The sequence below is a fragment of the Tinamus guttatus genome, unplaced genomic scaffold, assembly GCF_059628265.1.
Source record: "Tinamus guttatus ecotype Peru unplaced genomic scaffold, ASM5962826v1 Tinamus_guttatus_pri_ptg000048l, whole genome shotgun sequence".
In the NCBI taxonomy this organism is placed as follows: Eukaryota; Metazoa; Chordata; class Aves; order Tinamiformes; family Tinamidae; genus Tinamus; species Tinamus guttatus.
The window spans coordinates 1,886,016-2,030,194 of record NW_028288582.1 but is presented as its reverse complement, the minus strand read 5'-3'; the positions used below and the strand labels follow the sequence as shown (position 1 = coordinate 2,030,194).

The 144,179-nt window shown below is 42.8% G+C and overlaps 3 protein-coding genes across 6 annotated transcripts; 1 reads left to right on the top strand and 2 right to left on the bottom strand.

The window, feature by feature from the left end:
• Window positions 1-29,044: 29,044 nt before the first annotated feature.
• Window positions 29,045-38,049, bottom strand: DACT1 (dishevelled binding antagonist of beta catenin 1). 4 transcript variants are annotated; one of them, XM_010225503.2, is made up of 4 exons: window positions 37,653-38,049; window positions 35,581-35,713; window positions 33,821-33,976; window positions 29,045-31,775 (listed from the first exon to the last, which is right to left on the bottom strand). In XM_010225503.2, the coding sequence occupies exons 1-4, from the start codon at window positions 37,953-37,955 to the stop codon at window positions 29,923-29,925; spliced, it is 2,445 nt and encodes an 814-aa protein (XP_010223805.2). In that variant the 5' UTR covers window positions 37,956-38,049; the 3' UTR covers window positions 29,045-29,922. The 4 variants fall into 4 exon arrangements, with proteins under 4 accessions (XP_010223805.2, XP_088395362.1, XP_088395357.1 ...); XM_088539236.1 differs by having other exon boundaries at window positions 29,045-31,661; XM_088539231.1 differs by having other exon boundaries at window positions 33,914-33,976.
• Window positions 38,050-69,075: 31,026 nt separating this feature from the next.
• Window positions 69,076-131,068, bottom strand: KIAA0586 (KIAA0586 ortholog). Its single transcript, XM_088539259.1, has 32 exons — window positions 130,731-131,068; window positions 130,146-130,225; window positions 129,452-129,515; window positions 128,251-128,317; window positions 127,461-127,638; window positions 126,545-126,778; window positions 125,793-125,961; window positions 125,166-125,333; window positions 124,526-124,646; window positions 123,505-123,649; window positions 123,024-123,065; window positions 122,054-122,277; window positions 120,973-121,045; window positions 120,404-120,655; window positions 119,809-119,983; window positions 113,097-113,285; window positions 112,352-112,539; window positions 110,902-111,009; window positions 109,755-109,835; window positions 104,817-105,013; window positions 104,501-104,619; window positions 103,771-103,946; window positions 101,728-101,887; window positions 100,923-101,148; window positions 100,127-100,368; window positions 99,598-99,674; window positions 98,070-98,204; window positions 96,281-96,458; window positions 93,146-93,285; window positions 89,742-89,829; window positions 73,580-73,645; window positions 69,076-69,400 (listed from the first exon to the last, which is right to left on the bottom strand). Exons 1-32 carry the CDS (start codon window positions 131,029-131,031, stop codon window positions 69,255-69,257), a joined length of 4,809 nt encoding a protein of 1,602 aa, XP_088395385.1. The 5' UTR covers window positions 131,032-131,068; the 3' UTR covers window positions 69,076-69,254.
• Window positions 131,069-135,317: 4,249 nt separating this feature from the next.
• TIMM9 (translocase of inner mitochondrial membrane 9) lies at window positions 135,318-139,034 on the top strand. Its single transcript, XM_088538668.1, has 3 exons — window positions 135,318-135,544; window positions 135,889-135,984; window positions 138,603-139,034. Exons 1-3 carry the CDS (start codon window positions 135,506-135,508, stop codon window positions 138,735-138,737), a joined length of 270 nt encoding a protein of 89 aa, XP_088394794.1. The 5' UTR covers window positions 135,318-135,505; the 3' UTR covers window positions 138,738-139,034.
• Window positions 139,035-144,179: the final 5,145 nt, after the last annotated feature.

Sequence of the window (144,179 nt, the reverse complement as noted above, 5' to 3'; positions counted from 1 at the left end):
AAATTAAGAAATAACAGCATCTGGATGGTCCTGAGTCCTGGCATTTCCTTGGCTGCACAGGGAGTCTATTGAGAGCATCCTCTTTTCTCCTAGTGGATGAGTTATTCCCAACTATTCCCCAAGGACAGGTGCAGACAGCAAATTCCCCAGGCTGAACTCAGCAGTCTCAGGTTTACACAGGGCACCCTTCCACTTTGGAGGTTCCCTACAGAAACCTGCCCCCGTTTTGCTCCCAAGCACAAAGCATTTGCTTTACATTTAGCAGGAACAACTTGTTTAGTGGTTGAATGAGTGATCAGTGTTAATTAGTAGCATTCAAAACTAAAGTAAAGGTCAGAGGAGGTTTGGTGCTATCAAAGCTCCTTGTTTGCTCAAAGGAAACATTAATGACATTTATTCAGTGCTTCAAGATAAACTCGTTCAGGCACCAGGTTAATGAAGAAATAAATCCTCCTCTCTAAGGAACGTTGCAACTCCTTGAACGCAAACCACGGGTCTTTCATCTCAAGGTGTGCCCTGCCCTATCTCTCATCTCTCCTCGCTGCTGCATTTCTCTTTGCTCTGGAGATGCCAGCTGCCCTCTCCGAGCGGCCACGAGATGGGACCCTAGCAGCAGCTGGTTGAAGTTGCAGCAAGGAGCTGAGAGCTTCCTCCCAGCTTACCTTCTGTGAAAGCATCACCTCAGAGACATCTACAAAGGCATTTTGCTGTGAATCGAGGTGCAAAAGGTGTTATAGAGCTTGTAACACACAAGACATGCAGAGCAGGGACTCCCAGGACCTTGGATGGAAGCAACAACAGTAGCTGCAAATGACCAGGGCAGGGGCTGGAACTGATGGTCATAGTGGTCTCTCCCAGTCCAGAGCTCCTAGTCCACCTGGAAACATGACAGTAGAGAATCAGGGGTTGCAGTGAGACCTCTGCCCACTGCATTCCTTGTGCCACTCTCCTTTTCAATATCTACCTTCTGTTTCACATTAAATTTCAAATTAAATGTCAGATGGGCCTTCTCTGACTGGTCCAGACAAGTGTGAGTTCCTCTGCCCATGTGCTGACGTGGTCCCATGCTCCTGTTTCTGCACTTGTCTGGGTAGATGCACCACTAGATTGAGAGGTCCCTAGGGCAGGGACTGCCTTTCTGCCCCGTGTTTGCACAACAGGCCGGGCTGAGGCTCCTGGACAGGCAAGATGTGTGGGGCCAGATGTCTCCCACCCACCTGCAGGCGCCTTGCCAACATGGAATAAGCCAGCGCCTCCAGGAACAAGTTAACCAGGTAGCTCACCTGACTCACCTTCTGCAGGTGCTTTGCTCCATTGACAATAGAGGGAGCCCGAGGATGTGCATGCTCCAAGCTCTTTTTTAGGGAAAATGCCTAAATTCAGGGTGGCTAAATCTGAGGCTAAGCAAATATTAATACATCCAGAAGTCAGTAGGAAGAGCCATTTGGATGCATTTATACATAGAAAAAGTGCGTGTGTGCCCTTTGGCTTTCCTATAACCCCTCCCCAAAACAGCATAAATCACTTTCAGCAAGAAAGCAAGATGCAGAAAGACCTGCCTTGTGCCCTGGCTTTGAAATTGGTCTCATTATAGCAGCCTCTGCCCCACCACGGGCAGTGCAGCAAGGAGGCTGTTAACCCAGGGGCTGAGACGAGGGCGCAGGCTCAACGTGTCAGCCGCGCTCGGTGCTTTTTGGGCTGCGCAGAGGCCTCCAAGCCAAGAATGCAGCTCTCCAGATCACGCTGCTACAGCCTCCGAAGGTCAAGGAAGACGGTATTTCCATCCTTTGGAAAGTAAACACTGGGAACGCACCCACGCAAGTCCTTTTCATACTCTCCCAAATTGAATGAGAAGTAAGGAAGAGGCAGAGGTCAAGCTTTTCCTGGCTTAATAGAAATGCTATCAAAATTTAACATTTTCCTTGCTGGCAGGGTACAGATTCCTTTCCCAACAAAGAAACAGATTCATGCGCTCGATGAGCACATCCTTATCTGTGCATCAGAGTCATTTCTCTTCCTCCCCTTTCCTGCGTGCACAAGCCATACAGGCAGCAATGTTTCACACCCCGGCAAGGACAAGGAGAGGCTGTTACATGACAACTGTCTGCAGAGCAATCAGCACCACGTTCCCTTGCAGACCCCTAGCAGAGCTGCTCTCCCGTGCCACGAGCACACGTGCCAGACTGACGCCGCTTCGCCCCATCTCACATACAGGAGAAGATGAGGCTTGAAAGATGGGCTTGCAGAGGACCAGATGGGCACCTGTCAGCACCCATACATCAAGCGATCGTTGCTTTGGATTGTGCCTTTAGAAAGAAAAACACACCTTCTGCAAAATTTTCAAACATATGAGGCTCCACTGCTCTGAAAAAGCAGATCAGCAGCTTTCTTCTGCTTCTGTGAGGGAGCAGTGACACGGGAGTGAACCAGCCCACCACAGCACCCGTCATCTTTTGGAAGAGGAGCAAGGAGGGGGTTCGTTTCTTGGCATTATTCCCCCACATCAAGAGGCAAGACTTTGGCAATTCAGCACTAGATCACAGCTCAATTTTCAGCTACAGGTTGGTGGCCATAAAGATCCCAAGCCCCAGAAATCAGTAGTGAACTCCCAAACATGTCACCTTAGACAGAGACGGGGTAAGGACATTGAAGTAACTTTATCCTGTCTAACAGACAGGCCATCTGCCCCATAGCTCAAGAGCAATTGGGCTGATCGACTCCCCAAAACTGTCAACCTTTGAGCTCACAAAGTTGCTTGCAGTTGTTCGCAGCCCACGTCCCTGCTCAACTTTTGGCCTCCTGCTTTCATAAAGGATTTCTCAGCAGTTCTCAGCATTGCTGACTCTTCTACTGACTGCACTTCCAGCTACAAAAATAGCACAGACAGTAAAACAATCTTCAAGAATCAGATAAGGGCTCCTCCCAGGAGGAGGAAGATTTCTTTCTTCCCTTTTAGTTTTTTGTCCTATGCAGTCAAGAAGGCTGAGGCATTACAATTATAGATTGCGGTTTCCATCCCAAAGTGCTTTGCAAGAAATCCGCCGGGATCTTTGAGCGGAGCTGGAAACAGGCACTCCTGAAACAAGCTGCAAGGCCTCACCGAGGAGCACAGCCCATCTCGGGTGCTTCCATAAATTGTCAGATTCACTGCACAGAATAACTGCAAGAGACCCAGAGGCTTCCAGGAATCCCACTGCATTGCAATTCACTGCAGTGACATCTCCAAGAGGAAACCAAAGGGGAATTAAGACTTTTGGAGGACTCTCTGGACCACGCACGGCATGGCCTGAAGAACTGCTTTAGTCGGATGCAGCTGGAAGTTGGTCAGATGGATGGGACGCTGTTTTGAGGGTGGGGAAGAGCAAGCAGCCATGTAGCTGTGGGCTGTGTCTTGTCCCTAGCCCTCCAAGCCAGAGTAGAGCTCCCTGGCTTGGTCTGCCTACCAGCGTAGAAACAGCATCAGATACAGACAAAGCTGTTTTCTGCTTCCCCTGAAAGTCATTGCAAGGAAGTAAAAGCTCCATCACATTGCAAGGTTTCTGTGGTCCCGGGCAAGTTGTTCCTGCTGCTGCTATTTGCCAAGGAAAGCATTAGGGAACATCTTGCTTCTTTCCCAATTCCAGCAGGGCCACCCTGCTTCTCTGCAGGTTTTGATGCTCCCCAGACCCTCTGCTGAGCCTCATCAACCCAGTAACACCTGGACGGCTGCCCAGGCTCCTTGCTGCATTGGTATCCTCCTGTCTTAGTTAAATCAGTTCTCAGAGAGGTCCCACAGCCCTGGAGCCAGAGGCAGATAAACCACGGGAACATGGAGACAGGAGAAAGGAGGGAAGGGAGCATGGGACTTCCTCTTGTCCTTCTTCTCGCTCACTGCTTCTCATGGAAACACATCCTAAGCCCTTCAATTCCCATCTCTAAAATGGGAGCTTCCTAATTCTCTTATCTGTGAGTACGAAATGATAAGCAGGCTGATTAATGCCTGGTCACGCTGCAAGCTCTCTGCCCCTTGCTCCATGCTATATACATGCACAAAAAGAGATAGCCACAAGCCCAGGAAATAACCTCAAAATGCTACATAAACACAAACAAACAGCTAAAACATAGCCAACAGGGTTGTAAGGAACCTCAAGTGGTCTCCTAACTCACCATCCAAGGCAGGGTCAAATTACTTTTACACAGCTTATTGCTCAACTTGGAGCTAAAAATACCAAGCAGTGAAAAATCTACAGTCTTCCGGGGCAAAAATTCTCTCTTTTTACCCTTCAAAGCTATTCCTGGATTTGGCTGTCCCTCACGGCAGTTTAAGCCCACACACTTTCCTGTACCCAGCAGTCACAGGGTGCAGTTTGTTCCTACCCTGTCCTCAGCGCACATCTGGAGACAGTTACATCTCCCACTCAGGCTTTGCTGCATTTACCTCTTTTTCCTAGACACACAGTGGCAGCCTGTTTGCGAAAATCCAAAGAGCTCCTGGTTGTCCATAATGCATAAAGCAGACACCGGTGACAGTGCTGGAAGGAGTGGATGACACGGCTCTTTTGCCAGCGAGCTGGAGGTGTGAAAATGGGGCAGGTCTTAGCTGCAGCATTAGGGACCGGGCAATGTCACGCTAAGGATATTTCACAATATCCTTGTCTGTCATCGGCAGCCACCCCATTGCCACTATGTCAGGCCGTGCTGGAGCCTTTTTCCATTTTTCACGCTCTTTCAAAGATTTTCCCTGGCTCAGAAAGAGAGCCATGATTTTAAAATAGACCGAGTATCTGCATCATCACTGCTACAACCCCAGAAATGCAAGCAAAGAGGAAAAGCATGCAAGAAATTGTTCTGCAGAAGGCATGACAGAATACACTGCTGAAATTCTTAAAAATATCCTGCTTTTTCCTCCTTTACAACCCCAACAACTCATTGAGCCTGAGCTACAAAGCTGCAATCACTGATGCACAAAGCGAGAGAATTTCTTCAGTTCTGATGAGCAGGAAAAATGCCAATAACTGCAAAACCCACAGCTGAGCCTGCCTGTCCCTTACAGAAACTCCACACAAGTTTCGCCTAGCTCAGGGTAGGAGATCTGACGAAACCCCATCTCCAAGTGTCAGGGCCTCAGGTCAGTCTAAACAGTCTTCAGGGAGCATCTGAGTCCTTCTCCCTCCCCCAGCCTTAGAGACATTTCTCCACGTTCTGCCTCTGCCTTTCTTGGCAGCTGTCTTCTTTCGAGTCAACTTATGGCTGCTTTGCTTTTAGGTACTTAAATTCATATTCTTGATTCATTTCTTTCCTAATCACTTGGGATACGGCATTTTACAAAAGGGAGCGTAATTAATCTCACCAGTTTGTGTGCGTGTGATGAAAAAGATGTGATCCTTGACAATTTAATGCCCCAGCTCGCTGCTAGACAGTGCAAAATTCCGAGTTACGCCTCAAAAAAAAGCCACACCCGGACTCATACAGACTGCAGCAGCTGACAAGCATCTCCTCCAAGCTCCTCAACAGAAACATTTTTTTGTTTGTTTGTTCTAAACTTGGCCCCAAAAATCAGCCGCGGAAGAGCCAAGCTGGCCACTTCCTCGGTGGTTCGATGCGTTCCAGGAGCTGTTGAATTTCTCACGGTGTTATCAAGCAGAGAGCCACGGTGGTGCGTTTTGTGTGGCGACCACTGTTAACACACTCCAGCTTTTCTCTCGCACCAGCAGCACTTGGAGACCTTGCTCATAGATAGCTCCATCCCCTCTCAATCACTCCCTTAGATGTTAACAACCCTACAATGGCCAACATCCACACCGACTGTCCATAACAAAGCCATTAGAGGGGCATTTTGGTAGGAAATGGTGAGAAAGCTGCAGTAATCAGACAGAGCTATAAAAGGTTAATGGAGATGAAAGGACAGTAAATACAGAGGAAAAGCCTACGCAGCCAGAAAGATTTTGGCAAGATGCACTAAGCGGCTGCCTAGCCACATGCTAATACATTTCCTGCATTGCACAATCCAGTCATCTGGTTTTCAATAGCCTCAGCAAATCTATATTGCTGGGTGAATCAGAAGAAACACCAAGCTGCTGGTAGCACTTGCAGTGAGTCTTGCCCACCATCGAGCAAAATGTTCAAGTCTGAGAGTGGAATTTGGGAAAAGGATTGAGTTCCTCTCGGTCTTGTGTCCCTGGGGAAAATACTGCCTTGAGTTCCCCAGCTCAGTCTGGGAATATTTGCATAACCAAAATGCTATTGACATATAGCTTAGCTAGAGCAGACCTCTTTCCAACTCACCCCTGCCTTTTTGGAAGGAAATTTTTTCTTTCTGCTCACCTCAACATGTTCAGGACTGCCGATAAAAAGCAGGCTTCTGGCGTGGCTGGGTAGGGCGGGAGGGCTTGGGCCACTTTTTCAAAGCAGGAGAGAAGAAACTTCATTTCTTTCTATTCTCACCACAGGAGGATGGGCCATTTTGGCCATTCTGGGCCATTGTTGCCACAATATTTGTACTGTAACGTCTAGTTTTCAAAATCATTCCCTTTAGAAGCCTTTAATAGATGAACTCATTATGAATTTCATTTCTCTCTGTCACCCCATTGTTTCCCCTATTATCTCTATCACCACCTAAAATATCCTTCCTTCCTCACCAGCGCTTCAGGCTTTCGAATGACTCCGTGCTCTTGCCTAATCTCGCTCCCACTCCTGGTCGGATGTTCAGACTGCTGTTAGCTAAACTACGTGCATAGTTCCCTGTCAGCATCCCGTCACAAACCAGGCTCCCCAGCTCCAGCACGTTCCTGGGGCGATTCCCGGAATTCCTGACACTCGTCACTGCACCAGCAAGGTGCCAGCAATGGGACACGGATGCTCTGGGTGGGAGCAGATGAGCTCAGCAGAGACAGACGTGCAGCTTCTGTGCTCCCTGGCACAGGGCAGGTTTCTTGTATGCTTTTCCGCTTCTCCATGCTTTTCCCAGCTTCCCCTTCTTATTAATAGCAGTTCATTTTTAACCTTGTTTATATAGCTTTAGTATTTCCAATATGAGCCCTTCTTCCCCCTGTTTCTCACCATTCTCCATGTCACCCAGCTCCATCACAAGTCCAGGTTTCACTCTTTGCTGAGATCACTGTTGAGGACAGCATGTTCATCCAGACATACTGCTACTGGGAGACACCTCCTTCCTCTCAGCCATGCATCGTTCCATGATTATCACTGCCAATGCTGAAGACTTTACTCACTTCTTGTATTGGTCTTGACACAGCTTACGTTTTGGAGGATTTGGGCGATTACGTCCTTTTGCGTCGGGAGACATTGGGTGCAGACACCCTGTTTGCTCCTTCCTACCCATCCAGGTGCCACATGGGCCACCTCAGGTGTAATATGGACCACCCTGGGCACAAACAGGCCACACGGGTGTAATACGGACCACTGTGGGCACCAAATTGGCCTCCTCAGGTGCAACATGGAGCACTCTGGGCATAACATGAGCCTCACCAGGTGCAACATGGGCCACCCTGGGCATAACAGGGGCCATTTCAGGTGCAACCTGGGACAGCCCAGGTACAATATGGACCAACTTGGTCATAGTATGGGCCACCCCATGTGCAACATGGACCACCCTGGGTGCAATATGGACCATCCTGTATGCAGTGTGAACCGTGTTGGCAACTAGCCCAGCAGAGCAGCCAAGACCTCAGTGCCCAGCAACCCCATCCAGACCAACAGCAGCATCAGCACAATGGCAGCCTTTCCAGCCTGGGGATTTTTGTGGCTGTGACGAACTTTGAGCTGGCTTCCAATTTACGCAAGTCGCCTCGCATCCGTGCTGCTTTCAACTGGTTTCGCGAGGAAACCACCCTGACGAGCAAGCCTTCGTGGGGATTGCAGCCAGCCACATTGCAGCTCATGACAGATTTAACTGCAGATTAGAAATGCCATGGCAGCAATGCTACAAGAGACTCAATATACTAATTGTTTCCTGAATAAGGTAGGAGCTTAATTTTATTTTCTTCTAAGTGGTGACGGACAATGTTTTGGTGCGAAAAAGGCAAAGAAACAACTGCTACCTCTGTGAACAGGTAATGACGTCCAAAGTCTAATCTTACACCTTAATTTGTTCTTAATATTCAGCTGGTGGCAGCAGCCAGAGGCATTATCAAGCTAAGTGCTCCTTTGTGTCAATACACAGCAGCAGAAAAATTCCCCGCCCAAATTGCTCTATCTGCTGGAAGGAAGCCACGTTCCCTCTCTCTTGTGCCATATTAATGCACTTTAAGCGACAGAACTGATTAGGATCCCCGGTTGGGATTTGCTCAGATCCAGTTTGGCTGTTTTTTTAATCTCCGGGATAAGCAGTGGATGGAGAATTGGCCGTTTAGATAGATGTGCAAGGCTGGGAAAGAGTTCGCCGGCCCCCACTGCAAAGTGACTTTGGTGACTAATCTGGTGAGCGGGTGCTGGACAAGGCAGTGATGATCACAGGAGGGGACTGCTGGATTTCAAGAAGCACCAGGCGTTTTTGCCTGATTCTGTCTCCACTAACACAGAAATTAACAGTGCCGAAGAATGCGCCCTGAGAGAGAAAACAAGCACCCTCCGCTCTTCCCAGATTTAAAGTGATACTTAATAGAGTAATTACATAGTCATCACGGAGCGCTGGCACCCGGTCCCCATCGCTCAGGCTCTTTGAAACTCCCGGCTCTTCTGTGCTGCATTTTGGTACAGGAGCCCAAAAAGCTCTGGCAAGGCAGCGCATCCTTCCCGTCTCAGCAGGAGACACCAAGTCTCTGGCTTAATCTCCAAGTCCACAGTGCCCGGCATTGGGAAAGGCTCTCTGAGCACTCCAACCTCACGAGTGAAGAAGGCTTGAGTGCAAGGACCTGGGAGCAACGCAACGCCACGATGTTATTTGCTCTTTAAGCAGCCTGGGTCAATAAACTACTGTACCCTCTGCAAATCCCCTCTCACCCATGCTGACGGGCTATAAACTATAATGAACTACAATGCATTTGGATATAGTGCCGTCCATCATCTGTTCTTGGTATTAACCCTCCGAAATTTGGTCACCTGGATCTGCATTTCTCAGGCTTTGAATCCTTATCCATTGCTAAAGCCCCTCCGACAGCTGAAGAACAAAACACGCAGCAGGAGGCATTTCTAAGGGAAACTTGATGGCTTATCTGACACCCGACACATGCAATTCCCAATAGAGTTAATTGAAGCTAATTCCTCAAAGACTGACACAAGAATATCCCCATAAATTACGTTCCTGCTTCATTCCAGACAAGGGCGGCATGAATGCATTACACACAATCCCTCAATTTACAGTATTAAAACTAGCAAGTCAATCATGCAGAGCGCATAAAGTCACTTGAAAGCTGAAATTCATTTTCAGCTTCATACTCTCTCCGCTGAATCCTGCAAGGTTCATTTCCTAGAGTATCCTTCATATTTCCAATACAGCAGGGTCAGGCCTTCTCCACGGATGCTGCACGTGAGTCCGAGTCATGCGGCAGAGCCCTGCTCGGTGTGTTGAGTTGGGGTGCAAGTTTTCAAGGCATTTGACTATAGCAGCTTCTAAAGGTATTTCTAGAGGTGCACAAAGGTGTCTTTTGGGTTTCATAGCCAGACAGTATCAGACCAAGGGTCCTACGTCTCTCCTGTGGTCACCAGGTCCGCTCGCTGGCAAGGGCACACACGCATGTACCCACATGCACAAATTTAACCTCTAACACCGCTACTGCCAATCCACTCTCATTAACACAGAGTTATTTTGAAATCTTGTGGTTTTTTGGCCATAGCCCTAACAACAAGTTATTTTTAAATGGCAGTTTAAAGGAGAAGCACATTTGGTGTGCCATTCATATCACCCCATTAGGGACTGAAACATCACTGAATTGTACTGGAGGGATTATGCAAATTAAAGCCAGACTCAGTAAAAGCTGCCCAGCTTCTGTGCTGCTTAAAGTCATAAGCCCTGAAAATACATTTTTGGGAACTCTTACTGCTTTCCAAAAGCTCTGGAGGTGTAAGAGTTGGAGAACAGCTTCAGCTAGGCTCTATATGATGTTTGCTATCTGATGCAAGCTGTCTGCACACTTCATGAAGGATATTGGGAAAACGAACGCTCACCTGAAGATGAGGTGGCAAACTTTGCCAGGATCAGCTAGAAAGTCTGTGACAAAACCAAAATCTTCCGAGTCCCACCACAGCTTAACCCCAAAACTGTGCTATAACCTGCTAATGACCAAAGAATAAGACTTCAGCATCATATGCCACATTATAAATTACTTACATGGCAACAATGTCATATCATTTTCTTTTTTTTAAGAGAGCACGTTAGACATGCATTATTCAGCAACTAATACTTGCACCAAGTTTCAGCCCAGTTACAGAAAATCTTCAACAATTCTCATTGGAATTCATAGATGCAAGGCCAGAGAGACGTTAATGCCTGTCTCACCTGACCTTCTGCACAACATCTAATACAGTTCCTGCCTCCAGCCTTTAACTCCCGACTGAGCTATGACCCATCCTCAGGGAAATATGCAGGCTCAACATAAAGGCTGAGGTGATAGAAAACCCAGCTTGTCCTTGAAACCCAGTTCCAAGGTTAGCTGCCTTCATTGTCCCATGTCCTCGAGCTCTAATTAAGCTGACTCTGGTTTCCAAATACTGTCCCTCTCCAGCCTTTCCTGCTAGAAATGAAGCATCATCTCCTATTAGAAATTTCTTGCAAACACAGGTACTCTGAGACCGCAATCAAGTCATCTCCTAACCTTTCCTTTGATCAGCTAGACCAAGGGGGTCACTCTCTAATAATTTATTCTCCGCAGGCTGCACTGTAGTTCAATAAATGCAATGAGGTTACTGCTCTCTAATGACTAGCAGTTGCCACAGCTCAGCTGAGGCTCAGTAATGGCCCACATGAATGCCCTTCGCCCAGAGCTAAAGTGGGATTATCTCTATATCCATAACACAGCTCTGGAGCAGGGATAAACTCACATATTTTCTTTTACCTTTGCCTGGTTTATTCATTTGTGAATGAAGCAATCGACACAAGAAGTGTTAAATGCAATGACATAGCAGCTCAAATGCACTTAAATATTATACTATTTACCATAAGAACATATAGTTGTGATTTAAACATCAGTTTTAACGACTAGAAGGTAAAGGTTGTGTTACCAGCTTGAACTTGCAGGGAAGAACCCCGTTAGAGAAACCTGCTTTCATTCCTGCAAATAAAGTTTGGAAAAATATTGCTCATCGAGGATGTATGAGCAAAGTAATGTTCAGTTCCTCTTTTCTACCTGAGACATAATATTAATCCTTTTGATTTCTTCACAGCTCCTTAACTAATACTGTAATAAATGGTATTGACAGCTGAACTCATTTATGTGAGAAATTCATTGTATTTGCAGCACCTACAGTGAGAAATGCCTTCACACTCTTGACAGGAGATCTAAATAAAATTAATGAACAGGGAACAAAGGCTGTAGGAAAATCAGCTAGACATATCTGATTAGGAGCAATGACTTGCTTATACTGGGAGAATATTGTATACATATAAAGCAGTACATTGGACACAAAAATTTATGGTTCAGCAACAAGGATTGGTTCAGTTTAAACAACTGAAACTTCAACATTTTCATACACGGTTGAGCTACTGACCACTCTACCCCATTGGCTTTGAAAAGGCTGTCAAAGACCCAAATCAATTTAATCTCTTTAGAATATGGACCAGTTTAAAGATAGTACCCACAGTGACTTACTGATGGCTCAGCTGCTACTACAGTATATGCAATCTTCAAGTGATGAAACTGTATGTTCCTGTCTTGTCTCTCCTTTTCAAAACGGTTTCAGAGGTTACTGCTATCACCAGCTCATCAGTGCTCAAAGGAAATAGTTTTAGAAGCAGAACGAGAAATGTCTCCTCTTGCATTAGCAGTGTATAATTAGGGGAAAAGCGACATTCCTTTCATCTGTGCACACAAAGTCGCACAAAGCGTTTTCTAGAAAAGGACTTAACTAGGGTCAGACAACAGCAATCAGCTATAACACACTCAGGAGCATTCAAAGGAATTAATACTGATTACAGGTTATGAGCTAATTTAGTCATTCGGAGAAGCCATTCTTGTTAAAAACGGAGCACCTGGCACAAGCAAGGGCTGCCAGGCTGACACAAAGCGTGCGGCAAAGCCAAGAATCAGCAATAGCCCATGATGAGGCACCATCCCAGAAACCAACTTCTACACTTAAAATACTGACCTGTGACTATTCAGTAGCAAAAAAAAAAAAAAAAAAAAAAAAAAGAGAAAGATGTTTAAAGTTTGATTACAAAAGAAGCATAATGTTACACAATTGCATGGCAATAATTATAAAGGTTCTAAATGGCCAAGGCTATGGCCGCCTCCCTCTGTGAAGCTAAGGAGCTCTGTGTGTCAGGGAACACTGATCAGCCTGGAAGACGTGACACCCTGAAGTGATGTGAAATGGCAGGAAGAGTCTCCAAGTCATGCCACTTCTGGAGGCAACATGATCAGACTCTAATCTGGACAGTCAGCTTGGGGTAACACCTTATTGGCAACACGCAACAACACGTAAAAGCAAAATCATCCCTGTGGCTCTTTAAATTAAAAAGAAGGGGCAGGGGGAATGCAGATTATTGTGGTTCACATGGAAATATGCTTTGCTGAACTTCAGAAAAATGGGTCTGTCCATGTCAGGGCTTTGCTCTGTTCATCTTCTCATCCTCACGACACTTCAAACCTTCTTACTCCCATATTTTCCTTTATCTCTCAAGGCCAGAGCCAGCCAATTCAAGTCTCCTGCTGAAACCACTCACTGTTTTGCTAACAGTTCCATCTTCATGGTAGAGTTTCCACTCTACCAAGCCTGCAACCACCTCACTTTCTCCTTCAGTAAATAGGATCATTCTGCAGCCAGACTTCCTGACTGCTTCACCATTCCTAACAAGATTTAGATCGCTGCCTACTTTACCACTGTGACGGTATAGCAGACTCTGCCAAGAGAAAACCTTCAAAGGACTTTGCATAATGTCATTGCAGCAGCTGGCCAGATCTGGACTCAGAAACTCCTTTCGTGAGCTCTTCTATGTGAGCAGCCCCTAGTTGTTCTTCCCCAAAGCTAGCTGTCCTGGGAAGGCCCTGCACTCTTGAAATTGCTTCTGCTGCACGAATGTGCTTGAGAAAACAGGCTCTCAGCTCCTGATCCCAAGCCTTCCACAAAAATCCGGATTTCCAGAGGCTGCTGTGAAGCTGCTACAAGCATCGTTTGGCAAGGTGAGCACACGAGCTCAGATCTGAGGCAGATCAAGGAATCACAGTGCGCAGATGCTTCTTTCCAAACGCCTAGTGCTATCGTCCAAGCCTTTTAACTGAGTCCAGCGTCCTCTTGGTGATTACCCAAGGCTTCGTTAGACATGCAGATGAGACACTCATTGAGGATCTCCTTAGATGAGGCCTGCTTCCCTTCATGAGGCATCGCCTGCCTCACGGTGACAATGGCAGATTCTTTATTTGCTCGCGTTGGAGACTTGCTGAGGAGAGCAAGCTCTGAGAAACCAGGGTTTTAAGGAGCTGACAGCACTCCCAATAACAATAAACCATTTGCCAGTTCAGCAAAATCACCATGAGCAGTAGCAAGGAGCAGGCAGGCGGCCAACCGAGGTTGTTGCCTTCGCTGCTTGTTTTCACCTTCTTTTTGCCCTCACTTTCACTTATAACCAAACCTGTAGGCTAGTGCTCTATATCTGATTCTGCGTTTTCAGTCTGGCCTCCAAAAAAGGGGCTTTAGACACTGGTGAAGCACAGAGTAAGAAAGAAGAGTCACCAGCACGTACCACATTCAAAGGTAGCAGAAAGACTGAATTTTTCTAACACTCATGCTAAGAATAAATTAGTTAACTAGTTACACTGAGAAACATTGATAGTTAACTACTGAGAAACACTAATATTTGCAAACATGTCTCTGATAGACAAAGTACCTCATGGGCCACTGGAAGTTCATAGGCCTGACCCAATTCAGAATTGAGCTTTGGCAAAACAGCTTTCTGAGATAGGGCCTTCACAAAGACAAAATGTAATTGTGCATCTGCTGGTCTGCTGGCAGCCAAAGGGCAACAGCTCTGCTCCAAGGTGATGAAAGATCATGAAATTCCTGTTGCTCTGCACAGGCAGCAAGATCCAGCAATGTGCAAAGCTGCTCATTTGAGGCCCCAAAACAGCACTGCCAGGCCAGCACAGTTATTCCAACACAAATAAGCCTGTCCTGGTGCAGCTATATTCTGCTCCTGCCAGACCTACCATAAGTTCTCCAATGCACAGCATCAGATTGTTCCAGCAGGCCAGGACTTTGGCATTGGTACTTGCATTCTCCGGAGCCCAAGATGGGCTCCCCCATGCTGCACGTGAGCATCATTTCCACATGCTGCCCTGTTTTGCTAAGCCATTCTGTTCATTTCCATGAGGATCCCTTGGGGTTAAGGAAATATCCTGGGGCAGGGGAAAGCTGAGCTTCATTCCTTGATCTGCCACTGAAACCCCAAGTGCCACTGGGCATATCACTCAGCACCCGCACTTGGGTCTCCTAACTGTAAAGCAGGGATAGGAACCCTGTGAGGGTGTTGGCAAGAAGATAAACATATTACCATCTGGGAGGCACTGCAATGCTGTGATAAGAGGGGCCATGCAAGAAACCTAGATAAACAATTGCAAAACCCTCAGCTTTTTTGGCCCTTTGTCTTCTACCCTTGACACGCTCCATGATTTCACACAGCCGGCTTCAGTTTTGCTTGCTCACAGCTTCCTAAGTGTTAGATGTTTCCATCCCAAATAGCAGTCTCCTCATAAATTGCAAAAGGTCATAAGCATTACTATGATGGTTTGGACCCTACATTAAAATAAATAGATGGATAGATAGATAACAAAGAGAAATCTCAGGAACGCTGCAAGGCCAGCAGACCTAAGGCTTTGCACTGTGAGCATGAGAATATCTAGGTCTCTTCCCTACACTGTCTCATTGGCCACAGCATTCACCCTCAGAGCACACTGCTAAGTGAAGCCTTTTCTGGAAAGCCTATATTTATAATGACTACAAGCTTATTTTCCCTAGCAGACTTCTGGGGAGCAGGAGGGCAAATTATAGCTAAGTCATTCCCCAAAAGCCCATGAAGATGAAACCCAACGCTGCAAATTTCTTACCAGAATCAGTACTTTAAGCTTTCATAGACATTGAAGAACTGCGAGATGACATGAAGTCACTGCAGGCAGATGTAAACAACCCATGAAAAAAACATTGCATTTCAAAAGATAGGGTACTTCTAAGGCTACCGCCTTCTAAACAGAATTATCTGATGCCAGCAGTGTTTATTTGGTGTCTGAGGTCTCACATGCAGGTCAGCCTCATCTTATCAGAGAAGAGTTGTCACCCATTTAGAGAGAAGCTTTAAGCTAACAAATTCCTGCACTATGGAGATACCAGCCAAATGTCAGAGAGGGTGTGATCATCCTCATTTTCCAGTTGCAGCACCACTTCCTTTTCCCTAGTGATTGACCCCAATCAAACAGCACGAGGAAGGAATAGGCAATTCAAGCAGGAGTCCTCACATCAATACTCCATTTATCCATGTGGATACATATACAATTTTCCACCCAATAGATTCAGTAAGTTCAAAGCACCACATTAGCTGGTTGAATTAATCTCCACTTCTACCCCATTAAGGAATGCTTAAGAGAATAAGAAACTTTCAGGCAAGAACTTTAAGGAGCAAAATTTCCATTATACACTGCGGGTATGGTACACAGCACTCCAGTACCAGAGGGTGTGAACAGATTTTTCTGTTTCTGAAATGACGTTGGAAGTGTCACTCATATGCACATGTTCAATGTCTTCCTACAGGTCCATGCAACACCAAACACCCTCTTGGCCTTTGGAAAACCTGTGAATTACAGTCAAATAAGCTCTTGTAGCTTGTTCTTTGAAATTAGCTATGGAATTGTGTTGACGCACGAAGAATCGCTCCGCGCTCACTCTGTTCCAGTCTGGAGCATGCTTGGATAACTCTGTCTAAGTAGTTACAAAAACAGCAGAACTCAGGAGAAAAGGCTTCTGCAAAATTTGGCACCATGTCAGTTCACCAGCTAAATGCTTCCATCTGATATTCAAAACAGGCAGGTGGAAAATTATCCAGAGACACACCAGCAGGTTCTGACTGTACAAATGCAAGAGGGACTAAAAATGCCACTATGGACAGCAAGTCAATTCAAATCTAAGTGTTTTACCATTGATACTCCAATCTTTCTGAACAGCACTGGCTGCTGTGGAAGGGACCTGGCAGAGACATGCATGTTTGAGGGTGGTTAGGGGGGTTGGTTTATTTTTTCCTCTTCGGTTGGTAGGATTCAGAGGGAGCCCGGCTTGTGTCCCCATGTCAGCCGGTTCCTTTATCCCACCAGGTCTCTTACATAAATACAGTCACCCCGTGGATTTGCAAGGGCTGCTCACAACAGCGCTATAACTACCCACAAAAGCCAACGCGATGCTAAGCAGGGCATGCTCAGAACTGCACCCCACCTGACGTCCCCCCAAATTAACACACGTGACAACCTCTGATCCCCAAGGTCAGCTCCTCACAAGACGGGTTTTGTTCTCGCCTAACAGGATACGCATCAGCTGTGGCTCCTACACGCTGGGATCTCCGCAGTTAATGCACTGCCAACCTCACAGGTTGCAGAGAGTCAGCAATCTCATCAGCGCTTCTGACATTGCAATGCCCATTAGAGAGACATATTAGGCTTTATTATAAACAAACAGGCTTTAGTACAAGGAGCCGTATTTCAATTATTTAAGCCCTAATGCCAAACTTGGTCTGCTTCAGAAGCAAGATAATACACCACTCGCACAGTATGTTATCCTTGCTTTTCAGTAGCTGTAGATAAGTATCATTATGTCACTGTGAAAAAATGCACTCAATTATCCTACGTTGTTATTACTTAATCTGCGTTTCAAAAAAAGCTTTAGACTGAAAAGATGTTAGATAAAGGCTAAGTATTGCAGATAAAGGCATTGCTTCATTGAATATATGCTGTAAAAGCATGAGCTGTGGTTGCACTCATTTAAATGAAGTATTCTCCTCTCGGTGCCTTTCCACATTGGCAGGAGCACAGCTTCAACAGGCTGTTTGCACAAGAAGGTGGTTGGAGAGCTAAAAGCAAAATGCAGAGCTGGGCGGAGGAAGGAGCTGGCTTGGCCTAGCATAGAGGCACAGGGATCTCTGTAATGCCTGGCACCAAATCTCCCCACCAGCAAAGAGACCTTTGCCTCTGTCCTCACCAAGGACTGTCCAGGCATCAGAGATACAAAGGCATGACTGGGGGTCATGGGGTTCTCCAGAATGGGAGGAAGAACTGTGTTCAGAAGACCAGGGCCACCAAGTCTTCTGGACAGCAGGACCCTTGAACTAGATATTTATGCTGGGAACACAGCTGCAACCTCAAGTGGCCCCAGAAAACGGGTCTGGCACTCCGAACTGATGACAAATTGATTGAACCCAGACGGCCTGAAAAAAGCCTTGCCCAAGTTCAATGGCACAAAGACGGTCTTAGCATGCCCCCAGATCATCTAATTTCTGTGCCTCAGTCTGCTGCAATGAACTAACTAGGAAGAAGATAATATTTGGTCTCTGTGCTGTGAACTCTTTGGGGGGAAGGAGCTTTTTAATTGTGTGCACAGCCCATGACCCGCCAGGCTCTAAATCTCACTGGATGATGTGCAAAGTTGCGGTGGGACCTCAGCTGAACACCCGAGCTCAGGTTACTGTCTGGATTAGCAGAACTTCAGACTATTAAATTGTCTGTATTTGTCAGACATCCCTGGGAGGGTTTATTTCCCCACTGAGCTGGGATCTTTTTGTTATATTCAAAGGAAGAAAAACAGTGCACCATAGGCACGCAAACGCAGAGGCAAGAGCAGGATCAAGTTGCTGTTTGGCCAAGCCAGCAGACACACGATGGCCATACTGGCTCTGATGGAGAGCAGAGATGGCCAGAACCATCCTGCAGCTCGGGACCCACTGCTTTGCAGACCTTGCCAATACAGCTATATTTACAATGCCTCCCCATAATGAATGCACTCTGCCAGACCCAACCTTGCACTTTTCAGCCTGCACAAGCGGAGCGAGGTCCCAGTTTAGTTTCCCTGCACTGCCAAAGGCAGACAAAAATGACCTCGGAAAGGCGGGCTTGATTCATGGGCTGCCATTAGAGCATCCCAGGGAGGATGATGGATTGATCCTGTTTACCTTCAGCACTGCAAGGCATTTAACATAGAGCTGGGAGAAGCTCAGGTTTGTAGTTGTTATTTTAATATTTTAATATTTAATATTTAATATTTAATATTTTCAAGACAGAAGTATTTGTTCAGGAGCACGATAAGCCTTTTCAGAGCACGGCTCCCCAGGCGAGGCTCTGACCGTCCACCACAGCGAACGCAAAGCCCCCGTACTAAACACTCACATTCCCCAAAGTGTTACCAAGAAATAGGACCCCTGGAGCATTTCCCTGCCAAAACTAGAAAAAGTCCAACAAATCCTACAGGCTTCAGCTCACCTGCACCCCCAAAACCAGGGGAAGAAACCTGCAGCTAAGGTAAGGGAGAGGAGAGGCAGCGAGCAGACTCTCCCGGTGACTAATGCGGCCGAGATAACCATCTCGATGCTCGCTAAAACACACTGTATCGCACGCAGATTAAAGGCTCTTTCCGAGGTTTTGCAAGCAGCGAGTGACTCCTAGCCAGCCATCTGCCCAGAAAGGGCCTCTGACTTGTCAACCAATCCATTTCCCGCCAGTGCCACAGGCTGGGCGATACCGATCTCCGGCGTGTTTTGTTATGAGAGCTTTGATGTCGGAGCCTCGGCGGCAGCGGCAGCCCCCTTTGGGGAACAAAGCCGCAGTCTAGCCAGGCTCTCCACCAGTTGTCCAGGTATTAGGTTCTTCTTTCCCAGCTTCGGGGCAAGCCTATCGCTAACCTTTTCTTGCGACCTTTTGCAGGGAGCCTTCTGCTCGTGGCCATCTGCGTCCTGCCTCCCCTCCTCAACTCACCCTCTTCTTTTAAATCCTTCACCTGAGCGTTTGCAGCAAGCCAATTACGCACGCACTGGTTTGCATCAGCCGCAAAAGCCGTAAGCCTCCAATTAACCGCCTCACGCCTTTTAATGACACAACGCTAAACGAGGAAGAGAATTAGAGAGAATATCCTCAGAAGTGGTTTACAGCAGGACAGAGCAGTCCTCCTCACTGTTTATATTAGGGTTACACCTAGGAAACTCAGCTAGAGGCTGTGAAAACAAAGAGAGAACTTGGGGAATTAATTTAATACGGGGAATTTATAGTCCATAGGACAAGAGAGAGTGGGTGAATGAGGTATAGCGTAATGAGGAGAACACAATGATTTTCTAAGGATTGGGATAGCCTGCCAGCATCCCTCCCTAGTCACTGCCAAGTTCCCATATCCTCCCTCCTCGACACCACTTCAAGAGCGCGAGTGCTGGCAGGGGCTCGGCAAGGACAAGCGCCTCTGACTCTCAGCAGACCGCGGCAGCGAGGCACAGAGCAATGGAGCGTTGTCTCCATTTTCAAAAGATAGCTGAAGATACTGCACCTGCTCAGAAGGGTTTCAGGCAAAACAGCATTTCAGAGGAATTCACAAATTCAGCAAAATCTCAACAAGGTGACTCAATTTTGCCCGGGTTCCCATGAAACTCATGTAGGGCTCCCAACATCAGAAACCTGCTGAGCTTCCTGCCCGGTCACCCATCTGGTTCCTCCACCACTCCGGTTTCCTGGGCCCTGGGGCAGCCGAACAGGCTGCCTCGCGCAAGGGGATTCCAGGGCTCCCACACTTCAGTCTGGGGCACCCCAGATGTTAGACCATCTCAGGGAGGAAACACTGGAGCAGGAGGAGAGCCACAACACCACACAAGCTGGCACACTATTCCCTTTGGCAGAATTTCCACCTGCTTGTGCTTTGCTCTGATTCAGCCAAGTGAATTCAGCCTAATTTCATCAAGGCCAAACTTTTCCCCAAGCAGAATTGTCTTTCTAGTGGACACCCTTGCTGGGGCAGTTCCCTCTGCTGCTGGATCCTGGTCTGGCTGCTCTTCAGGAAGATATTGGAGATGGAGAGCTGTATTTCTTCAATAACCCCAGAAACACAAGGGCCTGCCCTAACTGACAAATACTGCAGGGATATACAAATCAGTTCAGTCTAAATTGCTCATCTGAAAGTCAGATGATATGAACTGTCTTACAGTCCCAGAAACTCCCCAAGGGAGCACAATATGGTAAAACCTCTGCAATTTATCCATCAGCTTCTAATGGAAATATTTGATATGCCTGCAGATTATACATCCAATACTGAGACTGACTACAGTGTCGTGGGCCAGGGCTACATCCAATTCAGCAGGCTTGCAGCCAAAGGGATTGGGGTAAGAAGAAGAGGTTTGCTGAGAAAAATTATTTGTCTACATGATTTTTTTCTACAACTGGCTAGAGAACATGGCGGGAAGAGGACAGATTTTAGAAAGACGGAGTCCATACCAAAATAAAAGGAGCTGAAGGATACTTAAAAGTATATGAAGGGTTTCTCAATCCGCTTCAGGTAACACGGGACATTTCTCGCCGTGTTCATGGACAAAGCGTCAGGGACAAGAGGATCCTGCTTTGGATGCAGCCGGGAATGCTGTGAAAGTGGAGAGCTTTGGAGCACACTATGGGGAAATCCACCAGGGAAACATCTGTGGGCGACACTAGCACCAGCTCTAAGGTTACATGGGGCTTCAGCAACAAACCATCTGTCAAGACCTGCTTATTAGGATGTTTACTCACAAAGCTGGCCTTTTCATCAGCACACCACGAGTGGTTTCTGAAAGCAGCTTTGACCACCAGGAAAACAGTCTCACAGAATCAATCAACAGGAACAAGAAGGATCTGGCAGCCAAAGCGAGCAGCCTCTCCTGAAAGGACCTCTTACAGTTTGTCCAGCTCCACAGCTTTCTCCTTCCCCTTGTCCATGCTGTAACCCCCATTAACTATAGATCAGTGAGTCATTTAGGTTTTTAGATGAATATCATGGCAAGTTCTTAAGCAAGATCAACAGCCTTTTGCTTTCTTCCCCAAGTGAAATTATTGACAAAATAGCAATGGTGACTTAATTCCCCTTCTTTTGCTCTCTTTCCTGTTCATATCATGACTTTGGTGTTGAGAAATTAGTAAGATAAAGTGCAGAAAACACATCAAAAGGAAAGCTCAGCTCTCTGCTCACCCGTCTCCAGATACAGAATCCAGTGCTAATGTCATGCTCGTATAATGGACCTAACCTAAATGCAGTGCTCTGAAGCCACAGGGATCCCCCGCACAGCTGAGCGACCTGAGATCAGAATCAGCAAGACGGAGAACGTACATTAGCACTCCCTGCTTTACTGGTGACGAGTAGCAAAGGGAACAAGGTTCAGCGTGTCCACATCACTGACTGAGGCCCAGTTAAGAAGGCGCTTTTGAGGTCTCTCAACTACGCTTTCCACACTTGTTTCATGCTGTTCAGTGGTCTCATGGTGTGAAAACTGGATTCCTTTCACATGAGGTCAGAAGAGGAGATGCCATGCAGAAGTCCACATAATGTGCTCAGGTCCACATAATGACCTTCAGGCCACAGGACCAGAGCAGCCCTACCTAAAACTAACCGCTGCCCCACACTGTGGACAGCTGGTCTGAGCACTAACACCTGAATCTCGCACATCCACTTCTTTTGCACCAAACCCACATATGCACGAACCCACAGATCCCCAAAGGAAGATACATTTCCCCAGGTACCTCCTTGGGAAAGGAGACATCTGAAGGGCAGCTTGGTCTCCAAAACCACGTGTGCCTGAGCCTGGACAACCTATCCAGGATGACGGTGGGAGTCTGCAGCAGCTCCTGGAGTGAAAGACACATGCTCTGAATCACAAATCAGTGGCTCAGTAATAAAACCTGCTGGGCTAACCCTGTCCTTTAAGGGCAGAAAGTCTTACCAGAGATTAAAACAGGGCAAAGAAAGCAGGGAAGATCACAGCAGAGGCCACTATGCCCATGGCAAAAGTGAAGGCAAAGAGATTTTTTTTTTTTTTTTTACAAAAAGGAACTTATCACTTAACAACAATAATAAGCATTTCTGAGGGTGCTTCCTTCCAACACTTGGTCTCTGAGACACCACCCCACCCCCAGAGAGGTGGTACCTGGTGGGCTGTTTGGGCAGCAAGTGGAAGAAGAGAGAAGAAGGCAGAGGAAGGGAGAGGCCCCAGCAGCTCTGCATCCACCCTGGCTCCAGCTTTGCTCCCAGGCGCTGGTCCAAGGCTCTCAGAAGTGCCCAAGGCTGCAGGAGCTGAAGCCTGCAGCAAAGCCCCATCACCTCTAACCAGAATGGGCTGTCGGGGTGAAAACAGAGCCTCGACAGGGCAGCAGCACAGATCAGCCCCTTCTCAAACACACGTAACCAGTCCATCACTCCCAAATCCCACGAGTGAAGAAATGAAATCTAGGGGGAGGAGAGGGAGACAGAGTGTCCAGCTGCTCCTCCTCTGCCAGGCTTGACCTGCCATGAGCATCCTCCTTGACCACCCACTGTGGAGCAGCTTCACCCTAAGCATCTGCATCCGCTGGCGGATGCTGATCATCCCACCCATCTGGCACTGATTTGGATAGCCCAAGGCATCTTGGCATCTTGGGGCAGCTGTGGACTGTGCAGATAGGGGGTTGCTTTGGGGGTCATCCAGCATGGAGTTGTGTTTTGATGCGTTGTTCCATATTGCCTGCCAGGGGACTCCTATAAAACATGGATGTGTTGCAGGTGAGAAGACGGTAGCTTCCTTCTTTTCTAAGCGGTTGAATGTCAAGGAAAACACTATCATGAGGTGTTTGACAGGAGAAAAAAAGAGAGAGAGAAACACTTATCAGGATTAATATGGTGTCTGCAATGGCCTGGAGGCATGAAGGTGGCTTGAGCAGTAGCACTGATTTGGATATCCAGGTCACTAACCAGCACTGTCCTGCTTGCACGACGTGGTTGGTCACTCCTGAGTTTGGTGCCATGGACCTTGCAAGCTGCTCCAACAGGATTTACAGACTGGGCTCTTATCAGAGCCGGATGGATTCCCTCTCCCACTCCTTTCCCAGACTTTGCCCTGCACCGGGAGACACGGAACGTGACACAGCATTAAGGACTGACCTTCTGTCTAGAAAATAAAGGGCATCATTGTGCTTTTGCCTTCCAAGGGTCTGGATTTTCAGTGAATCCTGCACTTCCCTGAGTTCTGCTTCCCAAGAGAAGAGCAACCTCAGGAAATGGTGTCAGCGGAGAGTCCAGGAACGAGCACTGTAACGTGATATAGGTCTAACCCGCAGAAACGCTGGGAATGTCTCCTTTTACAGCGGGCCCTTCCAAAAGGAAACCAACCCAGTGTAAATAATGTGTCTGGGAAGAGAAGACAAACTTTTAACCCTTCCCCTACCTTCTCCCATTGCCTTGGTTGAGGGTTTTATCTTGAAATGAAGCAGCTTTCCATGGAATCAAGCAAAGCCACCCTCTCCACCTTTCTTAGCTCTCTTAGACCCCCAGGTCTGGGCTGCCTAGAAATCCCACTCTTTTGCTGATAATCCCACACCCCAAACCAGGACTTGACCAGATTGCCCAAGTACATGAATGGTGGTGCTCCCTGAAGCTCAATGAGGGGTCCAGAGGAACCAGTACCCATCACCAGAGAGGCACTACTGATTTGGTGCCTACATCTGCCCTCACCTACCTGGATCCATCTCCCACCTCTACCAGGACGTCCAAGGGAAGAAAGTGATGAAGAAAGGGCTATTTTGCCTCTTCCTCCAGCGCAGTTCCCAAGTCTTAGATGAATACCTACCATTGATGCAGAGCATGAGCACATTTACTCTTACTTATCTCAGTCACCTCAAATACACACGCACAAAAAAAATGCATCTCTGACTACTTTTTTTCTATTATTGCTTAAAGCACAGACTCGAAGTATTATTTCTCCCAAGTTCAGACTACTAGCTTCTCTGTACAGGGTCTGACTGAAGCCTGATGCCATCAAAGAGTTCTTCCAGCATTATCCAATAGAAGTCATTGGGAGAGCTTGCACAAACAGGCATTTCACTAGGACGCTTGCAAAGACAAGCCTAGAGACCTTGATCCACCAGCCCTCCTTGCATGTGCTTAACTCACCCCCAACCACAAAGCATCCAAAGCATGTGCTGAAATGCTTTGCTGAGTCAGAATGCCCTTATCACATGTTTTAAGCACTTCCTGCATAAGTAATTCCAAGATTAAGATTGATTAGTTCCTTCTCATCTCCATACCTCGTGCTTTCCCTCCTACCTTCTCCAGAAAATCCCATTTCTGAAGATACTGCACTCTCAAGGTGCATAGTGATCCAGGGAGCATATCTGTTACAACGCAGTGAATACAGATCATTCCTAATATCCAGGCTCCTGTCCTAGACAACACAAGATTTGAACCTCTTTCTGGGGGAGAAACACTTATTTGTTTGCAAAACTACTGCATCATGAGATCTGACTCCAAATCATGCAGATTTTCCTTCATTACTGTCATGAACAGCTTCATTCCAGAGACTTTCAACTTCAACTTCTTTAAAAAAAAGGAAAAAAAGCCAGATTTTCAGGTCTTGGCTGAGAGAAATCAAACTATTAATGGTAATATTTTATTAATCTTAAAGGAAAAGAGCATGAAAAGAAAGGCCATTAAATTAGAGGCTCTGTTTACATTAGCAAGTTATGTGGATTGACAGAAACTGATCCAAACTGAGGTTCCTACAAGTACAATATACTCAGTTCAGGTACTTACTTCAGTCTAGGTTTAGTCTGGTCCCCAATGTCACTTGCAGCAAATGTCTCCTGCACATTCAGGTTGGGCTGGTTCAGGCTCTTATGTTCCCAGTCCAGGTAGGTGCACATTTGCTGTGGCCTTGGAACAGCACATCTGGCTTAACGTCCCTACAGACGTCTAGTTTGCTCACACCAAAATGGCTCTGCAGTCCAATGAGGACTCACTTCCAGACTGCACCACTGCTCCAAAGGACAGCATCAATGTAGACACAGTCACGAGATAAAACTTCTTTAAGCCCCTACACAGTAGGCACTAGATGCCCACTGCTCTGTCATTCTCTTTCTTCAAGCTAGAGATCATCAAGGTTTCACCTGAAGCTACACTTAAAATGTGTAGCTTCACATTAGTTACACTAAGATCACAGAAATATCCATGATCACAGCAATGCATGAGAAGGTCTACAAGGTCAGTGCAGTAGCACATCTCTAATGGGGCTTCGACAGTGGCAGAAAAGACCATTTTTGGGGGCAAGCACATAAGCCTGGCCACTATCATGGCCAGACTATCATGACTATCCACAGTCATGGGATGCTAGAGCACACATCATCCCAACCTGTTCACTAGAATACTTGTAAACTATGAATTTGTCTAACTTCTTCGTACCTGTTGATATGGTATCTTCCCCACCACATCCTGTAACAGCCAAATCCAAAAGTTCACCACTTGCTTTAAAAAATGAATATTTTCTATTATCCCTTTTAAACTGATCTATTTGTTTCCATTTGTTTCCCCTCATTCTAGCCTTTGGGGATCATTAAACCTCACAACACTGTTTTTCACTGCAGTTCTTAATCCATAAAATTTTGTCCTAAAAAAATCAAGCCACACAAGGGGTCTCAATACAGTTGAGACAAATTCGGGGAAAAAGTAGACTTGAAGCTAGACCTGAGCTTTGCAAATTGTTTCTATTGGTTTGCAGTCTTGGTGTTCCTTCTGTGTATTGCACGGGAACTGGAAAATGCATTTTGCTCTACGTTGCAAGGAGTTGAGAATGGTTCCTTGTATATATATACATATATATATATGTATATATATATATATACTAGCAGCTCAGTTGTGTATATTATGGTTAGTTGCTCCAAAAGTATTTACTGGATGTTGAAGTCAGATATTTAAAACATCCTTACCTGTTTCTGTTTCTTCAAAATGTTAGTGTCCTCATTCCCTTCTGTGTAAAAAAAAAAAAAAAATCACATTTTGGAGGGAAGCCATCGCTGGTGTAAAGAGTTGTCTGCTGGGTGGACAATCACAGCTAATAAAAACCTTTGCTGTCCTTCCTGGAAAAAAGGGATGAGGGACCCCAGGGACTGCTTTACAGGCTGCCACCGGAGGAGCTCTGGACCTTTCTCAGAGTCAGCAAACAAATAGATTTGGGATGTGCAAATGCATAGGCCTCTGTTCTGGAGAATCTTTGTGAGTCCTTGTCCAGGATGAACCCTGGGCCGAAAGTAGAAAGATGGACAGATTCCCTCCGAAGCCCCAGGACGAGGCCCCTCCTGGAAATACAGATGAATTGGGATCAGACCACTCCATTTCTGGGGCTCTCTGTTGCCAGCTTCCTTCCACCCCAGCTGTCCCCACGTCCTTGGGCCACGGACACGTCGCATTTCTTATGACAAGTGTGAGGTCCGCGAGAGGGGCCTTGCGCGGTCGGGACGCCTGGGCACGACGCCAGGGCCTCCGTCTGACCCCACGCACGGCAGACACAGCTCGGCCTGCAGCTGGTGACCGGGGTCACCAAGCAAGAGACAGACCCAAAAAAACCCCGCTGGAAAGCAGACAGCCCCGTTACTGCTCAGAGGAGAGCAGCCCCGAGCCTACGGGATGCCAATTCGCATGCTGGGGGAGAAGGTGCTCAGAGATGGACATCTGCACTATAAAATCCAACATGCAGGGAATCCAGCTGGAAGGGACGGCTCTTGCTCATCAAGTTGCGCGTGTCCTTCAGTACTTGGCCATGCTCAGTTATATATGGAGCAGGGGGAAAATAACCCCGAAACTCCCATCACAATCTGCCTCCACCTTGAAATAGGCCCCTGTGCACCAAAGACGGCTCCAGACTTCCAAAGACTGCCATAAACAGTGCGGATAATTAAAACATGAATATTATGAGAAATACATTGGCAAGGACTCCAGACGCTGGAGGTGGAAAGCCAGGTAGCTTAAAGAAGTGCCAAATATTTAACTGGTCTCCAAGATTAACAGATGTTTTTCGACCTAACATTGAAAAAAAAATTACTAAGGTAGCTGTGCTTCCTAAATCGGAGCCGGAGAAGGTAATAGAGACTGTGCACTGGGACCCTACCAAGTGCTTTTCCAGCACTGTAAGATCTTTTATTTAAAAAAGAAAGGGGGAAGGGAGAAAGAAAAACCTGGGCCTAGCTAAAGGATTCTGGATGCTTACCTAAATCCTGTAAGAAAAGGAAAATTCCTTCCCCAAGCTGAAATCACCCAAATGCAATTAAGACAGAGATAACATCAGCGCATTTCCCCATCTGGCATTAAGCTATTCCATGAGAGTATTGCAGAATGTGGTGGTTGCAGCTGATACACTCGCAGCAACATTGGGATGGTTATTTTCTTCCTCTTTTTCCTTTTATTCAATTGTCTAAAAAGGAGCTATTCAGCAACACACTTCTGGAAACCAGCCTCCTTCAGCTGGTATGAGACAATATGCTACAGCACTGCAATAAAAACTCATCATTCCAAAGCCCCCAGTCAGTTTGTCCTCCCAGCAGCAATTCCTTCATGGCCACAGAGACCAAGTGCTCTTCTGCAGACCCCTTGCTATTATTCTGCTAAAGCTCTGAGGAGATTTACAGGGATTTGCACGTGTTTGTCTTGTTCTAAGAGAGATCGTGTGGCATGATTAAGAGACATTCTTGGAAAGAAGCTTCTCACTTTGACAAGCTTCTTGACGTTCCCTTTGTTTGATACAACACCCGTCAGTTATTGATGGGAATGTATTAAGCTCCCGAACAGCCTCAGCAATGGCTTGTTTAACAGCACGCATTTCTTCTCTACGTTGCAGCAGCCAATGCCCAGTAATTCTTGGAGGAATTATTTTTATAAATATATATGTGCATGTGTATGTAGTGGGGAGATATAGATATAAAAATGTTAGTGAAGCATGGCCTTCCATAAGTAAAGCAATGGGAGAGTTAAGAAGAGCTAGGGCGAGCTACAGCTTTGGCTCTGTCATGGGTGATGGGATTGTAAGGACTTTCTGGGTCACTGGATCCAGAACCTTCTGATCATATCATATGAATCTTTACAGAAACTGATGTTCCTCCATTATAAAAGCGAAAAAATACAGGGGGGAAATTTTATAGGAAGGGATCCACTGCAATGTGCAGATTAAAAGATGGAAGTAAACTTCAGCCATCATCATGATGACGTAGTTAAGGCAAGGAAAGCAGCTACGGAAGAACAGCAGCCAACTAGCTACAACCCAGGACGAACCAAGCACCGTTTCTGCTCCTCCTCCACTACATCAACAAATACTGGCAGGGTCAAGGAGCACCCAGAGACCTGCAAGACGGAGTTGAGCAGAAGACCAACACTTCCTTATGGATGCCAGAGCTACCCTGCCAGCCACCATGCCTGAAGTGGGCATCACGGAGAGCAGGTCTACACTCTGCTCTACCCAGCCCAGCTTCCAGGCTATACCGCTTTGGGGGATTCATTTACTGGTTGTTTCGGGGAACACCTGCTGCATTACACAGATCTGTTTGGCTACAGAAACCTGCCATCTGCCCTTCAGTTGTCCCAACCGAAGTTTGCAAGGACCCTCCTTGCAAGCAGGATTAATATTACATTTCCATCTGCTCCGAAACACGAGCTGCCCATACACAACAACCTGAAGATGTCTCTCAGCTCCCAAATCCCATCCTGCCCATTAAAAAACGCAAGTTACTAGAAAAACAAGAGGAGCCATGACTATCCAGCTCCCTCGAAGCACAAGCCACAGCAACATTTTAGACTTGCTACATTTCCTGCATGACTAAATTCCATGGAAATGTTAACAGGCCACATTAAAGAGATATCTAAGTGGTGACAACACTGATATAAAACCATCAACTGGGTCTGCACCAATGCAACAAACTTTTAAAAACTATTAAAACAGACTGTTTATTACAGCATATGATGTGTTATATTAATTTACACAATGATATATATATATATATATATATAAAAACAGCCATTGATGATGTACAGTAAATTGGACATCAACAGGAATATTAAAACTACTGATACTCATGCACATGACATGCATTTTTTTTTTTTAAAAAAAGGCAGTTTTACACAATATACTGAAGTTACTAAGCCTTGGTCAGCTGCTCCAACAGTTTTTTCTGATCAACACCACAGTCCACACTGGGACTCCCAGGAAATAGGAGCAGAGTGCACTCCAGAGAAGGCAGTTTAACCTTAGAGACAGATTGAACAGGAGACTTTTCCTTGTGGGAGAAGGTTGAGGGTGGACGAGGACAAGTTTCAAGAAGAGAATCAGAAAAGGAAAAAACAGGCCAGACTGTCTGGAGGAACAAATTCAAGATGTGGCAGCAGGAGCAGCAGAAAGGGACAAGCAAAAACATTAAGACCACCCACACTCCCTCCCTCTTTTTCCCTAAAAACCTATGACCTTACACTGTTGATATCCTGCAAAAGACCCAGCACTGAAAATCTAGGAATATTAATTCTTGGCAACATTAACTTTTTTTTCAAAGCCCTCTGATACTATGCACTGGAGGCTGTTCACCACTGAAACGGCAGTGTTATTTTTTTAAAACGAGTATAATCGTCTTTTATTTTCACTTAAAAGGCACTAGTATCCACCCAAGTTCAGAAGACAAGTGACATAATTTACCTTAAGTTTTAAATATTTGTATAGATATATAAAAAACAAATCTGTGAAAATATGTACACAAAAGCACCTTGCTTCCAAAAGCAGAAACAGCTATATTCCACCAAGTCACTTCACTAGACCGTTGTCATCAGCTTCAGAGAGCCCGACCGAAAGCGAAGGATTTTCTTCTTGAGGTTATGGGAGGCTTTGATTTTGACAAAGGCCTTCGCTGCATTTTCATGCAGCTCTGGAGCCGTGACCGTTTGAATGGGGAGAGTCTGGACAAACTGAGACCAAATGAGACCACCGCTCTCATCCGAGTCGCTGGTGGTAGTGCTCTCCCCTACGAATTCCACCTCGCTCAGGCTAGACTCGCTGTCTCCAAAGCAGTTCGTGGTGTAATTGCTCTGCTCGTCCTCGCTCGTGTCCACCACGGTGGAGTGGAACAAGGACTCGCACTCGGCCGAGTACTCCGAGTCACTTGCTACGTAGGCGTACGGGCTCACGTAAGGCAGGGGGACTTGTGGGTAGACTCCAACGCCTTCTCTGCGGTTCCTCCTCGCCCTCCGCAGGGCCTCCTCGTAGGAGATCTCTGCCGACGACTTCCACCGGCGATAGTCGGCCCGCTTGTGTTTAGGTTTGGCCACCACGACCTCTCGGCCATGTCCATGGGACCGGATTACGGATTTATGTAGGCCAGACGGCCTACTTTGGAGGCTGGACTCTGGTGGCAACCCACTGCCTCTCTTCCCCCTTGAAGAGGGCTTTTTCAGTTTCTTATTTGTATCCAATTCCTCAGGAAAGCGACATTTCTTGCTGACTGGCTTGTTTTTCTCCCTCAAGGTCTGAGAGCCATTTTCCAGCCCGTTGACGAGATGGGGCCTGTGTTTCAAGGTGGAACTTTTCAAAATTTTGACGTTTTTGGTGCCTTTGTGGAGCTTAATGCTTTGCTGCTGGGCCGGTATGTATTGGGCGTTCACGAGTAACCCATCATCCAGGCTCTGTGAGGAAGAGCCCTCACTTTTGAAATCCAGGGAAGGCCTCTCCTCAACGGGAGGAGAAGATGTGGAGTGAGCCGCCTGCAAGCTGCTCTTCAGCAGGACTTTTTTGGGAGGCTGATTCATTTTATTTTCCGACTGCAACACCACTGTCTTGCCTGGGCTCTCTTTGGGAGCCGTGGTGAAGAGCTGGCTGTTTTCCTTGGGGATGTCCCCCGCTGGAGCTACCATGTTCTGACTTAGCTCTGGAGGCACTGGCTTGACGCCCCGCTTGCTTGGAAGTTCGTTCCCTGCGCTGGGTGGGAAAGCTGCCGGCAAAGGCATCTTCCTACTCTCCAGCTGCTCGCCACTTGATTCCTTCGGCCTCTGCTTTGCCGGAGAGAACACCGCAGTGTCCGCAGCGGTTGTCCCACCGGAATGCAAGCACACTTGCTTCGAATTCTTCAGGTTCACAACATTGGTGTGCGAAACCACCGCGGTGGGCTGCCTGACACACATGCTTCCATGTCTCAGAATCCCTTTGGTGGGGTCAGCGTTGAGACTCGTCCTCGGTTTATTAGTCCTTACGGAATGAGTCTTTTTCTGAACCAGGCTTAAGATGTAACCGTCTATCCTCTTGCTGGCGGAAGGGCCCGACGCGGGCCAGGAGCTCTGTGGGAGAAAGGTATTGGCTGCTTTTCCTGAGTCCGATTCCGACCCAACACAAACGTCGCTAATATCACAGCCAAGTCTCTCCTCTTCTCGCTGAGGGTTTTCAGTCACCGGGAGAAGAAACATGGGGCTCTGCACAGCTACCGCATGGAGTGGGCTGGGGTACCGGTAGACGTCGTTCCCGTTTTTAGACACCAGATCACACTGGTATTTTGGATGTACATCTGCAACGACATCGAGGGAATTTGAGTGCGGTGTGGACAAAGAGCAACAGACAGAGCCTGCAGTCTGGTCCTCATGTTGGCCTTCCTTATTATAATCCATCCAGCCTATGAGATCTGAAAGGCATTTTAGAAGAGTTTAGAGATCCTCCTGATGACAATCCTGTTATGTTTTTCACATGTTGTCAAAGACTCTGGTCTCGTTCACACGTACAGCATACTGGGTTAACTACAGTAGTGCTACTTGAGCAGTAGAAACCTTGAATCTAGGGACACAGTTCAAGTGATAAATGCACCACTATTCTTTTAGGGTCTATCTGTGCAGGATTTGTCCCAGCATAACTACATAGGTGAAAAGATAAAAATCACAGCCCAGAGGAGAGCATTTATATTTATTCTAAAACTGTGCCTAGATTGTAAAGAGCTTCCTGTTTTACACCCAAGCCACTCACAGATCTATCATGGTCTCTCATGGTTACACAAGCACCTCTATAAGACATTGAGGTCCATATAAGTACAAGGAGTGCAGGTCAATAGAGTTGACATCCTAGCTCTGGCTCTGCAAAGACAGTTCTGTAAGAGAAATCCAGTGGTTTTTGAGATGCATGAGTCAGATTTAAAGGCTACAACATTTACTAGGAAACAAGAAACCTTAGGAGCAGGGCTTCAATCCATGCAACTTAGATTATTATTTCTCTAAGATCAAATTGATCTTGCTTTGGATAGGGGAGCAATCTAAATGATCCTCTGGACCACTTGCAGTCCTGTGTTCTATGCTTGGCCCAAGAGCTTCCTCCAGGGTACACAAACTTGAACATTCAGTGCTTGTCACTTAACAGAGCTGTTTCAAAGAGGTGCTACAGACTTTGATGAAAGCAGCTGATTGTGATGGTGCTGCTGGGAGGACAGGAAAGGAAGAACAGGCTTTTGAGGAGAGGAAGAACAGGAAGAGGAACTTCCTTCAGATAACTTGACAGTTCCCCTGTGTTTCCTAAATTCTATGTCACAGTTAGGAAGTGCTGCCAAAAACATGATGGTTTGTGAAATTCATCTAAAAGTGGGCTAGTATGTTTAATAGGGTTTTTTATTTTCACAATGCATACAGAAAAAGAAAACACAATCTGCTGGAAATCCTTGTGCATGTCTTTGTTTTAGGTATGGTTTGTGCAGATCATAAATACCGTACAATAGGGAATGCTGAATTACCTCAAGCTGCTCTGATAAATTAGAGGAGTTCTCAGCATCTCAGAATGAATGCATCCAAGGCTGTATTTTCCCACTTCTAGGTTAGAAGAATTATTTTGTTCTTGAGTCACAAAAATTCACTATAAGTTAACCTTGAAGAGCAGAATGGAAATTGGAGATATTATGGTTAGGAGTATTCTCCACATCCCAGAATGAACCAAGGCTTTTGACTCAGTATGATGGCAACTTCAACCAATAATGATTGATCAACAGTCCTGTTTGCATCTCCTTTCAGGACAACAGACAGAGGAGGTCTTCCTATTTAACAATCATACTTGCATCTTGGGCCTAGTGTCAAGGAAATTTCAGTGGCTCTTTGCCAAAGAGAGGAAAAGCTTTTTCTTTGTCTATGATGGCTATTTGTCTAAATCTATAAAAGCAGAGCACACCTCAGCATAGTCACCTGTATGTTGAGGACCACGAGAAATGCTAAAAGGGCTGCTGCAAACAGACTCATAGGCACCCTGTCACATAAAATGTGTGGCTAGCACCTTACTCAATCACGTTAATGAGGACCAAGTCTCATCTACATTACATAGGTGTTGCTATGTAATAAGTAACTTTCCTTGTTCCTACTTAATAATAAAAAAACGATTTCTGAAGGAAACTATGAGAAATTAGCCAACTAATGTGTTTATGTGTGCATGTACCACTGCCCTCTGCTGGGTAGAGCAGCTGTGATATTTTCACGTGTTCCGTTCGTGTGTTTAGAGCGACGTATTCGCATGTAGGGCTGGAGGGGTGGAAGAGAAATGGTCCTGCCCCACGACATATGTGCATGATAGGCACGGGATTCTTTTCAGAGCACAGCACACCCAGTGAAAGGAGGGAGGGTTAATCCAACCCAGGTACTCCTGAGGCAGTATTTCCAAAGCCACCTCCTGGAGTATGACGTATTCGACCTGCTTTTACTATACCTGCAGATTTAGGGCGTCCATCTGAGATAGTCAGTGTTGCCTCCAAAGGGCTGCAAAAGCAAGTGCTAGAATGGCAACTGGATAAACACTCACTGAAGACTGAGTTAGACGAATTGGAGAGCGATCCAGAAGCTCCATCACTCAGCTCATAAAACCCTATAAAAATAAGAATTTGTATTTATGTTAGCTCTGTCTATACAACGTTATAATTTGTGCCCCTAGCAACGCAGTCACGTTGATGTTTATATTGGCTTATTATACTGCAATCAGGTAGGGGATTTCATTCAGTCATCCAAAAAATAGTGCACAATTTGGTAATATCCTTACTACTGTGAAGAATCCAGTTTAAAAATAAGGCATTTAAAAGGGGAGCACTGTAGTTAACATATGAAATCTTAATTTTTTTTTTGTTTAGCTTTCACAGGGGTCAGGAGTTGTTTGTCAGATTTTAGCGAGATGGATCCATACTGCACTTGCCAGCCCACTCATTTAATGTTGTACTATACTTTCCAACAAAGACTCTCCTGCTATTACTTGACTACAAAAATATTTTCCAAATGTTAGGCCAAATACTATCCACTATTTTCATCAAAGTTCTGGAGGTAAGTATGATATTTGTGGATAATGCAAAAAAAGGAGAATGGTAAAGAATGAACAGATATAGAAAATTTAAATTTCCTGGAAGATTGGTTATACACAAGCAAAATGTGGCAGAGCAAAGTCAAAATTGAAATTATACATGTAGAAGAAAGGAATTCAGGGCATATCTAGAAAATGGAGATGCATCCCAAAGGGCAATACTCCTGACTTAGACAACATGGAAAAGCAGTTCAATCAAGTTTAATGATATGGAGGAGAAAAAAAAAAAAAAAAAAAAAAGCTAATGAGATTCTTGGATGTAGAAAGGGACTAATGAGTAGCAGTAGGGAAATGACTTCACCAGTTTATATGGCACTGGTACTGCAGATATTGGAACGATGTCTAGTTCTGGAATCCAGCACACCTAAAGCAAAGCTAAGAATTGGAAGGAGGCCATAAAGCCATTTAAAAGCTGGGAAAAATGCCTTAAAATGAATGACTTAATGAACTTGACCTGTTTAGCTCATCAAAAAAGTTGGGTATTACACTAAATAGCGACTCCAAAAGGAGAAAACAGAGAGTACTAAAAAAGACTTTAGTCTATGGGAGAAAAGCATACAAAATCAGTGCTGGAACAAGTCAAATTCAAATCAGAAATAAGCAATATTTTTAACAGTGTAAGTGATTAGTTGGCAGAGTCTCCTCTTTTCCGTGTCTTCAGGACAAGTCTAGATGCCTCTCAGGAAGGTTCCTCACAGCTAAATATAAACTATTGCATTCACCACAGTTGGAATGGAATGAAATTCAAAATATGGGGCATCAGATTATTTGATTCACTGTTCCCTTCTGGCTGTAAGATCAACTGTGAAATCTCTCTCCCACTGTTGGTGCTTCCTTTAATTGCAACCTCCTTCTTAACATGCAGGAGAATTGGAACTTTTCGACTGAGGTTGTGGGTGGCCTTGGAAAAAACACTAAAAATCTAATTAGGCTTGAAATACTCTTCTGAATATATTCTCTAAAGACAGTAACCTTTCCAGTGGTAGCTGAACTCTCCTAGTTGGCACTAATTATCAGAGTGTGAACATGCTATAGACATTTACTGTTCCAGTACTGAAAACTTTGGGGAGGTTGATTCCAGCTACCAAGGGAGGCCCCTTTTTGCCGAAGGGTGGCCTTACCTGAACTTGGACGGCTGTCTGTCTCAAGGTGCTCATCCGTCGTTTTTTCCACGTCCAGCCGGAGGTCACTTATTTGCTTATCTAGCTCTTGTAGCTGATTCAACAGCCCAGCATCCCTCCTCCTCAAGCAGTTCTAGAAAACAACAGGACAAACAACATCAGCTCCGTCGGTGGTGGAGCAGGGGCGAAGGGGCTCCAAAGGCTTTCTCCATCTCAGCATCCTATAAACACCTTGTCAATGGTCTTAAAAAAGAAAAAAAAAAGGTGGGGGGGAATCTAAAATGACACTCTGGACAAATATTTATCTGAAGAACTATGTGAGTGCTTCATTCCAACCTCTTCCAGCCAGTTGGACACTAGGAGCATTCCCCACATTTTAGGAAGACCAATGGCTGGGAAAGCACTCCTTGCAGGAACACGGCTGTCCCAACCATGGGATCTTTTGCATGGCCCACTTTAAAACCCGACGTGCTCGTGTGACATGGGCTAACCCAGTGAAAGGACAGTTTCGCCCGTGCAATATGGGACTGTCACCGCCACGTTGACGTTGCCCAAGATCACATCTGTTCCCACAACAGGCTGAAGCAGCTCGGCCAAGAAGGGTCTGCAGTGTGGGAACCGCCTCGCTCCGTGGCTCATTATAAGCTTATATTCCACCATGTAGAGAGGAAGATTCCCAGAGCTGGGATCAGAGTCCCTTCATTAGTTTTACAATTGCAGCAGGAAGGAAGAATAATTCTTCCTCTTCTCCCATTATAATCGTATTAAATTGCTGCGAGATGGATTTTAAAGCTATTTATGAAGGTAATTTGATGGTACAAAACAAGCAATAAGAAATGATTTTGTAAGATGCTCATTAACCCACGGCCAATGCAATCAGTTTCCCTCTGTGTATTATAATTTTGCTTATCCATCACCAGTTTGATACACTTTGCAATTGTTCTGGCTTTCGGGAGAGCAGGGGGAAGGTTTATTCTTTTTCTTAAGTGCTTCGTTTGATCAGTACCCAACGGTGCTCTGCTGCTTTCATTGCAAAGAGTTTTGATGCTCAATAAGCGGACTAGCACGAAGCCCATTAAACCAAGGACAATGTCTCCCTTGGGATGAGCCGGTCCTCGGGCGAAGGGGACGTGATCGCCAGGAGTATTTAGGGAGGCCGTCGAAAAAAAAGATGCGCTGGCATCGCACGGTCCTTGGAGCACCAGAGGGGCAATCCAAGTCTTCTCCCACCTTTCCGATGGAAGCGGGATCTGGACCGCGGCCCGGCTGCCGGAGGTGACGGGTTCAAGCGGTAACTCACTGCGCCACCTACTGCCACCAGTGCCGTGTCCCCCCCTCCCCTCCCCCAGCGAGCGCTGCTGCATCTGGTTCAGATCTGCAATGTCAAGTGCACAGATTAAAGTGCTACCACAAATCCTGATCTCGGAGCAATAATTCCCGGTACTTTTCTACGGCTGTTTGGCAGCCGAGCCTTTACGAGCCAGAGAGATCGTTCATTTTTTTATCCTTTATGAGAAGAAATAACCCTTATATTAACCGAGCCGAGAGGCTAACAAGCAAAATAGAGAAAAAAAATGAATAATAAATCACACGGTGCAACTTGTCGCTGGCAGAAGGCGAGCGCGGAGCCAGGCACAAAGGCGCCGGGCGCGGATCCCCGGGAGCGCCGGGCCGGGGCTGCCGCCGCCCGCCGCCTCTTCCCACCCACCCAGAGCGCGCGGGCCACAAAAGCATCCCTTGATTTAAGGGCCCCGGTGCCGGGCGGACCAGGCGGCAGCTCGCTCCGCACTTCCATTCAAGGCAAGGGGAGCGGGGCTCTTTGCCTTGAATGGAAGCGGGAGTTGGGACGGGACGGCGCGGAGATAACGGCAGGGTGGCCTTCTCCTCCTCCTCCTCGTCTCCCTTTTCCTCCTCCTCTCCCTTTTCCTCCTCCTCTCCCTTTTCCTCCTCTTCTCCCCTTTTCCCGGCCAAGCGGGAGCCGCCGACGGCGCGTCCCGGGGTGAGAGCGGCGGAGCCCCCCGGCGCTGGGACCCTCCCCGGCCTCGTCCCCCCGCGGGGTCCCCGCGGCTCACCAGCTGCCTGCGCAGGAGGAGGATGTTCTCCTCCAGGAACTTCTCCTCGAGGCTCCGCGGCGGCGCCTCGCCCGAGGGCTCCCCGCGGGCGCCCGGCGGCCGCCGCAGCAGGAGGCTCCGCACGAGCAGCTCCTGCCGCTGCCGCAGGTAGTCCAGCTCGCCCAGGCCGGCCAGCGTGGCCTCGAGGCGCTCGCGGGTGCGCAGCCGCTCCGCCTCCGCTTCGCCCTTGTCCCGCCAGCGCGCATCGGGCGGCCCCGGCCCCGCCGCCGCCGGGACGGCTCCGGCCGCCGGGCTCGCCTTCATGGTCCCGCCGCGGGCAGGGGGACACGGGGGCACCCGGCGCTGCCGCCGCCGCTCGCGAATGGGCCGCGGGGCGCCCGGCTCCCTCCTCGGCTGCCGCCGCGCCCGCCCCGCGCCCGCCTCCCCACGCCCGCGGTCGCCTTCCTCCTCCTCCTCCTCCCGCTGCGGCGGGCGACGCTCCTCCTCCCGCCCCGCGCCCTCGCCGTGTTCCCCCCGCAGCCGCCTGCCCCGAGCACCAGCCCCCGGGCCTGCCCTTAGGATGGGAAGAGCCGGGGGGACAAGGACGGGAGGTCCCTGACGCCAGGGAGGACAAGGACGGGAGGCCCCTGTCGCCAGGGGGGACAAGGACGGGAGGTCCCTGTCGCCAGGAGGACAAGGACGGGAGGCCCCTGTCGCCAGGGAGGACAAGGACGGGAGGCTCCTGTCGCCGGGCAAACCCCCCGCACGGGGCTGATGCCCAGCGGACGCCCCCGGAGCGCGGTGGCCACCGAAGCGCCGCGCACCTCGGTCCCGGCGCCGGCGGAGCGCGTCCCGGTGCCGTGCGGCTCCCGCGGAACCTGGAACACAAGCCATGGAGTTTCTTTGGGGGGAAAAAAAACGCCATATGAGGGTGAAGGAGAGGGAAATGGGAAAGGTGGGAAACAGCAGAATGGCAGTCCTTGGAGCGGGGTGCCAGCCCAAGCGGAGGAGAGAGGGTCGGCGCCCTGTCCAGGCGCTGCTGCTTCCAAGCCCGTTCGTGTCCGGCAGCCAAAAGAGCCGTAATGAAGCGAACTTCATACAGCGTGCAAACTAATTGCAGCCTGGGATCTGCAATTAGGGTTTTCAATGGGCATGTTGTGGAGAGAGGGACGGGGGAAAAATGCAGACGCAGAAGGAAAAAAAAAAGATGTTAGTAGCAAAACGGAGCAAAAACGGCGTTCCAGGCATGTTCGAGGTGGAGAGAAAGGGAAGAAGGAAGCACTCAGAGAGCCCTTCACAATATGGGGTTTGTTCGGAAGGATGCGAGCCCGCTGCACAGTGGCTCTCTCAGACATTATGGGCATAATTAAATGCTCTTTCCTGTGTTCCTCACAAGATCATGACTGTTTGCATTACAGCAGCTCTGAAAGGTCTCAGATGAAACTGGTCTCCCCATCCCCATGCTATGTGCAGTATATCGCAGTGTGCACTGTACATACTTTGTTCATTGTGGGTGTTGGTCCCTCTTGCAAGGAGCCCGTGGCCAGTGCAGCCCATGATTTCACAGTCCTTTTAAAGCTATATAATGTGCTTTCCAGAAAGTAGATCCACTTTCCTACTGTAGCTTATGAGCAGCCCTCAGCCCCTCTTAAATCTTGACCCAAATGCACAAAAGATAACACACGTCGGATCAGAGGATGGTCCGAACTACAACCAGCTCCTTTTTGCTTTTGATGTGCTCCAGGGGCTGGTTCTTCAAGCTGCCGTGTCGACACCGGTGTCTGTGTTGACTTTGGGTTAGGAGAGCCCTTTGGATTCACCTCCCTGGAGGTGAATGGATGGTTCTGGCCTCTCCCTCTTGGGCTCCAATCACAGAAAACAAATGCACTGAGCTCATTTGAGTGGGGATAAAAGGGGAAGCACATTTAAGGTGCAGCAGTGCACCTAAAGCTCTCCAGCTGCTAATGCATGGTCATTAATGGGTATCAGCACCAGTAGCCAGCTTGAAACACCCATAGTGCAGACGGCAGGTCCTCCCACAGCTCTATCACTCCCTAAATCCGCTGCCTTTGAGCTGTCCTGGCAGCTAATGCAGACGTAGCCCTAGGAAAGGGAGGACCGAGGCGGTGCAGGAACAGGCAGCCAGAGAAGGCAGGGCCGCTTCTTTGGGGAACAGTGTCACTCCTGCCAGATCCAGGAGACCATGAAATTGCAGCCACAGAAACAGCTGACAAACGCTTGAAAAAACAAGAGGTACCACAAGGCGAGAGGCCGGACTGGCGTTGCTAAGCAAAACTGGAGATAAAAACCAATCCCACACCAGGCCGCTGCATCTCCACCCATTTTGCATCTCTGGGCCATAACGGACCCAAAAGCAGGGTCAGTCCTTGCCCCACAACCTCCCAGGTCACCAGTACTGAGCTGACGCCACCTCCCTGGTGGTGTCCCCTGCACAGGGCTCGGCACCCTCTGAGGATGCTTGTGCAGAGATCCCTGCTGTCCTGCGGAGCTGCTTTCTCCAGCGGGTACCACAAACTCTGCGGATGTGGAAGCACAGAGCTCCCACATTTCCCTTCACCCCTTTTAGCCAGATTTTGCATGTGACTCCATGTTTTGTGTGAATTTGTTTCTCAAAGCTTTGTGCAATAGGTACTTAAAGCTATGTAAGCCATTTTCATGCTGTTTTGTACTGTGCAGTGCAGACCAACCTTCGAACATAAAACGCAGTGCTAGGCAGCTCCCTTCTTAACGTTCAGGTTCATGTTGCCACTTGTGACTTTGCAGATTTGTCACCTTTTCCTCCCTCCCAAGTCACCCCGTCCACGTCAAGGGCACAAGACACAGACAGTCTCATGTCCTGCTTCTTCATGCTTTGTGCTCATCCTTCCCAGTGCATCAGTCACAGGAAAGAAGTGAAATGAAGTTGCTGCCAAAACAGTCAACTGTCTACATCATGTGAGGAGGAGAACGCGTGGTGAGGTTGCAAGCAGCAATAAGGAGGTGAAGGGAGTCTGAGAATTAGGAGGCTGCAGCAGGGCACAAGGAGAGTGTTCGGCCAGCAAGCAGCATCAAGAGTATGTGAATAACAGCAGGAAAACCACATGGGACCTCAGACACCAACAGTGAGGACAGGGCCACAAAGGCCTGTGCTGGGATGAAGCTCGGTGGAGTGAAGGGCACGGGGAGAAGGAGAGCCCAGAATGACATAACTTGAAGGCAGCAGAAAGATCGAAGAGAAACGAGTATAAATCCCTGCAACTTGCTCAGGAAAACAGTGTTTGGAAGAGACAGAATGAAAGAGGGGGCCAAAAGTCCAAGGTGGGGAAGGACAGCACATCATCTCTTGCATGTATTCCCTCCCATAGGGCTCAGAAGCTCATGAAACTGTGAGAAGTCCAGAGGTTCCTTTATCACATTCACTTGTAGGACCTGAGGCCACCAAGCCCAAGGCACACAAGTGGTTAGCGTGAGATGAACTTATGAAGGACACCAGCACAAGTAGGAACTGTGAGGGAGGAGGAGAGGTTGAGGAGAAAAGGAAGAGAGAAGTAAGTGAAGTCCATCATCAGAGAGTCCAGAATATTGGTGAAAGCCATAGCCAGAGGAGGGCAGTGAGAGAAAAGGATGGAGAAAAACATCTCTTTACTAGGGCTTATCCTCAGGTAAAAGAGATATTTTGGGCAAAGAAGAAGAAAAAATATGAGAAGACTGGTTTGTCCCATCAGTTAGACCACAGTCAATCATTCCAGTAAAAAAATAGTGTGGAACAAAAAAAATCCCAATCTCCAAATTACTGCCAAGTGGGCGACCCTCAGATACCTCTGTTTCCCCAACTCCCTAGCAAGTATTGAGAAAGTAACAGGATTCTCACATGAAAAGAAAAAAATATTCACGTCCAGGAGTGTCTTTCACTCCTCTCCTGGCTTTCTGCAGCAGCTGAAGGACTTGCTCCTACATTCCTGCATAAACTTGTTCACAGGTTTCATCAGCTGCAATTCTCCAAAACCAAATTATCTCGGATTCCCCATTCTAGGCACGAACATGGAAACTGTGAAGAGAGAGTCAGTGAGTTATCTGCAAGGAAGGAAAAGAAACCATGAACGAGGGAACGAGGAGCTCTGCTGCCAGGTTGTTATGAGAGGTGTAACTCTGCCTGGTACACACACAGTTATGAAACAGCTCATTTCTTGTGAGTCTCCCTTGCAAGATGCTTTGCCTTTGCACTGGGCATTTCGTAGCTAGGAAATCAAGTGGTTCCTGTGTATTTTGCCAGTGCAGAAACTGAGACAGGGAGTTTCTGCCCCCCATCTCACCATTAACCTGCTTCCCAGGGGGTGCTCACCTCAGCTTCTCAATCCATACCCAACGTTGCATCTCCTAGCCCAGTTGCTCATCCAATTCAGTTTAGATTAAATGAGGCCTATTAACCCTTGTTGCTTTTCCTAGGTTGATTTCTGATCAGCCACGCTAAAATTGGTGCAGGAAATTGTGGAAATCAAGAGGAGCATCAGAATTCCCTGCTTGTAAAATGAAAGCAATTTCCTCCTTTGCTTATTGTAACACAGCCCATTTGAGGCAGGGTGACATGGTATCCTTGGGGGCTATTCTTAAGACCCAGAGCTGTCAATGCCTCTGATACTTTATTTTCATCTATTATAATGTTAATTTTCTAAGCATTTCTTAATTGCATTGGATTATATAATAGGGTATAAATCTTATCAGCAAATCAGACTGACATCAGCTCATGTTATCACATTACCATGGTTACTTCATTACAACTGAGCCCTGAGCTTGTTACTATCCACAAACAATTCTAGCAAACAATCTAAATTGAACCAAAATATCCTGACAGTTTTTTTTTCCTTTTTTTTTTCTTTTTTTTTTCTGTCAAAGGAAAGCATTTTCTCTGGGCAATAGGTAACTGCAGCATGTCAGTGATGCATTTTACTCAGACTTCTACAGCCTACGTTCATTTCTTTTGCATTTGCACAGCGTCGAAAACATTTCCACACCACCGTCAACGAGATGCACAAGCCAAATTCCGTCAACAGGCAGTAGGATCCTTAGCACAAACTCAAAATATACAGGTTGACAAGCACTATCCCAGTCTGTAACATTACCACATTTTTATGGTTGTGGCAAAAACTGCTAACGGCTGTGTTAGGACCCGTTGATAAGCAACGCAGGATGCAGGTTTCTTTGCTCTGATCCAACTCAGGCCTCTCATCATAAGACACAGCACCTCTCCCTCCCTCCCCACCATTGCCCAAGTGCCAGAGGAAGGGAAGGACAGTTCCCTTGGGGGTCACTGGGGTGATCTGGCTCTCACACATCTGCCCAAGAGCCAGTGTATGAGAGGGGAACATGTGCTGGAGCCACCTCCCTTCTCAGTGCCGTTGAATATTGGACTGGACCTTTCCTACCCTTGGCTCTTCCCACACCGTCCCACCAGCCGTGTGGGTCCTGCTGCTGGGAGACAGATGCCTGCCCTGTTCTGATTTTAGCAAATAACATCCTCTTTCCTTTTACTTTTTTACCACAGGTCATCTCAGTGACCTTTTTTTTTTAGCACGACCTGTTGCACTGGCACAACTGACAAGGTGGAGGTCTGCAGGAGTGAAGAGAGGGGAGCAGGAAACCCTCCAGCAAACAGCTCTGCCTGATAGGAAGAGGAGAGGAAGGATGGACTGTTTGCAACACAAGAAGTCACCCCAGAGGTCATGGTGTAGGATGCAGAAGACAGCTGTTGGCGGGGTAGGGACATGCAAAACTCACTTCTAGTCCCTAGATGAGAGAAGATGTGCAAGAAAATTGGAAGAAGAGAGTGGAAGGATGGGCAAGATCAGTTCTATTTTTACCTTTTTTTTTAAGGATAAGAGAGGGTTTGATAAGGAAAAACAACATGGGAAGGGGGGACAAGGAGCTAAACAAACCAGTGTCACCCAAGATGTTCACGGCTGACAAGAAGCAGAGCTTGAGGCTACCGCTTCCTTGCCCCCTATAGAGAAACTTCACAAGCGCTTCTTCAGAGCACCTAATACATCATATCCTAAGGCTAACCAGCAGGGCCAGCGTTCCCTCCCCAGGCTGGTGGACACAGTTCAGATGAAGCCAGAGCTGAAGAGCTCCAGGGACACTTTCCCTGTTCTTTTTTTTCCACCAGACAAATACATCAGTTGAGTTTTGTTCAGCCTTCCCAATATCTGTGTGTTCTGTGCTCTGCCTCTTTCCCTTCTCCTGACCTGGGTTTCATATTTACATTTAAAAATGCCTAACATTTTTAGGCACATTTTTAAGTGACACAGACATTTGCTAGTTCAACGCCATTTGCTCCCATGCTCTCACCAGCTCAGTCTTTGTGAAACAATATCTATTAAAAGGGGAATAATCAGATGCCAGGAGTGGAGGAGAAGGAATGATAAGTTTAAATTGCAGCTTGGGATTTAGACAGCCTGGGAAAACTCCCTAGCAAAAGTTAAGAGGGAAAAGACCACCTGGAGGAGGCTTCTCCAAGTCTTCTACAAAAGGCTGAACATAAATGTGTCAAGACTGATGAGACTCAAGAGAAAACAACTCGTGTAGAGTGGCATGTGCTTGGGTCCCACACTGGCACCGAACCAAGGTCACTAGAGCTCAGTGTCAGAGGCAGAAATGTCTTCTGCCCCCTCTCCTTTGGGGTCTCCCTTTAGACCAGGCAGTGTCACATGTGTAGGGGAAGAGGGTTTGGGAGACCTTGTGGTGGTTCTGATCTGTTAAATGCTCAAATACGGCTATTCACGGCCTCTGCCTCGTCCTCTCATTCTTTGCATGTAAGAAGTTAATTTTGCATTTAAGAACTCGGCCTAAAATACTCAGCTTCATCTCCACCTCCACACCTTGTCTCCCTGCTGGGTTCCCATACTCAGAAGGTTAGCAGGAGTGAGGTTCATTTAGCATAAAACAACAACAGATCACGGAACAACTACAAAAAAAGAACATAAATCTCTCTGCCTGAAATAATCTCTCTGCCTGAAGTAATTCCCTTTCCACCGTGCTGGGAGAACAAACACAGACCTCTTGCTGTCACTGAAGGCACTTGCCTGGAGGATGGAGGGAGGCGTCCTTGGCTCCTGGCTTTGCAGCAGCGAGTCCTGTAAAGCTGGGACGTTGGCTGTGCAGTTGTGGAGTCCTCCACACACCAGCAACACGAGGTACATGGGAGCACATAGTGCTCAGGAGGGAATTGCTGCAGTCTCTGACCCTGAAGTTAAAATATGAGCTGAGGAAGGTCGGCTCTGGACTCAGGTGCAAACTGAATCACAGCGGTACCTGAATTTCTCTCGCTTTTGTTGTTCTATCGCTGCTTGAATATTGATCATCTTACAAATGGTGGCTTAAGAAGAGACATCATTTTAAAATCTTCTTATAATGAAGGCTTTGCCCTGGAAGAACTTTTTAAAAATTTATTTACTATCAACATAGGTATCTGCAGTCTGGAACGTTCCTGCAAGAGAAAATAACAATTTAAATTCCCCAAAATTATTGGTCCCCAAACTGAACTGCCCATTCTGGGCATGCTACTTCTTTGCATTATCATTTGCTGTATTAGGATCAGATGTGCAAATGGGAAAATCATTTTGAAAAAGCACTTGCGACAGAAATCCCCGTTTTGAAACATGTTGGCCTTGCACATCAAAGCCTCCTGCTCATCTGGTACTGCTGGTCACAGGGCATCACTGCCAGCTGCTTCACGAGGACAGATCTGTCCCAGGACGCAGCCACCTGCCCATCCCGTAGGGATGGGAGAGGACGGAGGGGAGGAAGGGCCGCGTCCGCCTTGCCCGGAGAGTGCCACGCCAACCCCGAAATGTGAAATCTGCCCTGCTTTTGAAAGGGAATCTAGTTTCTGGTAACTGCATTGGTGCCTCTGCTACAGGCAGAAATCATTGCCCAGAACTGCTCCAGCTTTTCAGATGATTACCTCCAAGGGGCTTTCCGACTACAACTGCTATTCTCATGCATAATGTATTTCATTTTGAGGCTTTCATCGGTGCATAAGTTTCCCATCTATTTCCATCCTGGTCTCAGCCATCCTTTTACCTATAAAGCATGACAAGTTGCTTTTTCCCCAATTTCCTTCCACAGTCTCATTTCTCTTCAACATTGCTGGTCATTTCCAGCTGTTGTACCACCAAAATGCTATTTCAGGAGATGAAAATTCCTATTCGTCCTCTTGTTGCAGATTTTGGGTCCCACCTCCTTTCCTGTAACATCTGGCCTGGCTGAATTTTTCTTTGTCCCCAGCTCCTCTCTGTTCCCTGCTGTTGATTACAGATAAGGCAATTGCACTTGCAGGATTGACCCCTCTGCAATGTTGCCCACCAGGAGCCAGCTTATCTTATACCACCCACTCCTTTTGACCCAGCTGGTTTCAGGGGCTCTCACACAAGGAAGATTTGGTTACAGGGGCCCCAAAGTGGCTGCTAAAAGAGAACATGAGAAGTTTCACGAGCCTGCAGTGTGTCTCTTCAGATGGGTCAGACAAGCAACATCACACTTTGACATCCCACTATTACCCTGATGCCCTGAGATCCTGATGGCAACTGCAGGAATACCGAACTTCTCCAGGGCCATATGCTAAATATCCATAACTTCCCAATGCTCTCCTGCATAAGCACCTGGTGGCCGGGGACAAGTCGTTTAGATGGCTTGGAATAGCAATGAGAATAGATTTAGAGGAACGAGCCTTCAAAGCAGGAATGCAGAGCTCAGCAGTCAAACATCCAGCCCTATCTGGATGCTACTTCTTTTCCAAATCCTTTCAGATGCAGCCTAAGGGGTTACTATTGACTTTAAAAGCTGGGGGCCCTGATTCAACAAAAACAGCTAAGCACTTAATAACATTAAACACATGCTCGAGTCTCTTCCTATTCAACAAAGCAGTTAAGCACATACTTCACCCTTCTTAGATGGCCCAGAACCAAAACACTGAGTTCTCAGAATTTCTTCAACCTTTATTTAATTTTGGAGGAGGGAGAGGAATTTGAACTTCGATCCGTGTTTTGCAAAGGGTCCCTATTTGCAAGTGAGTCAGACTCCGGATCCAGACCTCCACACCCAAATGTTGGCACCATTCGTGTTTTGGATTGGGATGTGAATTGTTCAGCTCGTGTCTCGCTCTGAACCACGTGGACGTTCGCTAAAGAGACCGAACTGCAGGCAGGGAGCTGTTGAACCGCGTTTCTGCGCCCGGTTCAAATTGGAGACGCTTTCTGCAACTCCACCTACCTGAGATGCAAAGCGGAGCCGGCACCTCGGCGCAGATGTTCAGCCCGCGAGCCTGCAGGATTTGCAGAGCTCCTCAGATCCGGCTGCTCTTTCACAAGTCTAAACCCACCGCAGCACAGCTCTCGCAGCCCAGTTCCCAGCATCATGTGAGAGCCTCAGACTCTTGGCTAGCATTAAAAGAGCAGAGAGAGTTCGCTGCAAAGAGAAAGCGCGAAGGCAGCGAGCAAGGCGTGCTGCAACCCGCTGGGGATGCTGCGGAGGAAGGGCCACTGGTGGCCAAGGAGCTGCTGGCAGGGCACTGCAAAGCTGCAGGGGGAGAGGCCAGGCTCATTCCGGGCAGGTGGAAGGCAAATGGCCTGGCAATTGCCTGGACGAGCAGGGGAAGTGGCACTCGGCACATCTAAGGAGGACTGGAGCACCCTGCTATCGTCCTTATCAGTTGCCTGGAGGAGGATGAACCCCTTGGAAATAAAAGGCTGGCTTCAACAGCCACATCACCCACCTGGCAGGAAGAGCATCCCTGCGGGGCTTGAGCAGCGCAGGGTTGTGGGCAGCTCTAAGGGAAGGAGGAAGGAGCATCTAGCCCAGGGCTACAGGGTCCGTAAGGAGGCCGTGGCTACGAGGGATGAACAGCCCGTGAGCCAGCACTGCATCCTCGCTGGACGTCAGGGAGGATGATCAGCTGGAGGGACCAGTTCCCTCACCCTGTTCCTGCTTCCCACCACTGATGGGAATCTCAGACATCCAGAGTAATGGGTTGGGCAAATGGCAAATGGACAACGTCCTGGTGCAAGGAGCTTTGCAAGGGACAAACACAGCATCCTGCACCACCACGATGAGGCAAGAGCTTGTCTTCTCTGGACAGCTGTGTAAGGGCACTAAGCGCAGCACATCTGAGAAGACCACGGGGTGCTGGGGAGGGCTGAGTGCCTGGTGCTGGTGCAACAACCAGGATTTGGCTCCTCGGTGTCACTCCCTGCCCTCAAAGCTCTTCTCTGTCCTCTCCGGTCCTGCCACCAAGATGTTGCAAAGTGGGGAGCAGATGGACTCAGCCCAAGGGCCATGGGCTGGATTGCCTTGACGTGCCAGATGTTCCCCACCACTCCCTGGATCACAGGCTATTCGCAGTGGAGGTACCAAGGTAAATGGGATGCACCTTTCTAGCAGATGTTTTGCTTGTGCTTACAGCCCTAGGAAACTTGCAGATAAACATGGGGCTACATGAAGCCCAGACCACCAACACTCTGAGCTGAGGAGCACAGAAAGGTGTCAAAATCCTTCCCAGCCTCCCCCAGCAGTTTATCCTGGGGGCTTTTTAACCAAACCGACCTAAAACATCTTCCCCTCCTTCCCTGACTACATGCACTAGCTTATTTTCCATACCACAACTGCAGAGACCATCAGGAACCGATGGCTTTTGGTGAGCAGGAGACGCCTGCAACAGCCACCCTGGGCGATTTACGGGGGCAGAGAGCTCTCGGTTTCCTGGGTCACCCTCCGACGATTTACAGCGCTTTGGGAGTAAACCAAGACCTGCTGTTCGTCATCAGAGACCTTATGGGTCTGTCCATGCGGAGGAGGCTTCAAACACAGATAACCTTTGCAAGGAGAAATGGCCCTTCCTGGACGCAACGCTAGAGATAGGCAGAACAAAAAGCATCCGCGGTGCTCTGGAAAATCTCAGACAGCAGAGCTGGGAGTTTGCATTATTTGCACGACTGGAGAGGAAAGGTTAGTTGTGGGGCAACGGGAGGAGGAAAGGAGGTTGGGAGCCGAGGTTGTTCAAGTAAATTTAGCTTCTGGGCTGTTTTTCTCCTGGATGCAACACAATTAGAAGTTGCTTCTGCTCAGGACTCATGTTCCAGCTTCTCCTATCTACAGAGCACACGGAGCTGCCCGCAAATCCCAACCTCTGTTTGCAGCAGCCCTGGCATCGGTGGCATCGGCGGAGGAGGAAGGACAGCAAACAGTCATTGCCATGCGGAGTTCAAAGAGAAATGCATCGCTGTGTTTGGCTTCTGCTCCGGTTGTTTGCTCACATCTTCCCAGGACAACGTGGAGCGGCTTCCTTAGCTCTTAAATTAGCAGGGGAAGCAGGAATTTGCTGTGATACTAATTGTTGCATGCAATTATTATTTTTTTGAAGATGGTACCACCACCCACTGAGACTGAAGATGCTGCCACAGTAGGTGGCTTCCTGGAGGAATATATCCCGAAAGCGGCAAAATTCCCGTTCTAATTAAAAGGAAATCTCTGAGACAAGCTTTTCCACGCGAGAAAGGAAAAGGCAGAGCAAAGCAAGCTGGCATGTCTACTGCATATATTACCGCTAAAGACATGGAAATTAATTGGATTTATTGCCAGTCACAGCTGCAAAGATGGTTCATTCCTAAGTTTATTTTACAGAAAGTGGCAGGAGGAGAGGGGCTCAATCGTCATCTCGGTTAAGCTAATGAGCCAAAACTAATGGTCTCGCCTTGTTTAGAGAGGCCCCGGTTCAGGGCAGCACTAACACACACAGCCCTGGCCTCGCTTCCCGAGGCGCTTTGCAGCGGCCGGGGAGCCCGGCGCGTTCGGAGCAGATGCCTAAAGCTGGGGAGCAGGGAGAGAGGAGGCAGCAGGCTGAAGGGGAGACAAAATCAGCAAGAGCATCAGTTAGGATTTGCCCAGATGTTAGCACTTTAGTCCAAAAGAGACGGAAAGTCTCCCAGAGAAGACAAGGGGGAATTAAGTGTCAGGCAGCATTTGCCCTTTTCACTAAGTCTCCCCTCCGAAACCCAGCAGAGGACCAACAACTTTTTTCTTTTTCTGATGCTGGGGTGGGGGTGGAGGGGCAATTTTCTGCTATTTTAAAAAGCCGAAGCTGCTTTCCATGGGATGGGATGCAATCCAAAGCCAGTGTGAAGAAAGTCATAGCATGTGATGACTCCAGACAGGGACATCAACTAGACGGGAGCCTGGCTGCAGCTGGACACCCGCACTGGTGTCACCATGTCACAGCCTTGATCATGGTTTCGAGGCCGCATCACTCAAAAGGAGGCTGAAAAAGCGCCCAAAGTAGCTCTGGGAGATCCCACCTCTCCGGAAGATGGGAACGGATGGCAGGTTTTCCATGCATGGTGGAAGCAGTGAGTTGGGTGGCATTTGAGGATCATTTTCCTCCCCTCTCCATGAGCAGGGCTGGAGGATTTCAGGCGCTTCCTTCCCAAAACGGACAACAATTTTCTAAGGGAAAGACAGGCTGCCTGAGGCAGGAAGGTGTTAGAGTAACCACAAAGGGAAAGGTGCAAAGAGGGAACAAATGGAAACTCATTTAGCACGTAAGGAAGCTGCCAAGAACAAAATTAATCAAAGCAACCAAAGGAAGGAGGGAGAAGAAACTCTTTTATCACCTCTCCACCACAGGCAGGTCCTGGCTAATAAACAGGAACGGCTCCTGAACGGGCAGAAACACGGCCAGGCCGGAGCCGCGGACACCCAGCGGGAAGCAGATTGGAGAGTTAAAACCGAGGCTTTTAGGGAGATTGAAGTGGGGAGAAGAAAGGAGAGGGTGTCAGGAGCACTTGCAGCATCCACAGCGCTGGCCTCAGCGGTGAATTAAGTTGAAAATTGATGGCTCGGTCACCTAAAACAGAAGGCACAAAAGAGGACTGACTCCTGTGGGTCAACATTTCTCTTTGTTGACCAAAAGCCATAAGCGAGGAAGGTCGCTGCATTGGTTAAAACAACCTCTTCTTCACCAAGGGGAGAAGCGAAAGCGACTGCAGAAACAAATACAAATATCCTATGTGCGACAAATGAGGAAAAGGGAAGCTGAGAGCCGGGAATATAAATCGGAAAGTAGGAATTATAGATCATGGAGAAGAAAAGGGGGAGAAGATGTAGGTGACAGCCAAGAAATTTAGGACAATTGTAGAATGTGCATATATATATATATATGGTACAGCGAAACAGAAAGAAGCATATTCCATGTAGGTGGGCAATAACCCTGCAAAAAACACAGTGATATTTGAGAAGCATTTTCCATGGTGTGTCTTTTGAGAAAGGCCAGATGGCGAGTTTGCATCATAGGAGGCTGATGAGACACTTTTCTCTCCAGTGGTAACTACAGTGATTGTTAGACAGCCGCTAGATATTTGAAAATCAATGTGTTTGCACAGCCTCCAGCTAAGCAGAATTGTCCATAGTAGGCTTTTACCTTCAAATTTCCCATCGTTGCTGAGCAACACTGAGAGTTTTGGTGCAGATGAAAAGTACCTTAGGTGAGAGCAGGTAATACAATGTGTAAAGCACAGGGAGGAGCCTTGTGAGAAAACTCGCTTGTATCTCCACGGGCAAATGTGAGACAGCAGCACCATGACCAGCAAACAGCCCCTTCTTGTCCTCATGGAGAGCAGTGGTGGAGCCCGCGGCAAGGGGAGCAGAGCCAGGAAGGGCCGGGGCTTTGGGCAGGATGGGACCTGGCTGACACGTTCCCACAGGTCAGGGATTTGCCTTTCCAGCTGGGCACTCCCCAAAACCACTTCATCTGCGTTCCTTAACAGCCATTGCTTATTGCAATAGCTGGTCTATAAGCTCCGCAGAAATAACCCTCCACCTCTTCCCTGCTGCCAAGCAGAGCTCCAGGGAGCTCCCAAAGCATCATCCCCAGCGCTGCCTGGAAAGGCAGCACCTAGCACTTACCCTTTCACTGATCCAGAGGCCGGGGATGCTCCAGCAGCTTGATGAGCACTTGGCAGGGCTCCTTTGGGTCTGCACCTCCTTGTCCAAGTGCCAGCCGTGCAGGCAGCCCTGATCCATTTGGGGATGTGGAGATTGCTGACGTTGGCATCCGTACACACCCGCCTCCGTTTTCCCAGAAAACGCCTGTGACACCACTGCAAAAGAAGCCCTCAGTTATTAACTATTGACAACATCATTCTCCTGAGAGGTGGGAATGAACAGGAAAGCCAGCGAGCCCAACCCAGCCCGCCAGAGCCGGGACAGGGAGCACGCAGAGCCAAGTCATGGCTGACGCAAGAAACCCAACCTGACGAAACAGGAGGCAAAATCCCACGGGTTTATAGCCAGGACCTCGCCTAAAACTTCAGGAGCAAAAGCAAAGAGCAAAGCTACGTGCCTGGAGGACCCACCATGCTCCTCAATGCTCCTGGAAGCAGTATATCAGTTCTTATTAATAAGGATATTTAGCGAGGGAGGAAGCCGATGGGATAACACACTCCAGATTCATTACTGTCAACTCGCTAAGAATTATGTGTATTAATGACCAGATTATATCTGTTTATATAATACAAATTACCATAGAGCGACTGCAGGCATTGAAGCCCTCCTTGTCTGCTTGACACACATAAATAATGGAGGAGCTCGTGCTGTATTTGTACACATGACTAACCTTTTATCCCCGGCACCCCGGTGCAGGCTGGAGAAATCACTCGGGTTTCAAATTCCTCACTCCAGCTGTCATTAGCCTTGCAAAGCGATAGCGAATAGGCGGCTAATTGATGTACTTGTTGGACATTATTTTATTAGTCAGGCCTGGTGAGCATCAAATGGAATTTTAATGTCCTTCTATCCTTGGGTCCGTGTGGCCGTAAGCGTTAAGGCTTGTAAATAATTAACAGTGCTCTATGGGCAGTTTTAGGAAGAGGTGAGTTAGTTATGAGGTGGACGCGGGCTGCTCCGGCCGGTCTTGGTGTTGGGATGGACATTGGCTCCCGAGCTCCCACCGCGACGGAGCAGGAGGAGACATCCCGGGGCAGCCCAGCCAGGAGGTGTTTGCAGATAGTCTGGATGGAGGGTTCAAACGCAGGCGAAAGCTGCCGGGCTCCTCACGGGTGGCGGGATGTGTCCCCAGGGCAGGACATGCCGAATGGTCAAACACTGCTCCAGCACTGGTGGGACTGGAGGAAGCACAAAGCCCAACAGGACGAAAAATCATGTGGTTTTGAAATTTTCATTTTTTTTCTTTTTTCCTTTGTTTTGTTTCTACTTTTTGCTTTAAAAAAACAATCTTTTTTAAAGCTAAATAACCTAAAAACGAACACAAATTTTTCAGTCAGGGACAAAACAGTCCCAGTATTTTCATTTAGGCTGAAATAAAAATACAGGCCTTTTTTTTTTTTTTTCTCCTTTCTTAAAATTTCCTCCAGAACCCACCTTTTTTCCTTGGCGATTTTTAACCACGCTGGAAAGCCCACCTGAAGCCCAGCTGGTGCTCACAGCCAGCCAATGTCCTCACCACCCGCCCTGCTGATCCATCGGGATTTGTGCCCGCGCGCTCGCTGGGGCAGCGCCGGTCTCCCCCCTGCACGCGGATCCCGCGTTTGCGCTCAGACAGAACCTCCGAGGTGATCGCTCCATGGAGCCAATAAATCATTTAAAATAAAACCATCATCCAGCCTAGGAAAGCCTCGCTCTGGTCCTGCTTCCGTCCAGGATGAGCCTTCAGGGAGCCTAGTAAAAACGAACAGGGAACTCGGGCACACGAAGCCAGGCGTACATTAGGCAATAATTATAATGTATATTAACTGCCTGGGTGTTGAAAGAGTCCCAGCACGAGATTGCTTCTCTAATAGGAGGCAGAAGTGATAAAAGACAGTAATAGATTGCCTTTCAGATGTGGAATTAAAAGCAGCAGCTCATTAGATTTCTTTCTTTTTTTTTTTTTTCCACAGCTTCTAATCGCAAGCCCTTTCTTTTCAAGTCGGATTTCCATTTCCAAGGCTAAGCTCAGCAACACAAACAGAAATTAAAGAGAAGGGTCCTATCCTGACCTTGCTGGCACCGCAGCAGTGATGTGTATTTACAGCACATGCAAGTCGGCAGCGCTGCCCAGGGCCAGCGCGAGCCCAGGAGCCTCCCACCTAGGCAGCCCTGCAGAGACGATCATCAAAAGATCAGGATTTGGCTTTCTGTCCTTTTTTTTTTTTTTTTTTAATGCTAGCTCCAGCCACTACATTTCCTTTTTTTCTTTTGAGAGAGATAACCGAGAAGATAAAGCTTTTGAATTAGAAGAATCAAACAGGAAATAAAGTCACTTCAAAGCAGCGGCAGAGATCCTCAAAATCTGACATTTCTACTTCGGGATCCCGTGCGTCTCGAGCGAGGAATGCTTCCCAGACAGGTCTGGCTGCTGTTTTTAAAAGAAATACATAGAGAGTAGGAAGCAAAAAGGCAACATATTCATCAAGCTGGGAGGCCCAAGAAATCACCATTAGGTTCTCCTGGAGAGTTTTAATGACTCCAAGTTTCGAACCATTTGTTCACCATCTTTACAGGCCAAACTACAGCATCAATAGCAGTGAAACCTCAGACTCCAGAGCACCTCTGTGCCCACAGGCAGAGCCCGGCCCGGCGCAGCCGGGATGGAGGTGGGCGCAGGGTCCCCCAGCCCCCCGAGCAGCAGCAGTTTGGATCCAGCTACACAAAAACTCTATTTTTTTCCATTGTGCTGTTCCCTCCCGATGGAAAATAAGCGCCTTGGTAGAGGAGGCTTTTCATGGGATTCACACCCCAGCCTACAGCTGGGATTTAATGATAAGTTTCCCAAAACAGCATCATCTAGGCCCCTTTAGAGCAAGGCCTCTGCTTAAAAAGAGAAGGAGGAGAAGAAAAAGAGAACAGGAGGAGGAGGAAAGGAGAGTGTTCTCTTGTGGAAAAGAAACTTTTTACAACTCAGTTTCACAGCCCCCTCCAAACAGCAAGGTGGCTTCAAAAGATGAAGAAATCCCAGCAGAGCATTAAAGGCAGCTCCGACTTGCCCAGAGGCTGCTTGCAGGGATGGCCCTGCTCGCCTGGCCTCAAGGACAAGCCACGGGAAAAGGCACCGTGGTGGAAGGAGAAGACACCCGTGGCAGAGGTGCTGGGACGGGGGAACCTGAGCGGGCTGAGAGCGCTGCAGAGGAGGAAGCGAACGTGCAGGATTCCCACTTCATCCCTCCGGAAAGCAAAGGTTCAAGCTCTGTGGCCATTTGCTTCATGGAAAGAGGATGAAGACCCCCAAACTAGCCCTTAAATGCAGAAAAGAAGATCCCCAAGGTTGGTTTTCTTTAGCATCGACCAGGGACAACCAAGACACCAAGGTAGCATCGAGCCCTTGCTGCCCCAGCACTAAACTCACCAGTGAGGAGCAGAATGGCTCAAGAAACCCTGGACATCCCTTTGCTGCCTCTCTCTTCTGCATTTGTGCATCCATGCTATGAACAGGCAATAAAACCCAGCAGCCGCCCCGACAAAATTAGACCGATGCCGCAGCTACATGTCCTCGTTTCACCACGCTCAGACACCGCCGTCCCGAGCAGGCTGGGGAACAGCTCTGCATGGGGTAGGGCACCGACGGGACCGCGTCGAATTAAAGATTCATTTAAATTAAAAAGTTCAATTTTAAAAGAGGCAGGGCCGGGCAGCCGGGGAGCGTATTTCTTAATGAGCTCAGTGGCAGAAGCTGCTTTAATAATAGATCCGCTGGGGGAACGGTGGCACCGGCGGCGTTTCCCGCTGCGCTGCTGTGAACGGCACGAGCCCTCGCGAGCAGCAGGTTGGTCCTGCTACATCCGAGCCCAAGGGATTCAATTTTGGCGACCAAACCCAAAACTGTGGCACTGAGCTGGGTTCCGAGCCAGGGGCACAGGGGGAAAAGCATCCCAGAAAAGGGAAGAGTTATGGAAGAAAATGATTTTGTCTGTGCTAGAGCCGGAGCCCCGATGTTGGAGGCGTCGCGGCGCTGCTGGGGATGGGAAAAGCAAAGGGTTTTCCCAGACTCTGGCACTAACTGCTGGGGTAACCTCAAGGGAGCCGCTCACACAGTGCTGGATTTTTCCTTGGAATAAAGAGAGTGAGAGACAGAAGATGCTGTCAATGAACCCTCAGCGTGTTAAAACCACATCGTTCCCACACAAGTTGTTTTGAGGTGGAATTTCTCTAACATTTTTGGGGAGCAGAAGGAGGACTGGAGAAAAAAAGGTGGGATGCAGGAGCAAAGAAAAGCCGAGATTTAGAGCTCAAGAAACCCAACTGTATTTTGCTTTCCAGGACCAGCATCACCAGCAAACTCATCCCTCCTGCTGCCGGGCAGAGATGTCTCCGTTGCAACCCCGTGGCAAGATCCCGTCAGCCCCATCGCTGCCTGCCCCGAATCCTCCCCAGTGCCGGTGCAGGGAGCCGAGCCGGCCTGCACGGGCTCCCGACGGAGACACGAAGCCATTCCTCAAAGCAGGGCTTAGCCCCCACGCTCACTTTGATGCCTTTGAAAAGGGCAGCGTTTGCTGCCACTGGGGATTGCCGGTGCATCCCAGAGCTCAGACCTTCACCCAGCTCCTGGTCACCCAACGGCAGGACTTGCCAGAAGGATTTTCCAATAGACAAAGCAGCAACCCATCTGTGACAAGGCTGGCTCTGGAAGGAGGCCCAGCCTGGAGCTCGGGGCCTTGATGTTACCTTATGAATAGGAGCAACGTGAGGATCCCGCATGTCCATGGGAATGGGGATGTCTTGCCCTTGATGCAGATGGGAGAGTTACTCTTTGAAAAAAGCATAAACAGACAATGCACCACATTAAAAAAATCATAAGAATGTATTTTTCATCTGATCTCAGCCCTCCTGTGTGTTCAGCCAAAAGCAACTTGAAATCCCAGTGCTACTTTTACGCCATTGGGATGGCATCTCAGGAAAGGGCTCAGTTGCACAAATGCCTTCAAAACTGGGTGCTAGGATGCCAGTGTGCCATTAATGAAGTGTCCCAAGCTGGGGGCACATTGTCACAGGGCACCTGGAGCACCTGCCAGCCACAAAGAACCGCCTGAAGCACTTGGTGCCATCAAAACCGTCACCACCTTTAGTGCTGCTCCGAAGCAGCAGCCCCTTCTCTGAGGCCTCCTGATCCTTGTGCTCCTGGGGATGTTTTGCCTGTTTGAGACCTGTGTCCTTAGCACAGCACCGTGTGGCGCTTCAGGCAGGGAACAGCCAATTCCCATGAGCTGGAAGTGCTGCACTCTAAAAAAACAATTTTTCTTTTTCAGGTTTGGCTGATGTACAGCAAATAGCATCAATTCCCACTTGGGGTAGATCCCTTGGAAAGCCATTTCTGGAGAGGTTTGTTTTTTAATTAGAACACGGCTGCACACGACGTGATGAAGCTGTTGAAGTGTAGTTTACAGTTGTGCCTTGGAGAAAAGGCTCTTGCTTTAAAACCAGAGGAGGAAGCAGGCGGGTCCAAAAGGCGACAGCTTCACACGGCCTCCTCACTGAACACTCTCAGCGTGTCTCGGAGTGGGGAAGGGCCTTTGCCCAGACAAGGGAGCTGCTCCACCGTCCTGAAAATGCCTCACTGGAGGCCCTGCAAAGTTTCTCCCAGCATTGTTATTTCCTTTCTTTTTTTTTTTTTTTTACTTTTTTTTTTTTATAGCCTCATAACTGCTTAAAAGCATTTCTTTTGGAATCACTGGAATTTCTTCCTCTGCTCAAAAGCTAGAAGTGGATGGGCAGAACATGAGTCAAGGAGAACCATGTTCAAACAACTCCCCACTACCCTGGTGAAGGACCTAGATCTGCAGCAGGATGGAGGGGCACATCTATCTTTGCTGGCCCCCTTTGGAGACGCGACCACCACCCATGTGAGTTATGCAGCTTAACAAAGCCATGAAACCCCTGAGCAGCTTCCTCATGGCTGAAGCTGGGAATGTGTCTGGTGTCTGTCCCCCTTCCCAAGCCGTTGATATAACCAAGGAGGACACGATATTCCTCGTGCAATAAAGGAGCAGCACAAGAGCACTAAGTACCAACTACAACACTGAGCCAACCGGCAGAACGAGAGAAACCCATTCACCCCTGTCTGGTCACTTGAAGACACCAGTGTCACTAAGACAGAACTGTAAAAGTACCATCCATTTCCCAGGCTGTAAATTCACTTCATGGGAAGGTCATTTTCAGTCTTTCTGCTGAATTTAAGCTACAGGCAAAGCTGAGGAGAAGCTGCAAAGTGGCTGAGAGGAGGCACTTTAATGGGGCTATCGATGAGCCAGTCAGGGCAGCCAGATGAGCTTAGCTGATAAGTGAGCAGATCGACAGAGCCCTAGACCGGCCAGTTAAGCCAGCGCTTAGGAAACAACCGACCGTCTGGGTCAAAAACAGCACTTATAAATACATCCATAAACCAAGGCTGGCCCAGATTCAAAATTGATGTTATCTGCTATGTCTAAGGAATTAAACCCGACACAAAAATTCAAAGCAGTCATTTGCTACCCTGTGTATTTCTAGAGCGTTTGCAGGGTGGGCAGTGGAGAGAGCACCACATCCTAAAAAAAGATGTAAAGAAAGGCATGAACACAAGTCCTTGTGCCAGTAACTCTCATGTTGGCTGGACAAACATCTTCCCAGATGAGTATTGTTTAATCTTGAGCTTCTACAAAGGCAGGTCAACATCTAATGATCCAAGCTGCAATTCCATTTTGCCCTTATTAACCCTCATCCCGATTAAAGGTTTATGAACAACATTTACATGAAGCCCCATGCTTTTGGCTACCAAAACCTCTGCTTTTCCAAATGCTCCTTGCAAGAACAAGGTGTCAGGAAGAGTTTTTGCTGCTGCATCAACCCGGTGCTTCTCTGCCTGGCATTGATCTCCCAGCTGGTGGCAGAGCTGTTGGCACAGGGCCTGCAGACAGCCTGGTCATGAGATGGAGCCTCTTCACTGGGATCTGCTAATTCGTATTAAAAACAGCAAGACTCTGATTGGGCAGGGTTAACCAACTGCACAGAAACAGCCTGCGGAGAAAGTAGAACGGGGAAATGCAAAGAACCAGCAAATGAGATATTTGCAAGGTGAACAGACCCAGTGGTAATTGTGTATTTGGAAAAAAGGCAAAGGGATGGAGAAACAGTGCTCCGCATCTCCACCGCTCTGGTCTGTTTCCACGACACTTTGCAGGGAAATTGCTCTGCTTGAGAATTTGCAATGCCCGCTCACCTCCGCTGAGTATGTTCACTGCCAGCTGTCCTTCAATTTCCAGAAGGAAAAGGAGCTGGGATTCATGGCTGGCCTGTGCTTCCCTTTTCCCAGGACGGGCTGCAACCCACCAGCCTGTTCACAGATGTGCCATGAATTTTACAGCGCTGTGTTTAAGCAGAAGAGGGCACCCACGAGGGCTCCCGAGCCCGGCGCAGGGGGGAAAGGCAGGTTGAGCATCTGGCTTGGCGGGGATGCTCACACACGGGAGATGGACCTCCAGCATCCTCTGGCATCTCTGGTGGTCTCCAAAGGAAGCAGGGGACCGAGCAGGCAGTATCATCAAGGAAAGGAGCGGGAAGCAGTGAGGTTTTGCAGTGCTCGTCCTCCGGCCATGCCCCAGGAGAGGTGTCCAGTGTGTGCTCCTCCACGCAGGTCCTCCCCGCAAACGGCGCTACCTACATCCGTGCTTCCAGGCAGCTCCCACCCACCACCAGCATCTGGAACCAATTCCTCCTGCTGGGACAGCAGGAGAGGACACGGAGCAGCAGCAGAAATTGCTTTCTTCCATCTCCACTAGAAGCATCAGGAAGCCACTCTTAAGCTGGCTTTGCAGCAACACCGCTCTCAAAGAAGCACTTCTTGGCCAAAAGGAAAAGCTCCCTGTTAAATAGCAGTTTTCATGAAAGGCAGCTTAAGAACTTCTTATTTCTAATTGAACCGCCCAAATTCCCAAACGCCATGCGCACTCACCGCCCTCCAAAGCAGCACGTAATACATCTCCACATACCAGCACACGGCCTGAGAGCTGAAATACTGTACGCATTAGTTCATCTGAGGGAGGAAGAGAGTTATCTGATTAGTGATCTGCAAGATTTAAGAACTGACATGAGATTTATCACAGTGTTTTTGCACTCGTCTGCCTTATGTACTCAAACGGGATTTATTTTAGGTCTGAGTTGTTCCTATTTGGGATTTGAAGAGGACAAGGAAGGAAATGGATGCCTGCCCTGCTATGTCCTTCATTCAGTGAGGCATATAGGCCCATGCCTAAATTTACCCATGTGACAGGTCTCTCTGAAGTCAGTACAAGTATTTTTGTGCCTAAACGTAGGCACGTATTTTAAATACCTTGTTAAACTGAGGCTTGGACACGGCAATCCAAAGAAACATTCATGATTTTAAGCTTGTTCCAAGCCCTGCTCTTTTAAGAGCTTCTTTCAAGTTGCCCAAAATCTTTACGAGCTTTTAACTTCCCCTAAGCAAGTTGTGGCTCTAGCAAGATACAGAAGTATCCATAAAAAGAGCAGATAACTAGAAGCATAATGGCCGTACAGGGCCAAATCCTGAATCCATCTAGTTTTGTGCTGTTCCTGGCAGTGGCCACAGAGCAGAAGAAAAACGGGTGACAACTGTCTCACTTTGCATTCGAAAATTATCTGAGCTTCCACCTAAGTGATCTCATCGTGGAATCCACATCTTAAGCCGCCTCGCAGCTTAGGAAATACTCTTGCAGATGGGAATGGGAATGAGACGTTATAATGCAAGTAAATGTTATGCAAGACGTCCGCGTTGTCCCGCTCTGCGGCGCGCTTTGCCGAGCGCGGCTCAGCTCCCGTTCAAGAGGAGCATTCCCAGGATGCAGCTCCGAGAGTTTGGGGTTTTACAGCTGTCACGACAGTAATTTTCTCAGCTTTGTAAGGTTCCCTCATATCCTGTTCGAGCTGGCTTATCTCTGGTTAGAGCCGATGTTGCTACACGGCATTCTTCGGGAACAGATGTTCTATCTGATCCCGCGTCGTGGCGCGCGGCAGCCCCATTTTGAAACAATTAGCCTGTCACAGTTGAAAGAAACCTAATGGTTGGCTGCTTGTGCACTTTGGGAAGAAAAAAAAAACGGAATTAGAACTAACCTATGATTTATATTTTTTTCCAAGTGTGCTAAGTTGCTCTAAATTTGCAGTTCACTAAAACAGCAGCATGTCCTGGTCCAGCTGCCAGCCCTAAGATTTGTTACCTGAAGAAGCAATTTTTTTTTGGTAAAGCTACTAGCACCAGCAAAGGTCTTCCCCGGTTCCACAAGCAACAACAAAAACGTACTGCAAATCTCTATTTAGACAAATTAAAAGTTAATGAGTTAGTGCAAAGTGTTTAGAGCAGTGGGGTTCAGAGTTCCAAGACCACAGACTGCTGTCGACAAACAAAATATACATCGTGCCATCCTAGGCAGTCCTAATTAAGCCTTTAGTGGAACATACTATGGAGGCGATGGCAAACACACAACCGAGGCCACGTACCCGTGGTTTGCGACTCCAGTAGTCTGCAGACCACAGTTTGGGAGCCATCCATGCAAAGTGCTAATGCAAACACAGTAAATCACAAGTTGCTCTAAATGGCTGTAGCACCATAAAAGTCACAGGCGCTACATGCAGATTTATATCAGCTGAGAATTTGATCCCCTACATTAAGCGGCACTAATAGTCACCAAAAAAAAATAAAAGCAGACTGCTATAATAAAATTGTGTGACTCTGATCCTACTGAGGTTCCTCCAACCCAGTTCCACTTGGAGAAATAGATCTTGCGGTCATACTGATCCAGACCAAAATGAGTGAGAGCCCAGCCCAGGGCCACGCTGCTGCCAACACGAACTCCTTTACTTTATCTGCTTTATATTCTCGCCAGCATAATTTATAACCCTCCTTCTCACCCTCTCCCTTTTTCCCTGCAACTCCTTTTTTAGCATGCGTTTGGAGGCTGTTTCTCTGCAGCTGATGCTACCTTGCCAGCACAGGGCACGCTAGTGATGAAGACCACGATGACCGGAGCAGCCTCTGGACTCCGCGTTCTTGCGGAGCCGTAAAGGGCAGGTGTTGCAGAACATCCCAGCTGGCAGGGAGATAGTCCAGCCCAGCAGGCCCAGGTTGGGAGCCTGGGCAGGAAAAGCATCGCCGATAACAGCTAAATACCAAAGACGGAGAGAGGAGACAAGCTGAGGGTCAGTAGACGGCTTGGAAGCCACAAGCTTCAATTACTGATGAGCTGCACGCAACGGCAGAGGCTGCCTGAAATAAAACTACTTCTATCAGCCAGCACTCAAGGCAACCACGTTTTTGAAGCACAACTGAATGGCTTTCCTCTCTGCAACTGCTCACAAGCCGTAGCTGGGAAGCAATCCTGCCAGAAAAAAAAGAAAAAAAAATAATGAGAGAAATGCTTTCTCAGGCTCTGAGAAGCACCACATAGCACAGATATGCCAGACACATGCCCATGTATTATATACATGTCAGATATGTAACGCTTTTCATAAGTACATTTTATTTTCAAGCAGACAGTCCTTACTTAAACTGCTTTGAGCTTTCTGAGATTCATCTCAGGGTTAAGGAAGGGAGTGGAACAGTCCTACATTGGCCAAGACCCATCCAGGTCACTGCTAACTCCAAATATTTATGCGAGCTGCCAACTCTCCTCAAAGCTCTCAGAAATAAAAGTTGGAAGACATGGACTCTTGAGAAACTTGCACCAATGGTGATATCAGAAAACGACACTTGGTCCATGTCTACTACCTGTTAATCACTATGACCTGGTGTCCCTTCTGTCTGGTGCAGGGAAAGAGCCACCGTAGCCCGAAGGAGACATCTCCAACAAGCAGGGTGGCTCAATCCTAGAGGAGCTGCCCACAGACCATATGGATCTGAATCCCACCCTTATCTGTGCACAGATGTTTTGTGATGAAAGTCTTTTTAGTTCCCCCAGGATATTCCTCCTAGATTCAGCACAAATGAAAGATTGATTTAGGCTTTTTTAATCCTCCAAAACTGGCTTTCTACCACCAGATTCTTGCACATGTTCCGAATGTAACATTCACAGACTTAATTAAAAGGGTTATAATTCTTGGCTGGGTACTTTTAACTGCAGTTGAGGCATTGGCAGAGCTCTGCGCACTAATTCACCTCCACGTAAACACGATTGTTTTAAATGAACTACAGACAAGGTTTAACTGTAAAAACATCTCCACATTTTGAAGTACTTTAAAGTGTTCAGTTCTGAGTTTGTTTATTTATTAAGACCAGAACTTACCTTTTCCCAGCTAACAAAGAATATTTTCAAAACCAAACGTGGGGGATGTCGCAACAGCCCCCAACAATAACATGACGCTTGTAAGTCACAAGGCTGAGCCTTAAGCTCCGCTGGGATTTCACGGTGAGGATTTTCCCTTTCTTAGCCGGCTGCTCATTTCCTTACAAGCAGGAATGCCTTCTGGATTCAAAGCCAAGTTGCAGAAGTGAAAACAGTAAGAGGTATTCACTTGGCTGCCTCGCTTTAAATGTTTCTGGCATGCAGTTCTCCTTCTAGTTTGCAACAAAAAGTGGCAGAGGAACACTGTGTATACATTAGAACGGTTGTACTTTCTCCGAGCAGACACGCTTCCAGGAGGCGGCAGATTAAAGAAGTGCTGCGACTTCAGACAGAGAAAAATAACATCTTGCCAGTTGTGTTTATTTGTAGGGACACATGATTTATGCTTTCCCAGTTGCAGAGTGGTGGAGAGAAATGGGTCACGTGGCAACTGTTTAGATAATCCCCAAGGAAATTCAGGCTGCATCAGGCAGGAGAGATAGGGCTTGTTCTTTCGGATGAGAGAGGCTGGGAGATGGGAGACATGAGATTTCCTCAAGTTCTTAGAATGAAGATCAAGGCTCTGATTTTCCAGAAAAGATTGAGTGCGGGTTGCAAGAAGGAAGCAATTAAGATAACAACAAAAATAGCCCAGATATGCTGGGATGAACAGTCCTTTCCTGGTATCTAGTAGGGACTGTCTGTACAATTGGCCCAGTGCAGGGAAAAGGAAAAACAGTTCCCAAAGGATCCTCACCTGTGGGACAATCCAACAACAGGCAGCAAAACTGCTCCTACAAACATAGAAAGGGGACTTGTCACCATCCTACCCAGCCTCCTGCTCTTCATTTTCCACAAGGATCCTTGTCTGCGGTGTGGGCTCTGCCCCAGCTCCCCAAACCCTCCTGGTTTTAGCAGGAACTGCAGAAACTGGCCAGCACCATTCCAAGCACAGCAGGGAAGGACCCAGTGACAGCTCCTGCCCTGAAAACGGACACACCGAATCTGGAAGAGGCAATAGCACAATTGCTTGGAAAAACAAAGAAAATATTTATTGCAAAAACAGCTTTATTCAGTTGATCGCCCCCAGTTATACTAGGAAAAGGAATAAATAAACAAAATGAACTTTCAAGCGTCTGGCACAGAAAGAAACAACGGTGCAGCAGCCTGAGCACAGACCACGAGATGCCCCTCAAGCTCGAGCTGCCAAGTTTGCGGGGCAGGAGGCCCCTCGTGCAGCACCGTGCCCAGCAACACATCATCCCAGGCGCTAATTTGGGCTCAGGAGCACAAATACCCACCGCTAAGGGTGGCGGGGAGCTCTGCCTAAGAAGCTGTATTAAACTGTTGACATTAACAGACATAACTGCTGTTTAAGCAGATGCTGGGGGTCGCAGCAAGCGCCGCGTTTGATCAGCGGCTCCGTGCCTGCTGCTCTGCCATAGGTGCTGATTAGGGAAACAGCAGGGAAGGAGCAGCAGCTTTGCAACACGGAAGACGGTATTTATGTGACAGATGCAGGATGCTGAACGCCCTTCTCCAAGGGCACGTGGTGCAGGAAGAGCACAGGCAATTTCCAAGACTGTCAGAACTCAAACGGGGAAAAAAGAATGACAGGATGCCATTCACCCAGCAAAATCCCTGGTCACTCTGAGAAGTCTCTCTCAGAACCCATTAAAAATAAGCTCTAAGTCATCGTTACAGTGGCAGATTTTTACATGGTGATCAAACAGTTGGCTATTAAGGTGATGATAAGCTGTGGGAGTAAAATTGTACATTTATTAAGAAAAAGGCACCAATCTGAAGGGAATGTATCGTCTGACGCTAAGAAATCAAGCATGTTTTAGCAGCCAGTTTTCACAACTTCCATCTCTGGATTGTGAAGGTGAACAGCACGTTGTCTAATTTGTCATAATTTAGGTAAGATTAAGTCTGCACATGAAGTTTTCTGCTACCTATACTGAAAAACACCACAGTTCAGTTAAACAGGAGCAAGGACGACACTCGCCTCAGACAAACTAACTCCCAGTTTATAGCTGAAGTCCTGTCCCAAGAGGCAACAGTGCCAAGGAAGGAGATTCCCAACCTATCATGAATCACATGTGGTCCTTCGCAATCTGTACATTCCTTCTACTGCTACTGCCACCACGACACTGCACCTCCCTTTTTACTTATAGGAGGAAGGAAGAGGGGGGGAAAAAAAGGGATTTTTGTACCTTACTTCCAAATTGCCATGTTTTACTTATCAAAGACAGAAAAAAACAGCCTGTAGAAAACTTTAAAAAGTTCCCACATTTCTGTTTTCTGCTTTAATATGCTGCACGTGCAGTCCATGAGCAAATACCGTCATTTTAGTGTTTCCTGATTTAAGACTCAAGAAAGCTTCACCAAGAAAAATCAGTTGAACGAAGAAATAAAGCAAAGACTTTGGCTTCCACACTACAAACCTGGAGGCCAATAACAACTCCACCACCACCACCTCTACGCTGCTTAGAAAGAACTGAAAATACAGCTGTACAGAGGTTTTTTTTTTAATATTTCTGCTGGATGGAATCCTATTTGATGTTGTTAAGCTTTGATGACATACCCCAATGACTTGCTTGGAAAAAATCCATTTAGCAAGCTTGCAAATCATGCTGCTTCAATGCTGCGGGTGCCCATGAGAAAGGTGCATTTTCAATCACAAAGGCTGTAGAGACAAAATGGAACTTGGAGACATTGACAGATGAACTCCCTATCACGGCTTGGCTGTGTTCGCACAACATGTGCTTACCATTTCAAGCTCTGGAAAACTATTTGCAGGAATGTGAAAGCAAAGACTAGATGCAAAAGTAAGAAATAGTAAAAATATATAAATTTCTAGAAGATGCTTTTTTTTTTTCCATTTCAAATGGGGAGTCTGATTTAAAAAGAAGTAGTAGGAAAAAATGCACAGAGGGACCTGAACAGACTGGACAACTGGGCGGTGAAAAACCTCATGCAATTCAACAAGGCCAAGTGCAAGGTCCTGCACCTGGGGAGGAATAACCCCAGACACCAGTATAGGCTGGGGACTGACCTTGTGGAGAGCAGCTCTGCAGAGAAAGACCTGGGTGTCATGGTGGATGATAAGTTGACCATGAGGCAGCAGTGTGCCCTCGTGGCCAAGAAGGCCAATGGGATCCTGGGGCGCGTTAAGAAGAGCGTCTCCAGCAGGTCGAGGGAGGTGATCCTGCCCCTCTACTCAGCCCTGGTGAGGCCGCATCTGGAGTACTGTGTCCAGTTCTGGGCTCCACAGTACAAGAGGGATGTGGAGCTGCTGGAGAGAGTCCAGTGCAGGGCTACGAGGATGATCAGGGGCCTGGAACATCTGCCCTATGAGGAGAGGCTGAGGGAGCTGGGCCTGTTCAGCCTGGAGAAGAGAAGGCTGAGAGGGGATCTAATCAGTGTCTATAAGTACCTCAAGGGAGGGAGTGCAGAGGATGGTGCTGGTCTCTTTTTACTGGTGGCCACTGACAGAACTAGAGGTAATGGCCACAAACTGAAGCACCAAAAGTTCCACAGGAACTTAAGGAAAAATTTCTTCCCAGTGAGGGTGACAGAGCACTGGAACAGGCTGCCCAGAGAGGTTGTAGAGTCTCCTTCTCTGGAGATCTTCAAAACCCGCTTGGATGCAGTCCTGTGCCACGTGCTCTAGGTGACCCTGTGTGTGCAGGGGGGTTGGACTAGATGATCTCTAGAGGTCCCTTCCAACCTTAAGCATTCTGTGATGCTTTAACTTGTTCCTAGGATTAGAAATACTTGCTTGCAATACGATCTATGCACAAGGTGGCAGAATTATAGAGGTCTACTTATCACGTAGCACATCCCATGGGCACAGTGTAATCCCTACCAGCATCACATCTTTGAACCACACTGCCAAGCTTCCAAATGCTTCCAAAAAGACCTACCGGTCACGTCAAGTTGGAAGACAGCATAAACCTGTGTCAAACTGCATCCCTCTATAGGGGGTTTTGAAAACAGTCTTGACTAGGCATTTTCTGATCTATTTGCTTAAAAGCTCAGCTGATTTCTGTAGGAGTCAGTCAGTGACAATGACAACATCTTCAAGCTAAATGCATTTGTTCCCAAAAAGTGAATTAGAGAAACATGTGTTGATCTCAGCATTGCTGAAAGTAAAACTTGATGCAGATATTTTCCCAGTACAACAAGACAACCTCTCCCACTGTCCAGGATTGTCTCATTGCTTCCTTCTCCTCTCTCCTTGTCTGCATGTCCATCTGTTGTCTCATGTCTTCGACTTACTTTGTCAGCTGGCTGGAGCAGAAACATCCTCAGTTCTGTTGCTATACTCTGTTTAGCAAAGCACAGCTCTGATCTGGGCCTACAGCTCTGGGCACAAGAGCAGCACAGCTCATTTGCTATTTGCACTGCAACAAAGAGGACCTAAATTATAGATTAGCACCACAAAAAAACTAGCAGATTCACAAAGCCCTCAGAACTTAGTTTCGGGAAGGTTTCCTCTTGCAGCACAGCTAGTTTAAGAAGGTCTTGTTCTCCCAACTGCATTTCATTCTCCTGTCAGTTGTTCCAGTGCATCTCTTTAATGCTATGATGTAGCAAACTGATGCAGGTTAAAAAAAAAAAAAAACCCAGATATCTCCATTTGACCAGAAAAAGGTTGCTATTTTTTAAACCATTAACCATGTCAATAACTTGATTTACAGTACCATTCCACAGAGAGCTGCATCAGCACAACCAAGCAGATAGATGGTGACAAGCCACCAGCAGCAGAGAACATCTATAGCTTTAAACTAGAGAAATTGTTCATAAAATTGTATGTTCAAAACCAACTCTCATTAATGCTGCCTCATCTGCACCTTAAGTGATGTTGTGCTCTACATGAAGCCTGTCACATTTTTATCCCCCTACACACACACTAATCTACTTTCTACATGTCTGCCAGAACAGACAAGAATACAACTCTATAATGTGCTAAAGAGACTGTTTATAAAATTGAATTCTGTGGATATTACTGACCTTGAATAGTTCAAGCTCTCTCTTGTTCCATTTATCCTTGTAGATTCTGCAGACAAATCATCTGAACCTTGTAGTCAATGAGACCAAAATAAAAGCCAGGGGAGTTTCTAATCTTTCTCTATTAAGGAGTAATGAAATCAGCGCAGGCTCCATAAAATAAGAGTAATGGAAACGGTTCACAGTTAGGAGTATCTGAAACAACAAAGTGCCTCTCATTAGGTGACACAGTGAAGCTGTGGCAAACAGTTTCATGACAACAAAGTAGAAGTCAAGCAAAAAGGACTATATTTTTCTTAGCTTTTGAGAGATGACTTTGAGCTATCTGTCTTTGAAAGTGCCACACGGTCTCGGATTTTCCAGAGATATCCCATGAGAAGTTGGACTGGATGAGGAACAGAGCAAAAGTTGAGTTTGCCCTTCTTGAAAAGACCACATCAACCTGATTCAAGCAATGAAAGAACTAAGCAGTTCTTTGGAGAGCAGTAACGGTGTGTTTGGACACTCTTGATGCTAAATTATTACCATTATTACCATGGTATTTCTGTGCTTCTGAGGGCTGAGACTGCAGCAGTTAAATCCTTCTCATGAGAAGGAGGGATTTACATAAAGCAAATGCAAGCAAATAACTTTATGCCTACAACCTCTCACTGAGACATGTTTCAAGATGGGAAACATCTTTAGGGAAACAAACATCAAAACGCTGACAAATTCTTGTAATCATTACAAAAACAAATGTGTCTTACAACAATACAAACCCTGATGGTCTTTTCTACATACAATTTTGAACTACTGTCCTATTGTGCTAGCAGTCTTCTAAAGATGAACAAGCTCTGAAAGTATTTTAAAAGAACAATTTTCTTGCAAATCCTGGTTTCAAATATATTTTCTTTTTGGTTCTCCATTTTGACAGTATTGACACTATGCTGAGCCAATTTTTTTTTCTCCAACAGGGAGGAAAATTTTACCATGCATTTTAAGAGGTCACTTCCATATTAATTTGTACATACAATAAATAGACTTCACCTTTATTGACTTAAGTTTGCAATAATTCTGATGGTGTATTTTATTTATTTAAAAATATTTTATATATTCACAAATAGAATAATTGCCTAAATTTACAATCATAATTATATCAAAGTTATTTGAAAAAAAAAAGGAGAAAATAAGCAGTATGAAAAGATGGATATTTTCATGAAACACCCAGACTATCATACTAAGCATACAAAATATACTAGTGATAAAATCTTCAGACAGCAACTATCATATGAAGCCATAAGCTTTAAAATGTATCTGCCCCTGAAGAATCTGAATCCCCGTGTATACTGCTGATGCTTCTAGTCTGGTTATCCATATTCATGGCAGGCAGCTTCACTGACACCTTTGCTGCAGAAAGAGGTGAATTTAAATGCAGGACATCATCCCTTCCTAAAATAAAAACAGAATAAAACACATTATTTGCAGTCCACTACTTACATCATTTAACCTTATGTGATTCATCTTCACACTGTGCCACTTTCTGGAAACATAAAGTCACGGACGCCCTTGCTGTCCAAAATCAGCATGTGGCAATATCTTAGAGGCACAGCTCGGAGGCTGCTCTTTTATCCTCCACAGTCCTCTTTATCAGACAAGAAAGGGACAAATATCTGAGAATATATAACATAACCATTTACATGCAAACACACCACACGTGCACATACACATGCACATATATATTTATCATCTCTAATAAGCATAAAATTGCTTCAAACACGTACGGATGTTTTCCATGGAAAAGAAACGAGATATTGCAGACACTAACAGTATTTCTAAATTCCATCCAAATGTGCATGTCTTTTTCCACTAAAATCCTTGGCAAACATTAAAGTTCCTGTACCACATGTATCTACATACAATTATAAAAAACCAAATCAATGCAATTGAAGCTATTGGCTATATGTGTTGCAGAGAAATGCACCCTATCAGTGATCCAGCTGCCCAAAACCCAAGGCAGAAGTTGCTTTAGCTCTTTCCTATTATAGGGCTGTTTTTCCATCTTGCTTCCCTGAGAAGTGACAGGGTGTTGCTAATTCTTGTAGTTCATCTCCCTTCTTCCATTCTGCAACAAACACCAGAGAAAATGCATCAAGGCTCCCCACAGGAGATGCAGCTTGCAGAACCTTACAAACCACATTCATCTTCCACCAAGCCCGAGGTGGCACCTCGACGTTCTCCATTCTTGCCATCTCAGCCTTCTGAAGGGCTGTGGGGACTCTCCTGGGGACAAGTCTACGCAGAGCCCAGCTGCCTTGGTAATTAAAATCCTAGTTTCTCAATGGAAAAAAAAGAGTAGGTTTTCTTTTACCCCGGTTAATTATCTACTATGTCACCATAGTAGTAACCCGCTTTCATCTGACTTGTAGCAAAGCACACTTCAAGTGACTAATTAAAACAACAAAAAGACATCTGCTAATATAAAATTTCATACAGTGTTTGTCATGCGAAGACAGCTGCCAACTGCCTGGGAAGTCAAAAATAAATGAGGCCAAAGACAGTAAATCCAGTACACGGAGCAACTTGTGCCAGCTAAGCCTCTCGCGTCTCGGGAAGGCAGAGCTCTGTAGAAATAGGAAGAGCACAGGGACAATTTTTGTGTCCCCAGGGAATCAACACACACGTTTTGCAGGATTCGAGGGCTACAGTTTCACTGGCCTCTCCTCACTATTTGTACAGCCTTCTCCACTCCCCACCAAAGCCCCTCCACCACGCACAGCTGCCCAAGTTTGCGTTGGCAAATCTCACGCACCATCAGCACACACGAGAAATTCTGCATCTTCTGAACATTATTCAAAAGCACATTTATGGTAACATCCCAAAGATGTGCAAACAACATGTGCGTTTTGTTTTTCCAGAAGTGCTCCCATAAACTTAGTCTGTAACCACGTCTGCAGGATTAAAATAGGTTACTCAGAATGGGAACAGAAGAATAACATATACATTTATTTGGTTGGAAGTGAAGCTGACACACAGTGAAGATATGAACATGTAATGCCCAAGGAAACTCTGTAAATCACCCTTGACACCAAAGCAAACCATTGCATACTCATTGGCACTATATGTAGCTTGATGCTATCGAAGCTTTACTTTGTTAATAATTTCCACAGTCCTGCCACACTCCATGATGTCATTGTTTCAACAGCTGTTTTCAGGTTTAAAAAAAGAAAAGGAAAAAAAAAAAAAAAAGGAATGTTTCCTGATCCCAAAGGTCTCTACTAACTTCCCAAGTATTTGAATGCGGGGTGCTGAAAGACCATAGCATACCAGTCTACATTCCTCCTAACACTTACTCTAATATTAATTTCACAGACAAGCTACAGTTCAATTGTCTGTTGGACATAAAATGCGAAAAGCAGAAAGAAATCAACAGAATAATTCCATCTACCTGCTCTATAGAAAAGTTACCTGGCAATGGATTATCCAATTACCCTTAAAAATCAACTTAAAAAGTATCCAGCGTAGACACTTAAAATGGAGTCTGAAGTCTTCAACTTTGTTAGAAGCACAAAGAAAACATAAAACCTAGATTTTCAGCATTTTAACTGTAAAAATTTATGGATATCCTATTTCAGCTCCACAGGAGATTTTGCTTCATGACTGCAAGTTTCCAGGACAGGAGGTTCCTAGTCCTGGAACTCTACCCAGGCCCAAAGATGCAGCTATTAAGTTACTCTCACATCTGCCCTACCATTATCACCTCTTGCTTAATCTAATCCTTGGCAGGTATACAGGGCATACATTTTAAGACATATTCATCTATACATCCAGAGATGCCTATGGGAATACATGCACAAACACAAGCACATAGGTTGAGATGCTTGTACTCATGCTCACATATATGCTATAAAGCATGCATATTTTTTGTATTTACTGATGTTTGTATCTGACTCTGGCTGTTCATCCTAACAGTGTTTGTATAGTCCTTGCCCAGCTCCTCCTTTACAAATTTGATATTCCATTTTACTTCCAACACCAAGTGATTTTCCCCTTAAAGATTAAACTTCTCAGCTGCAAATACTCAATGATGCTTATAACCAAAACAAAGTAGAAAATTCCCTCATTCCATAAAGCAGAGCTGAGCAGGGAGATGGGTAGTCTTCTCAGCTTTTTTTTTCCCCCTTCTTTAGAAGTTCTGGAAGTACTCAGAACAATTTTGCCATCATCTACTTAGCTGTATTTATAAAATTTCTCCTTGTTAAAATCCAATAAATGCAACTTGCGACCTCAGCCGACCTCCATTTCTCCAAATTCATAGTCACCCTCTAATAGAATACGTTCATATAAACTGTGAAAACTGACACCCTTAATAAGTGCATAAGGGTCCTTGACTGGTAGAAACTCAACAATGACTGAAAACATCTTGGCGACCTGCTGATGGAAAAGGTCAGATTTCAGATTAGGAATTTTTCCTGTGCTTGGCAATCTATAACAAATTCATGTACAGTACTAAATTTCCAGATCTTTGTTTAATAGCAACATAAAAATTAATGGTGTGTCAACCATCCGGTGACCTGTGAAAAGAGTTTTTCTCCGAGAGGTACCGTCACACAGAGAGTATGTTATATACAAGTGTATTGCAAATGTGTGCCAAATGGAAAAGGAATTAAACACACTGAAGGGAGGTTTGGTTACTAATACCATATGGCAACAATAAGAACAAAGAAAAATGTCTAAACCTTTCTTTTTTATTTTTGTTCTATTTGGCAAAATAAAAAGACTAAACAAGTCTGATTTTTAAGCCAAATAGAAAACATGTGCTTTAACTTCTTTAAGCCAGTGTTTGTACATTAAGTAAAACCTCTATTTTTAATCTATCAGGAGATAAACCAGAACCATAACCTTGTTGGTGAAATGAGCTATCTCTGAAGACATATGTGCCTCAATAAATAGGGAGAGGTTTGCAGGATCATGGCCCAGGTTATTGTTTCAGTATAAAAGCACCATAATTACTATAATTACCAATGGATTACTTCCTAAAATTTAAAAACAACCATCACCCCTAGCAACCCTCCCTCTCCTCTCTCATAATCTAATGTAAAAGATAAAGCAGCTAACTTCTAGAGTATGAATAAGCTTCCAAGCATCTGTAAAAAAAAAAAAAAAAAAAAAAAAAAAAAACCTTTAATACAATACTCTTATTCCCTCAACAGCAAGGGTGGACATGCTTGGCTTGTTTCTTCCTCTGCCAGATTCCAGCTGCTTCATTTTGCTTATTACTAACTTCAAAGTTTCACATGCTGTCCTGTCCCAACAAATAACTTGCCCCAGATGCCACTATCTCAAGTGCTCAGAGCACTGGGGATAGCACAGCACCTGATCTATAACTCAGCATTGTATAAACCTTTGAAGACAGTGCCTTCAGTTTTTTTTCTTTTGTCTGTCATTCTCCCATTTTGCCTTTTCTTGCATTAAAAAAAAATACAAGTTGTATATCTGAGATATAACAAGGACCTTTAGCAGGGAGAGTTGCAGAACTTCCTGCAACGATGGCTGTAGGTAGAAGAACACCTATGAGCCCACAAGTGACCAAAGCACAACCAACAGGAACACTCTATCTGTTACCCTTACCTGTAAGGGGAGATGTGAGATGCATATTCGTGCCAACATGCGGCTGATCTGTGTCTCCACGGATATCTGTATGGCATGAAAAAAATAAAAAAGTTTTTAAAAAAAGAAGGTTTAATGTCTTGTTACACAGACAAATCATCAAGCAGAAAAACACAAGCAGCAGCAGCATTTTCCTACAAATCAAAACTACTCCAGACTCTCTGGGCTAGCATACGTTGATAAGAAACAGCCGTATTTTGATGTAAGCAACTCCAAAGGCTAAACTAAAAAGAGAAAATACACTGCAAATCAGTCATGTTACTAATTATAAGAAACAATGTTTCCAGTTCAAATTCATGTCTGGCTACGGAGCCTGTGCACTGTCTGCATAACTAAATGCTCCTGCAGTTTAGTGGCCTACACGGTTGAAACTTGGTAAGGAATGGAGCTGGCCTGGTCTCAGGACGGTAAAGAATACACCATTCTCAGAAATGAAATTTCTCTAATAAGCCCATCATTTGGGCAAATTTACTCTCCCTTTCTCACTGTGTAAGGGCATTGGTTAGTGCTAGGCCCCAGCTCCAGCACTGACCTCTGGCTTCCACCAGGACAGACACATAAAGCACAAGAGAACAAGGTGCTCTGCAAGGACACACAGTTCTAGCCTCAAAATCCAAAACCAGACCTGCCCATGACTTCGTGACAACAGCAAAGCCCAACCGAATCCACATTTCTAGGGCTGAATTACATGAAACGGATGGATTTTCAATTAAAACACATCAGTAGTTTTGTAAAAATGGACTGATAGCTGCAGGATTTGAGCCAGAAGCGCCTGGATCTAAAAGCATGAGCCTGCTGCTCGAGCTGAAAAAACAATTCCATTCTCAAAAGCTCCAGCCAACTCATAAACCCGCCATAGCCACCAAAGGGACAGAAAGCTCTGTAGCACGAGCTTAATTAAGGTTTCCACCTAGGCTTTTCGCGTGGCACAACCTACTTATGGGAGCTTCCCACACAAACACACAGAAAAGAAACACGCAGCCCCTCACAGCTTCCTTCCGGTGGTTTGGGTAAAGCCCAGTGCATATCTTAGCTGTAAATATTTTTAAAAAGAAAATAAATTCCGATCCCTCGTCAGTGAGGGAGTGTGGGGGACAGGCTAAGCAGCTAACAGATTTTTCAAAGCAGGACACTTGAGAATGACTTTTCCTCCTCTCGAGTCCGAGTTCAAGGTTCGGTGGTTTTCCAAAACACATTATATTCCCACCAATAGCAACACTAAACAGAACAAATGCTAGGAATACATAAAACAAAGCAGACCCAGATTTTTCAAAATCCTAATGCAGTTTTAAGAGACCAGTAGGGAAGGGCAAACAGAAAGCGGCTCCAAAAACATCCAGGAACGAGATTTCAGAGTTTACTAAATAAATATTTCCTTTCAGTGACTAAAATCTCCTCTGCCCCTTTAGACCTGGCGTATCTGGCTCTGCAGACCTTCTCTTTGCCAAACAGTTCAATTTCCTGGCCACACTTCATCCTGCTGTTTCCCAGAAAATCTCTTCCAAAAGAAGTGCAATCATCTTTCCAAAGAACTGCAATAATTATGAATAAGACATAGCAGAAGTCCCTTTGAATATTCCTTGCAGAAGCCTGGGATTTTCCAAAGTGGATTTGCTTGTTGCTTGATTGCAACCATTTTCCCTGACAGAAATTAGAGGAGAGGTCTGCAAGAAGCCCTGAAAGAGCAGGTTTTACTTGAAGTTAAAGGAAGTCAATGAGCAAAACAGAGGAGTCGGGCCCAAAATCGCTGAAAAATGCCAGGAAAATGTGCAATTGTGGAGGGAGGTATGGGTGGACGAGGGAGTAACTAGCTGGCAACCGTCTCTAAATGCACAGGAGAGCCTAGGTAAACAGTTGGTGGAATCATGAAAATTTGACAGGTGATAATTAGGAAGCTGCGCATTTCATTGTGTATTTAATATTTAATTTCTCCCTATTTATTCAGTAAAAATAAATACCTCCTACACACCGATTCTCAGTTCCTGCAAAATCTAACAGGCAATTGGGTAGCAAGGCCATTTTAAAGTATGACTGCATTAAAAAATATAGAGATAGAGAGATGTTATTCAACTTTGTTAATCACACCTTCATGTTTGGGGATCCAAAGAACATTTTAATGTGAGCATCCGAAGGAAAATAATGAAACCCAAAAAGAAAATGGACACTAGCAGGAATTCACATTCAGTTCTGGTATAATTAAATGATGCAGAATCATTCACCACAACCCCAGCAGCAGGACTGGCTCCGCTGACACCTTGCATTTTTACACAATAACTGCAGTAATAAAATCTCCAGTTTACTACATCATACCACAGGGCTAGGCATTACAGCATGCATATCCTACAAGCAGCAAGTGCAAATCAAAGCATCTTTTTAATTCTTAAGAATCACGTCATGTTTTCATTTTAATCAAACACAAGTAATTTCCACAAGTAATTAAGGTTAAATTAAATAACATTTCACAATAAATTAGGTTTACTATAGGTTTGAAAGTGAAGGTCTTACCAATTCACACTTAAAATGAAGATGGGTGCAAGTGAGCGAATTCCCCAAGTAAATTGTATTGTTTTACATGCTATAGTGGCCAGGAAATGCAGTGGATTGATCTAGCGCCCTTTCCTGCCTCACAATTTCCGCTCAAATCTATCTATCTGGCCTATGCAGTGGAATTACCAACAACATGATGGCTATTATGCAGTTTTATAATGACAATATAATTTTTACAATGACCATCTCTACTCATCAGACACCTGTAGTGAAGTTTGCACCGTACCTGCTCACTAACCATCATGTGCAATCTGGTTCCACTGATTCCCCAGCTGCATTACTATTAAAAAATACATTCTGTTGGGGGTGCAAGAGGACAATATTCAAAGAATCAGCATAAGAAATTATAAGCTACTTAATATCCCTTAAAAGGCTGATGGAAGACCATGACACAGCTATATCTCAAACACCCAAGAGATTTCCTGGGCTCCAGCTGTTACAGCAGTCCTGCTCCAGGCAAAGACTTTGGGATGGACAACAGGAGGAAAAGGGAAAACTTTCGCCAAGTCACTGTTCACACACAATGACATTACTGAATGTATTCCTATAATAAAAAATTATGAAAGATATTCTCCGAATTCAAAGTGAATCAATTAACAGCTGTTCTTCCACATGACCACAAACAAAAAGGCTAAAATTTCTCTTCTGAATAATTATTCACAAAATTTTATGTATTTGTTGTGAAGGTTTTTACTTAATTCTTCCAAGCTCATGGGATTCCCCCACATGGAAACAATTTGCCAAGATGCCTATTACTGTATTAGCATTACAAAAATCCATCATGTTAAAATACCTGTACTTTTAGTACGATTATGCAAATTTTAATTATACTTTTTAAAAGGAGTAGTATGAATGTTTTCCCCAGGAAAACAAACCCAAACTGAACAAAACCAGTTGACATTTTTCAGTGATGCTCTCTAATAAACACTGGGACATTTCTACATAAGTTTCTAGCACTTGAAAATAAGTCTCTTTTAACAAGCTTGTCAAGTCCTTTGTAAAACAGCAGATGATCACCACTAAAGGCCTTACTATTCATACGTATCAGTCAAATTTGAAGAAAATGTATATTGCGAAAAAGCAATTCTAGGAAATGTGAGCAGGCAAATAATGTCCTTAGGGAGCCTAGAAGGAATATCATAGGAGTTAATATACATAAGCAAGCATCCATTTTAAAAACGTCTTTACACAAAATGTCTTTACAGGCAGATCTGGGGGAGACAGCTGATCTGCAGATATTCAGATCCTCATCTGGCAAAGGCCCCCTAAGCCCTCGCTTGGAAAGGGTGCCCAGTGTAGCCTGTGTGGTGACAAGTAAGGCTGTCTCCACAGTTTGATGGCTGCAACCACAGGCTTAGAAGGGTTAATAGCAACTCTGTGTTTTCTGCTGTGCTATTTTAAAGTTTGTTCAAACCTAAAACATTTAAACTTCGTGCAACAAGGGAGTAAGCATTCCTCCTTCAAAAAGACAAGAATATTGTTCTTTCCTATGAGAAAAAAACAGAAAGAAATTCTTTTGTAATACTCAGGTGAATTTAACAGTAAAAACTCAAATAGCTCTACTCATTACAATTCATGAGCTGCAGAAACAGCTCTTGCTTAAAGATTCTGCTCTTACTCTGCTCTTACTCTACACCTATGCTACCAAGTGCACACGACATCACCTTCTCAATTATCTCGTGTGGACATTGTTACTTATTTTAATGTGACACTCACCTCTGGCTCTACCGGCTGCTGTAACGAGCAGGAAAAACACCACAAGTCTCCACTAAGCACTGCTGTGACTCCTAAAGGTCCCTCTGCTTATCAATGGCTCCTAAACAGCTACAGTAAAACCTGCAAATACTGTCAGCAATGCAAGAGCTGCTGAATGCAACCTGTGCTCCTGAGCACACACTCGGCCTCTGAATTTGGGGTGTTGTTCAGGGCTTAAGGAAAGGCCATCCCATGAAATCAGCCCAGGAAAATCACTAGCACTGGACACTGAGTGGCCTAGAGCAAATGCAAGCTAAATATGGAGGCTTCTTGAGAAAGCAGGTGAGTATTAAAGTCTAAATTTGTTAACTTGCTGTAAGGTGTGTCTATGCAATCCTAATATTGAACAGACTCACTAAGTAATCTCAATGAGGAATAATCAAGTTTTAAAGTGTCTCATGGGATTTAATGACTCACCAGTACTTTACCTGAAGCAAATTCGTTCACGTTACATACATGCACACACATACACACACACACTTTCACATTTGGGATATCACGGTACGTATTGGATAAATGAATTCTTTTTTGCAGTTCCTACAGAGTCAAAAAAACAGCAGAAATTTTAAATGCATTATCCATTATTTTCTTTCACTCTCTCTGCCTCTCATGCATGGCATACACACACACACACACACACACACCCTACACATGAAAAGTCATTCCATAATTCATTTAGAATTCAACACATGGATACAAATTTGGGAATACGCTTGTCCATATCATGTTTCTGTCACTGTGTGGTATATGGCTCCAAGACCTCCACAAGATCAGAAGGGAAGAAGCACTTAAAGCTTATCTTTCTTTAGGCAAGAAAACATTTGAACATCACTGTTACTTGATGCAGTGTTGTCGGCGGGGTTGGTTAATCTGTAAGAGACAGAATGTGCACGTGGCAACATCCCTTGGATCGGGATCGTCTCCCACAACAGAGAAAGCCCAGCAGAAACCGGCCTGGATCACGCCTGGTGCCTCTCAGTGCTTCTGCAATGCAAACAGCAATACAGTTTTACTGTCCAAACTGCAGTATAGTCTTTCTGTAACCTGGACAGAGTGAACTATCCAATCCTTCGCTGCTTCATTAGGAGAAAAATACACAGATTAATGCAAACTCGCTGTTCATTGCTTTGTATTTTTAGGTTGCTGTTTTGAGCAAGGTACAGTAGTAGCCAAAGTAGTAGCCATAGCTACCTTTACTTCCAGGGAACAGTAAAGTTTCCTGGAAGCTGAAAGCATATTCTAAATCTGATAAGAAAAGCCCTCATTAAGAATCATTTGCTTGTTTAATTTTCCCTTATTGGGCTTTAATGTACCATAGCAAGTGAACGGAAAGTTAGCAATAACAACAGCGCCTTGACTACCTGGCCCTTGTTTTGTACTCACTAATGAGTTAGAGGAACACGTAACTGCCTCTAGATACAGGAAGCGGCTGGAAAATAAAACTAACCAATCATATAAACTAAAACAAGAGCTTTAAAGATTTCTTTTTCTGCTGAACACAGAGTTCAACAAAAAATGTATTCTGTTCACTGTACACACGACACCAGTGGGAATAAGAGCCAGTTCAAGTTCTAAGTTACCATTACTCGGGTAATAGCTTCAAGCTGCAAGGCACAGCTGTATGGGCCCAGCCAGACAGGCTATCACAGCAATGCTTTGATAGCATGGGGCCCTTAAGTGTCAGGATATAGAAAAGGCAGCAGTTGTTGGCTGTGAAAACAGTCTGATACAAACCAGATGGGGACTTACTTGATGGGCAACACAAAGGAAAACAATTGGCTCATTCACCAAAGTCAGGCCACTGCCCCAGAGAATTAACAGAAGACAATAACAGTCAAGCGGAGTTGATGCAAACAAGAAACAGCCATGTGGTTATGGTTTAAGGAATTGTTGCTCCTCAGACTAAACATAAAGTTTTGATTTCTAATTCTTAGATTCATTAATTTCAGTCTCGTTTACAAGCCCCCTCTTCCTCCAAAGTCTTCCGTATAATTCATTTATGTAACACCGGCCTTCACACACCTACTTAAACGTGAAAAAAAAAAATTACATATCAAAGGAGGGGGTGCATTAATCTAATGTTTCCTGAAGAACGCCAAGACAACAGACAACTTTCTGAACTGTGTCAGACCAACATTACACACATAGGGCACACGGTGTGTTGTTGAAAACACTAACCCTGAAACATTTGCATGAGTATGGCAATATGCTTATTTAATATGCAATATTTAAAATGAATAAAACCAAGTAGGTCACATGCTGTGTTACTGGATTGCAAATGCCTTCCAGTTCTGCGCAGAGAACAGTTTTAGTTTTTTTATTTTAGAGTTGTTTTGTTTTTGTTTTACTGTTTTGGAAGCAAACTTCAGATTTATTATGTATATAGTCTTGTTTGCTGGGCTACAGCAAAAATTCTATTAAAACAGCTATTATCAAACTGTTTGGGAAGAACAATCAAGAGTTGGCTATTTCTGCCATAACTCAAAAAATCCCCCAAACATTCATTTTAGAAGCATGCTTGCAGCAGATTATGGTCCAAAATCTTAATTGCTCTTGCTGTTTTATTACAGGAAATATAAAAGTGACATGTGCAAAGGTATTTTGATTACAAATTACTTACAGAGATTGCACAATAAGTCAGACCTCTAAGGGCCTTCTGCAATTTCACTCTCAGACTAGAAACATCTGAATTTGCCTCGCATGCACTTCGAAACATTCGGCCTGGTGAGCGCTGCCCTGCAGCGATCCTCAGGACTGCACAGACAGCACAGGCTGAAGGACTTGGGATGCTCAGACCAGCGTGTCTGCAAGGGCCGCGTCGTGCCGACATCCTGGAAGCGTTTTGGTCCTGGCATCAGCCTCAGGCCGACACAGCCTGTTCCCTGGGCTTCCCCGCTTCCAGAGGCTGCGTGATCATCCAGTCATGGATTGTGTTGCATGATGTAAACTCACCCTAAAAACATCACTTGGATCTATGTGGTGCAGGCATAAGCAAGCAGACTTGCAAAAGAGCTGAGTTGAAGTGCATTGAGAGCTGGGTTGGGTGCATTCAAAAAAACCACCAAACACTGTAGGTAGAAAACTAAGGTTTTGCTTCAGTTTCCTGCCCAAAGTTTTTTGTTTTGCCATAAGTTGTTTTGTGCCACAGACACAAAATGCTAAGGTGGTGGTTGTACAGTGCAACCTGCCAGAGCTGAAACATCTCATCAGCAGAATCGAGGCTCATTTCCAAAAGCAGAGCCAAATTCTGAAATCCTCCAAAGAAGCAGCAGGTTGTCACATTGTAGGGAAGAGGAGTTTGCCTGCAGCACTGCCATTATTCATCTTGCATATTGTGCATATCATGGTCAGAATACATGTTTTCTACACAGCCAAAATGATGGTTTCAGTCTCCTCTCTAGGCTGTTTCTCAAAGATTACAAATTTTGGGGATGGGACGGCCTTTATCAGGCCTTAGTCTCCAAGCCACTCACTGTGTCAGTCTTACATTTAAAAGCAGATGAGAGAGGAGCAAGAAAATCTCTTCAAATCCCAGGAAACTCCACTGGTTCTACTTTGCACAAATAGCTTTAGACAACGCCACTGAAATGACCCATCCAGAAAGGGCTGTATTTAAATGGCATGGGGAAGGCATAGACTGACCACCCAGTGAAGTGAGGATTCCCAACAGGAAACCATTCCTCCTCTGCTCTTTTTTCTATCAGGAAGGAAGCTTCATCTTCGGAAACGAGCGTTCCCTGTGAGCGTTTGCATGTCTCCAGGATCCGTTCCAGTTACTGAAATTGGAATGTGCGCTTTGAAGAAGTTAATCGTGTATTTACACTGCAGCTCAAACTAGTAAATATTTCCCATTCATAATTTTGATTTACGGAGCAGGGCACAATGGCAGCTGTTAAGTAAATAAAACAATGTTCTCAGGATCCGTAATTATGGTCTTAGGAATATAAAAACAAATAAAAATTAAAAAGGCAGGAATTAAGTAACTGCCAGCAAATTCCAAGCATTTTATTTCTTTTGAAGATACGACAGCCTGAGAAGGGACAGAAACTGCAACTGCTTCAATGTTTCTAAACAAATGCAAATCTACTGAAGCCTTGCAATATGTACAGTGCATAAAATGCAGCCATACTATACAAGCTTGAGGTTATTACTTTACTGTAACCACTTGGGTTAAGTTGGGGGTCAGTGGGTCAGCCCACATTAAGTCTACCCTGCTTTGATTGTATAATTTTGAGCCAAAACATAAATGTAATTCTAACAGACTGTGTGGTCTGAGATGCACATTTTTATTGTTTGCATATGGTTGATGATTATTACTTTGTATTATAGTTACAGGCTTATCTGACATTAAAAAGGAAAAGAATGAACAGAAAGTCAGAGTCATGCCATACACTAAGAATAAGCTACCTCAAAGTATTAAGAAAAAAATGCAGTTTAGGGAACTATTAAATATTTTGTGTCATACTCAACTTTCTCTCAAAAGCAGTTCTTGTTGCTCTAAAAGCAAAAGATGTTTCAGATTATAGAAGGAAAACAATTTCTAAACAATAAGAGATACACCTAGAAAACCTTGGTATAGATTTAGAACTTCTGCATTTTTTTCCTGACCGACAGCAGTCATGATAGAAAACAGAACACAGTAGTTCATAGACAAAACATAACCCATCTCCATCATTTACTACTCTTCCTTGCAAACAGCTATCAAGAAGCATATTTTAAGTATATTTTCTTATTTCAGAGAGGAGAATTTGTTGCATTTTACTTTCAAAATTTAGTTGTATAGGAGATAAAGTCTTTAATTAAGTCTTATCCTTGCACATGTTATTCAACACCGTTTGAAAAAAAAAAAATCCCATATGCAAACTGAGAAATGAACAGGTCACACATTACAACTTGCTTCAGTTATCTTTAGTTATCAGCTCTTACCCTATTTTAGGAAAGAATCTACTTCAGCAGACTGCATTTTCTCAAAAACCAACATGCTATCAAAGAGTAACATGACAATTATTTTACATAGTATCCCTAATTTGGAAAGCATCCTAGACAGCACTTAATCTATGTTCTTTTGTCTTGTTCAAACATTTTCTGGGCACACAGTTAAGAAATGAAGAAAATGGGCACTGGAAAGCCACACACACATTTCATTATATGCAGTCCTTTTATCAATGTATTTAGAAGAAGTTTCTAGAAAAAAAGCCTGGCCTCCATTCAACACACAAAGTAGGAGGTCTGCTGACTCCTAAAGGATCTAGGAAAACAAGCAAATAAAATACTTCAGAACTACACCAATCATGAAAAGGAAAAATCACCTTTAAATTAAGCCCTTTCACAGTTTAATAAGCAGAAGAGTTTAAAAAAAAATGTTACTATTTGACTGTAGACACCAATCATCTAATTATCCATCTTTACTAGATTATTAAACTTTATTAATAACTTCACAGCTATGCATCAGTTGTGCCAGCAGAACAAAAACTTTAAGGTTTCAAAAAGGGAAGGAGACCAGGTTAATAGCTGGGAATGCCAGCAATTATAAATCCCCCACCCCCCTTTATAAAAGGGATTTTTGGGGTCATGATAGCCAGAATCTGTGGATTATTCACCCCTGTATTGAGCTATACCCTCTCTTCCTGGTCATTTCTCTCCCACCAGCCACCCCATGTGCAACAGCTGGGTCCTTTCGGGTTTAGATGGGGCTTGGAAAGCTGAGCTGAGAGCTCTTCAAGGGGAAGGAAGGCACAAGGGTGCCCAGCTGCCTCTGCCAAGGATGGTCACAACCTGCACAGACAGGACAGGCAGAGGCGGCTCATTCCGTTGCTTTGCTCTCAGAAATACGCAAGGCCCCGAATTATAAAGGGCAACATCTGCTTTCTATGACAACCAGAAGAGGAAAAATAAAACAAACCCAGCGCATTTTCAAGACAGAAAGCTTATTATTCTTACATACTTCTACACATTTCTATTATTCCTACACGTCCTACGACTGTGCTATAAATGTTTCTGCAGGTTGAAAGGTATGTTTGTAATACTTCTTGTCTACACCTGTGGCCATACAGCATCTAGGCAGTGGGCAACCAGCATCCAAAAACCCCAGGCTTCCTTTTCTGCTACTGATGCCTTCTATAAGAGAAATAAAACTGGCATATGAAAAAAAGAAAAAAAGAGGCCTATTTAAATGATTGTTTATCCCAGCAAGGATTATCAACATCTTAAAAGATCCTACTGTGCATGTGTCAATTGCAGGACTCAGGAGCAGGTCTAGCAGGGAGAGCTGGAAAGGTTAATGCCAACTTCAGGTGATACTGATGTAGCAGGCTGCAAACTAGAGTGACAAGGAGAAGGGCATCTGATGCTCCACGCTGCCTGTGGAGGCTGTAATCTCTGGTAGAGGCTGCACTGCACACCTGGACGCAGCAACTGCAACCGCGCGCTGGGCTGAACAAGGAGAGGACGACGCCGTTCCTCACGGCAGATCGTGTTATAATGACACACTGAGATGCACCATTTATAACAACTAGGCACCTCATTCTAAATTCATTTGCTTTCACTATTAAAGAGTATGCCTAAGGAAGAATAAGACCACAAAAATGTAATGCCCCTATGCAATGTTATGGCAGCAGAAGATGGCATCTGAAGGGACTTGAGATTCAAGTACACATATACACGTGAGTAGCAGGTTCAGAACAACCTATAGCAACCACCATAACCTACTGCAACACAGAGGCCACGGAACAGCTAAGGACACTTACTTTCTAGATGCACATAATTTCTTTCTTATTAAGCCATGGGCACAGAGCCGTGGAACCACTAATTTGTGAGGACTTCTCCCTCCAGAGAAAAACCTAACTGGAAACAGCCCTCAGGCTGATTAAGTATGTGGGGAGTCTCTGTCCTTAAGTAGCTTGCCCAAGCCCATTAATTTTTTTTTTGTGTGTGTGTCCCCCATTTACACACGCAATGCATGCCTGAAAGGGGAAAGCAGGTCAGCCTAGGCCGCCCGCTACCATCCGCTTCTATTCAGAGTCACTCAAGATCAGTGCCAGTGGGATCGATGCCCATTTAGGGGGATTATTGTGTATGTTTATTTTTTTTGCTCTTTACAATGAAGTCAAGAGCAATTACTGTAAGTTTGTAAAAGTGCACACAAATCATAATACACAATACAAAGCTGCTTTAGTCAGATCTTAGCATGTTTAGTAATCCTGCACATGCTGTGAGAAAGACTGTTTTGGCACGACGATTTGGTAGATTGGTGAGGAATGTCTGGGAGATGCTGGACTGTATTTGATACTTGCCATCAAGAGCGTATCCTATTTGCAATGCACAGCAACCCCAGCTGCTTCAATCTTGTTATTGTGTTGAAAGTGTTATCTCCTGCCTTCCAAAAAGTGACTGTACTCACATCCAGCATGGAGCAGAAGCTGATCATCACCTGGACTGTACAAGGGAAGCCTGAACAGATATAAAGTACTACAGGTTTGCTGAGGTAGTGTAAAGCACCACTTGCACAAACACCAAAGACCAAAAGGAGAGGTTCTCTGCCTATGCACCTATCGCACACGGAAAAAGCCTCAGGACAGTCAGAACTGTCTCAGCAACACTCCAGCAGCCAGCAAGAGCTGAGCTGTATCCCTCAGTGCCGTTTTGGGAGGCACACAGCAATAAGAGACCCAATTCTCAAATAGATAATCTCAAGAGGGGAAGAAAGCTGCTAGGTAAGTAAAAACTTGATGCATATGCCTCAAAGAAGAGGACCTTGTAATGGGTGGTGTGGAACAGGTCTCCAGACGAGGATGACTTCTTCCCGAGTATAGCAGGCACTATGAAATCCTCTGGTCACGTCCATGCTTTCCCTATGCATAAAGTATTTTTTAATTATGCATTTCTCTGCTCATTTGGATTTTGATTAAGACACATGCTTTCTAATATATGGGCTGTCATGTAATTGCTGTGGTCACACATGCAGAAAGCAAGAGAAAAAAAAAAAACGAGAATCAGCGTTCCAAACCATTTTGATCACCTAGAAGTCTATGGCTACTTGTGAAAAAAGAAAATTTCTGTGGGAAACACAGCTTTGCATTTCCTAAATAATCAGAATATAAATCAAAAAATAGATCAGAAGCAAGAGTTCTGAAGAAATGAAAAAATACATAAACCTCTACAGGACAAACATTTGTTTGTAAAATACTATAATTACATCTATTGACTTCATGACTTCTGTTTCCAAGATATTCCCTTAGAAAGCAGTCATACCCAAAGACCACTACAGGCTAAACAAATATAAGAATATTTCACAGCATAGGTTATGATGGTAATCTGTCTACAGTGTGAAATAGCTCTGGTTTGTTTTGCTCACTGCAATTTCCAGTATGGTTCAGACCATCTTTAGCAAAAGTCCAGAGTGAAATTCAGTCCAAAAAAAGAAACATCAGGATATTAAAGCACAAGTAAACTTTCAGCAAAATAGTTAAGAGCTCGAACAAGAAATTCCAGTTCCAAGAAAGAGAAAAAAAAATACAGACCTTTAGCCTTATCCTAATCTTCTTCCTTCCTATTAAAGCATCTGTTAGATATTTGCCTCATGCCACAATAGTTAGGGAAAAAAAATCTAAGAGTAATTTCTGGCTAAGGAAGAGACACAAAAGAAATTCTTAGTTATAGCTGTATTTTCAGTATTTCAGTTTTCAGCACAGTGTAATACCAATGTGAACAAAGAACAAGCTCATTTTCAGTATAAAATTGGAACTCTGAAAGTTTTATTTTTATACAGTTTAAGGGCTTCTTGCTCCCTTATTCTTTTATTGCACAAATCATCTCCTCCCACAAGCAGTTGTGCAATCTCTCTGAGGCAACGAAGCCAATCACTTAGTCTCCCAGCATTACTTTCTCATGTACTTACAGCTGCCTGAAGATAATTCAGTAACTGAAGATAAAAAGGAATTATGATCATTAAGTTGTGCTCTCCAGGTCAAATTTTGAGAGTCTGCACTGTAGAGAAATAATTAAATGAAGATATATCTACCCCTTGGTTCTGAGCTGCTTGTATTAAAGTTTAAAAATGCTCTGCAGTCAAGCATTGCCACCTGTTCTTTCATTTTAAGTATTTCAAATTATGCTAATGGAAACCTGAAAAATGCTTGCATTCTGGAAATATGTACATTCACCAACCACCACAATTATTATCATATTAAATTTATGAAGAAATATGAAAAAATGGAATAAAGATTAAAGGGTATTATAAAGCCAAAAACATTTCTGCATGCATATTATATGCTACAAATATATATGTTTTCAAACCACTGTCTCCACTATGTCTAGAGAAAGCACACATTTCAATTAATAATGCATTCAGGCTTTATTTTCAGTTGTAGCTTTCAGGAGACATTACCCTTTCAGGCCTGATATTGTAACAGTCCTACTGAACTTCAGTTTTCATTAGACGACATCAATCAGCTTGCTTTCAGTAAAAACACATGTTCCGTGTAGACCACAAAAATTCTTAAAACACAAATGAAAGCTCTATCATTCATATATATATATATATACACACACATACATATACACACACACAGTCATGTATATATTTTTCATATATATTTATAAGAGATGAATCCGATCTTGTCATTTATTTATCAGTTTTTTTAATTCACGTGCAATTCCAAGTCCAAAGTACTACGTCTTTTCTCCTGCCACCCTAAAGTCTCACTTCAGCTGGCTTAGTAAGCAGTGCAGTTGCCTGCAAGCAGTACTGTATAGCTATACTATGCAATAACTGTTGCTTAACCCATACATGCTTAGCATGTTGCAAGTTCTCATTTTTCTTCCCCATGATTCTTATTGATTTTTATCCTCAATTTTTTTGCCGTTTTAAGTTTGAGGTGGTGAAGCTTATGTAGACAAGACCTTCTGGTTAAGACTGACAGACTGTTGTTTCCATTTCCAAACACTTTTGATTTTTATTGGCTCATTAAATATGTATACTACGAATGAGGTTTAAATTATCCTGCTATATAAATCATTCTTTTTTTGTTCCTCGCAAAGAGCAAAAACTGCTGCCATCTTGTGGTTAAACATTCTGGTGTGACACACAGACACTTGGACTGCACCCAAATACCTTGTATTACAGCAGTGATTTTGAGCAGAGTTGGGAGGATGAGAGAAGAGATTCTGGAAAATAATACAATTAGAAAAAAAAAAAAAGAAAGAAGTTATTGTACTTCATTTCCAACCCTCTCTATCTTCCTACTCAATGATTCAGGCTGGAAGTGCTGTCTTGTTAAAGCTGAGGTGCAAGAACATGAGCTACAGTGCTAAGAAGAGTATCTGCTCCTCCACTTTGCTCCTTCCCTCTGGTGCTTGATGGGAAATAGTGGGGAGGAAGATAAGGAAATTCCCACAAGTACTAAGAAAAACTGCTCTTAAACTGGAACAGGTAAATTATTCGGGAAGGCAGTTCTGCCTCCATTTTTTCTCCCCCTATTTAGAGGCTATATATAATTTACTGGAAATTCAATTTTCCTAGACAGTTTGGATTTTGTGAACCCCAAGGAAAAACGTGATTCTTCCCATTAGAGAAAGATTCATTTCAATACTTTCTACCCATATCAAAAAATGGGGGCTAACTCTTTAACAAAAATTAATAAATGAAGCCTTTACATAGCAGCTTTAAAACAATTATTGATAAGCGCCTCTACCACAAAACACGTTCATGCACAAACCTAAGGGTTGACACTTCATTTCTGTAAGCTCTTCTACTACACAGAAGCCAAGTATTACATTATTCATAACTTTCTTCTTTATTTGTAGACCATGGTTCAGAGTTCCATGACCATAACATTGGCCCGGGGCTTTTCTTTCTGCTTACAAATAGTTGAAGTGAAATAGTTCCATCAGAATTATAATTCAATTAGATGTCTTTAAAAAGTAAATGGAAGAAGTTCAAAGAATTATTTATGAAACGATCTTGAAGGAAAGAGTTGTCTATACTTGGGTGGATAAATGATAATTGCATATATTACAGACATGCAGACATCTAGATTCCTGTTCTTAGCATTTAATATTAAAACTGCTACATATCTCATTCACCACCTCCATAAACTTACCATCTCCTAACACAATTGAGTATGGCAATAATATGTACAGACCTTGTTATTCCCACACTAACTTGAACCACAGTAAATACAGAATACTCTGACTCTCATGCAATATCATTCATACTTTTAACCTTGTTAAACAACCTCGAAAAATGGCACAGCGGTGCACAGACACTACACAGCACCCTTCGGAAAAGAAAAATCAGCATCTGTAACACATTAGCTAGAAGCCCATCTCAAACCATTGCAACACAGCAAACGCTCTTTTCTTTTCACATTTGCACAACCTTAACTTTGCATTATGATCTGTCACCTCTTCTCTACTACCCCTGCATTTTCTCATGTGTATGAACCACTGCAATCTACCAGCACATTATGAATACTTATTTGCTGAACAGCTTTCTATGATGCAATTACAATTCAGTTAACTGCATAATATGCATATTGTAAAGCTCCTGGCAAATAAAAATTTGAATAAATACTTAATTGCAAGGATTCTGCTAAGTTGTGTACAGCCAGATACAGCACAAACTCTTTGAGCACACCCCAATGAGATCATAACTCTGCTGATTTACAAATACTGTACATACCCATTAAAGCTTCAGCGAATATGGTAGTAATAAAAACAGAATGCCAAAAATTGCAAGTTTATTGTGAATGAGTATAGAACAAAACTTCAAAGCAATGTGCTTAACTGAAAGAACTGTATTTACTCAGTGACATTGGCTTACCTTCTTGCTGCATCTCTTCACACTTAGCTCTCACATGAATAACTCGGGGTCTCACAGGTTCAACTTCTGCAGCTCCTTGGCTTCCTTCCTATGTCATAGATTAAAAACATGTTAAAAATATGATTTTTGATTTAGAAACACAGTAAAATTACATGGCGGCTCAGGAAACATTCAAACATTCATTAAAGCACATGCTTTTGTTCTACCCCCTTTCAACTTCAAAAGCATTCAGACCTGAATTACCCTATTGCAACTCTGCTTCCTCTAGACTAACATCCTGGGAGCTGTAGGGATGAAAAAGTGCCATTCAGACCTAAGGCACAACAGACTCAACTCCTACTCAAAGAATGTGGCAGGAAGATTTTTCTTCTTTTTTCTCCATACTAATAGCCAGGATTTCCCCAATCCTCCTGGACTAAAAAGAACTGAAAGGGGAAAAAAACAGGACATAAATTGGAAACCCATGACAAGTAAATCATCTATTTCCTTGATCATGTTTTTAAAATTATTTTTATCTCTTCAAGAAACTCTTTTCAGGACCTGTATCTTCCACAATGCCTGTCATAAAGCAGTTCCTTGGGAACAACACACACCCTGCCTGTTAAAAAGGAAGACATCACATTTGTCAAATACTTTTTTGCCTTAGGACGTTTACTGTTCAGGACAGAAATTGTGGCACGATGACAGTCCAGTACAACACACACACACACACAGGAGCTATGAGAAGTGCACCACCAGGTCTCAGAAACCTGTAAGGCTTCAACAGTCTCAAACTTGATTTTGTCAGTTATTCTGTTGGTTCTATAGATGCATATGTGCTTTTTAGTCAAGCTTTTTAGAGGAAGAGGAACACTAGAAGGGTCATACATTTCTGTATATCACGCAGCATTTGAAGCCTAAGAAGCACTGCTATATGACTTTCAAGAAAATTATACGCCTTAAAAAGCAATGGCACTCTTGAAGTGACAGTATTTCTCTCTCCAAAAACTAAAAAGGAGAGCAGAGAAAGCATGCTTCAGTTCTGCAGGAGAAAACCCTACCCAATACTGGCTTCAAGTGACACACACAGCCAGAACATCTCTGCTGATGCCACAAGGCACCACTTGTGTGGATATGCCAGCTTGGATGGGCACCACTTCAGGCACTTTGATGCTCCATGGGGTAGGTCAACGTAATTAATGTTCAGCATAATTCAAAATTGACAAGAACACAAAGGGCTGAAGCAATTCTCTGAAGACAGGGAGGCTTAGCTTTAAGGGTAGGTGGAAGGGTGAATGAAGGACATCACTACTGAAAGGTCATCAGCATTACAGGACATGATGTTTAAGCAGCCTAACACTATACCCAGGAGGCCTTTAGAGGTGGGGGACTTTATTTAGACAACTGTGAAAAAGTAGCTTAAATTCAACTGAGCTGCAAACAGAAGTTTAGAGGTAACATAGATTCACAACCTAAAATTACATGTTCCTGGAAAACAAAAAATACCTCATTTGAAATACTAAAAATGAAAGCTAATGAGAATATCAAACTGACAATCCCACTTTAAAATGTTGATTATGTAAAAGCATTCCTATCTACGTAAGTGCTGACACGTAAGTGATGATACGTGATTAACTGATTCTCTAAGAACTTAATTGTGCAGTTGAGATTTAGAATGATTTAGATTTACCATCTTTGAAATGTTTAGCCACACAAATATGATTTTCAACATTTATGACCTCTTCCCTTTTCCAAAAATAATTTATTTAGGGCAAGAGGAGCCCAACTCCCCTGGCCATTCTCTGGCTTCTTAGAGCTATGAGCATGGGGCAAAGCAACAGCAGATATCACTTAATTCCTGTGCTGTTAAATAAGAACAGTCACAACAGGTGAAACCAAAGATGCATTTCATCTTGCATCCTGTCCAACAGGCTAAAAGCAGATATAAATCTCAAAACTCCAATGCCAGAAATGGAGGAACAATGAAGAAATTTGGGTGGGTAAGAAAAATCGTGTATGACTTCAGGCATTCGTCATGGGGTGAGTGGCCACACAGGTGTCACTCAGGACTACAAAGCATTTTCCTGTGCCTGACAGGGAAAGCCAGGGCTCATACTCTCAGTCCGATCCACACTGGTGCCAGGGAGCAAACAAGTGGCAAGTATGTGGCTGCTCTGTCCTGCTGTCCACAACCTCTTGGAAGCCAGGATCCTATTCAGGCAGGTTACAGAGGCCATCCTAGCTTTGCCATAACTAATCCTAGTGTCCCAGAGTATTGTTCCCAAGTAAATCACAACAAAGTTCCACAGAATCCAAAGCTGGGGGTCATCTGAAGCATCTATGTGTTTTCTCAGACCTCTCCTAAACAATATTAAAAGCCTTGTTTTATACCTGAATGGATTCATTTTCTCACTTTCATGTATCTGTTAGTTTTCTTGCAATCAAGATAAAGCTAGAATTGAACATTAAGATGTGAAAGGACTGATATGCTTTCGAGGCAAGCTTTCAAATTACCTCGTATGGGGATTTTTTTAATATTAAGGAGCCAAAGAGATATCTCCAGCTTGCTTATAGTCTGAGATGAAGCTCAGGTTCATTATTATTGGTTCAGCAGGCAAACCATTCCTTGTGTGCAAAGAAGCTCTATCTTAGCGCTGATGCAGCAAAACAGAATCCTACCTTCCTGCTTTTAGAAAAGGATTTAATCAATCTTCTCAAAATCTGCTGGGAATGGTTCACCAGTGACTGGTGTAGACCCTAGAGACCTATAATGAAAACACTAAGATCACAGAAGCAAGAACTCATGAAAAAATGGTCAGAGAAATAAGGTGACACCTCAGTATCTTAAAAAAAAATGCACAGAATTTGCCCCATACAGGACAGAAGTTGCCTGTGGCTATCATGGGGCATGGTTAATACTCTACTCCTTGAGAAGCAGTGGTTTAGAGTCTTGTATCAGGAACACCCACGTACAGGAAGACATGATTGTATGGGGGAAATCAAACAGAATCAGATAGTTTGGGGTTTACTTGCTTTGCTTAGAGCAAGGAAGAGATTTATATGCCAGCAGGAAAACAAAACAAAAACAAAACCCACATTAAGGATATGCAGATGCAAAAAAAAAAGTTTCTACAGATAAGAAAACACAAAATCATATGCATATTTTTTCCTCTATGAAAAATATCTAAGCTATGTTACAGCACATTGCATTCCTTGCGTAGGTGAGACTATATACACAGTTCATCTCAAACATGGTCATTTATCACTTTTCCTGTGCCCAAGCAAACAAAACAAAATCCAGTAACATAGCTGAGCCTTTAAAGCAGGAGATGCAGATACCACTGGGCTCTTTGTGTTGTACAACCACTGATGCTAGAAGAAGGAAACATGTATTTTATTCCCTCCAGCCCCTCCTTGGAGTTTACCTGTGAGAGACCTTTGGAAACAGATGTCACTCTGCAGCTTACTTGGGCTGCTTGCACAGCAGCACTTGAAACTGGTTGTGATTCCAGTTCAGCCATAAGCATTGGACCATGGCTCGAATCTGCATCTCCAAGAATTTCTGCTGTGAAAGAAAAATAAAGAAAAAAAAATTCTGATGAATTAGAGTAATAATATCCCAGACAGAGCAGATCATGTGAAGCAGGATGTGCCTGCTTCAAGGCTGAACAGTGGAACATTAAATGCTAAAAAGAACAGTTTCCTCCTTTCATACTCATGGTAATATCCCTAAAATTGCCCTTGTAAAGGAAAAATAATAAGCAAATATATAATTTATGTCTGCGTGTACGTGTCTTTGAAAATGACAAAACAAACAATAATTTTATGTTCTGTAAATTTCCAACATGCCAACAGTTCATCATATCATTTTATGTTTAATAAGTTTTATCTCACATATTGGAAAGAGTCTGGAAAAAGCTTCTTCATGGAAAGGTTTCACTCTTGTGTGAGTTAAAAGAAACTTGGATAATTGTCTACCTTTTTTAAAAATATATATATAATAATTTGCTCTGTAACCCGTGTTTATCATGCTTCTGCAGCCTGCAAGCATGATAAACATCTTTTATGAAAGATATACCGACAGCTCACAAAATAACTCTGCCTTCTGTTACTACACAGAGCCAAAGAAAGAATTTTAAGTCTAATTAACTGTAATTATTGTTCACTTTAAGACTACATGTACCATATTTTGTGAGCAATTTGGTTTTTATATCCATGATTTTAATCCCTGAAAACAAGGATTTATAAAGGAAATGCTGATCTCTACAATGCTGCCATATGTCCATACAAGCAACACTTTCTATATTCTACAAGTAGACAACAGATTTCCATACTACAAATTAAAAATGCTCACCAAACTAAAGGCATTAATAGATGCATAATGCCTAGCGTTCCTATAGATATATTTGCAAGTAACTCATTCTGACAGGGAAACCATCATACTACTGCAAGGTTATATGCTTGACTAGTCAAGTGTTTTAATGTGTACAGAATTACATACCCTGAAATATGTGGTTTTACGATTATTTAATCTTATCCTTAAAAATAATTCTTAAATAATCAGGAAATAGCATTTAATCCTAACTCACAATAGACTAAAGGAAGTGCAATCTCACATACCCATGAAGGATACAAAAGACTTGGAGGAAAAGTGGAAAAAAAGTACAGATCATTCTCTGCCTCCAAGTAATTATTTCATATTCAGCACTGACTTCATTATCAAAATGACTTGTAGACAAGATCTTCTGATCCTTCCTGACACGAAAATATTGTTAGTTTGCAAATGGGTCCTAGATTTCGTACTGCTTTCTTTCTTTAGTCATGTCAATAAATACCATATTCTGTGTAATTAGAGGTGGGAAGAAATGGAAACGAATTAGAAAGCAACAGAATTTGGTCTGGAATTATTGCAGTTCATGTGTAAAGTGCAGAACATTCGCCTATGGTAAAAGTCTGAGCCAGCAGTCTCCTCCAAAAATGATACCACAATAGAAACAATACTGCAAGATATAGAGAAACAAGCATAAAAGATAATTAGAGAAACAGATTGCTTCTAGATTATCATCACATCCAGCAATTGATTTTAAAAAGGGTTTGATATTTAAGGGGCAGGAAAAGGTTATCCTATGCTACATTAAATACATTTAATAAATATGCATAGCAGAGATACAAAAATGCTATGCCAGATACATGCTATGCCAGCTACAAGTAGCCTGGATAAGGAGACATCTCCCAGTAAAGATAATATTCTCCCATTAATGGGCACCTGCCAATTCTCTATGTGGTCCTGAGCATTGTCAAAAATATACAGCAGGTTTTTCTAGATCACTCCTTTATTCCCATGTCACAGCTCTAACTCTACAGTATTAAATGAGTGACATGAAGAATTGAGATGGCAGCATCACATAGCCTTCTGCCAGGCATTCCCACATAACAGATCTGCAAATGACATTCAGCTAACTACTTTTAATTGAAAGTTTGATGATATATTGCATTCCAGATATAGTTTGAAGGCTGACAGTGGTCTAGTTGGTTCAAAATGTTAGGTAACAGTAAGCTTAAAGGATTTACTCTCCAAATAACCAGTTCAAATGTGATATAAATGCAGGCAGAGAAACGAAGCTTCAGCCACATGTCGAACACATTCAATTTCAATCTATTTCCTATTGCCCAAGTGTTAATAAAATGAAAACTCCTTCTCTTGTCAAAATCATAAAAATAAAGAATAAAAGGAGAAAAACACAGTTGTTTGAACACCTTACATAATGGTCCCACTATGGTACTCCACTTTAGATGGATCAGTGCAAGCATGTTTGTCTTATTAAAGCTTAATAATTACTTCAGTTTTGTCTAAGTAGATTTAAAACCACACTCAAGAAAAGCAGAAGTTCCTACAAATCTGTAGCAGTTTAATTAAGCAAGTAGAGAAATATATTTTTAGATAAAACCAGAGAAAACAGGGTAGAAAGATGAAGGAAACAAAGGAGGGGCCACAATTCTCTGCTTTACCAGAGCAATATATTCCTCCACTACCTTGAACAAGCCACAGTGCATGCTTCGGCTACCCATCTGGGAGAAAAAGAATTTCCATATGTTACAGGAATATTATGAAGCTAAAATACATTACAGATTGTGGGACAGTACAATATTGCTCTGATGGAGTGATAAAAGTAAGGGGGAGGAAAGCGTGAGAAGAGAGTGAAAAGCCTCTGGCCCTGCCAGTGCAACTATCTGCTCTACAGAAACAGACTTCAGGAACGGTCAAATCCAGTTTTTGAGCTCTGACTTAAAGGAATAAAACATTTTGCATAGGGAAGTGGATACTCGGAATGATTTTCATTCAGAATGTATTTCAGAATTCTGCATTAACCAGAGAAGTGAAGACGCTGCATGCGCCAAACCCACCCAAAACCATTCTCAGAATAGAAATGCTAATCTCTTCATTGCAGCAATTGTCTGTATTTAACACGGGAGTTTGACTGCACTCTCTGAAATAATTGCAGATTATAGAATCTCAAAATACAAGTAAATATCACAGAGTGGAAACAACCTAATTATACCTGCACTTTGGGCAAACTGTCCTGGTGAGGAAGCACGGAAACCCTGGTTTCTACTCTCAGAAGTCCAAGGAGGTGGCCGGTCCATATAAACTGAGTGTCCCATTAGGATATTCTCTGCTGCTCTTGTCAATGCAGGTCTTTGACCTTCACTGATCTCCCCAACACTGTCATCAGACTCCTGCAGAGAACAGCAACAACAGAACAACAGGTGTAAAAATACAAGTCATTTCTTCAAAAGAATCAGACAATATCTAATTACTTTAACTCTTAAAGCATAAATAAACTTAAGTCTACCGCTAGTAGCCTTGAAAAAAAGACAATTGAAGAGATATCATCTAAGACCTATTTTTATCTGTATCGGAGTGAAAAGAATCACTCACAACCAGAGAACATCACTTCTTTTGTTAGTGATGCCCCAAGCTGAGCAGAAACCAAGTTACATATTTAACACAGGAATCATTAACATTACAGATACTAGTTATTGCTACCTGCTTGACCTTGTCACATTTGAAATATTTACAAGCTGTTGAATCTCTGTTGTATAGAACATCAGATAAAAAGATTCCTTTTTAAATAGGTTTAGATACTGATAAAACAAAGATGTTTCTCTGAACTCTGACTTTCAACCAAGTTGCAAAGAAAAAACAGTAAATTTGTTTCTATGCAAGGCAAAAAATGGCAAAAAAACAGGCTGAATACAGATAGAAACACACATGCATGGTGTTATTGTAAGAAAATATCAACAACATCTACAAAAATATTCTTCTCATATATATTAGAGACTATGCTTGTATCTGCCTTGCCAAAAGCTGTGAAGGAATTTACTAGTCTTTTATGATCAGCTAGAGTGGCCTGTGACCAAGGCAAAAGGCAACTTAAAGACGCATTTGTATTTGGCAGTGCTGACAAGAAAATGTCATTAAAATTACAGTCAGATTCAGAGCTGACACTGTAGAAAGCTCTTCACTAAGTTCATCCATCAAGGTTTGTTAAGCAAAATGCAGACAGACAGACCAGGAAACAGATAGGAGGTGAGTGAAGTTGTTACTTTAGAACCAACTGACCAAGAAGGAAGGAAGAGATTGCATATGCACCAGTAGAGCCACAAAAAGCAAAAAAAACTGTCCTAAATAATTGTATTCATGAATTGTGTTGAGGTATTCAAGGTTCACTTGCTTGACATCCCTCCAGCTATGTTAATTTGATCAGACACCTACTCCAAACTTTTTTTCACACAGAAAATACCCAGATGTGCTACAAACAGACAAACAATTGCCCCTTGAAATGCAGACCATTGTATTTTTCTGTTTTATTTTTATTTATTTATTTTCTACCAACCTATTAGGAATATTTGGGATTTTGCTCCAAGATCAGTATCAATAACACATGCGAAACTGCATGTAAACATTTCTGGCAGTTTTTCATCATATCTACCCAAAACACTCATCTGGCTGTAAACGCCTGGAACTTGCACTGCTAAACAAACCACTTATACTGCCAAAGTGACAGAAAGCTTCCCTGGTTTTCAAAATGACAAGACAAATCTGGCAAAGCGTAACAGTCGTACATAGTATCAAAGCTGGTTATGTGTGATAGTACATAAAGCAAAATTGTTTATAACATTAAAACTTCAGCACTTTAAAATATTTAGGTGAGAGAAGAGCCAACAGAAGTAGGATCACTTCCAACAGAGATTAAAGTGGATGAACCTGTTTCATAGCCAACAGGAAGAAGCAGCTTCAAATATTTTAGCCATTTTTGAGTAAGAAATCATCATTTCAAAACTCACCTCCAAATGGTACATTTCTTCTTGTGCAGCAACAGGGGCTTGATTTAGTTTGGCAAAGAGAGCCAGAACAGGATCCCTGTGATAGCTCTTATGGGGTCTTTTCACCACTTGCCCTTCACTGGGAGGATCAAAATCCTTTAAACAAAGGAAAAAAGTTCACATAATACATGATCCCCAAATTATTCTTTCTTTTGTTCACAATAAACTTTCTTCTTTTACAAAGGAAATTGTTGCAGTTACCCACATTCGGAACACGCGTCATGACAATCCAAGCATCTAAAAATCAGACTGTCACACAGTCGTCTTCTTTTAATAAGAAAAGTGCACAAGCACAGAGCTTGATACAGAAGACTGTAATAATTTCAGATAGATGATGTTTATTAGGCCTTGGGTCCAGGGGGGACAGTTAAATTCACACATACCGGATGCTTGCAAAGATCTGGCTGTACAGCTGCTCTCACCAGCAGGGATTTAGCAGGGAAGAGTTTGAGGATGAGAAAGATTATTGGAAGGAAATACGATCCATTTGACAGAAGGAAAAAGAAGGATACCTTAGCAGTCAGGCTTACTACCCTGATGAGGAGTACTTTATCCCAAATTTACTTAATAACAAGAATCTTAAGCCTAGAATTTAGGGGAGGAAGTCCTGCTAACAGAAAAGGTACCCAAAGGGAAAGCCATTGAGAGGGACTTTGTAGTCTTGATCAAAAGGGAGGATATTCTCCTCAAGGGTCTATACATTCACGAAAACACCTTCAAGTGCAGGGCATAGCCTTAGGGCTATGACACAAATGAAATCATGCATATTTGATGGAACATCCATGAGTGGATCTGAGACATGTATGGATACTAGTGCTTAGGACAGACAAGCAGGAAAAAGAAAGGGGGTATCCTGCTCTAGATCACAGAAACGTAGCATCACTGAGGTTGGAAGGAACTTCTGGAGATCATCTTGTGCAGCTTCCCTGCTCAAAGAAACAAAGAGCCACGTCCAGTTGGGTTTTGCATCTCTCCAAAGATGGAGTCTCCACAACATCTCTAGGCCTTGTCCCAGTTTCTGACCACCCTCTCCACAGAAAAGTTTCTAACCTACTCCCGTATTTCTATTTGTGTCCATTTTTTCTTACCTTCTCCTTGGGCACCACTGAGATGAGTCTGTTTCTGTCTTTTCACTACCTCCTATCAGGTGTATATACACATCAAGATCCCTCCGAGCCATCCCTGCTCCAGGCTAAACAATTAAAACTCTCTCAGCCTCTCCTACTGACATCCACTGTTCACCACACTTTGAGCTCAGCAAGTTTTCAGTTCAGGGTCAAGGAGTTCCTTGAATGCATGGAATTTATATTTTATTATAACCTAGTTTGAACAACCGGCCTTTTTTTTTTTTTTTTTTTTTCCCCTCCTTTGGAACTCTGAAATTCTAACATTCTTTGTAAACACACAGTTTAGAAGTGTAGGTTTAAAGTTTAAAATTGAAAATGCTTAGTACCATGGTAATCCAATTCCTTGTTAAAAGTTTCCTTACCATTTCATTGGCATCTCCTAATGTACTGGTTAGGCTCTCAGTAACAGCTGGAAGAGACAGTCCTCCTGCTGCTAAGGCTGAAAAATATGTTAAGTTACAAATACTAAAAAAGCATGAGTTACATGAAAGCAAAATAAGGTTATATTCTTCAATTATTTTCATGCAGTGCTCTAGCAAGGTCAGAAATCCCTCCTACCACATGTATAGTGGAAAGACAGATTTTCAGCCCATGGGAAAAATATTTTACTTTCAATATAAATTATTTATGGTACTTGCACAAGATAGTCTAACTATTTTCAAAGTTAGCTTTATAACAAAAGAGCATATTTAATCTTTTGTTCAGAGAGGAGAAAAGAATGATGAGGTCTCTTAAATACAACCAAAAACATGAGCTGAACGTTCCGGAACAGGTTAATGCTTGTAGTTTTAACCCACAATGTATGAAAAGTAACTCCAATAGATTGGAAGAGAATTTTATAAAGAAAAATATTATCTAAATTCTGATTTCCACAAAATTTGTTAAAGTTACCTCTTGCAGCCACCATCTGTCCATAGCTGAAGAGAACTTCCCCTTCTGAGATGGGCCTATCTGCAGTTTCCGTGTCGGTGAGCGTGAGGCTGCTCTCCTCTGTGGACTGCCCAGAACTCTCCGTAGGGAGCGGGGACGGAACCTGCGGCTCACGAGGAAGAGATTCAGGGGGCTGCACCGACGGCTGCCGAGATGGGAGAATCAAGGCCTCGGGTTCCTCATCGTTAGCCACTGACATCACACTAAAATGTAAGAAAACACATTGTGAACATATGAAAATGAACAAAATTGATAATACTGATTAAAAGGAAATAAAAGTAATAATAAAAAAGAAATAAGCTTGCAAATATTATTTCAAATAGAAGAGTATAACATTTACAGGAGAGTCTGAGAATCAACATGGTTGACTAACTTATTAATAAATTTATGCTCATAACTGAAGATGACTCTCTTGCTACAAAAACTCACTGTGATAACAGAAAAATAAAATGCTAATAACGTCCACATGACATGTCATTGTTACTATAGTTATTACTACCAGATTTTATAATGCCAGTTTACTGACTATAATGGTCAGCAAGACAATGAATAAGAACAGATAATTTCTAGGAAAGGTCCTCATTTCACATTTCTCCCCAAAACAGAAATCAAACACTTCTAGAAAAGAATCACAGCTTATCACAGTGCCTCTTGACAACATGAAACACTTTCCTCTGCTTCCTTTTTGAGGATACATGTAGAAAGGATACACACATTCATTAAGAAAGGAGAAAACCATGTCAACCATTAAACTCACACAGCTCTGGGATGGAATGGTTCTTCATGTAAGGGGCTGGGTTTCTCCTCTTCCAGAGGGAGTTCTGCATCATCCCACGGGTTGGGAAGCTTTGGATTGTCCATTTTTGCAGAGATCTCTTCGGAGGCAGGAGGGCTGGGTGTAGTTATTCTGGGAGGTGTACTGGCAGGGGTGACCACGGGTGTGCCAGCATGGCTAGTGGCAGCTGGATTCTCAAGCCCTGCATCTGAGAAACCAAGTTTCAGATTAGAAAGGAAAGCAGGAAGTAACCTGCAAGGAACAGATCTCCACAGTCCCACTAAGCATTTCCAAAGCTTGCTAGTTTTTTTTTTTTTCTTTCTTTTTACATATATAATTATGGAGATGAGCCTAGATTAAAACTAGACACTTTATAGCACAATGCTAGCATCTGAAGGAGCTAGAAACATCTCAACTCTTTACTGCCTGTAATAAGGGAGTCTGCGCTTTAAAAACTAAGTTGCTTTACTTGGGGAACGCAAGTGTGGCTTAATTAACATTAGGAACACAGGAAATAGCAAAAGCCTTGTTTTTCTGATGTGAAAAAGTATGTTGGGGTAGAACCACACAGACAGTAGCAATGTGCATTAAGTTTGATAATAGAACTGTTATCAAATAGATGTTGGCTTTTTATACAAATTAGCTCATAATTTTTATACCACGTAAGCCCCTACTTGAATTATTGCCTCAAGAATGTTTATCCTGAGAATGGGCCTTTGAAGAAGAAAATTAAAAGCAGTAGATTAAAGCATGTTTGCCCTTTCTGAAGTTCAATTATTTTCACTACCTGTTTCTTTCATTTTTTCTCGTCCATGAACATCACTGCTCATTTCAGTAATAGATGGAGAGGACTCTGGAGTTTTGACCGGAGGCAGCTCCTTTTCTGAAGGTGGTGTTTGAGGTGGGGTAGCCTGGGGTGTTGGCAATGGAGTAGGCAGAAGAGGTTCCTGAAAGAATCACAATTGCAGTTATTACCTCAATCCAAACCTCCTATCTTCCAAGTATATCCACAGTTAGTCAAGGGAAAAGGAGAGGAAAAAACAGAAATACAAGAGAGAGACACAGGCAAGGTAGCAAAAAAGAACAACCTTTACTTAGATGTGTGTTTCACAGCTGTAAATCCTCTGTCTAGATATAAAATTGCACTAGGCTAAATGAATTACCTTGGACAAAATCAGGAAGTTAAAAAAAAAAAAAAGTAGATAAGTATTACATGTATTTTAATAAAGCTTTTTGATGCTTTGTTAAATAAACGTTCATTTAATGAAGAATTTTAAGGCTAGGTTAAAAAAAAAAAATCCTGACATAGGCAAAAGAGAGAACCATCTAAAAAAAGAATATAATGAACAAGCCAACACAGCAAAGCACTAAGAAAGGCATGAAAAGAGTTACTATGTCTTGTGCAAAAACCAGTGACAAAGATCTTTTTAACAGGAAAATATGATGGTTCTTGTTCAGCCTGCTATAGGGTAATAGGATGAACTAAACAACTTTGAGAATTTTACCAGCCTGTTTTCTGCCTTTCCGTAAAGAAAATCAAACAAATGCTAAAGAAACACTCCCGTGCTCATTCCTCAGAGTTAAGTCTTCAGACTGTTGATTTTTATTAATGACCCGGATAGGAAGTAGAACATGCTAACCCAATTAGCAGTTCACACATAACTGCATGACTGACTCCACAGCCAAAATCCATCTAAGCTGGAAAACATAAAAGCAGAGCCCAACAGGAAGAGCTGAGGATTGGCATAGAGATGCTTTATTTTACCTAGTCAAACAAAGCCCAAGAAGGACACAACTAATTGCAACAAGTACACAAATGCATAAATACAACAGGGGAAGAACAACCACCACAGCTGAAGGACAATGAAAGTACAGGAAAAAAGAAGGCTGAAAAGTGCCATGAATAAATTTAGAACAGTAATTAGAAGAGGGTCTTAGTGTCACAAGAACAAGCTCTAAAGAACAGCCCTCCTTAACATCCCATCCCACTTAATGTATAACTGAGTGGGAGAAGAGCTTTTTGGCACAGGATGGCTGTGCTAAGGCTGCAGCAGTAAAATCTCTCTGCCTGCAGAATAATCTCATTTACAGCTGGCAGGAGGTGGCACTTCAGTGCACGTGCACTCTAACGGATTAAAACTGCCCTCACTTTTCACCAGACCTTCAAATAATTCTAATAATTATTAAAAATAATTTCTAAGCACTGCTTTTACACATTTGTCTCAAAGACACTATACAACACAGAACACTGGACTGTTATAGCATCATGTTATAAGAGATAGCTGGGAATTGATTATGAAAGTGGACAGAAAAAAAATCCCCTGTCTTACAGAAAGCTCTAATCATTTAAGCATTTGCTGGAAACCACTGAATTCAAAACGCAGAAAGAATTAATATTTATCTTTGCCAATGTTACAGAATGTCTGCTGACCTGTAGGGCCAAAAATAATACTGTGCTCAAGCAAAACTCTATTCTTCACTCTTGCAACTTTGCAAAAAAGTATACTTTGCCGAAAATAACATAGTTGTCTCTTGACAACATGAAATCCAGCACTACATTTTTCTCTTTAAAGTCAGTTTTGTGCTCAGCCTTTAAAATAAATAAATAAAAACAGAGTATGTTAAAGGGAATACAAAAGAATTCATATTTTCTGAGTGTAGTAAGTTTAAGCTTGATGCCTGTTGGAGTATAACAGGGAAGGAGGAAAAAAAAATGGTAGCAGATTTGGTCCATTCAGTTTTCCAGTCTGCCTCTAACTTTTCTGCCATGCTCTCAAAGGCTTCTCTTTTAGAAGTTCAGCAGCAAACCTTACATAAAAGGGACTCTTACCAGCACAATTGCAGTACTTGGAACAGCAGTTGTAGCAGGAGCTGCCTGCCTGTTGCCCAGCATGGTGGCAATTGTCTCACTGAGAGCTTCATTCACAAACTGGCTGAGCACTTCTGTGTTCACTGGCACACCGGCATTGACGAAGAGTTGAAATCCTCCACCACCTGCAACTTCCACTTTAAGTCAAGAAAACACAAAGCATACATGCAGGTCTCACTTCTTAAAACATAGGTATTTTACTGCAGCACATTTTTTTTTTTTTCACAGATACAGAAGCTACAGTAAATAAATTAATCAAGACTATAGAAGAAGCCAGTGAAGGATAGTGACACCATACGAGAAATGCACTTGGTTCCTTTTTTAGCATAAAGGAGGTGATTTTTGACAAATTTATTAATAAAAGAAAGGCGAAAAAGTGTTATAGATTCAGCAAAATGCCATGCTCAACCAAATCTGATTTACATGGCAAAGGAACAGAAGCTGGTTCGTGTATTTTGTGTTCATCTTTTCTCATTTAGAAAAAGTATTTTAACGGCTTTTTTAATTTGTGCTCTGGCTCAACATAAATTAAAGCATGTGTTTTGTGTACAATAGTTTTGCTAGTTCACATTATTTAGAGTTAGGCTCAGGAAACAGCTACTGATGCAACTTTTAAAAGTTAGTAAATTTGATATAATTCAATCACAACATTGAGGGGAAAAAGCAACTGCAAACAGTAACTGTGACTTACCAATATCAGAGGTGACAGTCTCATTGTCTTCACTTTCTGATGTGCTTACACTGGGCACTACTTCCTTTTGAGCTGGATACATCCCACTGATAATTTTTGCCATTATCTCTTGTTCCACCCTAGCAAAATAAAATTTTTATACCAATCAGCAAGTGTCAAGATACCTTAATGCCGCATTTTTGACACAAAGGAAAAAACACGGAAGCTCAAAGGAAAGGTGAAAAGGGAAGCATAAAGAAAGGGAAGTTTATTCTTATGGGCTCATTCTTCCACATTTCTACTCCTTTTCATAACTGTAACTCACACTACAACTCACCAATGTATCAACCTGTTTTCTATAGTTTCTCTCCTTTGAATCAGTTCATCCAAAACATCCGAAGACTGCTGAGGAGCAGAAGACACTGGAGGATACAGAGGACCATTGTATTTTGGAGAGGCAACTTTCAATTGTCCATTAAGCTCCAGGAGAGGCTCACAGAATTCTGGAATTTCATCACTCTCTTCTTCCTGATCCTAATAAATGAGAAGTAAATCAAATTATAGTGCATTTTTGTAAGATAATGTAATTGCGGCAACCTTCAGATTTTTTTCTTTGGGAAGCAGTTATAGATGTGTCACAGCACACAAACCACATTCTCCCTTGTTATTATGTTGTAGTTAATAGACACAGTTCTAAACCTAGCAAATCATAAATCTGCAGAGGTAGGGGATTATAGGAACTGCTAAGTGAAACACAATTTGGCTTATGTTTCCTGCCTGCATTGCATAGGGCAGGGAGCCAATCGTAATTCTAATACTCCAGAAATTTACTTATGACATAATTGAGGTCTCTTGAAATACATCTCAGAAACGTGCCTTTTGTTAAAAAAAAAAAAAAAAAAAAAAAAAGGCAAAGCTTAAGAATCTTACTGTAGTCATTTGTTGAGGAGGAGAGTTAAAAACTAAACTTTTTGAAAAAACTCTAGTCTGAAAAGACGTATTCCCAAAAGTTAATTAATATGCTGTCAGTCAAAGCTCTAATAAATAAATCATCATTGAAGCTTAGACATTAATTATCTGCACGTGTGTGTTAACTCTTTCACTAACTTCAATTGCTGAGAAGGTAGAAGGTATTTCTTGGCAATCAGCTCCCAAGATCCCCAGAGATCCTTTGAATCTAACCCTAATGTGCTATTCCTAAAAGCTATGAAAGTTTTTCTGTGTGCATTAACAATGTTTGACTGTTTCCAAAGATGTCATCCTCCTCCCTTTGTCCTCCTGAGTGCATAAGCAGCATTAAGTCCTCCAAAGCACAGTCACCAACCCATCCTGTCATATACTTTAGAAATGTCTCCTGATTAAATTTAAACATTTCCAATAGCAATATAATTCTATAAGAAGAAAATTATGCATGTCAAAAAGAGTTGAGGAAATGAGCTCTGAATTACCAGAGAACATGTGATGCTCCATTAAAAAAGCTCACTGTGAATCTGTATTAATGGAGATTGATCTCCTGCAGAGTGTCTTTCTTTTTATAAATTAAAATCACTTTTAACTAAGAAAAGAAAAACCTTAAATATTTCTTATGCATAAGGGAATGAATCACTAAAAATGGAAAGAGAAAAACAAAAGAGACAGTAAGAGCTTCCTCTCTCTTTCTTCAACCCACTACTAATTCTTCTCTCCTACCTTAATATATCCTAAAGCTGGAGTAAGTCAGACAGCTCCATGATGGGTAGTGCACTGAATAGCTATTTCTACTGGGGACAAAGGGTAACCTTTCTGGCTCTCTAAATAGTAAAAATTTTCCAAAGAAAAGGTGTAACCTACAAAGCAGGCAAAACTGAATATGCAAGAAAGATCCCTGAACTATTCCACGCGTTCATTCTGAAATAAGACAGTAAAGTTATACTCGAAATGCCACCGGATGACTTGTGAGCTGATAAGTAATTCATTCTGTTAGGATATATGCATTCATAACCATAATTCATTCTGACAGCGAACGTAAAGACGCCTTTGTCCGCTGTTTCATTATGCAGTTTCTTCTGACTGCGTTACTCCATAAATTTTCTTTGATGTCTCCCATTTAATATAATCTTTTCTGAAAGTACGCAAAATGCAAACATCTGGATTAAATAAACCAAGGACATACAATAAATTTTGCGTATAATTAGTAACTCGCGACAAAATTCTGCAAACTTTCCTGCATTTCTACATTATGCACATAAAATATTTAATAGCACACAAATCTATAAAAATCTAAAAATTACATTCATTCTGGGAGTGATACATTACCACAGATGAAAATTTAAAAAATTAAATAAAAATAAAATAATAATAATGATCAGTACTTAATTATACATTTGAACTTGCACATATATCACCTTGTAGTCAGTCCTGAATAATTTGCACTCAATTCTGCATTTTACCTCCTTGGAGACCTTTGAAAATATCTATCAAGACTCCTGATCAAAATAATGCATATATTAGAAAGTCTTTCAGATATAGTTGGAATATTAATCACTCCAGTTTAAAAAGTATCAAGCTGAAATTCTATTCATTTCCTAAAATTACATGCGAATAATTAAAATGTAATTGAAGTGATTATGTAGCATAGATTAATTTTGTTCCATTACTGAACGTACATACATACTTTTATTAAAGCAATCCAAAAGTTAGCCATGGATTTCTTTTTCACACAGATTTCTAAAGCAATTTTCGCAAGCAAAATCTAGCTATATTATAGATGCTACCTGTGATCTTATGCCTGAAGAACTACACATGTAAAAAGTCATAGTGCCATAAAGAGCATTTATGAGAAAGCTGCCTTGAGTTATATAATATTAACAGTGATCTCTGCAGGTTATATTTATTTATACAAGGGTAATATTCAATAACGTTTAAGTACACAATCGCCTCAAAATGGAAGCTGAAATTCTGAAAAATAAGTCCTTATCTTGCAGCTAGGCACATTTACAAAGTAATAGAGAGGATAAACAAAACAGAACTGTCTAATCTTATAGTAAAGTCTGAGTTTGTTAAAGGTACTGCAGGGTGTGGGTGCTCACGAGTGATGGAGACACGACTCACTAAGCCTGAAAGTCCATTCTGTTAACTGGGCAAGTTGCTCACTCTGGAATGAGGCAGAGTTGATCTGTGCAGCCAGCCCTATGGGCATATATATATATATATATATATATATATATATATATATATACACACACATATATATATATATACACATACATATATATATATATATACACACATACACACACACCTACACACACACACATATATATGTGTATATATATATTATATATATATTTTACATGCTTTGCTTACATGTCTGGGTTCTGCATGCTCAGCCTCGCTACTGGTGCCTGGGAACAGGGAGCTGTGACAGCCTCACTTCCTTTGGGTTATAGGACCTGACAACCCCTATCAATTAGTATTTCAATTTTCAAAGTAATTCTTGAATGTGCATCTTCTTGTGTGAAGAGTAAAGCAAATCCTAGAAAAAGAAAATGCCTCGGCCAAGGTCCTGAAGCCTTTTTGCAATTTCCAACAAGAAAGGTGAGGGGGAAGAAAGAAAGGAGAAAAAAAAAAAAACCTCACTGCACACAAAATATTTATCCTTTTCAACTCTAACAGAATCAACCTTTCATGAGGAGAAAGAAAAAAAAAAAAAAAAAAAGAAAAAAAAGGTGTGAGGAGGGAAACAATAAGCTCTTTTCCCATATAACATTTTATGAAGCATTTGAAGTGAAGTTATTGTTACAAAAGAGGATCCCTTTTGATGTCTTAAATACTCTTGCCACTCCAGAGGTTGATTTTATGCTTCCACATTGTGTTTGTCTTGCACATTTTTAAGAACATTGCCTACATGGTCATAGGCCAAACATGTGTTACACTTGGAACATTTTTTTAATATTGTGGTTAAAATATATCCCATTGCCAGAAATAAAAGATAAAAGCAATTCAAGGAGAAAAATGGAAAAAAAAAAAAAAAGAGAGAGATATGTGAATAAGAGTTATTCATGTTTTAAGAAAAAAAAATTAAGCTGTGGGATATTTTTCTGTTTTTCCATAAGCTTATTTCTTAAATAGTTTTCCAGTTAATTCTTATGAACTAAAAACTTTTGTGCAAATAGAAGGAAGCTGTCCAATAGATTTAACTCCTTCCCTCATTTCCTCCCCTATTTGATAGGCAAGCCTCATCTTTAGGATTGTTTTAACTGACTGCTAATGCTATGTGATGAATTCATTTTAGATGCATCATAACGACTTGTAAGATATGAAGTCAATATTTAGTTTATACTGCAATTCTGGGGCCAGCAGCACACAACTGGTAAAGGATAAACACTTAGGTAGGTTTTGAATAGCACACAGCATGTCCAGCTCACAGCTGCGACCTGCAGACAAAAGAGCTCCAAGAGAAATGTTAGTGAACTGCAGCATCTTCAAGCTCCTGGTATTTATTGAGTTCTTAATGCAGCAGGATCCAGAAGCTGCTGCCTTCCACAAAGGCAAGATACTGCATAACAGCAGGGTGGCAGCATCTTGCTTCCTTCAGAGGAAGCTTTTCACAGCTGCTGTTGAGCTTCTGCTTTAATCTGCAAAGTAAAATACAGCTCAACCCCCTTGAATGTTTATCAGGCCCTGCTCTTATTGCCAAGAGGTCAAAAGGACTTGCTACCTAAAAAATTAAACTGTAAAAGAGTGCTTCCAATAAAGTCACATCTCTGTGATTAAAAGCTTCAAGGTTGTTTAAAAATCTATCTGAACCCACATACACACAAAAATATACTAACAAGGAGAGGGATTCAGCAAAACCAAATTCTGTCAGCTGAAGGTAGGTTAAATAAGTAATGTCCATATATTGCTCATCTATTCTTTTGTTATATTCTTTTTGACGGAACTGAGGTATTAGCCCAAAGCATTTTAGGACTTCAGACATATATATGTATATATATATATATTTTTTTTTTTTTCTAAAAGGTAACCCTCAGAAAATACTAAAATCTGTAAGAGTATCCTATGTTTCTTTCAAAGCTCAGATTTTACTGCAATTCCTCAAAGTTACTTTTTTCATTAACACATAGTGACTCACTGCATTGTTCACAATGCTGTGAACACTATGACACTGTTCACAGTATTTTTGAAGTAGGTGGTAAACTAATTTTCTACATTGTTTTTTTCAGTTAAGACAATAAAATAGAAAATAAATATGAAACATTTTGGAGAAAAGGATAGTTTTTTTCAATATAATTACCTGCATGATATCGGTAACATGAATGAAATTAGTTCCTGGATACTTTATATCTTCTTCCTCATTTCGTACATCTTCTGGAGTCTTATAAAGACAGATTGAAATTGTTAAGTATCTCACATGGCAGGCAGAGGGGAATAAAAAACGAAACACATTAACAGAAAAACTACATACCAAGAATACAATGACCACCCAGGAATAATGCCTTATGTATTTTAAAAGTTAGGAGGAATTTCTTTGCATAGCATAAACCATGTTTCTTGCATTCTGACAGCTACTCTCACTGAATTATAACAGACTACCTCATCTACAAAAGTTCTAGGCAGTGCCTATAACTAAAATTAGTTTGATAAAGCATTATGAAAGGCAGCACATACAAACCTAAAAGTGTCTTAGGCCACTTATCTGTGTTTAAACTCTAGAGCATTATTCAATAGTTCACTGTTTTAGACCATGGTCCCTATCTTACTCATTGAACACCTGGACTGTGGGACTCGAAAGAGTCCCCTGAAGTCAGAAAGGCAGCTGAGAGCTACCAAACAACCTGCTGTCCTGTAAACATGTGCCTTAATTTACAGTTTTGTTATTCAGCAGGCAGTACTCAGTATTTCTCTTCAACTGCAATCTTCATTAACACCTAGACCAGATTAAAAATGCTATTGACAAGTCATATGGGAAGAACACAGAGGGGAGCAGCCACTTCTGTAGCCCAGCCACTTTGTGTCATTTACCCTCATGCAACAGGCTGTATATACACGTCACTAACCATTCAAACATAGACAAGGAAGAGACAGAGGAACGAAGAACATTTTCAGTCTTCCTGCCAACACTCTGAAGCCCATATAAATAAGACAAAGCATGACAAGAGCCCATAAGGGATTATAATTCTCGACAAGACAAAGAAATAGTGCCTTTCCTAGGGCTTTGCTGCAGTCTTGGAAGACTAAGTCTCTGGCAGCAAATTTTCATTTGCTTAAATAAATACCTCATATTACAAAATTTTCAATAAAATTATTCCACCTTTTTTCCTAGAACCAAACATGGATAACACTGTAGTAGTTCAACATAATTTATACATATTTTCTTCTTTTTTTTTTAAAAAAAAAAGAAAAAAAAAAACAGATTTCAATTCTTTTAGATCAATCAATACCTGTATTACTGCATTGACAGGAGGAAATGCTGTTTCTGAGCCTGAAAGTTCATGGCTTACACTCACGCTGCCACTTGAAATACTGTCAATATCTACATTTGGTAACACCTAGGACAGAAAAAAATAAACAAATAAACAAAAAATATGCTTTAGTGCACCTACTACCAGTGAACTTTCTATATTCTCTTCTTATTTGCTATTGAGTCACTAAACGCTTTAGCAAGTCTCCTTTTCTCATACCTGCAACTGATAACAATGCGAGTCAGAAACAGCATACCATCATATACAAAAGAAAGGAAAAAAAAAAAAAAAGGAATATTCTCCCCTTTTCTCCTGGAGCCTCATTGCCTCATTTAAGCTCCAGGAGAAGCTGGAGCACTCTGATTAACATACTGATTTTTAATTATAGCAGGCTGCTAACTACCAGATATTCTGCCTAGCATGTAAATATATGGTTAGCCACTTACATAACAGATGCACTAATTCTATTAATATGAATTAATTTGACCATGTGTTTAATTGCATTTATATTATATATGTCTATAAGCGACTCTGTAGGTTGGTTACTGACTTTATTTTGTCATACATTTGTTAGGGTGAAAATAAGGGAAGATGGTTGTACAATACAGCTATTAACGTGGGCATGTCCATTATAAGATCAAAAAAAAAAAAAAAAGTTTAAGTACCGTTGCACAATGCATGAAGTTCTACATACTAGTTTAAGTCTCTGGAGGGAATAAGAAAAAAGAAAAAAAGAAAAAGTCAATTAAGAACTAACTGGGTGAAATAATACAAAAAGGTATGTGGGCAAAATACAGTGATGCAGCAAGGGAATGAACCACATGCTCTGTTTCTGCTTAACTTTGAGTTCTAAAAACAATTTATATCTAGAAGGATATGTAGGAGTGTGAATATTCGCAACAATTCGAATTCAAAACACTGAACATGTAAAGAAACATTTATTTCCTTGACAACAGACTTATGTAACAAAATCTAGATAGGACTTAAATGGTTGATTAATCAGGAGTGAAATTCTTGGGATTAATATCATACCTGAAAAAGAAATCTTAAAGGCCAAAGCATTCAGCTAAGAAAAGGGATATTTATTTTAATACTTTTCAATTTCAAGTCTGTTCTGGCTTGAAAAATCTCCCTTAAAAACAAGAAAGTGTGGCATATAATACGATACAGGACTACTTTACAAATAACTTGCATAGCTAACTTACAGGAGAAATAATTATTCTATTTTGGTTAAATGATAAAAAATATTGTTAAAGTATGAACAAAAATATCATCAGAGCACAAGAACTTTTTGGTCACTCGATGTCCTATGCTTTCAATGCTGAGAGGGAAAAAAAAAGCATTTATAATGTCAAAGTAAGTTGCTGATGGATGTGACTGTGCCTGTAGTTAACTTTCACATATAAACAAGTCATCACTCAATACATACTTGTACAGACAGTTGTGGTGGATCCTTTTTCTCTGATCTCATCTCTATTACAGCTATGTTTGCTTTTTTTGTCTGAATTGATGGCTTTGGTGGCACTGGAGGTAGAGAGGTTGTAACTGTAACAGGGTGTGGTTTGCCTATCACTACTCCAGCAGGCTGCAGTGAGACATCACTTATCTGCGTTTGACCTACGGGAAGTTAAGGAAAACAAAACAAACAAGAACATAAATCCTAGAAAAAAAAAGTCACTAAAAGAAAAAAATAATTAAAATCCAATTCTTGGTATCTGAGTTTCACATAGGACAGACTGAGTTCTCTTGTACAATCAGAGAGCAAATCAAAAAGTCCTCTACTACTTATTATGCTAGAGCCTAGTATTTCACCAGGTAGACCTAAGCTTTTTCCTAATAAAAATTGGAAACACCAACATTTTTCAAATTCAGAATCAATTCTGAAGCAGTTTAATTTGAGGACAGTGACACCTGCTGCTGACAACAAGAATAACTACATTATCTTCCTTGCTAGAAAGTTACCTTACCATGCTTTTCCTCGCTCACACTTTAACTACATTCAAAATATTATTATGATTGATACAGCATCCCTCACATTTTAATTTGAGGCTCTTCATTAAAAATCAGGACAATAATTAAACTTTCCCTAAATGTGACTGATATACAAGCTCTATAGCAGATCCCTCAAGGAGCAGGTATTGATATTATAGAACCCACAGGTTATTTGCTCCTACCTAGGGGAATAGCCATAGGAATTAGGTGTCCTTCAAGTGGTCCGCAGTCTGCAGGCATGTCTCTGCTTGGACTGAAGAGATACTGCTTCTCTTGCAGAGGTGCAGGTAAAGGATGCTGCTTCTTAGGGCTGGTTACTACCTTCTGTGTGTGAGAACATGTTTGTGTTCTTGCTGACTTTACCTTTGTACCTGAAACAAGAGCAAGGTAAATCACACGTCATCAGTGCATGGACAAACACAGCAATATCATAGTCACCAAACGAGCTGTTAGACTCAAAGTTATGAATTTCTGCTGTGGGATGGAGGAATTGTTGAGACCGGCAGGGAGGAAGGAATTCAAGAGTGGCAAGTTGCGTTTCTCACTTGTGACAGCAGTGAAGAAGTTGAAATTACTCTCTTTGTGTGCATGCATGTGTGTTTATCAGCACACAAACAAGTGCATAGAAATGAAAGGGCAAAGGAATCGTAATAAGCTGACTTGAAAGGTGCAGCTGAGCAGTTTAAAAAAAAAATCTACACCAAATTTCTAATGAACTATTCATATATTTTGCCAAGTGAATGACTGAGACAAGGAGATTTTCACCTCCATATCAAACGCAGACCCCAGTTCAGCACCAAAATCAAAGCCACGCTAGTACTGGACAGAGAACTGCTAGGGCTGGGCTTGAACAACTGACAGCACCTTGGTCAGAAGAGCTTTCCTTCGTAGCACCAGCCAGGTCACGGAGTTTCTTCATTCTCTTTTTGCACAGTGTTTGAACACAAGCAATTGGTACATGTAAATGAAAAGAACTCCACAAGTGAATAGGGTATCTTTTGGTATTTATGAAAGAAAAGAAGGGATAAAATGCAAAGGTCTATGTATTCAGTACTGCAGGGAAAACTTCTATACCAAGGAAGCACTGATTTTTGGGGCCTAATTTTGAAAATACCTTCTCAAAGAGCCACTCAAAACTAATCTGGACGTGGCAACATCTTCTCTGCCTGAAGCAGATAAGAACATTTATTTCAGTTATGTACCGCTTGCTGTTCATGCATTAAAGTTCTTATTCAGTTTATGTTCTTTGATAATAATAGATATTATGGGCACATTAAGCCATGGAATTTAAATCCAGGCAACGTTCTCAGAGCAAAGCTAGCTTAATCCAAACAACATCTTCATTACAGATTACATCTTATAGTCAACCTATGATTTAAGGAAAATTATTAACCTTTATCTAAATGGATAAAATCTGTATGAGAAGTTCCCAAAGGAGTTGACAATTGTGAATCATCAAATAGAGGTGCTTCTACTAGCTACGTTGTAGGTGTTAGGAAAATGAACCTGGATAGGATCACATGGGTAACAAGGCAGTAATTTCCCCACAGCTGAAAAATGTCATCTTACTCCCCTCTTTCTAATCATCTCATCCATTTATTCATGGCCAGGTAATACATTAGCTCTGTTCACATTTATAACTTCTATACTTCAGTTATGAAGCTAAGAATGATAAAAGTTAGGGATAACAAAGATTGATAATGTGGCACATAACAATATAGATAAGAGGATAAGACAGCCTACTCAAAAAACAGCATTTTAGCACATGCGGATTATGGGTTATCGACCTAGGGGAAAGAAAGGAGGAGGAAAAAAAAAAAAAAAAAAAAAAAAAGCAAGTCATAACTTCAGGATAACATGCAGAGAACAGTGCCTCTGAGGAAAGGCATTAAGGTCCTGCTGGATTAAGCAACACAATGAGAACACCGTGGTCAAAGCGAGCAACATCCAATGTGTCAACACAGGAGCAGAAGACTTCCATATATGACAACACTACATTCAGCTCTAATTGTGAATCTCTGTAAATATTAAAAGAGCTGGGACTTTGAGAGCTTTCTAATCTTGCTAAGAAAGTTACCTAGTAACTGAAGTAGCTGTAAACCAAAGCTAAACACACCGTAAGCCAGCTCCTAAATATAAACCATTATGTCCACTCTTGAACTTTTGAACTAAGATATCTAGCCCCAGGAAGAAGTAATTAAGGGCAGATTTTCCTATGTCTTTAAGTGATGAGTACATGCCTTTCTGCAAGGCATAGGTTACCAGACAAATCATTCTTCAGTCAAAGACGAACTCCTGGACTCATCAGCAGCATAAGCAGATACAGTTTAGTGGCCTGTGATTTAGAAGAGGTTGCACCACATGATTTAATAGTCCCCCTCTGCCCTGAACTTTTGAGTAAAAGCAGAATTTGGCAAGATCTGCAACACCATTATGTTGCAAAAACAACGTTCTCACAGTAAAAATGATTAAGTACTGTACAAAGAGCACTTCATTTTAATTGGTTAAACTTTGGGGAAGGGGGGTTTATTTGCATTGGGCAGAAATTGGGCATTTGATTAACCTTAGTTTAAGAAAACTGGTGTTTTACATACATTTTCAGTCAAAATCATGCAGGAAAACTATTTTTTTTTTTAAAGAAACACTCTTACAAGTGCGAATAGTTGGATTTTAACAACTCCCCAAAAGAACTCAAGCATTAGTCACTACAGTTTATTTGCAAAGAAAATAGTTGAGAAAGCTATAAAATGACTGAAAAGAGACTCTCCAGATGGCCAGTGCAGTCTTAAACCAACACCCCTACTCTAACACTAATTTAAAACTAGCTCAAATGGACTGCTCTAAAGAAAAAAAGTCATTTTAATAAGTCTGGTTTTTAAAGCCAAGCTCAAGGCCAACTCCTCCTAACAATTATAAAGCATTTATCACCTGACACATCAAGGTCAGAAAGGGGAAATCTGTGGGTGCAAATCCATGAAGGGAAAAGTAAAGAAAGAAACATGTGTGATACAAGCAAGATTTAAAAATAAATAAATAAATAAAAAGCTGCTTTTAAACGATGCTTATAAACTGTACTTCATTTTATTTACACCCCAACAATAGAAGAGGTCGGATCTAGTTCTAGTTTTATTATTTATCCTATTCTACAATAACTGCATCTTTCAGAATAGCAGCCCACAAAGCCAGGTAACAATTCTGCCTGCACAAGAGGGATGTGCAACATGGAAGCGTTACTCTGTCATTTGACTGATCAGATGTGTGAAAGCACAAGAATTAATCAAGTTAATGCCAACTGCCACATATGACGAGTCAGACAGGCAAAGTCAGTGATTTAAGCACCTAACAACTGCCAGGATCAAACAGATATTGACCTCCGTTGAAAGCCATTAAAATCAGAAAGTCTAGAAACAGTGCAAGTCTTCACAGGAGTGTTACTGCAGGAAGTGACACCAATGTCTTCTTCCTTTCTTCCCTCAGATAAGGATATAAGAATTTCCTACTTTTGTTTACTTTACCAAAGCAGACAAAACTACAGCTTTTTGTAACTGTAGTTCAATGTGAAAAAATAAACATAACGATGGCCTTATTGTAAACACACATGCTGTAATACTGTGATCACATCTTATCGACTCGGTAGAGAACTGCTTTGGGTAAAGAATATGCAGATTTCTTTTTTTTTTTCCCCATGCAAACAGCTTCTAAACTCTATTTATCACATTCAGGAGTTCAGGAAGATTAAATGTAGCATGGATCCATGACTCAGTACTTTCATCTACCAATCAACTTTAAAAAGAAAAACCAAGCTAAAGCCTAGGATTGGCTTGTAACAGCTGCATACCAGCTGTACCTTTAAACCTAACAGAGTACATGACTAAGACTAACCCTATGACTATGATACCTGTGGAAAACTATCACTTTTATTACAATAAGTTTTGTGCAAGGGAGACTGAGTGTATGACATACTATTCCCAACTCCTTAAGAAATATTATTTCTGAAATAATGAACTTGCCCTCCCAGAAGACTGTGACCTTTTGCCAAGGACCAGTACCCTAACATATACAGAGGAAAAAATTGTAGTTCAGGTCCCAGTGAAAGCAGAGCTGCTGCTGAAATATTCTTTAATGAAATGCCTGCTCTCAATTCAAGTCTTAGAAGTCAATGTATTGTGTTCTAAACTAACTTAGTTCTTACTAACATATTTTATTCAAAAATTCTGCACAGAATAAACTAAATCATATAGTCAGCAGTCAAAAAGAGTGACGTATCACACTGGCCCTTCAAACTGGCGCACTGGCAAAACTTTTTTTTTTTTCTCCCAATAAATGTTAAGAAGTAAAAATCGAATTCCCAATATTCAACTTCAAATTGCCTTGTATAATACCAAGTTTTCTCTATTTTAAAATAAAGGAAGAAGAAAGATCTTCTGGATTTTTGTCAGAACACTTAACCCCTTGTTCAGAAGAAAGAGGAGAATTCCAAATACTCTTTATACAGGCTCACAACAGACTCAAGAGAACAAGTGAGAAGAGCACCAAGCAACAGCACCAAAGCTTTGCTCGGCTAAGAATATGGTTTCATTAAGTAGCTGCCTTGATCATATTAATCTCATATTTTATACAGAATATGTATTTTTGATACCTATGCATTTTAGTGAAAACATACAGAAAACTTTAAATGTGACAATTAAGATAGCACGATTAGCAACAAGAATAGGAGGCACTGATGGGTTAAATCAAATGTTATGTACTGTATTCTCTTTTCCATTGCATCCTGTTATCTTGACTGTGCCCACTGCACCTAAAGATAATGAACCAGGGCAATGATCATTATCTTTTATAACATCACCTAATTCACTCCTTGCTTACTCCATGCAAGGAAGGGAGAGAGAGAGAAAAAAAAAAAAAAACATCAACAACAACAACAAAAAACCTCTTTCTTTCTTCTTCACTCCACAGCAGCCTCCTCTCCTGGATTTTCCAATTCTCACTGTATTTGTCAGTCTCTTGCAATGTTTTCCTTTGTCCCAATACTCAAAACAACTTTCAATACAGGCAGCTGTGTGTTAACTGAGCTCTTTTTCCACACAAGTTTGAGAAGGAAAGAACTATTCTCCCATAGCATCAGTCATAATGAAAACCAGTGCAACCACTCTGGAAATTTTTTTGAATAATCTTCATCCGTCAATACAGGCTATGTATTTAGTTAATAGTAGAAATGCCCTTTAAAATTCTCCATAAACCCTCAAATCAGTTCTCCTATCAGCTCTACTCACGATCAGTCTTCACTTTTGTGTTACGGATCAGTAAGTTTTGAAAAAAGCAGCAGGAAATAGAAACAGAGCCAATTAAAACAGACAAAATTAAAATAAACAATTCCAAACATTCTGTTAAAGATTTGTGATGGGCCCAGCAAAAAATTTCATGAAAACTAGGAAAACTACATGAAAATTTAGAGGAAAAATCCTGAAACAGAAAAATAAGAACTCACAATCCTCTGTAAATCTGTTTCAAATATAATCCTATATTTCTAAGACTCTAGCAAACAACTAGCAAACACTGAATTGGTCTACTTTTTAACATTCATTTTTAAAATAGTATTAATACAGAGGGTATCTGCAGACAATAAACATTTTTGCATTCAAGTTCCATAAGAAAAGATATCAGTGCATATTTTAATTGTGTCTGAAAATGAATTCCTAGAGCCTAAAACACCATGGCATCACGTGTTTATGTGAAACAAGTGGTGCATGTCTGTCGATACCCTTTCTTTGCTCGCTTTCCTTTTTCTTCATTTGCCTTTCAAACAATTCTTTTAAAGAATTATCACTACCGACACGATGAACTCATCTAAATTTAGAGTCGTGGTACAAAATTACTTAAAATAGGTTATTTTCTGTGTTCTGAATTAATCAAGGTCTGACTTTATACCATTTATTTCTTTCATACATATATAATGTATATATATGAGTATGCTATATAAATAAAAAATAAAAAATTATATATGACATTACAAACTTATTAATACACGTTTCAATGAACGGAGCCATTTCACAAATTCAAACATTATTTCCTACTGACTCAAGATACATTTTTACTTTTCTTAAAAAAAAAAAATGAATAGGTATGAAAATTATTGCCTTTTAATTGTAATACTTTACCTAACATTCCTTTCTTTAAAGGAATTAAAACAATATTTCCATCAGTTAATTAAATAATTCTAACGAAAGAAAAAATAAAGTTGTGCTCTGCATCAAAGCCTGACTTGTCTGCCAAAAGAAGTGACCTGCACTTAGTGAACTGAACCAATGCCTTTTGATTAAAATGTCTTTCAATATTTTCAAGTTAAGGGATATCTTCTTCTCACCCTTCAATTTCAATTTTCATTTTTCAATTCACACATTAAAGGTGACAAAAGAAATATCAGCCTTCCTTAATTTTTCAGTTCCCAATAGATTCCCTTACTCCATATGAATCAAATTACTAAACTGACATGACTGGATAAACCTGACACGAAGAACACACATCAGCAACCGTTATCAAAAGCTGAGTAAACCTTCTAGCACACTCTGCTTCGAGGTGCTCATGCTGCTACTTCCAGCAATTCAGTTGTGTAAGACTTCCTTAACAATAAACATGCATCAATACGTCCATTAAATTCAGAGTTAAGCATGAATTTGATGATCTAAAATAAGTCAAATATACTCTAAATAGCTTTCAAACCAAATTTTCATAATTACTATATTTGAAAAGAGTATCTCTTATCCCCACAGGAGTTCCTTAATCTTTGCACTGAAGAGCTGGTAAACTATAGGTAAGTATTTTGGTTTATACAAGGAATTCCTAATAGAGAAAATATATATATATATATATATATTCAGACCAAAAGTTACTTACCTCTGACGCGTTCTATCACTTTAGGTCTTGGAGGCTTAGACTTGGGAGGAGGAGAGTTGAATCTCAGATATGGCGCTTTTTTAAGCGTGCTACGATGGCCCTGGTAAATTGGTTTCCCATAAACTTGACATAAATACTCCTCGTCTTGTACCACTGCACTTCCATTCATAAGTCCCTGTCACAAAAGAAAAATGGTTTATATCTGTGTGAGAGTTAAACATATCATTACCTTGGAACTGCATTTTCCATTCTTACCTCTAGCAAGCTCTCAAGAAGAACTTAAGATTAACAAGTTCTGCAATTAATAGTATATATTGCATACAGACATATATGCATGTCAATAAGCTTAATAACAGATGGATGAAAAACTGGTGCTGTGTAAGAGGAAATTATACCATGGCAATGAATGCTGCATTATTATAAACTTAGCTTAGGTACTTAGAGCACATGAAGACAAAGACAATCTGATAACAGAAATCCATAAGACAGAGCTATTTCATTTTCATTTAAAGTTATTAGTTACACATAGAAACATCACAATCTAAAATACTGCAGTCATTATCAAAGAAAGAAAAACAACTGCCTTGGAACTCACATCTGTCTTTTTTTCTTTCTTTTGCAAGCCTTCAGAAGTAAGAGTTTTTAACATTGGTTTTCTCATGTTGTCTTCTGCTTTCAGTGGCTTAGCTGCAGATGAAGACTTCTGTGTTGAGAACCCTTGGATTTTTTGAGTTTTTGCTTTAATTTCCTTATTGTTCTTCATACCCTTAGTGTTCTGGGTTCTCTTGATCCATGGAGCCTTTCGATCACTTTTCACTTGTTCAGAATCATTTCTTGCCAATTCAGTCTGAAAATAAAACATGTAATAAATGGAAATTTTTATCTTCAAGGCTATCAGAAGAACACTGTGGATAACTTTGAAGTTCAGAGAAATGGCCTGTTTCTCGTGTTAGCCAGCAGCAGAGACCAAGTGACTTTCATTAAGCAACAGAATTCTTAAAACAGAGGTAAACATTCTACTATGGCAAACTACATAATAATAATAATAAAAAGCAGTCTTCTCATGTTTTGAGGTTGAGAAAGAATTGTATTTTCTGCATACTTTAACATGCTAGAGAGAAAAATAAAATGCAAGTATTCTGAACTCTTTCTTTTTGGCCATACCTGGATTTCTAGGCTGATTGCCTTAATCCACTCATCCACAGTCTTTCTTATTCGGATCTCCTCTAACATACCGCTGAAAAAGAAGAAAGGGCTATTTTAGGTCAATACTTCCTGAATTGCACAGATTTGTTCCTGGAAGAGCAGCACCCTTTCTGGGGAAACCTGTAGGAACTGCAGAAAAACCTAGGGCAAAAAGGAAATAAGATTATGAACCTCCAAAAGGCACTAAGCAGATCTTATCCTAGTTTCCCAAATTTAACTTTCTTTTTACAAAAGTGCCACCTGCAAAATCTTCTCTGCTTTTATCATTCTAACATTGTTACAAATTTATTTAAATAAGTGGCACACACATATCAGTTCCTGCTTTGATCAAGAATTGATGCCTGTCTTTAATTTCTTTAATTTTAAACACAAAGAGAATAATAATCTTTGCCAGAAAGAAGATAAAAATTTCTATAATAATAATCTGATTATTTTTAACAGGAATACTATAATTATGATTTAAAAACTAACCAAAACTGATTTAACTCAACTAACCAAGCAGAAGTAAATTTAAAAGCCAAAAACTCTTTTTGCAGGGTGATTAATACTAAAACATTTACAAAACCTGTTAAAGAAATTCTTTCTGCTTGGAATGATGAAAGCACTCCTTGTTTTTCCAATTTATGGAAGTCTGCATACAAAAATGGTGTATGCCTCCTTGTCATGACAGGACTGTTTGTCCTCATGTGAATTTGTCTACTTTCAGAATTTAGATTCAAATTCTGGGGCACAGAGCAGAAGTAGCAGACACCTAATCGGACACCTCAGTTACCAAGAAGTAACAGCCACCTATAAAAGAAAAGGAGAAGAGAGAGAGAGAGAGGGCAGAGACAAAAAAAAAAAAAAAAAAATCTAATCACATCTGGAGATTCAAGAATATTTGAAGTTCAAGAGAATCACCTCTGATTGCTAAGCATAAACAATCTCTTTTCAGGGAACAGGAGTGGTTCTGGAATATATGGAATTGAAACAACTGAAAGAGAGGTAATGAGTACATATAACAAAAATTGCTACCTAAAATGTTGAATAATAGTCTAACCTGTTTGTAGTCAAGGCATTAATAAAAGTATACATAGCATCCCTGTCTTTTGCATGGATAATGGCTTCCAAGTTTTCTTCAAGGACTTTTTTGTTGTTTTGAACTCCTCTCAAAATCCTCTCAGCATCTTGCAGCATAGACTTTGGTGCTTTAACTTTATGAAGGATGGATGGCTTAATGAGTTGATGTTCAGAAAGATCAGGTACAACAGTAGGTTTTTTTGACTAAAATTGAAGCAGAACAGTTTGCTTTCAAAGATTATAACCATATAATTTTCTACACACTAATCAGAATTACTGTTAGTCTATTAACAACTCCAGACCCAATATATGAAGGTATCACTATACCTTCATAATAAATACATACACATAATAATACAGCAACATAATAAATAACAGTTTTCTCTTGGGACAGAAAATAAGCAGCTATATAACTATGGGTCTCACACTCCTGGTGAAACCCCAGAGTCCCCAAAACAGAAGTTTTGTTCCTAGAAAAGAAGCAAAATAATTGCTACATTTATGCAAAAGAATACAAAATCCTCTTCCCATTCTGAATTCTATGTTGGCTTAATTTTTAGAGGTACCATTGGACAAATACTTGCTCAACAAGATACTTAAAATTTGTGAAAAGCATAAAAAATGCATATATATCTTCAATACAATCTCAAAATGACATAGGCTTGCCAATTACATCAAGTGCAATAAGCAGCAACTATACTGGCAGCCCTCACAACGCATATTTGAGAGGGCAGCTTGCTGCCCAACCTTTTTATTAGACTTCCCGCAGGATAGTTCACCAACATTGAAAAAGTCAGAACAAGTTAAATCTTATTTTGATTAACTTATTCTAAATAGAACATCAACTTTTTCCAAATACTACAGGCATGCAATAGTTGTAGCAGTGTCATCTCATTGCAAGAATATTCAAAACAGTTTTACACTATCAAAGTATGTAATTCAAATTATACCTTAGTAAGATTGTCCATGTCCAATTTCCATGAATTTGCTTCCTAAAAAAGACAAAAGAAGCAGCTTTGAAACTTATCCAAAGGCAGGTGAGGATATATTAGATCACTAACTGGATAGAATGAATTTGTTTTGACCTACTGAACGTCAATGCTCACTTCTTTGGGATTAGAGCACCACCTTCTGTTCCCTCTCCACCTGTAGTATTTCACTACTGTAAAACTAGTATTTCAAGCTGTTGTATACAAATGTCAGCCTGCTTACAGAAGTAGAGGCAGGGGCAACATTTTTAATGATATTACACAGAATGGTTGAGGTTGGAAGAGACCTCTGGAGATGATCTACTGCAACCCCCCTGTTCAAGCAGAGACACCCAGATCATGGGGCATAGGGTCACATCCAAGTGGTACCAATATTAAAATTCTTAAGTTTTTCATAGCATTCTTTACCCACTCTTAGTCATCCTGATAATACAGTGTTTACCTGAAGCATGTTGTGCATTTCTCTTCTCAATTGGCCAAGATCTTGAAGTAGATCATCTGCTTTTTTTACTGTTTTCTCAATGGAACTGGGATTTTGGAAGGAGTTTTCAAATGCAGGGAATGAGTCTGCATGCAAAGCAGTAGGTCTGAGAGGAAAAAACATTCTTTTATTAAAATTCTCAAGCCTCCTCAAGTGGATCAAAAAAAAAAAAAAGAAAAAAAAACACTTACAAAAACAAAACCAAAAAAACCACTCTATGCCGAGTACTTGAATATGCATCAAAACAAAATTTGTTTTTCTGTTTGAGGTTACAGATGGGTTACTATGTTTTCTGTTTACCACTTTATACTTTGAGCTCTATTGTATTTTAAAAGATTAAACTATAAAATTCAGATGTAACAGGGCAACATTTAAACTTGAAAATGTTTTCACTTGAGTAGATATTAATGTTTTGTGTGTACTATCATAAATAAGATACTGCGTCTGTAACTTTTTGAAGTTATATTGGCGAAATTACGACATCAAACTATTAGCTGTAGAAAATTATGCTTAAGAGTGGAAGGCTAAGAAAGTTTTCTAACCTAAAGCTTAGAAACTGATAGGCTGATACTGCTCCTTCCCAAGGAAACATTCCCATAAAGCTCCTGTAAGCAGGCACTGGTGTTTTAAATGAGGCAGTCCCCCACTCATGCAATATGTGTACAGCTGACCTCCTGACATGACTTCTAAAGCAGCTCCAACAGAAGAAATACGTTCAGAAGAAAGGAAAGCACTGCAAGTGATTTCCACTGACCTCCAAGAATGGTTGTTACCTGCTAGTCTTAAGGTAAATAAGGCCAGTTGTTAAGAAGGACAGAAATGCAAAAGTATCATAGAAATCCCTATATGCACAAGTATTTTCCTCCTCAGACTCAGGGTCCACACCAGTGACTCTATTACTCTATCAATATTTAATATATCTTTTCCAACCTCATTAAAACAAAAGATCTGCCTCAGTTGTGAATGGTTACATGGCATTTACCTGTCTCTTTTGGAATGCCAGGTCCTTTCATTGTTGTTTAATGTTGCATTCTCAGAAGACTCATCTTGCCTCAGTGGAGATTCTTGAGAATTCAAAATATGCTCAAGAAGTTTTCCGCCACCTAAAGAGGAAAAAGATACTTATACTTACTGTTAAGCTTGTTTAATATATTCAACAATTTTTTTCATTTCCAGACAGTTCACAGTTGGAGAGTTCAGCAAGAATAATAAATAGCATACACACACACACACACAAATTTACTTGATTAAGGATAGGTCTCATTACAATGTTCTCCTCTATCTATCATATTATGATTGATCTGCCTAGAAAAGTAAGAAAGATGATGCATTAAACTGGGATATTAATTTACTAATTAACTGAGCCAGAGAAACATTTTGTCCATAATTTTCCCTAAACAATAAATGGTCATTATATTTTTTAACCTTAAAATCAAGTGAGTGTCTCATTAGTGTCATAAAGTCTGCAGTTAGAGCAATCCAACTGTCTCCAAAACTAACCTTTCCCAAACACTTTCAAAAACTCTGCTCTTACTTGCATGCATTCAGACAAGCCAGTGGCTCAGAAGAATTGAGACTAGACAGAGTAAACCTAGGCTCTGGAGGACAGAAACTGAAAATACCGTCATATGTGGATTTGGGAATATTTTCCTTTTCCACTATAGGGTTTTCTCTCTTTGAGATTTTCACATTTTTTGATACAGGTTCTGGGGCACACCTCCGAGGAACTGGTGTCTTCAGGGGAGACTTCTGTGTATGAACCCCATAGTTTTGAAATTCGCTTGAATATGCTTCAGGGGGAGGGGAAAAAAAATAAAATTCATTTAAAGTTACGTAAATGTTAAGAATATTTTTCACAGAAAAAAAAAGTAGGAAAAAATGCCAATACTATGAAATTCTTACAGAAATGCAAAACATTACAAAACGAATACAAAAATAGACGGGAAGAAAGGTCTACACTGTGTTGATTATGAAATGAAGAAAAAAAGTGGCATTGTATTAGAGAAGTCTCAGTCTCTCAAACTGAAACAAATTGGTGCAGATCATGTAGTTAGAAAAGAAAAAACTATTGCTTTAACTTAAACTTGCATATTTTCAGCATAAATAGTACACATTAGAAAAATTTCTACTAGAAAATAGGAATGTTTACTACTACCCATGAAGGTTTAATGCACATTACTACTGGGATGTATTAATTAAAATTAATGTAGAACTAGCACTGAAAATAAGTTATTTGAATGTGGTTTTACCTTGGGCAGGTGGACCACCAGCAGGAAACGAATCCATCTGACATGAAGGTACAGGGTGATGAAGCAAACGCTGTTCTGGCTTCTCAAAATGTTTTGTCATGAGACTGGAAGGAGGCACGTGAAGCTGCTGCAAGCCACCCCTGCTGACTGCAGAGCTAATCAGATGAGACTAGGAGATCCAGTTACAAATTATTTTGGTATACGCATTAATATCCCAAGCAAAGCTAAGCAGGACAATACATGCCATAAAAATCCTATCAAACAGATTCTGAAATGCTACTTTATTACATGTGTTGTAAATGACTCGCTTTTCTTGTTCCTTTCTTAAAAAAAAGGACCAGAAAGACAAAGAACACCCCTTTTTTTAAAATATATTTTTGTCTGAAAGATTATTGATAGTTAACTTGTTTTTTTCAAATTATCAAAAAATTAAGTTTTCTCACAGTTTTTGTATGTTGTTTCTACTGCCACAAAATGACTAGAGGGAGGAATGGAGAGCAACAGAAATCTGAGAAAAGACTAGAAATTAAGCTTTTCCCAAGAAAGTTCTACGCCCATGTAATGAGCACCAGATCATTCTCTCTCCCCAAAACTAAGAAAAAAAACGCTCAATATAAATCTCTATACACTGTTTTTTTAAACTATCCAGAATAAGAAGAGATTTGACATATCAAAATTAACAAGAAATATTACACTAATATTGAGAAATAGTAACTATTAAGTAAAAGGCTTCTGCATGTTTAAGTAGATACCTGAATATTCATTTGTTGCTGCTGTAACTTTTCCAAATGCTCGATCCGCTGTGCCAGGAAAGAATTCATTTGTTTTTCAAGCTCACTGACTCTTTCATGGCAGTGTGGCTTCTCATTTTGAGACTTCATATTTGTTTGCTGTTCAGCCACGCGTTGTAGCTGTTTATCCGTCTCCTGTAGTTTATCAATTAATGCTGAAACTGTGCTAACTTTTGCTTCCAAATCATTTTGAACCTGTAGAACAATAAGGAAAGAAATAAAGGGGATGTGGGAAAGAAAGCAAGAAAACCTTCCTGGAGATGCAAGCATGAAGAGCAAGCTGATAGGAACACCACCTCTATTTATTTCCAAAACACCTTTCCAAAACATCTTTCCTATCATTGCTGGATGATTTTCTTCCCCAAAAAGACACAAATAAAGTAAGAGCCCTAATCTCTGCAGGCTTAGTAATATTATGAAACTCTACCAAAAGACAAACTGGACATTCTGTGTCTATGACCACTCAAATCCAACTGAGACCTCACCATTCTCTCTGGTGTAATGGTCAGTAAGTTTTTCATCACTAACAGAAAAAGTTAGTGGACACATTCAGTTCCATTTGAAATAAGAACCTCTGGTTTAAACCAGCACAAATCTTTTGGTTTGCTTGCAGAAGCCAGTAAATCAATGCTATATCTAAACAAACTACCAGAAGACAACTGATCTTCTTTTTGAAATGCTATTTAAAAATTCTTATTTTGCAGAAATCTTTCTGAAACAGATGTGATATTCTTTCCACATGAAACTGAATGGTCTCTTCTGAAGTTCAGCCAGAAGATGCAGCATTAGGTTATCTCCTAGCTTAAACCGCATACAATTTCAAGTAGCCAAAATCAAATTATCACAAATGACTCATGCAAAGAGGCAGATCACTCACTTTAAGAAGTGGAGCCGTAGTAGCGATGGCAGCTGCAGTTGCTGCTGCGATGGTTGTAGTGGAATCAACTTCCCTGTGTGTTGATCCAGTGTTTTGACAAACATTTCCCTGTTTTTCTGCGGAGGAATTTCCTAAGAGCTGTACCTTCACCTCCTTAAGTCCGGGAGGATTTTGGGTTCTACAAACACAAACAAGCTTTTGTAAATATCACTGTTTTATTCAAATCCCCTCCAAGAAAATGATTTCCCACTTGTATCACCTTTCCAAACAAACTTTCATCTTTTAATATGATACTAGAGATTTCTGAAAGTTACATTTCTAGTGCTATTTCTATATTACTTCCTAATACAGAAGGTGTTTCCAGGCAGAGTATGATTACGAGTTGTCTTTTGCACAGCTCAGTGTATTAGTACCAAAGTGCTACTAAATAACTTTTGATTTTCAAGATTTCCAGCCTATGGATAGATGGCATGTCTCCTTAGTGGTCTTTAAAATATCATATGTGTTTGGCACTAAATAAGTTATTTATCAGAGGAAATCTTGACCAAATTTTGTATCATGAAATCATTAATTCATGTGGTTTAAAAATATGTAGAATAAACAAGATATTCCAGTAAATTTTAATGATAAAATAAATTGAAAACAAATTCATAGACAGAAAAAGAGCACTCACAGAGGACAATAAGTAATATTTTCACCTTACCAGCTATGCATTTTGAAAGAAATTGCAGAAACATCTACCATAGGTACAAAAGCAGATTAGCTGACAATATCAACAACACACACTTACTTTTGTTTTAATGCCACTAGCAAAGCCTCTTTCTGGCCAGCAGCATACTGAGATATGAACACATCATCTGTGGGGAAGGATATCAAATATGCACTGTCAGGCTAATATTCAATCTTGACTTAGAGGCTGCAATGTGATTTCAACAAGATGTAAATTTCTGCTACAAAAAAAAAATCTGTTGCCTGAAAAGATATTTTCTACTCTAAGTATCAAATTGTTTCCTTCACAAATTAGCAGACTTGAAAATAAGACAAGCAGTTAACACAAATTTACCTAATATTAAGTGTTACTACAAATAGAAGCATTCTTGTATCCTCTGATTATGACAATGACTGTATCTTATCCTCAGAAAACTTGGGAAAAGTTGCTATAGAAAAAATAACTGCAATTCAGGGAGTTCATTCAAAAATTCTGCAAATTCTAACTTGAAAAAAAAATAAAAAGTTTGCAGTCCCTCCTGCATCCACTGTTCAATGGGCAGAGATGAGAATAAAAACTGTGGAGGATTCAGTGTTTCACCTCTGCTAAGGCAATGAGTACCCACATTGATCAGCCAGACAGCTGCTGCCTCAGTGAACAGTTAAAGAGGAAAGCAAATTCCTCTTTGTCTTAAATGGGAGGGTATTAAATTGTTTCCTTTTCTCTAACCAGTCACACATTTTCAAGAAAGTTGCAGAAACCTATTTTCCTTAAAAGCTCTTCATTTCTGCCAAATCTGATTGAAAATAATAGATGTGACTGCCTGGATTAAGGTTAAAAATATACTTTTTTGGGTGTAGGTTGCTTGCAGTCCTTTCTTTATTATTTACTTGTACCGCTATTTTCCACATCATAAAAATATAGCCAAATGAGCACCCAAAAAACACAAAAACAAAATATCTTTATTCAGAGACATGAATAGTTTGAAAAGCAAAAGGAACCTCTTGGGTTCTGGTGCACTGGCAGAACTCTCTCTGAGATAAGCATGAGAACTATACAAGGCATTGTATACCAGAAAGACTGAAATAAAATTTGCAATATTTAAAAACATATATTGAAATTATCTTCATATACCCAAGAAACCACTGAATATTTTCACTAATTTTTTATATTGAAGAAAAAAGATGCAAAACAAACAAACAAAAAAATCACAGTTCTTTCTGCAACGAAACAGTTTTCTTAAGGAAAAAAATGGCTATAAGAGCACATAAATGTGTCTTACTTTCATGTCTTCTACTCTCTTCCGACACTGAAGGAACTTGTACTGCAGCTTCTTTAGGATAATCCTTCAGAAGAAGGAAAGCAGAAAAACATATGTAAAAGCCTTTGGTATCAGTAGCCAAAATTTCAGAAGCAGATAAAATTGCTGAAAAAAAAAGCATAAGCATCTCCCCACTGCAGTATCACAAGGTTTTAGAACAAGACATGCTAAGACTTATCTCTACTGTAGAACTGTCTAGACTTTCTAGGCAAGAACTAACATGATATTTGGAGACAAAGTTTAAAAAAAATGCAGTACATATTCAAAACATGAATTTCAAATACTTTAAGAAGTGTATTTTCCTCACTTACCGACAAAGAAGTAAAATTACACGCATTTAAGTTAATAGATATAACTATCCTCAGAGAATCCAGCATCATTCACACATGCCAAATTAAGCATGTGCCAGCAACCACAAAACCAAAGAGAGACAGATTTTCTTGAATAGGAATCCACATACAATCAAAGTCTATATAACATTTGGAGCAACTCATAAAAGCAAGTATCTTCATGGTTATTTTGCAGAAGCAGAGCCAAATACTCAGTTGATTACCAGAGAGAAACAGATTCCTACTCTTCTACAGAAGTAGTGTGTGTAACTTCCTGATATAAGCATGGTTCTCAGACTAGGATTGTTGGAAGCAACTTTTCCTACCATTTGTGACAAAAACATGGCTTCTGTAGAATTTTCGAGTGAAAGCTGATGTTCTGGATGGCCTTCGGTAGTCTGGACTCCTAAAATAAAAGCAATTTTACTATAGTCATAATTATCTTTAACGCAGTTGCAGTGCACCTTGCCTAATTTAATCTTTTCTCTCTTTGTATCTTTGCAAATCTAAATATAATGACCTTCACAACACAAATGACCACAGCCATCAACCTGATCCCCACAAATATTATGAAAATAATGTCTTAAAAAGTTGATCCTTTGATTAAAAAAAAAAAAAAAAGGAAAAAAAAAAAAAAAAAAGAAAAACACACACAAATCCCCCTCCAAGAACTCTAAAGACTGATAGATTTCTGTTGATCTAGTCCCTGACCATGGGGCCCTCCTTAAGTCACTTTCTATATGGAGAACAAAAGTATATGATTAGGGGAAACTTGGAAAACAAAGTTCTGCAAAATTGCTGACACACATGGTGTTAGAATGCAAAGATAACTTCCTAAATTGTAAGACTACTGCATGACTGAAAACAACACACAATGACTTTACCTCAAATTTCATCTCAGTATCACATACCTGGGGCAGTACTGCACGGGGAAGATTCAGTTAAACTGCCAGATAAAGCCCTGTTTGCTGGCAAGGCTGGAGGAACACACGAGGTTTCTTCTCTAGCCAGGGCTGCATCAGAGGCTTGGTGAGGAGGGACAACTTCACGGAGCTTCTTTACAGAAATCTTGACTTTTTGAACACAGCCCCTGGCTCCCGCCGCACTTTCCATGGGCTGCTTCTTGTGGAGGCTGGTGGAGTGAATGAGCACATCCCCAGCCGTCAAACTAGCCAGTGAATCCTGGCTAATGCTGGAATCATCCTCCTCCATGAAGGCCCCAAAGCGCAGGCCTCAGCATTTAAACCTGGCAACAGAGTATAGAAACAGTGCTGTTATAAAAATACCTGCTTGGCAATCAACAAATAGCCTTTTAGCAACGCTACTGAACTGCTAAAGAACAAGTCACCCACAATGCTGCGAACTGTGACAAACGAAACAGGCGGGCGCAGCCTCGCCGGCCCCTCACAGCAGGGACATCAGGTCTACCTGCCGCAGGCCGCGCGCTACAGGCAGCAGCCGGGCCTCTGCGCGGCCCCCGCCCGCCCCCTCAGGCGGAGGAGAGCGAGAGGCTCCCGCCGGCCTCGGGGAAGGGGCTAAGGGGCTCCCGCTGCCGGCCGCGGGGAAAGGGCACCCGGGGAAGGGGCTAAGGGACTCCCGGGAAAAGGGGCTCCCGCCGGCCCCGGCCCCGAGCGCGACCCGCACCGCTTCGGGGCACCGGCTGCCATGGCAACGTCCGGTCCACCCCTCAATGGCGTCCGGGCGGGAAAGAAAGGGGGGCACTTTAGAGCGCTGCACTCGCGCAGGAAAGTAAAGCTACCCGGAGTCTTTACGTCGCTGATTCGCCGCGCGGCCGGCGGTGGCAAAGGGAGGGGGTCTGGTAGCGAATCAGCGGAGGTTGAAGGTCGCGCAGTTGCCTGCAGGGTCCCCGCGTGGCCGCGGCTCGTGACGGCGTGGAGCGGCTGAGGGCGCGCGGGGCGCGTGAGGTAACGGCGGCCCCGTCACGGGGGAGCCCTGCGGCCTCGGCGGGCTCTGGGCCGCGGGCCGCTCGCTGGAGGCGCGGGGAGAGGGGCCCCAGAAACGTCTCGTTGAACGGAGGAACCTTTCACGGCCCCAGCCGGGTGCGCGGTGATAGACCGAGAAGGCGGTGTGCTCAGATTCGGGCTTTCTGGCCCGAACCCCCTTAACTCGGGAAGCAGTTGAGGCAGAGGGGTACAGGCCCGGCGTGCATCGCTCTTCTGCTGGGCTGGGGCGAGGCAAGGAGGCTCAAGGTGCCCTTGAGGGCAGGATCCGAAGGATGGGGTAAAGAGCAGGACACGGAACTGCAGTGGAACTGCTTCCCCTTCAGCTGCAGCGGCTCAGGCTTTGGCCTCAGGAGGTCACAGGTGTTGGCCAGGCCTAATCTAACTTTAGCAGGGAAAAAAAAAGTACATACTCTCTCTCAAGGTAGAAGGCCTCCTTGTGTGTGTCTAATCTGTTACAGAATCTCCCCAGTTGTCCCATTTCAAACTTATTAGCTTCTTTTTGGCATTTGCAGGTCTTTCTGCCATAGGTTTTTATTTATTTTTTCCAGAGCAGACTCTAACCCACAAACATGAGGCAATGAAGCATAACCAGTTGCACCCAGCACGTTTTATTACCCAGCCACCTTTTGACTCATCCTTTTCTCATGTAACAGGACCTGCATACCTTGTGGCCTGGGAAGAGAAGCTTTGTATTCACAAATGCACAGTCTGAAGTGGAGCAGTCGGACCCGATGTGAGGGGGACCTGATTCATGAGCTCTCTCCTCTGCCATGCAGACAGGAGAGGGCGCAGGGCAGCCGCGTGGCAAGAGCAGGACTATGTGTTAACGCTGAACTTCCCATCTCGTGGGGGTTATTGCCTGTGTCTTGCCCTGAATTCTAGGTGTTTAACTTAGCTGCCTGTTGGTTTCCCATGTATTTACAATTTAATTAGCTTCAGGAAAAGAATACTCCACATGTCAAGCTGCCTTTTTTTGTTATTTTTAATATGAGGTTAATCGAGTTTTAGCCTAGCAAATCCCTACTGCTACTTAAAAAAACAGCCATAGCTTGTAGAAAAAAAAAACAGCCATAGCTTGTAGAAAAAGTGTTATCTTAAAGCATTTCTTTAACTAGGTATTTTTCTTTTCTGTTCCGGGCACACGTGTGCAGAAGCACTTCGGTGGTATGTTTCCCTTACCACCCTCCTCTGGACACAGGCGTGTCAAACATCCCTGTCCTCCTGCTGAAGGGAAGAAAACCTCCAATACCCTGCTCAGCTTTTATGAGAAAAGACACCCCTGGCTTAAGGTTAGGTAATAGGCACTAGTGTTTTTTACATCAGTGAAAAGAACTTCCTCACTAAGGAGAGCTTCTCCCCCCGCCGCAGTTTGCAGAGCACATTTCACCTGTAGGAACTCACAGCAGTTCCATAGAGGTAAGATGGAGGCAGCTGCCCAGAAGGACAATTAAAATAATCCTGGAGATCCAGCATGTCCATCCATTCTCATATAACCACCCACTGCCCTTGCTGCTGCTGTGCTTTATTCGGAGCACTCTGCTTCCTTCAGTGAGACTGGCATTAAAAAGGGCAATGCCCAGCTTTCACAATACATTGCAATTACATTACAAGTTACAGCTGCAGCTCAGAGGAACAGAATCCTCTGAGGCTTCAACCTGCTGGAGTTCAGTGAGCAGCTGCATTTGAAGCTCTCTCATATTTTAGTCCAGGTGCCAGCCATGTAAGGGGTTCTTCTACCCTTTTCCTTATTTTCTCTTCTTTCACAGTCTGAGGGAAGGAGGGCAAAAAAATATTTCCAGGGATGCTCAGCTAGCTTATTTTAGAGGTTAAGGCCAACTGGGCATGATTTGTAGCTACTGAAAATGTGTGATAGAGCCATGTAATTTCACTGTCTTCTGTATGGAAAGTGTGCATCACCTGGGGAGGAGCTATTGCCTCAGGAATTGGTTCAGGCACTTAAAATCAGATAGTGCCACTGGGCTGGTTTTGATTGGAGCTATTTCCCAAGTGCAGATGCAAAAGCTCTGTGAAACTGCAGTTCTGTAAATCTGCAATTTTAAACTTGGCAAACTAGTGACAGAAGAACAAAAAATCAGATTTGTGATAAAGAAAAACAATGAAACAAAACACTATGTGTGCGAAAATGGCACTGATGGGAGTTGATGCTTTTAGCTTTTTATGCTTGGGAGAGGACAGAAATCTTTTCTGTTCCCTGTGGGTTTTAACACTTGGGTTTAATCATCTGCAGGAACTGGCTTTGTAGAGTTGCTGCTGGTTTTTCTTATAGCAGAGTGAGGAATGAGAGCCACTGCCATCCATTTTCTCCAGCTGTTGTTCCAGCTGACAGTGTTCACTTCTAAAACAAGTTAGAGGTTGATATTAACCTGAGTTACACCTTGATCCTTCAGAGCAACCATAAGAATGTAGTTCTCCCTCAAGCAGAGAGCTGTGTGATCTGTGAATCCATAAGGAATTCTTGATCGGGGAGGGAGGGAGGCATCCTAAGCGTAAAATCATATGTGCTTTCTACATCCCCTACCTGGGTTGACTTTGTACATAGCCATAAAGTGCAACTAAAGGTCAGACAAAGGGTGTCTTTGTTTCCTCCTCCTGTAAAAAACACTATTAATGTTTTTTGTTCCTATTCAGAAGGCTTGCTAATGCTCTGCACACCACCAGGAGGCAGGAATAGTATCTTGAGCTTTCTAAAACATAAATGCCTTGCTCAAAATTTGGCAAAAGTGTAATGCGAGAATTTAATTATGAGTCGCCTTTGCTAAAGGGCAAAATGAACTTTTTTTGGTTTTGTTTTTGCAAAGCGATTACTTTCCAGTGCTGATCTGCTCTCTACAAGTTGACATGATAGAAAGGGGTAGTTTCTGTTCTTTCAGATGTGTAATATTAAATTGGGCTACTGTCTGTGATAGGGCTTGGATAATACGTAAATCAAGGAGAAAGGAAGAGCAGCTCTCAGCATTCCTGTCGGAAACCTCCTGGGTTACTCTCAAGCCTTAACTTGTTGGCTGCGTTGGATTCCTTTAAGGTACTTGCTTAAATTCTTGGATCTCTGGCTGCTTGTTCTTTTTCTTTGTCCCCCTTTTTTTTTTTCCCTGCCTTTAAGGATATTCTCATTCCTTTATGACATTTAATTTACTAGACCGGAGGTTTCCTCTAGTTTTTTAAGTATACTGTGAGAAAGCAGCTACATAATTGCTTCTATCATCCAAGCTGGGTTATATAATGCTGCAGCTGTTCAAAGTTGCTGTTGTTTTACACTTGCTTTTTTTTTCCCTAGTGTTGTTTCAATTGAGCCCCAAAGTCATTGTAACTACAAGGCTAGAGAATGTTATTGCTTGTTTCTCTTTTTTTTTTCTCCAATTTTGTTTTATTACTTTAAAAGCATTCATAAAATGCTGCTGCTTTTTTTTTCTTCACTTTATAGTCATTTTATCTGCTTGAAATGCCTAAAAGCAGTGATAAAAGACCAGCAGTTTACAGGTAGATCTAGGCAGGGAGGTGTTTTAAATGCTCTACTAACTGAATATATTTCAAATTAATAAATTTCTTCAAGTGAATAGTTTGAAAGATTGCTAACAAAGTTGCCTGTAAACACATTAAAGAATATGTCAGTTCCATTCTGCTATAAAATGTAGTTAATGCTTATGTTTTTTGTGCTTTTTTTTAACCTTCAGAATAGGCAACTGAATCGGAGACTGTAGAATATGGCTGGACAAATATCAGAATCTGATCAGATTAAGCAGGTAAGATGCTGTATTCAGAGGTCATGGCTTTGAAGACCTTGTATTACTTCATCCCCTAGACTAAAAGACATAGAGTACTTTTGTCCTTCCCTAAGCCCTAAATTATCTCCTGAGATAAGAGTAGTTTTCTAACAATACGATTTAAACTTTAGACCATGAACAGAGACAGCAGCGTCTCATTTATTTGAACAATGAGAGCACTGGATACTGGAGTCTACTGAAGTGGTATCAAATGTTTATAGTGACTTCTTCTTTAGATGTTGGTACTGGATGGTATATGCAGCTATGCAGGAATAAAAAAATAATGTCGACTTTTATATATTGATTTCACTTTGTGTTTGCAGTTCAAAGAGTTTCTGGGAACATACAATAAACTCACAGAAAACTGCTTCCTGGATTGTGTGAAGGATTTCACAAGCAGAGAAGTGAAACCAGAAGAGGTACGTAATTGCTTCCTGTGCTTTTGATTTCCCTTTCATAGAATAGCTGTATAACACTTCAATTTCTTCAAGTGACTTTGAAAGTTTTTAAACTTTCAATTAGCTAAAAAAGCTAGGGAGCTGTCTTGAGTAGATCACAGGTGTTCAGTATGAGGCTCCCAAGTGAGAGACAAAGCGAATTAGAGGAAGAAAGAGAAATTGCTCATCCACTTTGCTCTTCTGCAGATGTCAAAAGACGATAATAGAATTGTTGGATCCAAACAGTCTATTTGCCAAAAACAAACAAAAACATTCTGAATCTCCTCTCCCTCCCCATGCATTTCATATTCAGTCACCAGTTACAAAGTATGAGCCTCTTGAGGTTTTAGTCCTTGTCTTCATTATATATTTGCACAGGGAGGCTGCCTGCTCTCACTGTCACCATTGGCTGCTTGTTGCAATTCTGGGTGTTTTGTTCTCTGTGTTCTCAGTGGAGATTCTTGTGCCTTGTCAGTGAGAATTCTGCTGGGTGGTGCCATTAGAGGAACCTGCAGTCCAGTTCTGTGAAGACAGAAATCTCTCGAAATATTTTCTTACCTGCCCACGTTCCCTGCATTGTTATGAATTGTAGCCACACAGTTCTGCAAAGCTCCAGCTGTTAATCCAGCCCTCTGCATTGCAGGGAGCTTCATCATACAGTCATTTGGAAAAAAAAAAAAAATTACACTAAGTAAAATTAGTTGCATTTTTTTTGCCTCCCTCCCTGCTCCTGTTGAGAGGTTGTTTCAGAATCTCATAATTTTGTTAGCTAAATATGCTAGCAGAAAGAAAAAAAGATTTAAACAAGGCCTTGAGCGTTTTCTGTCTGCAGGAGTTTCACTCCCCTGCGCCTCATGTGTCCATTCAGCTTTTGCTTTGCTGGATTGAACAAAGCTCTTCACCTCGCCAGTCAGATTCTTTGTTTTGCTGATCTTCTCTGCATCTATTCTAGAGGATTTTTTCTTGATTGCAGATAGTCAGGATCATTCTGGGCAAGGTCCTGACACTGCCACCAGCTCCTTTTGAATTGCTTGAACAATACAAGGAATTTCAATTAACAGAACTGACAGAAATGTTTGGGGGCAGAGTCTTTACCTTTCTGGAATGGCATTACATTTTCAGCAGAGGATTATACTTCTGTCTTTTGCTACCCTAAATGTTACTAGAATTTCTTTAAAAATACAAGTTCAGGTCATCTTTTGTTGATGAATGGAGTTTGAAGAACCAAATAATCCTCATGGGGGGGATTCAAATTTAAAGAGTGTTGTTTAGATGGGCGGGAAAAAAAAAACCTTTAGATTCTAATCAGCCTTTTTTTCCCTTCCCCTTCTGTGATCTGCACGTGGACCACATTCAGCAAGACATGAGCCATTTGTTAATGATGGAGGCTAGGAAGAAACTTTCCTATGGGATCTTTGTTAGGTAACTGCCTGTTACAAGGCTTCTTGCAAAGCATCTGGCCACTGCTGGAACCAAGATTCTGGACTAGATGGACCACTGGTCTGATCTGGTACGGAAGTTCCTATTCAAAGTTGTAATTTCTTGCTACATAACCAAGACAAATATCTCCAAGAATCTCCCGTGAGATTCCACACTTGTAAAAACAGCTTCTGACCTCTTTCCTTACAACAGTCTCCATTGCAAGTCCAGACTTCCCAAGGCTCTGTTCTGTGAATGCTGCAGCCTCCGGGAGAAGCGGCTTGGGATGGTTCCAGAACTCATCAGGTTTTGCTTCTTAGTCAGACTTACCTCCTGCTTAACAGGTTTTGCTGCAGCTGATGCCAGAGGAGCTGCAGAGGTTTTGGCTTGCTGCTTTCAGTCCCTCTACTTTTCACGTTCCTTAGTGCTAAGCAGAATCAAAGCAATTCCTGGTTTTCTAGTAATCATGCAAAGTGGTTGTCTTTCCTTTGTCTCTATCTGGAAACTTTATGGCAATAGCAATAGGCAGCTTTGGAACCATGCTACAGAATATCTGATAGGCAGATTGTGGCGTGGAAACGGGTCTAATAACTTTTATCTCTGCTTAAAAAAAATCTCCAAATTTCCAAAACGTTGCAGCCTGCAGGATAGGCCCAGGTATTTCTGTCCTTCTCCAGCTGGGTTGTCCCTGTCCAACTTCCCGAGATTTTCTGGTTGTTTTGTCAAGGTTAAGCAAACAGGTACAGCAGGATGGGCAGAGTTCGTTGGAACCAGGTCAGAAGAGGGGCAGACGGAGCAAGCAGACAGTGGACCATGTCCAGCTGTCAGAAATAGTAGGTGTTTGTGAACGGAATTTGAGGAAATGGAGACTAGTTTAATAGACTTAGTATTTACTGACTAATAAAATGCTTTTTTAACTTCCTTTATTTCATGGGAGGAGTCCAAGGATGAAATGGTAATATATGCTGGTTTTAAGACCTTCTTTTCCATGAATGCTTTTTTAATGAGAGTGAATATTAAAAGCCATCTCAGATCCCTCAAAAATTAAGCTTTTCCACTGCGTTGTACAATTAGGCTAAGCACAAAACATGACACATAGTCACCCAATCATGAAGGATTATATTTTGGGTTGGAGTTTTTTTTAATGACTGTTTGGAGCCTTCTGTTCCCTTTCCCTGTAGATAACCTGCGCAGAACACTGCCTACAGAAGTATTTAAAAATGACACAGAGGATCTCCATGCGATTTCAAGAGTACCACATTCAGCAGAACGAAGCTCTGGCAGCTAAAGCTGGGTTGCTTAGCCAGCCTCGTTAGACAAGAGTGCTCTGTTCAGACTTTTTAAGCAGTGCCAGTGTTCACTGGACAAGAACACACTTTGGATTTTCTGCCGTCGGGATGTGTGTCCAGCAGCTCAGAAGAGAGTTACGGATGCTGCTTGGAAGATGGAAACCAGGAAGGGCTACCCAAGGAGTTACGGGGGTTGGTCTGCAGTGCAGTCTGGTGCTGAGGTCCTTGTGAAGACACAAAAAAAAAAAAGTGTAAAATGAAAATACATGCATAAGTGTCCTGACACTTTTTTTTATTTAATTCAAGTAAAATAAATGGGAACTATACAGGTGTATGTATGTTCTTTCCAAAGATTCATTTTTAAGAGATGGCTTCAGAGCCACGAACTCAGTTTGCAGCAGCTTCATTCGTCCTCACGTGCTGCAGCCTTCTGTTCATTCACTGCTGCTTCAAGGCACTGACACATCCAAGGTAGTGGCTTTGTTTCAGCATCTCTGGGGCTGTGTGAATGGGTCGTTCCTCTTCGTTTAGGAAGCGCTTCAGTTATTTCCCCAGCAGCTGCTTCCTCAGATCCTCGTGTTCGCGCTGGGTCTCCCGGAGCGCCGCACAGGACCAGGGTGACGTGGGGCAGCTGCAGTGAACGCAGGGCTGGGGGAGGCAGCCGCGCTGCTCACTCACCCCCTCAGCCCTGGCTCCTGCTCCACCAAGTCACCCGCAGGCGAGTGCATCACCCACCTGCTCCGGGCAATCCCTGCGAGCTCCCTGTTTCCTTTGGGCAACGCTGGAGCTCTTCCAAACCCCACTTCATTGCCTGATGGAAGTATGACATGTTCCTTCAGTAATACGAAGGTGGCTGGCATTGTTTTCTCCTTCAGTTGCACAAAAGACAACAAAAAGTGTGAACTATGCACAGGGCAGTGTCTTTTGTTTTGCCTCTGGGTGAGTATGGAGACGAGTTTGTGAAAGCTGCTTGTTTCAGAGTTGGGTTTTTATTTTAAGTTTTATTTTGAGTAATGAAATACAGTGACCAAATGGAATTGAACAATTGGCAGCATGTGTGTTTTGAGACTGCAAGAGACTGTCTGATAGACTCGGTTTAAGAAAGTTGCCAGGTTCTACTGTTAGATACAAACGCAACAAAAAGGAGGTTAATTTGCCCCTTTTACAGTGTTTCCTGTTAAGGTTTGCTCTTCACTGGTCATCTGTTGCTTAACTGCCCACTGATGGCTGCACCTGTAATGATAGTTCTGGGACCAAATTTCCAGGATGTCGAAAATCAGTGACATCAGTTAAAACAAGCTGAAGGGCAATGCCTGAATTTGTGAAACAGCATCCTGTAAAAACTACGTTTTTTTGCACCAAATAAACTGAACTGCAGGTTCATTGTGTTGCTATTACTGATGGAACAGCTGTGCCTCACTACTTAACAGGGTGCTCAATTCTGTATAAGATGGTATGAAAGAATAAACCCGTGTTTGTGAGGCGGTTTCTCTGCAGGAGCAGCTCGGCCCTGGCGTTGGGAGCGGGGTGCAAGAGCTGCAGGAGCTGGAGTGACCCTGCACATACTGGGGGGGTTGGAAATCTGCTCCAGGGCCTTCTCTAGCCGCTTGTGAGAAACTTTGATTCTTTATTATAATTTCACAGATGGCTTCACAAAGTTGTATTTATGTTGAGAACAACCCGCTCCAAAAAAATCTTAGCTCTTTCTAACAGGATGTTGCATATAAGCAAAACACGTCTTTACTCTCTTCCTCCCACTGAGAGGCGAGTGGACAAATGTTTGCAGCATGTTTCATATAGTGAAAAAATGAATTTTTGTTAACTTTATCAGGACTTAAGGCTATTTTTTAAATAGATTATGCCTTCCTCTTAGAATGCAATAAATATTACTGTTAGAAAGGCATGTGCCTTTTTTAATCATTTGTATATGCTGGGTAAATACGTAACAGTAGCTGGACACTTATTTTTTTACTTTATTAACATCTGCTCTGGTGAAAGATGCTCCCAGGGCTGTTGGAAGGCTATACTTTAATTAAAACATTATCATAAGCAAGAAAACATTAACATAAGCATCAAAGTAGGTTTTATTAATTTAAGTGCATTCATTGTGGGCTGTGGTTCCATTTGCTTTCAGGAAGTTTCCTTGCCTGCCCCGCAATAGGCAAGTCCTGAAAGGGGAGCAGAGAGCCTCAGGAGGAAGGATAACTCACAAAGTGAGGTATGCAATTAATAATTACGGTTTTGTTTTTAAAAAAACCATGGATTTATTTGGGTGAACAAACCGAAAATAAAAATATAACCAACTTTCCCATAGACCATCGTTTTAAGACTTGCAGTTTGAGCATTCCCTACGTTGCTTCAGCGTTTCATGACTTTCCTGCACAAGCTTTGCAGCCACCACCAAAGACGCAGGCTGAAGCAAGTCCTGCTCCTGCTTTTATGAATTCTCTAAAATTGCCTCTGAGAGCAGTGCCCGGCTGCGCTGGGTGCCGTCCTGCTTGTGCTGACAAGCACCCGACGGCTTGGAGCAGCGGCAGGAGCTCCGGCTTGGGGACTGGATAACTCCAGCAAAAAATATTTCCCCAGCCCTTTGGAGATTCCACCTTGCAACGCTAAATACCAGGTGCATAAAACAGACCGGGAAACTTAACGAGGTAGTTCTGGTCAGCGTGCAAAATCCCTCCTGGCAATCTGCATGCTGAAATACATAGATATTTTTATATACGTGGCTGCAGCACGGTGGTGCAGTGCTGCTTGCTGCTGTTTTAAGCTGCCCTGGCTCATCACAAAAATCTGCTCGGATAATTTTCAAAGACAGAAGAACAAATAAGGTTCCTATAGCATCATGTATGTGTTCTGTACTGGCCCTATTGCTGCTTTATTCTACATAGCCCATACGTTGTTACCCTGCATATAGCTAGGAACTAACCCTAACTTGGCCTAAAATGGTAAAGGCTAAAAAGGAGCCCAAATAAGGCAGCAAGTCTCCAATGCCCTGTACGTTTAGAAGGATTAACATTTTAGGGGTGTCCAGCTTGCTACATGTAGCCACAGATTTTATGTCCCTTTATAAATAATGAACACATTTTAAAGACTTCTGGCCTTCTTTTAAGCGGTCCTTTTTGTTAAAGGTGACTCATTATTAAAATTATCATATTTCCCTTCTATTTTAGTGCATGAAAAGTATGAAAAGGAATCTGAATCCAGAAGAGGAATGGAGGAGGTTAAGCCCTGGGGCTGAAGGACGTTTATGCCTTTGGGCCAAAGCTCCTTGGGCTGAGGTGAAGAGGGTATAAAATCAGTTTTCCCTCATGTTTCCGTGCTCAAGGATTTGGAGTTAGGAAGATGTTTAAATATTTGTTAGACAGATTTACTGTACTAAAGGTTAAGCAAGTGTTGGAGGGAGTTAGTTAATAAATTACTTTTAGGCTCCCCAGTTTCCCTTGATTTTGGTTTTAAACCTTTCTTAGCTCACTGCTATCCAGGGAAAGCATTCCCTCTTTCAAACCCATTATGCGTCGCTTCTCCCTGCTCACAAACCAGGCGGGTGGGACGGGATTTGCCACAGGAGGTGCAAACATCAGGCTGGTGCCTCCTACCCTGCAATGGAGCTGACTGAAGATCCTGAGCTCTGCAGGAGCCACGTGCTCACCCTGCTACAGGTTACAGCATAGCTGTTCATTATGAACATTTCTAAGCTCCTGAAGGTCAAAAATAACATGCTCGGGTTTTGGAAGAAAGGATGGAGTCACAGGCTTGGAGCACTGGTTTTGTCCTAGCTCCGTTCCAGTGAGAGGAAGACTCCTGCCTTCTTCCAACAGCTTTTGATGTGGTAACTGGTGTAACGTGTATGCAACCCAAGAAAGTGATAAAAAATAAAATAAAATTGGCTTGTAAATGAAGTGCATTAGTGCAACTAAAGCACTGAGCTGATGCAAAATGTCCCAAGAGCATTGGAAAAAAACTATCAACGTTTGTTTTGCTGAGCTTTGGCTTCCCTTTAGTGCTTTGCTAAGTTGATGGCGTTTCCTGATGGCTCGAAGGATCTTACTTGGCCAATAGCAACTCACGATACACCGGCAACAGGGTTTGTGGGATGAGAATGATCCTTAACTCACTACATCGATCAAGTGTTTCGGTTCCTCCAGCCCTTTGTGCTAACATGTAGCCACAAAGAGCTGCGGCTCTTCTGTCATCATAGTAAGATTTCTCCCAGCACTATATTCTCAAAAATATTTAACTGGAAAGGCAAAGGCTGGGAAGGTATCCAAAAGCAGGCCAAGCTACAACTTTTCCCACCAGCTTTTGAGTGTGGAAAAATATTTACCATTTAAGAGTGCAATTTCTTTGTTGTATCAACATGTCTGTCGGTTCTGCCCAGTCAAACCGTCACGCACTTGAAGACCAGCTCCTGGAATCCTTCTCGCTCTGCTACGTTTAAGCCCTGTCTTTGAACTCAAGCACAGATTAGAAGCATGACTTTTCAACATGAACTGGACGTACAATGAATTTTAACTAATGCTTCATTTAAATTGCTGCCAGTCACTTAGAAGCTGTTTAAAGGCACCAGCCAGAAAAAGGCTGGTTTCATATGTGTATTTAATGCCTATAGGCAACACCCCGTGCCTTTTGGTATTCACAAAATGTGACGCGCTGCTGTAGGTGACAATAACTGTGTTGCTGCTGAAGATCCATGCGTGGGCGCTTCTCACGTGCCTAATGCCAGGAACAGCCCACATGGAGCTGGTGCCAAATGCAGCTGGAGTCCGCACAGAGCTGGCCTGGTGCACGGAAATGCACCATGGCAGTGGTGAAAGGGGATTCGGAAGGGACAGGGATAAGATGGAAGAGCAACACCCACACGACCGGCTTAAACGTGACTTGATGGCACTAGGCTCAAGAACAACCTCCTTTGCAGGGGATATTCACTGTGACAGAGACAGAAACTGACCCCTGGGCTCTCCCACTGTCTTGGGTCTGATCAACCACCCCTGAGCTCCCTTAGCCCTGCCCTGAGGTAACACACGAGGGACGAAGGAAGAAAACACGTCAGGACACAGGTTTATCATCGCATCTGACTGCATTTAAGATACAAATACAGGCAGGCCTCAAAGAGAGAACTGAATGCGGCCCCTTGTGACAGGGCCCCAAGGTGGCCCTGGCATGGCCAGAGGAGCGGGTAGAGAGGGGGCCCCTCCTCTGCCCTCACCTGTGGGAGGGAAGCGGCGCTCCATGCAGCGACGCTGAGGCAGAACGGCAGCTCGGCGAGGGCTGGAAAGGCAGAAACGCTCCAATCATTAAATCCACCCTGCAAACACCCGAAACAAGACAGGAAGGAGCAATAGAGACAGCAAGAAACGTGACAAAACCGCTCATGAAAGACACCCAAAGCAGACCACAGCAGGCAACGCTCCACGTGGAAGCCAATGAACGCACACAGCCCCGGGCCAGCCCTCCCGCTGTCCTGCG

What these genes read in the sequence shown, in the direction of transcription:
- DACT1 (XM_010225503.2), bottom strand. Translation starts at nt 37,955, where the DNA reads ATGAAGGCGAGCCCGGCGGCCGGAGCCGTCCCGGCGGCGGCGGGGCCG. An exon ending in TCCTCCTGCGCAGGCAGCTG is followed by an intron (nt 35,714 to 37,652) that starts GTGAGCCGCGGG and finishes GTTGTTTTCTAG; the next exon opens with AACTGCTTGAGGAGGAGGGA. An exon ending in TGGACGCCCTAAATCTGCAG is followed by an intron (nt 31,776 to 33,820) that starts GTATAGTAAAAG and finishes AATGCCTTTCAG; the next exon opens with ATCTCATAGGCTGGATGGAT.
- KIAA0586 (XM_088539259.1), bottom strand. Translation starts at nt 131,031, where the DNA reads ATGGAGGAGGATGATTCCAGCATTAGCCAGGATTCACTGGCTAGTTTG. An exon ending in CTAGTGGCATTAAAACAAAA is followed by an intron (nt 127,639 to 128,250) that starts GTAAGTGTGTGT and finishes TTGTGTTTGTAG; the next exon opens with AACCCAAAATCCTCCCGGAC. An exon ending in ACAGTTTGCCCAAAGTGCAG is followed by an intron (nt 93,286 to 96,280) that starts GTATAATTAGGT and finishes TTTCTTTCACAG; the next exon opens with CAGAAATTCTTGGAGATGCA.
- TIMM9 (XM_088538668.1), top strand. Translation starts at nt 135,506, where the DNA reads ATGGCTGGACAAATATCAGAATCTGATCAGATTAAGCAG. An exon ending in AATCTGATCAGATTAAGCAG is followed by an intron (nt 135,545 to 135,888) that starts GTAAGATGCTGT and finishes TTGTGTTTGCAG; the next exon opens with TTCAAAGAGTTTCTGGGAAC. An exon ending in GAGAAGTGAAACCAGAAGAG is followed by an intron (nt 135,985 to 138,602) that starts GTACGTAATTGC and finishes CTTTCCCTGTAG; the next exon opens with ATAACCTGCGCAGAACACTG.